This window comes from Centropristis striata, chromosome 16, assembly GCF_030273125.1.
Source record: "Centropristis striata isolate RG_2023a ecotype Rhode Island chromosome 16, C.striata_1.0, whole genome shotgun sequence".
NCBI classification, from domain to species: Eukaryota; Metazoa; Chordata; class Actinopteri; order Perciformes; family Serranidae; genus Centropristis; species Centropristis striata.
Window position 1 is genome coordinate 7636358 of NC_081532.1, and position 121896 is coordinate 7758253.

General features: G+C 38.0%; 4 protein-coding genes and 1 long non-coding RNA gene across 9 annotated transcripts in view; 1 reads left to right on the top strand and 4 right to left on the bottom strand.

Annotated features, from left to right (window-relative positions):
• Nucleotides 1–10934, bottom strand: part of dcaf5 (ddb1 and cul4 associated factor 5) — a 17891-nt gene extending 6957 nt beyond the window's left edge. Inside the window, exons 1-6 of the mRNA XM_059352969.1 lie at nucleotides 10497–10934; nucleotides 9160–9303; nucleotides 8100–8136; nucleotides 7801–7940; nucleotides 6082–6211; nucleotides 3307–3520 (exon numbers count right to left, since the gene is read on the bottom strand). Of these exons, the coding sequence (XP_059208952.1) occupies nucleotides 3307–3520; nucleotides 6082–6211; nucleotides 7801–7940; nucleotides 8100–8136; nucleotides 9160–9303; nucleotides 10497–10704 (873 nt within the window). The 5' untranslated portion in view covers nucleotides 10705–10934. The remainder of the gene's footprint in view (nucleotides 1–3306; nucleotides 3521–6081; nucleotides 6212–7800; nucleotides 7941–8099; nucleotides 8137–9159; nucleotides 9304–10496) is intronic.
• A 2307-nt stretch (nucleotides 10935–13241) lies between these two features.
• On the bottom strand, nucleotides 13242–97303 carry pacs2 (phosphofurin acidic cluster sorting protein 2). 3 transcript variants are annotated; one of them, XM_059352958.1, is made up of 26 exons: nucleotides 96934–97303; nucleotides 37318–37405; nucleotides 36192–36281; nucleotides 33744–33869; nucleotides 31280–31442; nucleotides 30906–30979; nucleotides 30598–30678; nucleotides 29078–29137; nucleotides 28847–29001; nucleotides 27357–27447; nucleotides 26872–26943; nucleotides 26222–26346; nucleotides 25822–25954; nucleotides 25156–25260; nucleotides 24938–25044; nucleotides 24684–24838; nucleotides 23935–24045; nucleotides 23636–23744; nucleotides 22811–22843; nucleotides 20020–20064; nucleotides 19244–19286; nucleotides 19058–19100; nucleotides 18779–18914; nucleotides 18124–18344; nucleotides 17680–17793; nucleotides 13242–16679 (listed from the first exon to the last, which is right to left on the bottom strand). In XM_059352958.1, the coding sequence occupies exons 1-26, from the start codon at nucleotides 97050–97052 to the stop codon at nucleotides 16561–16563; spliced, it is 2718 nt and encodes a 905-aa protein (XP_059208941.1). In that variant the 5' UTR covers nucleotides 97053–97303; the 3' UTR covers nucleotides 13242–16560. The 3 variants fall into 3 exon arrangements, with proteins under 3 accessions (XP_059208941.1, XP_059208942.1, XP_059208943.1); XM_059352959.1 differs by lacking the exon at nucleotides 20020–20064 and having other exon boundaries at nucleotides 96934–97302; XM_059352960.1 differs by lacking the exons at nucleotides 20020–20064; nucleotides 22811–22843 and having other exon boundaries at nucleotides 96934–97301.
• On the top strand, nucleotides 17741–21512 carry LOC131988029 (uncharacterized). The gene is made up of 3 exons (XR_009395849.1): nucleotides 17741–17824; nucleotides 18154–18357; nucleotides 21408–21512. It is a non-coding gene; the product is annotated as an uncharacterized LOC131988029 (long non-coding RNA).
• Nucleotides 97304–101184: 3881 nt separating the features above from the next.
• Nucleotides 101185–107517, bottom strand: srsf5a (serine and arginine rich splicing factor 5a). Of its 3 annotated transcripts, none has more exons than XM_059352988.1 (8): nucleotides 107415–107517; nucleotides 105773–105907; nucleotides 105613–105683; nucleotides 104947–105075; nucleotides 104160–104238; nucleotides 102675–102748; nucleotides 102489–102593; nucleotides 101185–102304 (listed from the first exon to the last, which is right to left on the bottom strand). In XM_059352988.1, the coding sequence occupies exons 2-8, from the start codon at nucleotides 105896–105898 to the stop codon at nucleotides 101980–101982; spliced, it is 909 nt and encodes a 302-aa protein (XP_059208971.1). In that variant the 5' UTR covers nucleotides 105899–105907; nucleotides 107415–107517; the 3' UTR covers nucleotides 101185–101979. The 3 variants fall into 3 exon arrangements, with proteins under 3 accessions (XP_059208971.1, XP_059208973.1, XP_059208972.1); XM_059352990.1 differs by having other exon boundaries at nucleotides 105773–105904; nucleotides 107415–107503; XM_059352989.1 differs by having other exon boundaries at nucleotides 105773–105929; nucleotides 107415–107501.
• Nucleotides 107518–109490: 1973 nt separating this feature from the next.
• On the bottom strand, nucleotides 109491–121637 carry LOC131988020 (deubiquitinase DESI2). The gene is made up of 5 exons (XM_059353002.1): nucleotides 120610–121637; nucleotides 115381–115453; nucleotides 113468–113561; nucleotides 113237–113378; nucleotides 109491–111705 (listed from the first exon to the last, which is right to left on the bottom strand). The coding sequence occupies exons 1-5, from the start codon at nucleotides 120646–120648 to the stop codon at nucleotides 111466–111468; spliced, it is 588 nt and encodes a 195-aa protein (XP_059208985.1). The 5' UTR covers nucleotides 120649–121637; the 3' UTR covers nucleotides 109491–111465.
• Between the last annotated feature and the right edge of the window lie 259 nt (nucleotides 121638–121896).

Here is a 121896-nt window from a genome sequence, read left to right on the forward strand (position 1 = left end):
TAAGTCAGCTCCATTTCTTATGACAAAACTTTCCAAATATACACACACAGAGACGAACCCTGAGGGGGTCAATATGTGGCAGAGAACCAGCAGATCTTATCGCAGCGCTCCGTCTCATAATGTGGATCAAACAGGCTCCTGACATGACATGACAGTCTGACCTGAACGCAGCTCCTGCTCCTCGTCTGAACTGTTATTAGACTCGCTAAACAGATGGTTCCACTTAAAGCTGTCGCTTAAGGTAAGTTTTGACAGAGCAGGAATGGGGGGATGTGCTTGGCTCTTACATACATACACACATGAATATATATATATATATGTCTTAAAGCAACATGTGGAGCAAGAGGGGATAGAAATAGAGCTGCAACGATTAGTCTAGTAATCGATTAGTCAGTTGACAGAAAGATTATTACAATCTATTTACATATATGATTAATGTTTTAAGTAATTTTTCATGGAAAAAAGGGCAGAAAATGTGCTTTTTGCCTCTTAAATATAGAGATTTCCTACTTTTTGCTGTTTTATATCATATTAAACTGAATATCTTAAACTGAGATGGACATTTTTTCGCCATTTTCTGACATTTAATAGAACAAATTATTTCTTGATTAATCAAGAAAATAATTGGGAGATTCATTGATGATAACCCCAATCCAAAAGTGTGGTTAGCAAACCCCAAAGTTCTTCTATCTTTTTGGACCCAAAAGTGACAGTTGAGCAACATCCACTGTCAGTAGACGGGAGAACAAGAGAAACAATTTGGATTCAAAAGCAAAAACAAAAGTTTTTTATCCACAAAAATACTTTTTCTCATCACATTTATTTCACTTGCAATGGAGCATTGTTTGATTGCAAAGTGGAAAATTCTGTTCTGAGACCGATTATGTTTGATTAAATAATAAAGACACAAAAGTTACTGCATACAGAACCACATTTTGCAATGAGACTCACAAGTGGAAGATGATACCCACCACTCGACTGACTGATTGGCTGTTGTCACGCACATTTCTGACATGTTTGATGAGTAAATATGCTCACAGCTGATCACCGTAATCAACCTGAAATTTATTGCGATCGCTAATCACAATTATATAATCACCTAGGCCTCGTTTCAGCCCATATCTGGTAGAAGTACCAGGTTCAAATCCTGGCGGCAGTCAGTGGCTGTGAGAGAAGCCAGCCTGTCACTGTCACAACTAATATTATATATAATATAATAAATATAATATTATATAGAAATGACCATTGGACCTCATCAGCAACCACATACAAACAGTGAGGTGTACTATGTGAAGGACCAGAATGTTTTTTGTCTTAAAATATTTCCTCCTTTACTATTTATACTCTGCTCTTTTCTTCTCTCTTTCTGCACATTTCTATTTAATTGGAGTGTCTGTGAGCTTTATTTTACCAGCTGGAGGCACATTTTTATTAAATAATTTACATTTGTTTTAAGGCCTTGTCTTGTGCTGCTGGATATCTGACAGCCTGTCAAGTTTTGAATTCTTTTTGTGCCGTTTTATTTATGCCAGTGATTTAAACAAATGTCTTCAATTTCCTTTCTTTAAATGTTCTGCTGGTCTCTGGGTCTGGGTTTGAACATTTTCAGGGACTTGCTCAAGTCACTGCATTACAGCAATCATCCAAGTCTTTATCCAAAAGAAACCAGCATAAAGTGCACTGAGGTGATGATAAACCATGTTACTCATATCCTTGTAGCTGCAGGGCTCATGAACTGAACACCTGTGTGCTCCGCCTCAGGTTCCCAGAGGACACGTCAAGCAGGAATGTCACACCCAGAACTCCCTCCCTTTTCCCTTTCCATCATTTCTGTGTGGTTACTTGCCACTCCTCACCTCCGCTCTCACATCATTCTGAGAAAATCCTCTGCTGTCTGTGGCTCTGGGTACATATGAGGACGTTTATTACCATTTACTTAATTTTGAGAGCAATGACTCAAGATGATTGCTTCATCAACCAAAGTTGTCTGGTCAAACCTCGAGCAGAACATTTGTTACATGTCGTGGTTTCTTTGACCACCTCTTCTCCTATCTTCTAAACTGTGCTGTCCTACTAAAATTCACATCCTGTATTTACACTCTCTGGCATATTTCACATAAAGATCCTAAAGTTTACTTTTTGATTTAGGCAAATCTCAAGTTTTGATCTCAAACTGGTTCTCACAACCCCTATAAAATAAAGCTGTAGGCAGTTGCTCCTCACCCACAAATTCACAGTAAGAGCAGTGAGAGTGGGGTATTCTGTTTCATAAAATGGTCACTTTGTCAGTAATTTTATTGTACATTTTCTAGAAAATTAAGCAATACTGTTCATAGACAAAAAACCCGACAGGTTATTGGCGAACTTTGGAAGATAAATACCTGACAAATCGAAAAACTTGATCAAAACAGTGCAAAAAAGGAGAAAACATCCAGCATTGCTATAAAACAGTCCGTTTTTCTGATTTACAACATTGGCCACAGTGACCCAATATAACCAGATTTATTATCTGATTATTATTTGATCAGATTGCTTCCAGGTTAACATGAAAATATTCAAGATTTTCAATGTGGTCTCAGAATTTTGGAGCCTACTGGGTATGTAGACCTGGTAAATGTTAATATAACTACTCTCAAGCACAATAAATCATCAAGAAATCTCCACCGATCAATCACAGATCAATGGTCTTGCTCAAAAGCTTGGCTCATGTAGAAAAGGATCATTTTTTAAAGTCTTTATGAGCTCCAGTGACACCCGAGCATAATGTTACCATAATAAACATGGCTGCAGGGTGATGTCATGTCTGAGGAGGACCAACGGGAGGACTGTTGGCCGAGTACGGGAGCTTCTGGTGTTCCTCCAACACTGCAAAGTCCCAATTTCACAGACGGAACTAATATATTCTATTTTTATTTCTATTAGTGCCACATGTTTCCAATATTCTCCTTTTATTCAAGCAACCGCCGCGTCAGATAAAACAATGTCTCCACTGTTTGTTGTGTTGTATCAGGAGCTACATTACACCCTTGAGAACAATTTATTATATGCAATACGTTGCTTTTATGGCTGCACATGTGCATGAAACGGAAAATTACAGACATATATTTCCCTGTATGTAGGTGGATGATGTGTTTGGCAACAATGGGGCTCACGTAAATTGGAAATGCATTCCTGTTCTGCTCCCATTGTTTTTCACTTTGATTTTGTACAATCTTCTGTTATATTTTACTTTTTTATCCAGGCTTCAATCATCTCCACCAGTCTGTTACTAGTATAGTTCAGGATTCTTGCGACCTGATGACCCACCTGATCTTTGTCCCCGGCGAAGCAGCAGCTCTTCATGGTGCAGGAGTTGAAGTAGCCCTGGTTGTCGAACTGGAAGCTGGGCAGGCGGGAGTGCAGCTCGTAGAGGACGGGTGGCAGGCGGCGCCGCAGTGCCAGCAGCTGGGTGCCGGTGCTGTTGAAGCGAACACTCATGGCGCTCTGCAGGGACATGCTGCCTCCGTAACGCAGCAAGGAGCTGAGAGAACAGAAGGAAAGAACATATTGGAGCTGGGTAAGACTTGTCGCACCAACCCAATTTTTTTTATCTGCCTCAACAAAAGAGCTAAGACGGTTTTGTTTTTGTCTTCTCATTTGACATGTAAAAAAAACAATAACAAGAAGATGGTATAAGGTTGAGCCACCAGCTGTGAATGAATGGTTAGAAATCATTAGAGAAGTCCATAACATGGAGAGAATGACAGATAGACTTAGAATGAAGGAAAATGTCTTTTTGACTAAATGGGACAAGTGGACATGATGGGACACAGTTAGGAATAGTTGAAATATATCTTATTCATATTCTTTGTATTGGATCTGTATACAGTGTAATTTAAGAATTGACGCATGTAGCCACGACTGTTGTACTTTCTTTCTTTTTGTTGTTCTCTTTTCAGTTATATCAGATTTTTTCAGCCGCTCCATCAATAGAATGTAAAACATGGATATATATGTAAACTTTGATGTTTACATACATGTGGAGTTGAAAAATTTAATAAAGATTTAAGTTATGAGTTACAGACTGTTGCTGTGGACAGAATCTAATGGATTATTTGTTATAATAATTATTTATTTAAGAAGAAGCCATAAAATATTTTTTTAAATCAATAAGCCATTCCTTAATAAATATTCTGTGTTATATTGTTGATTACTTTAATAAGAAGCTGTGTAACAAGCAGGATAATGTAGAACCAGTGGGTCATTATTGTTAATAAACCACCTCTCCTCAGTGTATTAATAATGACCAGCTAACTGTCCATTATGTCTTGGAGCTTGTTAATATATATATCTTTAAGCAAGGATTGTGATTTGAAACAATACAATGAGTCTGCTTATCATTTGTGGTTATTAATTATGTGACATATGTTAATATCTTGAAACTTGTGTCCACTGAGACTTTATTACTTCACATGTACAGTTCGCAGGAAAACTCACATTTCAAGTGGAACATAAACATAATAAAAAAGCAGTTCAGAGGGAAATGTTTGTGGGGGTAAATGACTGAATCACATGGTATAAAAGAACAGAGATGGATCGGTTTGTCATCTGCTTAGTGAGAAAATATGGAACCTGAAAACTTCAACATTATGGGGGATGTTGTTGAACCAACAAACATATTGACACCGTGATTGTGTCTCCAACTTTCTTTGTTATTAACAATAGAGCAACCTTACTATTATTTTCACTTTACAATTATTATTTTCGCACTATAAAATATAGAAACTTGCAGGAATCCATGTACGAATAACATGATCTGTAAACAAACTAAATGAAAAACATCCCCAATAGAGCAAGAGAATTACTGAATATTTGAAGACGAGTCAAAACGTTCTACCTGACTAGTTTTATTCAAGTTTGGTTTCGCCCCTCTGCTTCATTTGGGCTGTCAATCAAACCCTGGTGGGTACCAAACAACTGAACCACTTAAAATGTTGCGTCGCTCCTTTTCGTGCCGTCTTTACCAGTTAACCACATCATGTAGTCCAATAATACTTTTTGTGACACCAAGGAACATAAATATACACACAAGAACCATTAAAGTGCATATCACCATAATTTGATTTCACCACATGGGTTCAAAACTGCCCATTCATTGCGTTGCCCGTCAGTCTGTATAATTTCAAGTTAATTCCTCTCGGTTAATTTGTAAAAAGAACAGAACCAGAACTAAAATGCCCCCTTTAGCTGGAAAACATTATTTCTGGATATTGATATTGCAGTTTCTTTAAATACTTTGAAGCCTTGTAGAGCTTTATAGACACAATAACTGTCTTAACACAGAAGATATGATGTAATATTTATGTAGAGAGACTTGTCAAGACTCATTTATAATGACGAAACAAAACAAAACAGGTACTTCATTAAATCCACTTCAACTAGAAGCTATTTTTCAACTTAATAGTGAATTGAGAGGATTTCAAACAGTAAACATGCCCACACCGCAGAGAGAGCGAGCCAACAGTGGAGGGAGAGATATGACTCAGTGCTTACTTTTACTAGAAGTGCCGTCATTTGTGCACTTGTAACCACAACCTAACCAAACCTGAGTATGTGTAAACACACACTCAGCCCAAGTGTTTTCACAGTAGTTTATTGGTATAAACATTTGGTTTTTGCACTGACAGTTGTGCAGTTGACTGCTGCTGAATAGTTTAACAGTAAGACAACAGCGCCACCTGCTGGACATGAGCGGGACAAACACGAATGCAGGCAAAAACTAAGACCATTAGAAAATGACTGACAGTCCAAAGTCAAAATCAATAAGATTGAAAACAAACCATGATGGATTTGTGAATCATTCCAATCTTGATCACACATTATTTTCTTTACTTTGCTACTTGCTTTAACTATTTTATTAACTGTAATGATTATTATCTTTTGACTTCATTCCCTCCACTGTGCTTCTTTTACATGCTTGACATATCTTTCAGTGACGCTGCAAAAAAGCTGATTTCCCCAAAGGGATCCATAAAGTTGACTCTTCTCTTGAAAACTGGGTCATGAGATAAAAAGTTTAGCAGCTTGGAAAAAATGTCTCACCTGCGTGGCTTGCGGATGTCCCATAATCCAACTCCCTCCTTGGAGTTGGCCGTGGCGATCAGCCTGGGCTCCACGGGGTTAAACATCACGCTGTGGAAGGCCGAGGGGTAGCTGGCCAGGCAGAACGGCTCTACGGGAAAGAGGGGAGATTTTAATGAAGTATGACTACATGAATATTAACACTTGGGTCAACTTCTGCTGTTGTGGGTGACAGTATTGTTCTGACCGACCGACACTTTGGTCCAGACTGAAATATCTCCACATAATGGCAGAAATGTTACAGTACCAGACATAAAAAGCCTGGTGGCAGACATGGAAGACTGATTACTGCTAAATGTATTATTAGGCCAACTCTGTCACAAGGAAGGCTTCAAAAATAGAAGGATGTGGACGTCATGCAAGATGATCCACTGCATTTTTTAAGTTATCAACAAGTCTCACTAAGTCCCATCATGAGGTACCTGTACACCCTTGTCACTCCAACAGAGTCCCTTAAAATACGCAGCGTGACTGTCTATGAAGAGCTTTTTAAATTCTGACCAGAGAGAGACAACATCAAAGACAAGCTCTGTTTGTGTATTTTTATTATCACTAAGATCACCGTAGAGGTTCATTTACATGCAAGTTAGCTGACTTTACAAACTGATTCACGTTATCTTTACCAGACTAAACACCTTTCTTATTCAATTATCCTCCAGTGCAAGAAATGTAGTAGGCTGAACCCACACTATTATTCATTTTATGTTTTTTTTATTCAACCACTTCATATTTCACTGTGAACCTCACACAACAGCAGTATTTAGTTTCAGAGTACGGTATATGAAATCATCATCCTAAGTGTTTCGGGAGTTATCTGACTCCTATTGAGTTTGTTGTTGTTTTTTTGAAAATTGCTTTAATTCTGCATGCCTTGCATAAACGTTAAACATTGCATCGCAAGGTATTACAAGATATTACGATATAAAGTTATTATTATTGTAACTAGCTGCATGTAACATAGTTATGTAGTTAAATTACAAAATAAATGACATAATTTTAATTAGTTCCAATAAACAAGAAAATATGTCATTAAAATACAGTTACTAACAATCACGATGATGATTACAAAGTGGTTAAATCCCAATTATGTTATTTTAAGTAAAAAGCTTTTATATAGAGAATAGGATTCATTGAGTTGATTTGCATCATTTAACTGTGCAGGAAGGCATTTTTTAACACAGGTCAGAAAAGTGCCACACCAGCAGAAGTAGGATTGCTTTTTTTAATTTAACATTTGTTTAATTTTGAGAAATCTATTTTATCATCATATCATCAGCCTCCAAGGAGCTGTCTCTACCTCCAGACAGACTCCATTAATTTGACAGGAAACGCTCAAATTGGTAGCTGTTTTTTTTAATTGGTTCTCTTTTTTTTATTTTCTCTGCCTCTCCTCAGTCAATCAAATCAATGTGCATTGCTCTAAGCAACCTGACACTGGCCACCTGACTGAGAAGAAAGTCTCTCTGTGCTGTAAATTCAACGATATCTTCCTTCTGAAATCAGGGAAGATATTTGTACAGTTGGTTGGTGAAAATGCTGACAACAACAAACGTGACAAACCTGAAGAAACATCTACAGGTAAAGCATTTGTTACAAAAGTAGCCAAAAATGCATCTAATACAATAAGTTACATTACCTTCATAAAGTAATTAAAATAATGCTATTAATTCCTCCACTTACCTGCACTTGGTGGCTCGCGGGTGTCCCAGATAAGAACGCGCCCGTCGTCAGATGAGCTGGCAAACACGTTGTCATTGACCGGGCTGACAGACAAACTGTACACAGCGTCGATATGCAGGAACACGTTCAGGGTTTCCCTTCTGTTGGAGCAACAAACATCCAAATATTACTTGTTTTGTTGGTGTGAATGCAAGTACATTAACTAAAGCTTTAATCAATGCACAGCCAAGAGATTTTTATACTGGCTTTAAGAATATAAAAATGTTTTGATGCTACAGTTATGAGTATAGTTTCTGTACCTCTCCACATCATGAAGAATCACCTGTTCGTCGTTTCCTGCAAAACAATAAACAAACATGAAGAATGGTCGGTGCAAAGGATACATGCTTTAATCTTCAACCTCAGCGTTGAGATGCACAACCAGCTCGACCTTCAGGCAGGTTTTAAATTGTGTGGTTAGGTAATTATGTGCCAGCTAAATCTTTAATCTAATCTTTACACCATTATCAATATTCTTTCAACATGAGTTATTTGCATGGCAGCCCAACAGTGGTCAGTAAGCAGCCATAACCACATGCCTCCAAAACAATACAACATTTCTACAAGCACTTAAATGAACATAAAAGTATTCAATATGTTATTGAATATTTCGCTTTGTGATGATGTAAAACCTACAATAAGACATACTTTCCCATTTTCCATTCCTCTCGTCCAATTTGCATTCAGATATGCATATTTTTTTACAGTTATCTCTAATTCTAAGTTGATCCACTTCTGAGAATGAAGAACCTTTAAATTATATGGGAACTGAAGAAACTGAAGCCGCCAAGTGCATCAAAGTTTTCTCACTGATCTAGTTTTTTTTGCTTCCGTCACATTTTACTCACTCTGGCCTCATTTTTCAATTCCTGCACCTCTATGGAAACGACACCATCATGGCTAGAACTCAAAGAGCTCTTCTGTGCAGAAAAACAGTTATAATACCATATTTAATTTTTTTTTTTTTTTTTTTTTTACAAACATTTGATTTTAAGCTTAGATTTGGTTACTTGTCCTGATCGAAGCATTTGTTAAACATGATTCATTCAAGGACTGTCTGAAATTTAAAATCTGATGATGATATATGGGTTTTTTTCTATTTCTGGCTGTGATAAATGGTGTAACTTTGGCATTTTTTAAAAAGAAAACATGCTTTTTGAAGTAAGGGTGGGCTGTGGGGTTCAGAAGGATAATCAGATGTACCTTTAACCTACAGTGAAAAGCCATAAAAGCACCTATACAGGTCAAAGGACAAGAAGGAGGATTAAAACCTCTTATTGTGAAAGAGCAGAGACTAGATGTAGTTTCTCTTGTTCTTACCACCAGAGAAGACCTTTTTGTTGGTGCTGTCAAAGGCCAGGCAGAAGATATTGGACAGGTGCTCGCCCTTCAGTTTCACAGGCTTCGACCGAGCATGGATGGCTTGCTCCATGTGCCACAGGAGCACCCGGCGGTCATCTCCTCCTGAGGACACAACAAGACAAAACACTAACTTACAAAGTTGCACAGTATAGTCTGGAGCAATGGTTTCCAAACATCTTTACTTGCTTACAACCCTCTGTGTTCACAACCAAAGACTGAAGTTCCCTTCAAAGAACGTTGAGGTGAAACTCTTCAGAAATTTTCAACAAAAAGGAAGCAACTATAAATATAATATACATTTTAACCATTCAGCTTCACTTTTCTTTTCTTTTTTACATCAGTATTTTTAGGAAATACTAGTTTTAATTAACAATTTTTCTCAACATCTTCATAAACAAAAAACAACAACAAATAAACATCACACCTTAATACAAAAAAAGGTAGAAATAGAATTACACATCAAAATAAAAGCAATAAATACAACCAAAATCCCCCCAAAGAGACAAATAGAGAAACCACAATAATACATTAGATAACAATAATAATGAATGATTAGGCTAAGTAAATGAATGAACTAATGAATAAATAAATACAGAGACTAAATTACATTCACGGTGATGAAAAAAGCACTCAGATCCTTTACTGAAATAAAGTAAATACTTAACATTGTTTGTATAATCAAAATGTACTTCAAGTAAAAGTAGTAGCAGTAAAATGTTCCCTGTCATTGATATGCTGTTGCTTTATTTTTGGGTTAATATTAAAGCTTTAATGTGTATGCTCCATTGTGCTAACTGTTTTAACTCCTTTATGTACTGTTGAGCAGTTTAATCTAGAAAAATGCATACTTTTCTATAAGTCAAGCCCTTATAACTCTACTGGAATGTATTAAGTTACCTGCAGCTCTATTGTGCAAAGTAAGATAAAAACAAACGGTAAGCCTCAGGTTGTTATACTAGGCCAGATGATGTCTTTTAATCCTCCCAGGACATAAATAGCTTTGTGGTTCTCAGTAGGCAGCCATGATTAGACCCGCCAGGGAGTAATAAACGAGCCCTTTGGCGGCCAGAGAGGCGAGCTCCCGGGCTGACATATGGGGCAGGTCCGGGGCTGAGCTGCTGAGCTGCTGGCTGTTTGGGTTTGACGTTAGCACAGCTAGCTAGACAAGCTAAGCTAAGTTAGCATCGGCTAGCCCCACAGGGGTTTCAGCTGACTGCCTGGCTAGTTAGCGTTAGCATGCTAACACATTAAACAGTCTCAGCCACGGGGGGGAAAGAAGGCATTTGTCAACTTACCGGACACAAGCCATTCCCCGCCGTTGTTGGAGAACTCAATGGCGTTGACACAGCCGAAGTGTCCGAGCATATCCTTCTTGTAGAGGCTGGTGCAGCCGGCCATCCTGCGCCGCTGGAACTCCTCCTTCATGAGCGGCTGCCCAGTCAGCTCTCTGCGGGACAGAAAGCCCACCGAGGAGCGCATACCGCAGCCCTTCAGCTCCTTCATGTTGAACCACGGCCTAGCTTTCCTTTTTCACCACTGCAGCCTCGACATGTAGTCGTGGTTGTCGGGTAGAGGTGGCGCACACGGCTGTTGTTGTGGCTCTGTTGGGTCTACATTATGGTGGGAGCCCCGCTGCAGCTGATGTCGACGTTGTTTTGTACCTCCTCTGTCTTCTCGGTAGTCCCAGCAGCAGCTTCCTGCTCCGGTGGAGGATCTCTCTCTCCCCCTGTCTGTCACCCAGCATCACCAGCCAGGACTACACTCACTTTAACACTAGAAGGTATTCGGCTATTTTGTCCATTTCGTCACCCTGTTAAAATAATCACCTATGTCATTTTTTCAAGTTTTGTAGGAAACACAAAAAAACTTCACCAAAAGTGTAACATATGACATTTATTGACCATTTCACTCAAAAAGGATGTAACAAAGGATGGCTATTGACATAGTGATAACACTGTGTGTAAATTATGTAACTTAAGAGAAATAAATGACTTAGGCAATTTTTTAACATGCCTTTGTGACTTAAGCAAGATATGGTAACACTTTATTTTGAAGGTGTCTACATAAGAGTCACACAATTAATTAACAAGCATTAATGTTACTTCAAGTGTCATTAATGTTCACAACACATCCCATGTCATGCTTATGACATGCTCATGTCACTCTTATGTAGACACCTTCAAAATAAAGTGTTACCATATCTTGCTTAAGTCACAAAGGCATGTTCAAAAAATTGCCTAAGTCACATTTTATTTTGACTTAGGCATAATAAATCTGCTTAAGTCACACACTTGACATAGGCCATTATCTTAAAGGGGTAAAATCACATGATCTGAACAACTGAGGATGTAGGCGATTTTACCATAGGTGGCCGGCGTCATGAGGAGATGATTTAGGCAAAAAAAAGTGAGTTAGGCGATTATTTTAACAGTGTGACGATTTTTGAATCCTTTTCATCCTGCCTGTATACACCACTTACTTGTTTAAATGCCATGTTGGTATAATTTTTTCAGCACAACCTCACCTATATGACCTGATAATAATTATTTCATCCTGACTTACTGGATCAACATTTTAAACCCAAAAGAAACAAAGAAAAACGAACATAAAATGTGATTTTGAATCAGTTTTTTTTAACTTCCAAATCATGATCATGCTCAATGAATTCTAAATGTTCCAAGTATGAACAAAGGTTGCAAATATAACATATAAGAGGGTTACATCCAGTTCTATATTTTTATACAAAATATATTTCATCTTGTCTCCAGTTTTACTTGGTATATCATCATCAAACTGAAACTGGCCTCATGGAGTTTACAGCCAGAACTTTAGAGGTAAATTTATAGTAGGGCTCCACGCTGCTTTGTTTTCTAGTCTGGATGTGATGAAGAAGTCATGCTTTGGCGCTTTTGGAGACTCCAGAGGGTTAATTTACAACCACAAGCTTTTCATTTCGTGTAACACCGTTCACTGAACCCGTGTCAGGTTCTTTCTGCCAAATGTAAATTCACCATCATCCACATTTTAGGTTGAAGCAGACCTGAAGGAAGTATGCAGTAGAGTAATGAAATCACTTTTAAAAACTCTTTTGTTGTGTTTTACTATAAAATATTGGATAATTATATTGTTTTTACTCATGCATTCATGTGTAATTAGCATTTTACTGTTTATTTGGTCCAGGTGGAGCTAATGTAAACTATTTTATGTAGTCTGCTGTTACTATTATATATGACGCATTGATGTCTATTTTATAAATTAATCATTAACAAGGTACTGTATTTACCTCTGTGATGATAATGTCATTATAATTAGAAATTTAAAACAAAAGAAATATGATGTGCAGAAATAGTCTCATATGAGGGTTATGCTATTATAATATATGATTAGATTGTTTTTAGATCCACTCATGCATTAATATGCAAGCAGGTTTTTACTGAGGTCGTAGGTTAGTGGAGATAATAAAACATGTATTTATTTAGGTCTGCAGCTAAGGGTTCTTTTTATGATTCTTTTCCCTGATAACCAATTTATTGTTTTGTTTATTTTTAAAAATCGCAGCTGTTAAAATGATTAAATTAAGCAAATCATCACAATCATCCAATCAAATGGCAAAAAAATGCTGTTTTTAAGATCTCCAAAAAGTCAAAGTCGTTGATATTAAATCACACCATGGATTTTTCTATTGTTTTCCCTCTCCAAGGTCTTGGTGTCTTAATGTTGCATATTTCAGGGGGTTCAGAGGTCAAAAATGGTTAAATTTGCACCAAATCAGTATATCAAATGTTCTCAACCACCAAATTGCTGTTCCAACTTATGAGATATAATTGAGCATACATAAGCTATGTTTTAAGCTCTAATACACTCTGAAACACATTGAAATGGTCTAGATCTGCCCCTGACTTTAATGAAAGCACTCTGTTCTTATTGGTTGTATTTGTGTGTGTTGTCTTCACTGACTGGAGTTTAGCCTCTATAGCTGATTAACCTTTATATTTACATGTGAGAAGCTTAAAGAGAGCTTAATGTGGAAAGAAAGAACATTTTAGTGTGTATAGTAGTTTTATTACTCCAAGTTTTGGGATTACAGTGGTAGTCTTTAGGGAACTTTCAGTTTCAACAAGCCTTTCTCTGAGACAACATGAAAAACCAAAACATCTAAAACATTTTCTATACAGAGAAACAAATGTCTGCTCAACATGAATGGGCTGTAGCTTTCTTTAAATTGATTCAAACCCATGTCTGAGAGCCAACTGTAATTTTCCCTCCTTCTTGTGAACGTTATATTGCAAAATCAATGCACTCTATTGAGATATTTTGTTGTTGTCCGACCAGAATCAGCACCATGTTAGCGAGGGACAAATTATTTAGGTTGATTTGTCAAAACTAAGCAATTTAGGCACTTATTAAGAAATTGGCAAAGGTTATAATGAAACTGCTACTGAAATAAATTTTACCAGCAAAATACTTTTTTAGTTTGATGCTTAACAGTCAAAGAAAGAGCAAAAATCTACCGATAGAACATTTTTTGAAATGTTAACATCACATACACGTTGTAAGCTAACCTTACCGAATATCAAACTAAAACCTAAATAGTCCAAGGAGGCCTCACACTGAGCATAAAGTGATATTACACAGCACTGAGAAGATACAGATGCTTGGTTTGCATTGCATAAAAACTATGCCATGTCCCCGCTGCTTGTGCTGTTGTTCAGCTCAGATATAATGGCAGACACAGTGTCTGTCTATGTGCATCTGTGAACCACAGTCAGTCGTACCTGCAGGTTCCCAAGTAGGTTTAACACACTAATCTATACTGGACAAACATTTAAAAGTGCTTTACATTAAGGTACCTTCAATACATTCACCTCTACATTATGAAGTCTTCTATAATACCACACAGGTAATGAGTGAGCTGCAGTTGATGAGTATTCCTTTGGCAAAAGTAAGATTTGCTTTTAGCAAAAGACATGGAGTGTGTTAGAGGAGTGTGGGGCTCGAGGACGATGACTTCTTTCTAAAATAAACAGTGTCGGGGAAAGAAAATCAACAGCTAATTGCACAATACAGAGGAATCACTCAAAATTGAAGAAAAAAAAACTTAAAGGGAAAGTTTGACATTTTGGACAATAAACATATTTGCTTTCTTAACGAGGACCCAAGAACAGGTCTCAAATAAAGGCTGGGGGGGAATTAACTAAGAATAATGTACATTTCCATATAATTTAAGGGTGCAGTATGTGATCTGGAGTCTCATTCCCAGGCTGTCAGATATTGACTTTGGACTGGTGACCCATGACGGAACATCGATCCAAATCACCAGTATTTGACGAGCAGGGAATAACACGCAACAATCAGCCATCTTTCTCCAAATTCACATACTACCTGTTACGAAACAAAGGTATTACTTCAACTGAAATCCTACAGGGCTTTTAATTTGAAACAGACAGAGGAAGTGAAATTTATCAGTGTTAACGACAAACTTTAAGCCGCCGATTAGCTTAGCTTAGCATAAAGACTGGAAACAGGAACAGCTAGCCTGACTCATTGTAAAACCACAACTTGTCATTTTTGCCCTCTATTTTTTTTTCTTACATATAAAACAAAGGAGATATCATGTGTTTATTAGTGAGATTTACAGATGCTGGTGGGTGGATTTTGTTACTTTTGATCAGGCTAGCTGTTTGTCAGCAGCCAGTTAGCTTAGCTTTGTGTAAAGACTGGAAACAAAAGGGAAAGGTCAAGCTATTTATTTATTTATTTAAAGGTGTGTGTGTAATCTGTACAGTGACTGCAGTTTAAAACACAACAAGTTGTGGTGTGCCAGACTATTTCCTGTTACTTTTGCAATTCGGTTTTTGTGCAGATTAAACAAATAACATGATCTTTGTTACTTAATGAGCTCTAGAGATGCTGGTAGGCTCAGTCAGTTTAATGCTCATGCTTTATGCTAAGCTTTATGCTAAGCTAAGCTAACAAGCTGCAGGCTCTCGTCACATGTCGATCCTCTCATGTAACTTTCAGAAAGAAAGCAAATTTCACAAAATGTCAACGTTTTCCTTTCAGTTAGTACTTCCATCTAAACAGTAGTTGTTTTTGTGCTATTAATAATTTTCTCACGTCTCACTTTGCAGCAAAACTCTTCAAACCTCAAGCCAATTTACCAGAAGGACAAAGTAAAGAAGAGAAGAGGTCGTGACTAAGAGCAGTGTGTATTCTTCTATCAGTGCCAGGTTATTGTTCAGAATCGCATTCACACAGTATTCAGTCTATTGCACATAAGACTTCTTCATTGAGTGCAGAGAGCCAGAGCTCAGGGGGGGCCGCTTAATTTAGTCTTCTTCAGGGTTAAGACGATGAGTCGACAACAGTCTCTGAAGTTCACAATCCCAAATTTCTTCATCATGGTTAGAAAATTAGATGAACCTCTTCCACTTCATTACAAGGCAGCTGCTTTTGTTGTTGTTTAAATATACTGTATATATTCTTGATTAAATGCGCCAGCCAAGGGGTTAAAACCAGACTCACCAAATAAAAATGATAGCAGAGGGTAAAAACTGGGCACTCGGACAGTAGGTCAAAGGAATACTTAATTTTGAAAAAGTCATCATTTGTATTTCATCACTTAACTCGTGTTACCTTGAATTCATGGAGAAAACTTGTTTTTTCGTGCATGCCTCCAAAGTGAACGAAGAATCCAAAAATTGAGGAAATCCTTATGATTTGAAGTAAACGGGCCAGGTTCAGCAATGCAATCTTACTATTTAAAACACTGCAGCATAAACAGTCTCATGCACGGACAAGTAGTATGCATGCTGATGTGTTTTAAATAGTATGATGCTGTTGTTAAACAAGGCGCTTTAACTTCAAATCATAAAGAAATGTCTTAGTTTTTTGTTCACTATCGTGGCGTGCAAAAAAAGACAAAGTCTTCTTCAGGAATTCAAGGTAACACAAATAATGATCACAATACAACTGCTCATTTTGGGGGTGATTTCTTTCCTTTAAAGATTAGAAGTAATGTCTAATTATTATATTATCAATTTTTTTCTCAAAAGTCTATAAAACATCAGCAGGATTTTTTTTTTCTTTTAAAAAGCTGAGTAAAGAAATATTCCCGTGGCAGCCTTGCCTCGAGACAATTTTTACATAAATAGAAAATTAAAAAAAGAACACGCAAAAGATTAAATAATCAGACAAATGCAACAGGTGTAAGCAGGAGCTTAAATTAAGACAGCAGAATAGAAGAAGTGTGCGGGGGGGAGGGGCGGGAGGAGGGGGGGGGGTTAAAAGCTGTTGGCACAGGGGAAAGGGAAAGATGGGGGGCGGGTTGTCCTCAGTGTTTCAGTCTCTTAGGTGCTGCTAGTAAGGGCCTTTTGTGTGTCCAAAGATGCCGATGGGGAAGTGTTTGACGTGTGAGGACCACTGTGCCGCCAGCTGGAAAAACTTGACGTCGTTCCACTCGACGCCGTCAATCAGCACTGCAGGAGAAGAGACGCAGCACAAACAGTTACACTTTCACTCCTGGAGTTAACGTTAGTGTCCAAACTGTTTATCATACACACATTTAAGATGTGTTTTTATTAGAGCAGCATGACTAATGTGTTGATTATCTTTTAATTAGGTGATTAGTAAAAGTGTCTAGCAGTATTAAAAAAAAATCCCAGAGTCTGAGGTGACATCTAAGAACTGCAGTCTAAAATCCAAAGATGTTTAATATTAAACATTGTACAATTATTGTACATTTTTTAATTGAATATATTTAAAAACTAATAAGCAAATACACATGCTAAGTATACTCGTGTGAGTGTGTTAGAGACACAGTAGTCGCATTACACAATGTAGAATAAAATTAGATACTCATGTTAGAAATATTCACATAGATATAAGACATATACCATCCAGAGTAAAAAAAAAAATCAGGATTCTGCTCAAAATGTAAATGCATCAAATTCAAAATGAGTGTATGCATTACAAAAATGTTACCAAGTTTGAGTTTAAGATATTGTGTCGTTGTACTGTGTTCAATTTTAATGCAGCTTGCTAAGAATTTGCAAATCATTACATTCTGTTTTAATTTTACTTTAATTTTACTTTTTTTGGAATTAGGGTTATAATATAAAAAAGTAATAGAGATAATAAGAGATTTTTTTAACCTGCCTTCAATTCTAATGTGTCTATTGGGTTTTTCAGTGATCAATGTCAACATATAATCAAACAAATATATTTCCGTATTTTAACTACAGACAGCACTCTACACTTGGCCAATTGCTGTAACAGGATCAAAATATAATCCCCATTTGGTCATAATCTGACAAATCAAAAGGTTTCCTCAGTTTTACTCCGTAAGAGTCAACTATTACTGACATCTGCAATTAATAATCAGGGAAGCTGCAGGCAAAACTGAACAGAAAAACATGTGAGCTCCCTCTGAGGATATCTGTGCTGTTTGGAGCATGTGAGGTCTGTGCAGAAAGGTACCTCTCAGCATGGTCTGCTGGTGCTTGGCAGTGCAGATGAGCCGGCTGATGCCCTCAATCACTTGACTCTTGGACTCCACCTCCTTGTCTTTGCTCTTTTTTGGCAGGAACATGACTGGCAGAAGGGAATAACAGGGATACATGCTGTGAGTAAATGAGGGATTCAGAATCTTTCTGGTCTTGGAGGATTAAATTTGGATAACAGTTGGCCTTTTGGTGCAACTTTCGAGGTCAGAGTGTTAAAGATTTGATCAGATCACATCCAGTCATGTGAATATCCTAATTCTTCCACACTTGAGCTCTAAAATAAAGCGGCTTTTAAACGTTACAGGTCATTTGGAGGTGAATTATTCCTTTGAGGCTCTGACTGCAATCAGAAATTAACACATCCAAAGAATCATGCATGCATCAATTCATCTGGACAACACTAGCGTGTCCAGCTTACCCTTCTTGTTCTTCTCCTTGGTCACCACAGTCATGGACATGGTGGGCTGGGTGCTCGGCTCAGCGCCCCCCAGTGGCAGCCGGCTGACCTGCAGCGAGCGGAAATTGCACTTCAGAGTGTTTTTGGAGGAGGAGTCCCGCTTCTCCATGTCTTTCTTCCTTTCTGTTGGAGCCACCCAGTAGTCCACCTGAAGCCCCATCAGCTCCGCCTGCCCTACAGAACTACAGACAACAGGTGGCTTTCAGAAGAATAAATCTTGTTTTAAAAGGAATAACTCACAGTTAGAGTTCAAGAAGTAATTAAAATATAAATGGAGTAGTCCTTTAACATGTGATTCTGTAAAAAAGGCAAAAAGTGTATTTCTTACAATATTAAGCAATTTCTCTAAAGAAAAAATATACTTACATATCATAATAGAAAAAAGTCACAATTATGCTAAAGATCTTCAACTTCAAGCTACAGAAAATCAATTAAAAAAAAGAAAAAATATATTATGAAGTATTTTTAATGTTATACCTGCTAAAAAAAAACCCTGCTTAAAACGTATAAAAGAGAGAAAAAAATATAAATTTCTTTTTTAAATTAAAATCTACTCCAAAGTAACATTTTTGCCTTATTTTGTTGGACTACCTCTTCACCAGTCATCATGCTATACCTGTAAGCACAGAAGCTGGTGGTGACGGAGGGAGAGGAGGGCGGTGTGGGCGAAGCCTCTTTGAGTGCAGGTGAGACTTGTGGGGGGGTGGAGGAGAGCAGCGACGAGCTCAGAGGTGCTGCATCATCAGAATCTCCTGGGGGAGGAAACACTCATCTTTTATTTTTTCCCTCCGAAAAGTTCTTTGAATTCCTTAATGCTTTAGTGCAAGTTAGTATCTAAATTGTGCAAAACAATTTTTTTAACTGTCAAGCATCCTTCTACAAACTTATAGCTTGCCTGATGTTGCAGATGTTTGCTCCACGAGGCCGACTTTCACCATCTGCAGGGTTCAAAACAAAGAGGAAAGGATCTTTATTTGCTGTCATTGTCAACTATGAGCAACTATGAACGCCAGCTGTATAAAAACAAAATGAACACACGGTGAATATTTTGGGCCAAATGAGAAATAAAGAGGCTACTTACCCCGATGAAAGGGATAAATTTCTGACAAGAGTCCTCATCAGGGCTGTGGAGAGGCAGCAGAGGCCAAAAGAGAGTTCAGGTGAACAGGTGGCAAGAAAATAATCAATGTGTCATGAGAAATGATGTGATGAAAAATCTAATTGAATCAAAAGGGACTGAGTCCTACAAGCATTTCCAAATGCTTGGCTATAAAAGATTATTTCCAAAAATCTACAGTTAGTACCATTAAATCTAGTAATTAGTAAGTTTTGATTATGCAAATTTCCATTGCATATAAAGTATGCAAAGCTATCACAAACCAAACAGATTCAACAGAGCATGCTACACTTGCTGCAGGGCTTTAAACCTCCACTAAAACAGATTCGGGTCCCGACTGCAGGCCACCTTACTGCAGCTGTAGAAGCAGAGAGCAAAACATGCAAGCTATCGGCCGATTTGAGGCCTCCAACAAAGCCATCCAGTTATTGCAGACACAGACTGGATCAACCAAACCAAAAGTCAGAAGGGCATTCAAAGGGAAAGCAAGTCCATCAGGGGAACAAGTAAACTACCGAGCCATAAAGAAGTGGATGAGAAGGAAGAGCACCAACCTAAATCCACAACTTCTCCGGTTCCATGCACTACCTGTGAGCGGTAGTGCATCACTACACTTACAAGCCTTCCATGAACTATTTTCCTGGCAGTGACCAGAAAAATAGCCTGTATGCTTCTACTTCTATGTTTTTATTTTGCTAAATGCAAAGGCGTTTGATGATGTGAAAGGTTGTTGCTCTTGCCTTGAAGAAACCTGCCATCGCCCCCCCAGGGAAGAAACAGAGAGACTACAGAGGAGGGGAGAGAGAGAGAGAAGACAGTCTACAGTAGGTCACAGTTTGCACATCAAGGCCACGTTTTGTTTTTCCCAACACAACACATCTCTGCTGTAATCGGTTTCAGAGCAGCCAGAGAGAGGAAGCCAGATGTCTGCCTGGTATGTGAGTGATTTATGTTCATCCAGCATCTTGCAGGAATGGATTATGACAGAACACATGACTTCTGTCTGATGTGTTTGTTCCATATATTAGTTAAAATATGTCTTCAATCGGTTAAAAGATGCACATGCATGTCAATCCATGTAGATGGACATAAAACTGTGGACACAACACATGCACTTTTCAGATAAAGGTCAAATCTAGTTTTGCATCGCAGTCAAAACTAGTTCCTAGGTCGGCATTAGTATATTTTTAATGTTTGTATTTCACATAGCATAATGTACGATAATGCTATCTTTATCTTGTGCATTTATGTATAATAAAAATAACTTTATTATAAGGGTGACCGGGTCCCTCTGCTGTCATCTCATGCAGGCAAAGTCAGGAACGTCTTTAAATTTCTTTTTAAAACAGATTATTATTATTATTATTATTATTTTAATTGTTATTAATTATCACATATATTATTATTATTATTATCATTATTATTATATATTATTATTTTATTTTTTTTTCACATATATATTTTACTTTTAATTCCTTTTTAAGTTGCTTGTTTTCCTTTATACTCTCCATGCCATATTTTTCTGCTATTTCTTAGCAAAACATTTTTGCAGAGTTAACATTTTCTATTAGCTTTAGCAAAGTCAAATAATCTGAACATTTCTTATACAGATCCATTCAAATTTAAACATATTTTTTCTCTTGTTTGTAGTTCTATTTATCAATCTAGAGGAATTATTTTCTTCCCCAAAACTACAGCCACAAATCAAACAACACATAACAGTTCCTCAGAAGAAAGCACACATCTACTCACAGCGGAGAAGGTAGAGATTAGTTCAATTCAATAATTAATGAATATCTTTCAGGAAATGAAATTATTTAACTAAGAATTTTATGTGAAAACAAATAGTTCCCTCGCTCAAAAATAGACAAAACTTTGCAACAATGAACAAAAAATATGTTTATAGACTTTAGTTTATATTTAAAGATTTTAACATAATGTTAAAAATCTAAATAAAATGACCCTTTAGCACTAACAACACCACAGTTGATAATTTGATGGTGACATTTGACTGCATTGAACCAATTATATAACTTAAATGTTGATCCTGGTGGTTGAGGTTCATGATAAAATTACAAAGAAGGTATTAATCAAACTCTGATGTTTTCATTTCACTGATTATGTGCAGGTTTTCTACTTCTAACTGGACAAATAACAGACAGACATGGATGGCCAGAAGCACGTGGAGATCATGGAGAGGAAACAGCAGGGAGGAAGGAACAGAAGAGGAGGGAACACAGAGCTGATTGGTCTCTTGCCACTTTATCAGCACATTTTACCCTTCAGTCAGTCCTCTGATATCTTATCAACAAGCACTGTTTGGAGGAGAAACTGAGGAATCTGATTTGTTTTTCTTTGTTGAAAAAATAATTTCATTAATGCCAGGAATAATACTCTTCTAAAAGAGAGCACACACACATCAGATTGAAACTAGAAACTCATCATTTATGTAGCAAAACATAAATTCAGAAAATGTGCACCAATCAACTGATTATCTGAGAGGTTGCCTGGGATTTATTCTTTGATTTTAATCTACTGAAATAATGTAAATAATTTAATTATTTATGTGACTATCCTTTATTCATTGTTGGGTGGAGACCTCTAGTGGTCATAGCAATTATGACGGGAGCGAAGGAGAAAGTCAAGTGACGTATAATACAAACACAGGACTTTGACCCAGAAAACATTAAAAGAACAGTAAAAGAAAAATCCTGTTTATTTTAACGTATGTAAGTAGGTTAGCTTACGTCAAGTACATAACATACTTAATTTACGCCACATATACTTAAAACAAATAAACACAGGTGTTTGACCGCTGTTTTGTTCTGCGTTAAAGTCAATTTTAAATTGTTGTAATTTACATACTTGCGTTAACTTACATAACATGCTTAATTTGCATCACATACATAAGTTAATTTATGTACGTAACTGAAGTTATTGAACAAAAATACTTACTTTAACCCAAACCATGCTCTGTTCCTAAACCTAACCAAGTAGTTTTGGGGCCTACGGCTAACAAAACTGTGTGTGTTTATGGTCATTTAGGCCTACAGTTGTTTAGGTATGTAGGGGTGCTAATTTAGGAAATACTCCTGTGTGTCATGTTTGAATCTAGGAACAAACGACATAATGTGGGGTTGATATATATAAACGTGCACAACATGATATATTAGATGCACCTCATTTGGACAAAAAGTTACAGTGTCTTGGCAGGGATAAGCAGGCACTAACTTTACTCCTTATTGCATCTCTTGTGTTTATGCTGATCAGAACTTCTAAATAAAAACTTGACCCAATTCAGCTTTAATTAGTTCAATAAATCTCATACTGCGTCTGTGTGCTTCTTTCCTTAACAACTCTGAGCTCTGGCCTGGAAAGTTTATGGCTCAAGCTGTTAATAGAAAAAAAAAACTTTTTAGGCAGCTGTTAAAGTGGCAAGCTCCAGAAGGTTCGAGGGGAAATGGCTCCAACACACAGAAAGCGCATGAATCACCAGGCTACGTGAGAAACAAACTCAATCGACCACAATACCTTACTGCAAAATCAAAATGAAAGCTCTTTTTCCTTCAAAGAAAGAAAAGAAAAAAATACAACAAAAAGATAAAGACATGTTATTCACACACGCACACACACACACAAAGTGATGGAAAGACGGTGAGGTTTAAAAGACAGACACCGCCACTCCCACACAAACACACAAATCCCACAACATTAGTGGAACTTTTACCTCCTTTTTGTTTTTCAAAAGGGGGTTGAAAACATTTAAACAATTGTGATTTACAATTTATTTGACATGGTAATCCAGATTATACGAACAATGCCGACAGAACACCACGCGTCATCCTCTGTAGACTTGTGGTCTATCGCTCTCTATTGACTCTGTACTAAAAGAAGGAGTCTCCTTGACAATTTTGCCAATTAGCAAAAAACTGAAAAATGGTCAAAAGCTGTTTTAAAAACCTGACAAACTGAGAAACGTAACTGTCAGGAGGACAAAAGTGGATATTAGCTAACATTAGCTTGCTAACACATAGCTACACTAACAGACAATTTGTCTTTTGCTGGTTGAGATAGAGTGCTTAAATAATCATATAAAATGTTTAAATCTGAAAGTTTTATTCTTTCTGTTTTTCCCGAATTCTGAACTATTTTACAAAAAATGCATTAAATGTATTTTTGAGAAACCAGCTAATGTACCGCATGGATTGTCCAAAGAGTTTTACAGAAAAGTTCAACCCCATTTTGAAAAACCGATTGCTCTGCATTAGAAGCATTTGTTAGCCAGACCACCAAACTTAAACACAACACATTTAAAGACCCACTCCTGTGAAATATTTTCATGAATGAAAAACATACCTCTTCTGTTTGTATGTGAGCATGGCCTCCGCGATGGGAAGCTGGTGAGCTCCGTTAGCTCCCACCATGTACTGAGTGACCCTTGACACCACGTCTGGGTTCTCCTGGGCTGCACAGGACACAGTAATTAATACCTTTTCTACTGCTTACCATACGCCTGTATTCAGTCAGAAACATTCATTAAGATGTTTATATTCATTCTTCATAATGACCAGTATTCCTGATTGTAGATGTTCTGTGAAGACTGCTGTAAACATTAAATAGAATGATTTCAGAGACAGTAAGACACAAGAGCCCACCAATAACAGGAGCCTCTGGCTTGTGAAACAGGTCCCTCCATGCAGCGTCTTGGAACAAACTGTTGTATCGATAGTCAATAGTGCCGAGATATTTGGAGACAGGATGTGCACCTAAACCCAACAAACACAAACAATCAGACAGCAAACAGTTTTAAAGGTGCAGTGTTACATCATTATAGGAGATTAAGCTTGATTTATGAAAAGCACTAATACCATAAGACGGGCTACCTGAAGTCTCCACAATTACCTATACCATTTTCAGTAATTAATTAATTTCAATTTGCAATACTTTAATCTGCAAATAATATAAATAAGATGCTTTTTTTGTCATTGCATGTAGAACATAACGACATTTGGTTTGGCAGCAATTTACTCCACTTAGCAGCATAAATAATTCAATTTAAATATAAAATATAAATAGGCATAGATGTATCAAGTATATATACAGCCATTACACTAATTATATTTGAATTATAGATTACCGATTTAATATTTTCAGATTATTTTACTATAGTTACAGGGTAATGTTGCAGTAACCCCATTTAGGTTAATAAGGGTGGACTACAGTTAAGAAACACCTCTCTTATGCCTCAAAGAATTATGGTAAAGCTGAATTAACAACACCTCGTTTCAACAAAACACAACACACAGTCATGCTTGCAGCGCTGTAACTCTGCATGCTTAGGTGCAGCTACGTTGAGCTCACATGTTCACAATCACAATAAACAGAGGGTGAGGCTGTTACTAACCTAAAGGGATGATAAGGAACCTCATGTAGCCGAGCCAGTCAGGGGTCTTATGGGAGAGGTGGTCCACAAAAAGCCTCAGAACAGCACTGAGGTAGTGCTGCGCTCCGGCCACCGCGATCTTTATGGGAATGGGCGTCTGCGAGTTACAGTTGCAACTAGTAAAGGAAGCAAAAAGAAGATCCCAATACGTTATGTGCTTTAAGTGGGACAGTGAACACATGATGGTAACAGAGAGTGAGAAATGCTCGACTTACAATCTTTGTATGCGGGAGACGATGGTGTTGAATGCAGCTTGGATGTCGGCCGTGGTGCAGGTGCAGACCACTGGTAGATGGTGGTTTTGCAGCATATCTGAAAGATACTGAGGGTGGAGGAGAAGAGGAAATAGATGAGTGGCAAAAACGAATTGATGAACTATATTATTAGAACAAGCTCAAGCTCCTTTCAGGCTTGTCCTGCTGCTGTTCCTCACCTGGCCCTGCCAGTCTGACGTGTTGATGAGGATGATGCTGTCAGGGAGGTGGTTATCAGACACCAGGATGTGGTTTAGTTGGTCATACACTGTTTTTCTTGGGATCTAGGCAGGTAAATAAGAAAATAAGATTAAAGGTTAAAATAAGGACCCATATTTTTGAGTTAGAACCAATAAAATATGCATGAAAAAATAGTCCCCTAGTGAATATTTAAGATTGGAGTTGTCAGTGATGAAAGAAGTACTCAGATCTTTTACTTGAATAAAAAGTATACATACTGTTACAAATTTCTGTTTTAAGTATTACAGGTGCATCTCAATAAATTAGAATATCATGGAAAAGTAAATTTCCAGTAGTTCAAGTCAAATAGCCCCAACCAAGTATTGAGTGCATATAGATGGACATACTTTTCAGAGGCCAACATTTCCATATTAAACATACTTTAAAAAATTAGTCTTTTTTTTGAGACACTGAATTTTAGGTCTTCATTAAATGTAAGCCATAATTATTATAATTAGAAGAAATTAAATAAATTGTGTCATGGATCTATAAAATTTGTTATTTCCACTTTTTGAATTGAATTACTGACATAAACAAACTTTTCTATGTTATTCTAATTTATTGCGATGCACATGTAGCATCAAAATGCAGCTCTCCCCTCCTACCTGTAGGTGGCAGCGTGTGTCCAGGGACCGCTCATTGTCCAGGCTGTTGGCCCTCTCGTTCTGCGGCCTGCTGGGCTGGCGCTCCTTCAGCGACGTGCTCCTGCCTCGCCTCCCTGCCAACTTCGGTTCCTGCCTGAAAACAAAAAAACAGCAGAGGAAGAGATGTGGAGGAGCGTCAGAAACAGAGACAGTGATGTCACGATCAACAACAGGAAATGCAAACCCTGATCTGTTGGTGCCGACTACGAAAAAACACATCCACACATTCTTCAGATTAAAAGACACTATTGAGACATCTGTCATGTTTATCTCTGTGATTTTTTATCATAAAGATTTCTGTCGGCTTGAAAAAAAACATCCTGCAGACGTATATTGATTATTGTTATTCATGTTTTTCTACCTGTTGGATGAAATGATTAGGGACTCTGTCTTGGTCATTTTGCCACTTGGTGGCAGTCTCTCGAGAAACGTGTCCATGTTGTCCATCTCCAGCTCTGTGGTCGGAGTCACCGCCTCCGGCTGCTCCTGAGGGGAAACACGAAGAGAGAAAAACAGCAGAAGGGTTTATATCTTAGGAGCTGACTGAGCATTTTTCTTTTTTTACACCATAAATATCTCAAAGGATTTAAGTTGTTATCCATTATGATTTGCTCCAGTTGTGTCTTTGTTGTGTTTTTGTTTATGACTTCAAATGTCATCAACAGCTGAAATGTTTGTCTCTTTGTCTCTTATGTTTTTATGTGAAGTTTGTTTTGTTTCAATTACATCAAAACACAGTAAATGACAAAAACAGTATATAAGCCCAAAAAAAGATAGTCACTAACAGTGAAAGAAGAGGAATGAACAAGAAAAATAATACATGAAAATGTCCACAAAGTGCATTGAAGTGTTTAGTTCGACTCAAACTAAAAACTTAAACTAACTTAAAAAATGTGCATTTCCTTCATTTTTTAAAAACATAGAATTGTTCATTTCACATGTTTTCACTGTAAATACTGACTTACAATAATAAGACTATTGATTCAGGCGACTTGGAGAGTTGATACTCACAAAGGAGACGTTATCAGACACACCGTCATCAGGAAATTTGGCCCCGGCGCACTTGGTTTTATCTGGGTCAATCTGGAATGAGATGGTGAGAAGAATAATAAACATTACCAGGTTTTCATGGCGCCCTGTTAACTTTTAGTTCACATGAAGCATTGTTTAATCCTGATGGATTCTTGGTTCACCAGAAGTCCTATGGTTTCATAAACAAACTTGTGATAACATTATAACTGGTTTAAACCAGCCGACTGATGGGAAAATCTGAGTTTTGTTGTTTTATACTTCAGCTGTTTCACTGTGTGATAATTGTAACCCAGCTTGTTTCTGTAAATGTAGAGGAATAGAGGGCTGAGGTGGGTATGTGATGAGGAAAAGAAGCAAAGTCTGATCTTATTTTAAATAATTTAAAGCTGCATGTTCAGAAAATGCAGAAGGAAAACGTCTGAAGTGATTTAGGACTGTTTTACACATTGTGTCATCATTCTCACCGGGCTCGGAGGCTCCCGGTGGCTCCGGATGCTGTGGATGCTGCCGATCTCTGTTTGAGAGCTGGAGAGGGAGAGACCCTCGAAATATGGCCTGAAACACAAGAAACAATCGACTGAGGAAAGAAAGCAGATCACATTTTCTCAACATTAGTATTGACCATTATTGACCGATATGAGGAGTCACCTCTGGGCCAGTGGGTCATCGCAGTATTTTAAGTACATTAAGTAAAGCACATTTTAATGAAAGTACATGTAGCACAGATAACAGTCAGAGATAGCATTCTAAATACTACCGCCACCGATCTCTGACTTTATGCTTTGATTTACATCTTATGTGGGTTTAATACCATCATTCTTTAGACTTGTCACCCTGCATTGCATATTACTGCAGTTGTGAAATGTCTTCTGGGAGGTCTCATATCTCCAGTGGAATGTTTGCTTTAGAAACTGGGGTGTTTACAAGGCAAAAAGTAAGAAATAAGAAAGAAACTATTGAATTGAATAATGCCAATACAAAAAAAAAAATTCACCATTAACGGAGCTTGACCAACATCGGGAACTAAACATGAGGCTCTGAGCCACTAATGCTTTGATTTTGATAATTCTTATACAATATGTGCCTATATGAATATATGCAGGTTTTTATATATATAATTAATGTCTTTACAATAGATTATTTACACAAATAATTGGCTACATACAACACATATAACAAGGCTAACATGTGTAGTAATGTAGCCTTTTGTTATTTCAGCCGTAGCCTTTATGACACTCTGCTGCAGGGTTTTAGCAACATCTAAGAACAAGAAAAAAAATGTAAAGGTCCCAAAAAGTGATATTTCCATGTGCTTAAGGTCTGGGTACTACACAAATACTGTGTCAGTGTCAAAAAAGTTATTTACTTCTACTAAGTGGTGGAAAAGGGATTCAGATTCCTTACTTAAGTTAAAGTACTAATACTTAATAACTTCACTACAAGTAAAAGTCCTGCATTCAAAACTTACTTGAGTGACAGTACAAAAATATCAGCAACAAAATGTACTTAAAGTATCAAGAGTAGAAGTAGACCCACTCAGATTGTTTTATATATTCCAAATATATTATTGGATTATAATCATTATTGATGCATTTATGTAAATGTTTTAATTTAGTAATGGTGTAGGGAACATTTTAACTACTTAATATACTGTTATGAGGTTTAATTTAAAAGAAAAAAATCTAATCATTTTAAATTAATGTTTTATGTTAAATCTCGACCTGAATGCAACTAAAGCTGTCAGCTAAATGTAGTGGAGTAGAAGTATAATGTTACAGAAAATAGAAATACTCAAGTGAAGTACACGTACCTCAAAATTGTACTTAAGTTCATTACTTGAGTAAATGTACTTTGTTACATTCCACCACTGTTTCTACTTATCCTCATCATTGGGTTAGCAGTACCTCTTTATAAGATAAACACACACACACTTTACTGCAGAGAAAACACTGACTTGAGTTTGGGTTTTGGTGTGCTGAGGACGCTGTCGTCATCATCCAGCTCGGGCCCGCTGTCACTCGGGTTCTCAAACTCCACGCTGTCCAGGTCCAGGTCCTCCTCCTCCACCTCAGGGGGCGGCTCTGCAGGGTCCTGCTCTGAGTCCAGCACCTTCAGACGTACAGACATTACAAGTTTAGTAGCTCAGAAGCTCCATGAGAGAAAACTAAAGGACAGAGACACTCACCTCATCTGAAACCCTGAACCGCTTCAAAAGAGCCACCACTCGCTGCTTAAAGTTCTGCTGCTACAACACAGGAGGACAAACACACAACCACAAGTCAGTCCGCGACCTAGTTATGATTTACTACAGTGCTCTCAGTAATCGAATATAGAGAAAACAGCTACAGCCGCTGAGCTGCTCCATTTTAGTCAGTTTACCGGCAGTAGATGCATTTGCAGTGTTGGCTGGGTATCGATTTCGCTGCGTGTGCTCATGTAAATCAATAATCAAGCAACATCATGCTTCATCTGCTTTCTGGGGCTTTCATCTCCTGCTTCTGCTCACTGAGCTTTAAAAACCCACGAGCAAAAACATATTTAAGCTGTCTCATTAAAGCACATTGAAAGATGATGAATAGCATCTGCAAATGAATCACCTGCAATACGAACTAAATGAGGCGTTAATTGGAAAAAAGGGGTTTTTATTTTAGAAGCACATTCAACTGCAGTACCTGAACAAAACAACTTGTCTTGGAGCTCCTTAGCAGCCGAGTTATTACAGCACATGACAATCACCTAATGGCATGGTTCAACATTTGTAACATTTGGAAATGTGTTTATTTGCTTCTTTTCTGAGAGTAAGATGTGAAGATCGATAACACTCATGTCTGTGTTTTTGCAGCTGATTAGCTTACTTCAGTATGCAGACTGAATATCTGCAGAAACAGCTAATCTGCACAACAAAATCCATATACCAGCACTTTTAAAGCTTCTAATTAACATGTTATATTCCTTTTTTCAAGTTTTTCAAGCGTAAATCTGACATGTTGTTGTTAAATAGAGCGAGATGTGTTTGAGACTATCTCATCATCACCGTGAGTTTACCACCATGAAACCAGATGTCACTGTGTTGGTATACTGTACAGACGCTGTCTTGCTGTTTTTTTCGCCTGTAGGTAGAGATCCTCAAACTAAACTCTACTATAGACGTTAAGAAGATGCATTGGGGCTCAATTGTTGCAGCCTATGTTGGGTATAATACACACGGTGAAGTGTTGTAGTGTGAAGTGTGAAGTATTTGTCAATGAAGTCAATGTTTGGTATAAACCAGATTTTTTTGTGCCTTTTGCAAAAGGTTCCCCCATTCTTTCAGCATATATTCATGTCTAACAACTTTTCCCCTGTTTATATTTATGATGTGTAAAGTTATGGTTAATTTTGCTGTTCATTTTATTATTTTATATCAATCGAAGCCATGTTCTCCCTGTGTCAGCGTGGGTTCTCACCAGGTACACTGGCTTCCTTTCGCAGTCTAAAAACATGCACTTAGGTTTAATTGGTGACTCTAAATTGCCCATAGGAGTGAATGAGAGCGTGACTGTCTGTCTCTATGTGTCAAGCCTGTGATAGGCTGGAGACCTGTCCAGGGTGTACCCCGCCTCTCGCCCAATGTCAGCTGGGATCGGCTCCAACCTCCCGCTACCCAAGCGCGGATAAGAGGTTAAGGATAATGAATGAATGAATAATCTTAGCCTTTTCTCTTACTCTGGTGATGGAGGGGGTCCTTACAATCGACCTCCTCTGCTTCTTTGGCTTTCTCACGTCGTACTCGTCATCCTCGAGATCCTGGAAACGACACACAATGGATAAGAGTGAAAATACAGCCTCACATAAAAAGAAAATGCATTATTACACTCGTATTTCTTGAACTTCTTAGTATATTCTGAAGTGCAAAAGAAGATGTTTTATTCCAACCGACTGCTTAATTATTCGCCGACTTGAGTTAAAATGATTTGCTTTGCCTCATGACCCGTTAAAGTCTGCTCTCATTAATGGTGTTTTGGCGGACTCACCTGTCCCTGCACGGCGTCGTCGCTGGCCTCCTGCTCTGAGGAGAAGCTCTCGTACTCTTCCTCTGAGTAGTTATCTAAAGCAGAGGACAAGCAATGATATTAAAGGCTTGAGGGAAGAAGACACCTCATACATATTTCAATGGCCCTTTTAAATTTGACTTGCAGCCAGACTCTAAATATAAATGATGTACACTACACACAGATCTGTATGCTACCTGAATTTAATCGCTATCTGCACGATTAGGGTGGGAAAAAAAACACCCTGAACCCTGTGATCTCTGCTCCGTTTAGCCCATCGAGCATATTAGGTGATTACGATGGCTTCCTGCCGTGTTAACCTCAGAACAGCATGGGTAATGAGAGGCAGAATGTACCAGAGCATTTGATCTTCTGTCCTCCCTGCAGGGCTGCCTCTTCGTGGTCTATTGGCTGACTGGACAGGGAAAAGATCCAGATCTCTGCCACCTTCCCCAGCATGTCTTTCTGGTTGCTGCAGAGAGGCAGGACCTGTCCTCCCTCTGTCGGGTGCTGCATCACCTGGGAGCGGAGAAAGGAAGGAGAGCAGGGGAAGAACATGAGAGAGGAGAGGAAATGTAGTGAGAGGAATATTTCTCACCAGTCAGAAAGAGTAATCTGAGCTAATTTCTCAGTTCATTTGAATGGTTAACTTTTGTTAAACAATGCATTATGTTGAAATTAAATGCTTGAAGTGATTTATTTGATTACATTTTTAGCCCATTTCCTATTTTTCCTTGTTTTAATTTCTAGAATTGGTTGATAATGTAATACACTGCATTGATAATGTAGAATAATGTTACATTTTCTTTAAAAAGTTATGTTTAAAAGCAGCCCAATATGACTGGAGTCATATTGGTACAAAATTGCCACATAATCCATATAAAAAGGATCTTTTTAATTCCAGCTCCAAAATTCACTTTACCTGCACCCGTATTGACAATCTGCACATTTTTTTCCCTCTAAATCGGTATCTGTATCAAATGCAAAAATCCCATATCAGTCGGATTCAAGATAATCCACAGATCTTATTGTGAGCAGTTTCATGTATTGACTTTCTTCCTAGTTAAGTTCCTACATGATTCCTTACATAGTAGCCATTTCACTGTATTGGGAGCATTTTTTGAAACTCAATCTCACTGTTTAAAATGACCTGCTGTGACCTCTAGGATAGTTACATGCAACTTTAGAACCACAAACTAGACACCTGGAGCATTCATATATGGACAATAAGTGGGTTTCTCGGCAGTTTACAGAAAGAGAAGTGCTCACCACCCCATTGCCAAAAAATGTCAAAAGATTTGATAACAAATCACAGCAGGGATTATTCTATGGTGTTTCTCAAGGTTTGGTATCTAAATGTGGAGGGATCTTTAACAATTCTTGAGTGGCAAAAATTACCTAAATTTACCACCGAATATATGTAATAAATGGTGTCAATCCAAAAATTAACTGAGCATGAGAATGGTTTTTATATACTCGTAGCATAATGTTCTCACATCTTATACACTTTCACAACTTATTTTAACTACTTAATTAAATTTTCTTCTGAATTATGACAAGGGAAACTGAACAAACAGTGCTTTCAGATGATGTATACCACTTCTATGTGGTATCTACTATTGACCTTTATCCACCCTCTAAAGAGAAAAAGGGGACAGAATGATCAGGGGTTTAAAAAATGCATATTTATTATAACCTTTTTTTATTATTGAGATTTGTTTCAGTATGGAGGTGGTTCTCTACAGGCTTGTTTAATTACCTTATCTACACAAACCCACACATTCACAGCTGTGAGCTGCTCGGTTAAACCACCCACTGTTTTCTGCTGTTTGAGGCTCTACTGAAGCAGCTGAGTGTTTTGCTCAACAGTTCCTGAGCAGTATAAGTGAGAGGCAGAGTGTCATTCATTCTGGACATATTTGACAGAGATTCAAGCTCTCATCTCATCACAAACCCAGGTCACTTCAGGACAGCACCGCCCCAAAATCTGGACGAGTCTCTCTCTTGTATTGCAGTCCAGTGAGATCATGTCCGCCCTGTAGCTGTTTACACTGTATCTTGTGTGGTATGTTGTGTTAGAGCCTCTTTGTATCCTCAAGTTGAAAAAGTGAGAACCATTTCTTTTTTTGTGATAAAGTACAGCTCTGTGGGGTTTTTTTTTTAAATTCACAGGCGCCAAAATGTTTTCTTTTTCTGCCCTCAGCTGGTGAGATGTGACCCTAATAAGCTCCACTGAGCTTTGTGAGCCATGAGGGAACTCCTTAGTGTTTCAGCATCATCTGCACTGAAAAATATTCATTTGAAGGAAGTCTCTTATTCATTATTATTGCTGCTTTTCTTCTACACAAGGAACAATTTCACAAATACAAGCGATGAAGACTTCATTTCTTTAGGGTTAATTTTAACAAAGCGTGTTTTTACTGTTAAAAAGTTAAATTATTTGAAGTGTTGAAGTTTTATTTGAGACTAATCATAGTGCAAAAGGACTTAAGACGGCTTTTCAAAGAGCCAGGAGTTATAATACATGAGGCACCACCAACTCCCATCTGAAAACGAGGAGGACAATGTCTTTTAGTACATAACACCCTGCAGCTCCAACATCCAACATTTTCTCATTATATTTTCACACGGCAGTTCTGAAACTAACAGGCAGTTAGAGCCGATGCACCTTTGTGCTCCTGCCCTGAGACTTCAAGAGACAACAAAAAAGTGCAACAGTAGAAAGTAAGCTGCAGCCTTGCTGTCTTATACATACCTCATACAATTATAAAAGACACCCACCATTAACTTTAACATTGTTCAAAGGTAGTCAGACTGTACCTCGGCCATATCAATAGATCCCACTGCGAGAGTCTTGTAGCCCAAGATAGTTCGGTTCTTGTACCTCTTCCGTCTTTGCAGCATGATCTGCAGCTTGTTTCCTTCTCGTTTTAAGAAGTGAGGGTACTGGAGGGAGAGGAAACCGGGAAAAGAGAGGAAAAATCAGAAATGACTCACTTAATTTAATGATAGCTTTAAGTAGCAGGCTGGTAATATTCTATATTTTTTCAACAAATCCCATAAAAAGACAAAATCCAGTATAAATTGAGCCTTTTATAAGTAGTTTGCTGTGCAATAGAGCAGACAATCATTCCCAACCTGTGTTACCCCAGAGGGTACTTGGAAGGATTGTAGAGCAGCTCAAGTAATTTGAAGAAAAATGAATAATTAAATAAATATGAACAAAAGATTATAGCCACATATTAAATTGAAACTGTAACACCTGAACACATGATGTCATGTTGCAGTTATGTAAGATTTTGAGGGGAAAAACAGTTAAAAATCTAGCTAAAATTAGCTGTTTATTAAACATAAGTAACATAATAAGTAAAAGTAATGGGTAAACGGTTAAAATAGTTAGCTAAAAGTAATGGGCAAATAATGTACATTAGCAAGTTAAAAGGAATAGAAAAACAGTTGAAATAGTAAGCTATCGTTAAGAGTAATAGATAAACAGCTAAAAAAAGTTATCTAACAGGCTAACAGCTAAGCTAATTGCAATTGGTTAACGTTAGCTAAAGGTAATCAATAAACCGTTTAAATAGTTAAATATATTTAAACGATAGAAGCCATGGATAAATAGCTTACATAGATAAGTTAGCTAAAAAAATAATGGTTCAACGATTGAAATTTGTTTAAAAAACTGACTTAAAGTAATAGATATAGGGTTTTGAAATAGTTTACGTTAGCTAAAAGTAACGACGTTAATTAACGTTAGCTCACTGATAGTTAGCGTTTAGGAGATAAACAGGGTTATCATTCAGTTTACCTACAAGAAGTCGCATTAGTAGTTAAGTTAAGTAACGTTAGCGACCAAAACAATTTAAATATATAACGTTACAGTTCAATTCTGTAAAAAACAACAACAATATTCTCCTTTTATATAATGAACTGTGTTATATGTTACATACTGAAGATATTTTGTGATCACATGCTCAATTATAACAAACGCATTAGCAGTGGTGGAAGGAGTATTAGGATCCCTTACTTAAGTAAAAGTATGAATAAAACACTGTGAAATTACTCCACTACAAGTAAAAGTCCTGCATTCAAAACTTACTGAAGTAAAAGTACAAAAGTATCAGCACCAAAATGTACTTAAAGTATCAAAAGTAAAAATACTCGTTATGCAGAGTGGACACACTCAGATTGTTTTATATGTTCTAAATATATTATAAGATTATTTATATTGATGCATTTATATAAGTAGCATTTTAATGTTGTCCAGATATGACTAATGTTAACTACTTAATACAATGTTATGTTTTATAAATGTGTAATCATATTAAATATATGGTATTTTTTCATGTTGAATCTGTAAAGTAACTAAAGCTGTCAACTAAATGTAGTGGAGTAAAAAGTACAATATTTGCTTCTAAATGTAGTGGAGTAGAAGTATAAAGTTACATAAAATGAAAATACTCAAGTAAAGTACAAGTACCTCAAAATTGTACTTAAGTACAGTACTTGAGTAAATGTACTTAGTTACTCCCCACCACTGCGCATTAGTGAGCTAACGTTACACATTCCTTCATTTATAGCTAAAACTATAGATGAACACGGGTATTGTTATTTTAGGTTTATCCCATATTTTCCCATCCTGCTGCTGTAAATACTCACCGGAGTACCAAAGCTGAAGGTCAAAACAGTCCCCATTAAACAAAATAAATAAAAACAAGTTCTTCTAGTACTTCTCTTATACATTACATATTCAGGGACTAAATGAGGAGAGTGAATTACCTATGAAAAATTAAAAACTGAGGGTTTTTTTCTTTATTTTGATTTGACTAACAGTAATCTGGCAACATAAGCAAACAGCCCCACATGTCTGTCATAATATTTTGATTTAAATGCAGCTAATGCTAATTATGTGAGATTACCATAGAAATAGAATGGGAGAGCAATGAGGGAAGGACTAACAAATTGTTGGTTTGGGTCTTTTCAGAGCATTTGTTGACAATTATGAAAATATAGATTATTACCAGCCTCCTCTTTTAACACTCTGATGATGCATCTCTTTTGTGCATGCACAAAGGACAGACAGTATTTCAGAAATAAACAAAAGAGAGCTTTATATTTCATTATCATACATTGAGTTCAAACTGTAGCCATGGCAACAAGTGTAATAAAAGCTCCCACACTTACACACACTGAATATGTCGCTCCAATGAGGGGAAAAAACAGCAGACATATCGGCTTAAAATAATGAATAAGTGGTTTATTTTTTACCTGCAGTGAGAAGGTGAGAGCCAGATCAGTCTCCACAGACCCACTGGGTGGCAGCACTATCTCATGGGACCTTAAAATCCTTTTGGAGCCCTAAAAAAAGAAAAGGTGTTTGATTTAGTGGGAGTTTCAACCCTGGATGTATTGGGCATCTTTGCTGTTGTTTTTTCACACTGCAGCAAAGTTGTTTTTGTTATTTATGTTTATGTGTGAGAACATTTAATGTAAATCTAATGTGACTTCACAGTGATTTTACAAAGCAAAACAAACTATTTTACAGTACATTTGATGCATTTTTCCTATTTTCTGTTCAGCAGCTGGTTATGGTTGCACAAACATAACCATAACAAAAAAATAAAACCTTTTATGATGTTCAGCATATTGGATAGAATCTCAAACAAATCTCTTACAATTCACTTTGAAGGTGGAAAAAAATAAAACAACAACAATAAACAGGGATAAAATGGTCAACAATAAAATGTCATAGTCATAATGCTATTGTTGTTGTAATTATCTGTATTTAGCACCTTCATAAAAAAATGATTGCACCGAGTGCTTCACATGAAAATAGGCACAAGATGAGCATAAAACAAGGATGTAATGCCTTAATTAACTTAAAGATTTGCTCATAATAATAATAATAATAATAATAATAATAATAATAATAATAATAATAATATCAGTAATAAAATAATAGGAAAACAAATTGAAAATGATAATAAAAACAACTAAAAAAATACTTGGAAGGCATGAAATCAAGTAAAATACAGCATTTTAAATCAATATAATAATAATAATAATAATAATAATAATAATGATAATAATAATAATTACAATATTACAATAATAGGAAAACAAACTGAAAATAATAATAAAAACAGCTAAAAAGAAGACAAGAATGCATAGAATGAATCAAAACAAGTAAAATACAGCATTATAGAGCAATATAGCATTTTAAATTAATAACAATAATAATAATATTACAAATAACAATAATATGAACCAATATGGCCCTTCTGCTGGCCTTCCCAAGGGAGTGAGATTTGAAGGACTTGAAGGTTTTGTTTATGTTTGTTTGTGAGGCAGGTTTGTACACGCCTGCTTTGTTGTGTCTGTGTATACAGCATACCTGGATTTTAACCGCTATGACCACAGAGATCAGCTCTTTATCAAGTTCCCTCATCACAACCAGCTTCTTCAGAGTCAGACTGCACAACCTGAAGAGACAGAGACAGAGAGAGGTGGAGAAAAAATGTTTAGTTTAGCACTGCTGGGGTGCTGTTTAAAATGCACAAACACATGAGTCATTTTGCACATTTCATAAAAACAGACTGTGTATTCATTAAACAACTAAACACAACATCAGTAAACACAGCATGTCATCTTAAGTCAACAGTTTTAGTAACGCTGTCATTTTCAAATACTGTCAGCAGGTGTTAACTTGATGCTCTTATGTCGAGCAGCTGATAATGTGTCAACAGGCCATTTGTTATTATTATTAGACTATCACAGATGTATCTATATCTATGTAGGCTGTCAACAAATAGGAAATGTCAGAGGACAGAGTGACAAAAGTATGTTTGAAGTCTTTCAGCAGTCTGTCCACCAGAGGGCGCTGACACGTTTATCGCTTTAACTGTAAGATGTTTTGCACAGTTGTTAAATCAGTAAACAAACTCACTTGAATTAGGTAATAGTGGGTCGATTTTTCCAGTCCTTATATGCTACGCTATGCTAATTGTGTCCTGGCTCTAGCTTCAGACTTCAAGGGAAACGTCTGCATTTTTCAACCCTATTTTCCCACAAAATGTGTATGAGTTTGGTGAATCATGAAGTAGCTTGGGATCATGGGAGTTGTAGATTTCACCACTCTTGCACCATTACATTCAGCTCCTCCCAGTTACAATTCCTTCAGTGATCATCATTCAGGAGGCTTTTAACCAAGAGCCAACATTATTCATAGAGGTCTCCCCATTCCTAAACAAAGGCACACTGTGATTATATAGTAAAAATACTGAATAAAGCAGTTTTATGACGTGAGCTGCTGCTAACACTTACTCTGATGACTAAGATTCAGATGTCTAAGGACAAAAATCCTTCATCCGGTTATATTATGTAGTTAAAAACGACCAAGGTCTAAAAAGTGTACAGTAAAAATGTGTCTTAAAACTGGATAAAAAGTCAATCAAACAATTTTGGATAATGTGAATACACAACTCAACCAAATATATGACATGGGTATACTTATTTTTAAGCACTTTAATGCTGAAAGTTACATACTATACCATGGAATTACAAATATTCAATCGCCCATAAAGTTGGAATAATTTTGTTTTCAGACACAAACCTCTGTTAATTGTGGTTTCATTTTCATTGTGATATGTTTGGAAGAGATTGATCACTAAAGTTTTGAGAAGATATACACTATCTGTCAAGAATAAAGTGAAAGAGGTAAAAAAAAAAAAATGTCAACTTTATGGCCGACAGTGTAGGGCTGGGCGATAAAATCGATATAAAAGAAATATCAATATATTTTCAAATGTGATATGCAATTAGACCATATCGCATATATTGATATAGTTCAAATTTGCACTGCGATCCTTGCTCCAGTCAAGCTGCAGCTTTTATTTAAGATATTTTTTATTTAAATGTGCACTTCATGGAGCTTTGATTTTTTACAGTATTTATGTTCACTTAAATAAACGGTTTCAATAAAACTACTTGTGACTTTGACTGAACATTTGCTCCCACTTTAGCGATAAAAATATCAGGATATATATCGTATATAGATTTTCCACCTAAATATATTGGGATATGACTTTTGGTCCATATTGCCCAGCCCTATGAACACATATTAGCTGATATAAGCATCAGATTTGAAAACTCTACAATACTGCTATCAGTATCAGCCTCAGGAATACAGCATTGGTCTTAGGCTCTAATAAAGAAATCAAACAAATGATCTTTAGGTTATGGGCTACTAGCTGCCATGACCTCATCAAAAAACTAAACTGGTCTTCGGAGTGATGGAGGAAGAACTGGCTACAGATCACACAAACATTTCAAAATTCCTTCACTTGTTAGACTAAGTTAATGTGAACCGCAGCAGGCTGAGCTAAATCCACTTTGTGTGAGTGGTCCAGCAGACGGGCCTCTGCCAGCAGAGCAGAATAGAGACACTGAAGTAGATGGTGGCAGGGCAGCCGGGTGGCATTGTTAGGGTGGTGTGGTGGAGGGAGGGAGGGGGCCCTGCTTTAACAAGCCTGTCACGATTTTTTGAGACACTTCCTCAAAAGACGGGGCTTTTCTTTTGAGGCGCTCTTTGGTTCCTTTGACTGAATCGTTGAGGAGAGCTGCTCTGAACAGGCTCACAATCTGGAGGCCTATTTTCATCCAACCATTTATCATCCGGCTCTCTCTCTCTCTCTCTTTTTTTTTTTTTTACTGCAAAATCAAACAGTGTTAACGCAGGAATGACATCACTCCTAAATTATTCTGGGGCACAACAACACGGCATTGAGTGTCATTCAGCAGCAGGAATAGCTATTCAACCACAGCGAAGGTTTATTGTCACACAGAGTAAAAAGACGTGGGTTAAAACTGACATTAGTGACAGAGGAGAGAGGAGCGTGCTCAGCGCTCAGTGCAGGGAGGAAACATTAAAACACTAATATCCTCTGTCATTCAGTGTAAGCACTGCAGGCTGATCGATATGAGAGCGATACCATATACATCGTTAGAAGGGAAAACTCACAGATCAACAATATGGCATCTGGTAAACTGAATTTTTGAGGTGAAATGAAGATGTTTTCTATGTGGATTTTGCAGAGTTATACATTACATAATAATAATAAAAAACACATCGGTACTGTATGTTCAGCATCAGTCAATTGCTATTCATAAAAAATATAATTAAAATTTAAAAAAATATATATATATAATTAATGAAATAAATTAATTAATAAATAAACATAAGTGTAGGTTCAGTATAGGTAAATTACTGGCAATTTAATTAAATAAAAATAATTAAATAGCTAAATAGTACTGTACATTCAGTACTAATAGGTACCCAAATTGCTGCCTACTTAAATAAAGAATAATTAGAAATAAATCGCTATATACTACTGTATATTCAAAATCAGTACAGTAATTCTCACCATTTAAATAATAAAATAATAATAATTAACTTTAAAAAAGTACTAAATATTCAGTATCAGTCAATTGATGACTATTAAAAAAAATAATAAATAGCTGAATAAACATCATTGTATTTTCAGTGTCAGTTAATTGCTGACCATTTAAATAAATAAATAAATACATTTAAAAAAAAAGGTATATTACACCATTTCTAAATAACTCCAAGCACTGTATTCTGCATGATATGTTCTGTAAAAAAGAAAATTCATATCGGTCCATAGAGGAAAACAAATACTGACAGACACTGATATGTCCCTGTTAGGCCAATATTGGCCAACCAATAAATCGGTCAGGCTTTAGTAAATACTGACGAGTTGACCTTGGATGTAATTTAACTCCTCTCCAATTCTCCTATTTTGAGAACTGGAGGCAAAACTGTGACAGAAAGGTGAAGCCACCAAACAAAAGAAAGCAGCAGAACTAACAAGTCACAGGCTTTCAAAACCACTGAGTGCTGAGTGACATAACGCTGCAGCAGAGTGCTATCAATCAGCCTGGAGAGAAAGGCAAACATTGGGTGTAGAGAGAAGAAGCGGTGACAATGGCAGGTTTGAAGAAGCCCCAGCAGGCTGAATGACGACCTTTCTCTTCTTCAGCTGAGACACGACCCAAGAAATCCCAGGCACAATGGACACAAGCCAATGAAGGCTCGCATTGTCTTCAGCTCTCCAACAGACAATACGCAGCATTCTTGTACTCCCGTTTTGTATTCTACCCTGTTCCCGTTGGTTCCAAGCCCACAGCACCATCTATTTCAGTTATGCTAGGTGGCTGCGTGTTGGTTTGCGTAGGCGGCCCAATGATATCTGCCACACAGAATGCACTGCTAAAAAGTCACATTTTATCCCTCACAATGGGTTTATCGTACAAGTACTGTGTGTGCTCTGGAAGCTAATCTGCCCAAAGGAACAGCAGGGAAGTGATATTTCTAACGAAACACCACTTAATTTGTAAGAGGATCTGTGTTGACCCATTTCTCTTTGGTTGGTGGCATAAAACTATGAGATGAGTGCAACTTAAAGCGAAGTATTTTCTGATTTTTATGGACACGTTGGTGACATTTTCCCAAAAAAGGTTGTTCCATTTCATTAAAGATCTTTTGCATTATAGAGCTTAAAACTGACTTCTACTGAAACACATTTTTGGAGTGACACGCCAGATCAAAAAGCATCAGGATGCTTCAAACAAAGTGCTTGTGGGTTGTTACGGTTCAACAGCTTCTGAAACCCACTTTCACACTGCAGAATCAGAATAACTGCAATCATTTTCTCTCAAGCTTTCCTTCATTCTTGATACAACTACTTGTGGAGTAATGACTGCAAAAACATTAATGCATTGCTCAATAGTATAAACACTATAATGCATATCATACTTTTGCTGTGAGATGTGTTCAGACAACACAGGTGATTTAAGACACTTTATGCATACTAAGTCATTTTGTGTCTTTTTTGGTCATTTGTGACTTTTTTTTAGTTATTTTGTGTCTTTTGGGTCATTTTGTGTCTTTTTGTGTCTTGTTTTGGTAATTTGTGTCTTTTTTTGCCATTTTGTGTCTTTTTTTGGTCATTTTGTGTCTTTTTTAGTCCTTTAGTCCAACATAAAATGTGATTTTGAATCTTTTTTTTTAACTTTCAAAACACTATCATGCTCAATAAAGAATTTTAAATGTTGCAAATGTGAACAAAGGTTGCAAATACAACATATAAGAGGGTTACATCCACTTATGTGTATTTATGTATATTCAGAGATTGTATGTTTTTATGTTTGTCATGTTTGTTTCTTATATATTGGAGAAGCCAAAGACAAATTTCCACCAAGGTGGATCTATCTATCTATCTATCTATCTATCTATCTATCTATCTATCTATCTATCTATCTATCTATTCTAAGTTCAAACTGAGGCAGGCCCCATCTTTTGGAGCAAAAACCATGACAGTAGTTTTGGCATCGATCATAAAATTTGGCATTGAAAAGGGAAACATTTGAACTGAAAAAGTTCCACTGAAAATTACAGGCATTAAAAATTATTTTATTATTAATTTTGCATTCAGATGTGTTTTTCATTACTTTTTATTCAGTGTTAAGTTATTTTTCCTTTTTCAAATCAGAAGACACATCAGAATGCCAAAAATATACTTCAAAAAAAAAAAGAGAATATTCATGCCTGTGTTTGATTTTTCATTGGAACTTTTTCCCAGTGCCAGGGTTTCCTTTTTTTAATGCCAAATTTGATTTTAAGATGCCAAAACTTATTATCACTTGTTTTTCCTCACCGTCTCAGTCCAGAGGATGGTTAAACGGCTAAAACTCCCAGCTGAAGAATATCTTGTGCTTAAAACTGCAAATATCTATCCATCATATACCACAAACACACAAATGGGTGGATTATGTCCAGACAAAGGTTTTGTTTGCAATCATAGACACTCACTTTCACTGCTAACTGACAGATGACTCAATGGTAGGACTGTACATTATGCCTCCTGTATGTATACATCGCTGGAGTCGAGCTCCGCTGACAACTTATTGGCAAAGTTACAAATGGGAGGAGTAAATATTACATGCACGGCACAAAGAGATGGTTGCATTTACAGCTTTTCAACATCTGGGTAGAATCTGTCTCAATAGCAGCTGGATTGGAATATTGCAGTGGAGGAAGAAGTATTCAGATCTTTTACTTTCAAAAATTACTAATACCACAGTGTGAAATTACTCTACTTCAAATAAAAGTCTTGCATTCAAAACTTATTTAAGTTAAAGTAAAAGTATCAGCATCAAAATGTACTTAAAAGTATCAAATGTAAAAGTACTCATCATGCAGAATGGCCCCACTCAGATTGATATATATATATATATATAGTAAATATATTATTAGATATTAGATATGAGATATTTTTGTATTGATGCATTTATGTAAGCAGTGTTTTAATTTGGTAAAGATATGGTTCGTTTTAACTACTTAATATATTTTAATAAGGCTTAATTTAAAAATGTTAAATGGATCATGTTTTTCATGTTAAATCTCAAACTGAAAAGTAACTGAAGCTGGCAGCTAAATGCAGTTGAGTAAAAAGTACAATATTTTCCCCAAGATGTAATGGAGCAGAAGTATAAAGTAACATAAAATGGAAATACTGATTTAATTAAATAATAGTTTAATTTTTTTTTTTTAAACTAAAGAATTTAAAATTTATCAAATTTTTTTTTAATCTTGAAAGTAAAGTACACGTACCTCAGAATTGTACTTAAGTACAGAACTTGAGTAAATGTACCATTTCCCCAACGGCTCTCATGCTTAAGTCTCAATGGGTTTAAAAATACAACATCTATCAGCATGTCCACCATTGTGTTAAACGGTGCAGATGAGCCCAGTCCAGGGCCCAGGGCTTCCCATGCAAAGGTCTGTGGTTGACCCTTAAATGGGATCAAGTGCAACAATTTAACTACTGACTGAAATCTGTTTATTGTTATGATTAAAACACATTCCATTGTGTCATCTGATACTCCAGCCTCTGCTGTTATAGTGAAAAGGTTGAAGTGTCAGACGTGCAGAACACACATGTAAAGATGTAAAGCAAACTACAGCCTGACTCGTCAAAAAGCCTCACCAAAAATCAGGAAACCAAGAGCCAAGAAAGAAGCAGAGAGACAATGGCCACGTTTCTGCCAAAAATGTGGTGTGAAGAAGCACCAGGTATGACATGGAAAGTTGGACATGGCAGAGATGAAAAACGAGGCAGAGTAAATCAAACATGCTGGAGCTGGCTCAGTTTTAAAGCGTGAGTGAAGATACTGGCATCATATGAAACAAGACAACCTACAGCATTCGTTGGTAGCAATTGTCATGCATATCTTGCCAAGAAAGAGGCTAATTAACACTCCAAAGCTAATATTTGGCATGGGAAAAAGGGTAATTTGCCATTTTTTAAACTGGTGTATTTGAGCATATCTGGGGGTCCCTATTTGGGATATTAGTCCCCCTATCCATAACTCCTAATGGCTGGCCTATCTACCACTATATAAAACTGATTCCAACCGTAAATTAGAAAAGTTTTTATACACAATTTTACTTCAGAAACAAGTTGCTGGAGTGAAGAGTATCAGCTTCAGCAGTAAGTGCAGCCTCTCCATTCTCTCTTTGCTACACAAAGAATGATATTTCAGAACAATACAGCCAAGTGCTGAGGTTTCACTCAACAGCTGCTGCCTGAAGTCGGGGACGCACTCACTGCCACCAGCTAATGCATCCGTGTACTGTGCGTTCACCGACACACATTCAACACACAGCGAAGCACACAGCTGCTGTTTTGGCTCTGAAGCAAAGCAACCCGTTCCCTGTTCTGTCCCCTCGCTGCAGCCCCAGAGGGACTCCGGCCTGCTGGAACACACGGCCCATCGCCTGTAGCGTGGCCCTGCCAAGTCCTGATCCAGTGGCCAGCTCAGCACAGATGCTCCTGCAAAGGCAAAAGAGGGGGCGGGGAGGACCGGCAGACCCAGTGTGACGCTGTTATAGCACAGTCACAATCACTTCAACTGCCAAGAACAACAAACCACCAGGAATTTGTTTGGGTGTCACTGATGCAGAGAGAGTGTAAACGGTGCAGAGGGAGAACAGGGTGTAAAATGAAAACATTAAATCATGGGTCTCAAACTTGCGGCCCGCGGGCCAATTGCGGCCCTTGTCACGATATTTTGTGGCCCCCACCTTGATATGAAAGTTTAATGTGAGTTTTATATGAATTGCACTTTACCGTGTGGTGTGTGGAAGGTCCCTTTAATTACTTTTTTTTGGTAATTTTGTCTTTTTTTAATAATTTTGTGTCTTTTTTTATAATATATTTTTCTGTCTTTTTAAAATAATTTTGTGTCTTTTTTTGGTAATTTTGTGTCTTTTTTGGTAATTTCTGTCTTTTTAAAATCATTTTGTGTCTTTTTTTTAGTAATTTTGTCTTTTCTGGTAATTTTGTGTCTTTTTTGGTAATTTGTGTCTTTTCTAAATAATTTTGTGTCTTTTTTAGTAATTTTGTGTCTTTTTTTAGTAATTTTGTGTCTTTTTTTGGTCTTTTGTGTCCTTTTTTTAAATAATTTTGTGTGTTTTTTAGTAATTTTGTGTCTTTTTTTTGGTCATTTTGTGTCTTTTTTGGGTTATTTTGTGTCTTTTTTGGTAATTTTGATACTGCCTTCAGCGGCCCCCAGGTAATTTGAGTTTGAGACCCCTGCATTAAATTCTGTGAGGCAAATTTTTTATATGGGTTACACCGTGGTTCACAGCAAGAGGGTCACAGGTTCACATCCGGCCTGCGGCTCTTCTGTGTGGAGCGTGTTCTCTCCGGGTCCTTCGGCTTCCTCCCACAGTCCAAAGACATGCAGCTTAGGTATAATTGGTGACTAAATATGCCTGTAAGTGTGAATGTGTTGTCTGTCTCCATGTGTCAGCCCTGTGATAGTCTGGAGACCTGTCCAGGGTGTAGCCCGCCTCTCGCCCAATGTCAGCTGGGATCGGCTCCAGCCCCTGAGACCTGAGTTTGAATAAACAGTTAAAGGATAATGGATGAATAATTGCTCCTCTTTCCTCTGTGAGGATGTAAAAGAAAATCAAACAATACTTCCTTTTCACTCCAGAGAGAGAAATGTTGTTCTTTTGACTCTACTACACGGTCGCCCATAATTCTGTTTTCAGACATAATCCTCTAAATTTAATATTTAAAACCAATAATTGTTTTTTATAAGCGATAGAGAGCGGCATGAAACCAGTCAGAACATGAACTGAGAGGTCGACTGTGTGAAGGTCGGATAACATAAATATCAGAGGTTTTAGTTTCAGCTTCTGGATTCGTTCCTTCAGTTGATGGTGAGCAACCGTACACCGGGAGCCCCGCAGCAGCGAGCAGCAAGCTGCATCCATAATGAGATTTCCATACTTCACACTGACACTTCCTGCTCTCCTGCCCTGGACCTCACCCACACACACAAGCACTTAAAAATAGAAGCTTGGACGCGATAGAAGAATTGAGTTAATAGAGTATCAGATATCATGAGAGGAGGATCCAGCCTCAGACAGACCAGAGCTTTTACTGTGTGAGGGACTCTAAGTCCTACATAAACAGAGTCAAATTTCAGACCTTTTCAGCTAAAAAGCAATAAAATAAAAAAACTAAGAATCATGATAATGCCAATAATTCACAAGACGAACATCTATTTATAGAGTTTCAAAGCAATAAAAAAAAAAACTAAGAATCAAGATAATGCCAATAATTCACAAGAAGAACATCTATTTATTGAGTTTCTAAGTATTAGCTATTTCAATGAGGATTTCAGAGTCACCTCTGTACCTTTTTGAATTTTATGTCTGCAGTGGCTAAGCTCGCTATCTGGATCCAGGAAGAACAAAGTTAAGGGTGCAGGGTGTATTTATGGTGTTGAGGTCATGAAGGGATTGGTTTCTGCTCGTCTGAAGGTTGAATATTATAATAATATTCAGACGGGGAACAACTTGGATAGCTCTGTGCTCTGTTGGGGAGACCGGGGAACTTTTGCTGTCCTTTCTAAAGTTGTGAAATGGTTGTTTTAAGGTTATCGGGTCTGATTGTTGTGTGTTTTTGATTGCTTTTGATTTGCTCTGTTTAGAAAGAAGGAAGAAAAGAAAGAAAGATACATCTGCTTTTCTGAATTTTGCACAAAAAAAAAAGAAAAAAGGAAAATAGATTAGCTCTTTTTTTTATTTTGCAAGAAAGAAAAAATAATCAATAAATTTGCTTTTCTGAATTTTGCAAGATAGAAAAAAGCAAAAAGGAAAATAATTAGCTTTTTCCAAAATTTTGCAAGAAAAAATAAATTAAATAATATATAAAAAAAGAATTTGCTTTTCTGAATTTTGCAAGAAAGAAAAAAAAGAAAAAAGGAAGATAAATAGCTTTTTTTTTAATTTGCAAGAAAAAGAATAAAACAAAAAATAAAAATACATTTTACAATAAAGAAAGGAGGATAATTTGCTTTCTTATTTTGCAAGAAAAGAAAAAATTAAAAAAATAATAAAAATAAATTTGCTTTTCTGAATTTTGCAAGAAAAAAAAGAAAAAAAGTGAAAATAATTTGCTTTTTTTAACTTTTGCAATGAAGAAATAAGAAAACAAAAAATAAAAATACATTTGCTTTTCTGAAATTTTCAAGAAAGAAAGAATAAAATTCAAATAAATTAGCTTTTCTGAATTGAGATATAAGGTATATCTTTGGCAAATTTATGATATTTACACATTTTGTTTAGCAAGATAATCCTCACAAATGAACACTACTTTTAGGATTTATGAAGCGTGAATGCAAGTAAAAAGTTAATGCTGGGTAAACAAACTACACCATGGTCACATGACTTCAGCATCATAGAGTAAAATATGAAATTCTTTTAAGCTTGTGTTACCACAGACCTTATTTCAGGTATCTAAACAAGAGACTTGGGAACCTGAAGGGGAACAATGCTGAGTCATGATTTCTGTGTTTCAGGTCTCTGTTGTGACAAACTGACAGTAGGCCGACTGTACAGCAGCATACTGTACGCACAGTATGTATTTATGAATGACTTTTAGGCTTAGACCAAAGGGCAAAGGATAAACTAGTGGATTTATCATCTGATATCGCTTCATTCTTTTTGATTACATATCGCAGCCGAGCTCGCACAGAGTTCAAAGGTGTTATTTACAGTTACAGACTCATCTCTCCGCTGTAATAGGATTGAAGGACTGTCAGTGATGTTTCAGTTCAGGCATGTAGAAAGAAAACTGCAATTGCGTGAGAAATAAAGCATTCAATATCATCCTGAGAGATTGGACATGTCATGCATTTTGAGACTCTCAATCTCTGAAAGAAAATCCAATTTCTGAATCGGCGGAATTGAAATTGGATTCAGGCATACCGTGCAATGTTCAGCAACACTTCAAGGCTGAGCAGAAGGAGAAAATCATTTCAGAGCAGGACAGAGTGCAGCAGTCCTGACTCTCTTGACCTCCAGCACTCTTACACAAACCCCAGCCTGGCTGAGACTGCAGCAAATTATATCGTACGGCCTTTTTTCTGCAGCTTCACTGTGATTACTCCGTCCTGAATCTGTCATCTGATCTGGAGTTCTTTACTCGTGTGTAAAAGAAAAACATTTGTCAGTGTTTATTGAGAGCCAGAGTTTCTCAATATTTGTCCAGTTTGCACTGTCAAATCAATTGTTCAAGTTTTGGCAGATTTGAGAATCACATTATTGAAGCTCTCTTTCTCTCAACGCAGCACGTCTTGTGTAATTTCTGTGTGCTTGGCCTTTTGCTTCAGTGGTCGGGTGACTGTGGAGAAAAAGCCACACATTTCAGCACTCACTGCTCTTTCCTAGATTACACACAGCATGGTATGGCTTCCGTCCATCTTTGGGATTGTTTTCCTGGTAAGAAAAATAAATTCTTTCCCCCACAGCTGTAAGCCAGAAGGAATCACTCTAAAGAAGCTGAGATGCTGCGTCAAACATAATTAAAAGCAGAAAGCAGAGTTTATATAAAGTATAAAGATAAGAAAAGTCTATCAGTTTGAACGTAAAATAAACTGTCTTTGTACAGTTTTCAATTGAGTTTATGTCAAAAAGGATTAGCAAGTTATCACACTAATTTATTCATGTTTTAGACAAAGTATAAACTCTTTGGGAACTAATTATATTTAGTCAAGTACTGTACCTGAGTAAAACTTTATGTCTACTTTACTTGAGTATTTCCATTTTATGTAACTTTATACTTCTACTCCAATACATTTTGAGGCAAATATTGTACTTCTTACTCCACTACATTTAGCCGAAAGCTTTAGTTACGTTTCAGGTCGAAATTCAACATAAAAAACATTGTAAATTCAAAGTGATAAGACATTATTTTTTATTAAACCACACATCAGTATATGAACAGTATTATGGAATTAAAATGATCCCTACCTTTAAAATAATTAAAATGCTGCTCACATGAAATGCAGCAATAATAATAATCTAATTATATATCAGGAATATATATATATATATATATATATATATATATATATATATATATATATATATATATATATATATATATATTCTTTTACTGAAGTAAGTTTTGAATGCAGGAATTTTACTTGTAGTGGAGTAATTTTGCAGTGTTGTTTTAATACTTTTACTTAAGTAGGGAATCTGAATACATTTTATACTACTGGTTGTAATTTTACTTTTGTACTTTTGTACAATTCTCCCTTGTTGTTCAGTTAGATTTCAGTTTGGAAAGTGATGCATCAGCCTTCATCATCAATCAATCACTGATTGAAAAGACATTTTCCATCTCTAAATGATCAAATTTTGTGCAATTTTGTCTAGTTTATTGATGCTAACTTACAGCGTGCTACATAGCTAAAAGACTCATCAACACTAACACGTGTATTGCAAGTAATTACAGTGCGCGTGAGTTTTTTCTCTTTTTGAACACAGCAATACTAGTAAATTATGGAGGAGAACTCCATGCAAAGAAAAATATTTTTTTTTACATCCAACAGAAAATGAACTGCAGAGCCTCCACTATTTCTAAAAAAAAATGCCATTAACTACATGCTACACTTGTGAATTTGGGGCTGACAGAAAACTTTCACTTCCAAGGTGGTTAAAACCATAAGAGGGGTGTTCACATTAACTTTTCTCATGATAATAATAATTTAAAAAAAAACATTTTAAAGGGGGCATAACTCCACACTGAACAGACATAAGTTTCATTCGTATCTAGTGAAATGTATCTCCAAAAAGAACTGTTTTTCTGGTGTTTAATGGCTTTAAAGTTTTACTCTTGTTTCAATCTGTTCATGGATTCACACCAGCGACCTTTGGGTCACATTGACATTACGACACCGCACGGGTCCGGCTGAGTCCGGCTCAAGAAGAGCAGAAGGATCTGATTACCTCTAATATCTGAAACACAAGACCGGTTGCAAATCGACAGAAGCTGCACATAAAGCGGTCACAACTACACATACATGAACGCAGCACTGACGGGAAAGAGCTCGGGGTGATTTGGGATTTGCTAATGAGAGAAAAACAAATGAATGAGTCCAGACTGACGGCTGATAGCCTCTGATAGTGTTGTTTAATTCACGCTTATTGGTTTGCTGCTCACACACGAATTGCATGAATTTCCAGGGGTTGCCATGGAAATCCTTTTTTCTTCTCCTCTGATGTAGGTTAACCATCAGTTATGAAAAAAGTAGAGCGCAGCCAGAGTGTGTGTGTGTTTGTGTTTGTGTGTGAGAGAACCTGAGTGCTCGTCTCTTTATAGGCTGGAATGCATTAAGAGTCGATTCGATGCGCGTCATATTGATGCACTTCTTCTGTTCTGACATTTCCACGAGGGCACCACAGTCAGGAGCGCCGAGGCATCAAGGGACCAGCTCACCAGAGTAATGCATTTCACTGCCACATTTTTCTGTTTCATGTAGTCACTTCTCTTTTTACAGTTTCTCGCTGTCTTCTGCCGTCCAACGGTTGTCAAATCTGAGTAACAAACTGACACAAATTGCCAAAACTCAGCCAGAAATTTAGAAATCCTATTTGGAATAATTGTCTGTTGATACAAAAAGATGGCTGCCTTTTAAAAGCTTTCTGAAACCCACTTCAGAATGGCATTGGACTGAGTGTGGCCCTGAAAACAGATGAGATTCATTGTGACAGTGACCAAACAGAACTAGACCTACTGACCTGTCTAAGCTGAGTGTTCAATCACACACCTGCGTTTCGCACCGCTGCCCAATGTTGATGGATGAAGGCTTCATTGCCAAAGCTGATCAGAGAAACTGTGACTGTGTTGGAGAATAATAAATTACATTTCTCTTCAATGATCCCTGAGCCCTGCATGGATTACTTTTTCAGTATGACAACTGGAATTTCATGCTAAAAGTACTGAACCACTAGAGGTGGCATAGAGACAGGAACAGATGCGTCATGAGTGTCCAGTCATTCTGTCAACAAGGTGTGATCTCTTAGAGCACGCGCAGGAGATGCTGAATAAAGTCCACAAAGAGAATGACGTTTATAAATTAATTGGATATCAACTGGAAAAGAAAGCATTTTTGCTTCAAGGTAAAAAAAAAAAAAATTTTTTTTAAAAACTAAAAAAAAAAACGTGACAGCAATATTTCATGGTGGGTTCGGATCCATGTTGCTTTGTTTATTTCCGTGTTTACATTTTCCACGAAAGCGCCCCTAGAGTCACTTGCTGTTTCTTGCAGAGTGTCACATTTATGAGAACACAGCTATTAGTAGTTACTATGTGAAGTTTAATCTGACTCTGTGACAGCTGAAGCCCCAGCTAGCTGAAGCTCCTCGAACAATATGTCATAATGGAGTAGCTAGCATTGATAACTACGTCAACCTGTGCTGTTACAACTTTTCTGCGATGTATCAGCAAAGTGTCTCTTGTAGATTGTGAAGTTTAGTAGGGTTGTGAGTAGGGTTAAGGTTTACAGTTACAACTATCAGAAATCATTTTCATAAACTCTAAACTGCCTCTGTGACACCTGGAGGGCTAACGTTAGCTAGCTAGCTGTCTCCATGAAGCTCCCAGCTGAGCTCCTATAACTCATGACGCAGTTAGAAAACAAGGACGAACAAATTAATAACAACACAAACATTTTGACTCGGTGGTTGCATTTTTTTTTCATGGTAAAAAAAAGTATTTTCTATCTCTCCTCCTAGCTCCTAGCTAGTCACTTGGTCTCTACCGCGGCTTCTAATCTGTATCCTAAAACATTTACATTTAGTCATTTAGCAGAAGAAAAAAGCAAACAATCAAGGCATAGTGCAGTAAGAGCCATTAGTGCAGCAATAAGTGCTAGTGATAATTCGTTAGGGAGTAGAATTATCGTGTGGTGCTAGAGAAGATGCTCTCTGAAGAGCTGGGTCTTCAGGAGTTTTTTAAAGGTAGAGAGGGACGCCCCTGCTCTGGTAGGAACTGGTAGTGGTTCCACCAGCGGGGAACAAGAAATGCAAAGAGTCTGGATTGCCTTGGACCAACGGGGGGCAGAGCCAGGCGCCGTTCATTGGAAGAGCGCAACGGTCGTTAGGTAGCATATGTCTGAATCAGGGCGTTCAGGTAGGTAGGAGCAGTACCGGAGACAACTTTGTAGGCCAGCATTAGAGATCTGAATTTGATGCGGGCTGCAACAGGTAGCCAGTGGAGCTCAATGAGCAGCGGTGTGACATGTGACCTTTTTGGCTGGTTGTAAACCAGCCGCGCCGCCGCATTCTGGATCATCTGAAGTGGTTTTACTGTGCAGGTCGGCAGCCTGTCAGGAGGGCGTTACAGTAGTCAAGTTTTGAGATGACGACAGCTTGTGTCAGGAGTTGAGTGGCATGTTGGTAAGGTCTGATTTTTCTGATGTTGTAAAGTGCAAAATGGCATGACCGGTTAACTGAGGCGACATGACTGGAAAAGGTGAGTTGGTCATCAATCATCACCCCTAAGTTTCTCACCACCCTGGTGAGGGCGAGACACAGGGAGTCAATTTAGATGTTGATGTCGTGGTGTATTGTAGGTTTAGCAGGGAGGACCAGCAGTTCAGTTTTTGAAAGGTTCAGCTGGAGCCAGAAACACCAGAAACATTGTGTTGCTGTTGCACACGTTACAATCCTTTTCTCCATTTCATGTACCATAGATACTTAATAACAAAAAAATAAACAATAAAAATAACAAAATAACAATAACAAAATAACAATAGTACCCTGCACAGTTTCATGACAGTAGTAGAACTAACCATTAACTTGTGTGTTGAAGCTGCGCTATCACGCAGACTGCCATCACCATGTTCTCCTGCTCGTCTGTCTCTTGATTTGGAATACATAAAACTTTAACTCTGGATTTTTACGAGGTTTTTTTTTACGTGCAAAAAACTATTTGAACATGCTAGCTAATGCTTTGTTTTCCCCCTCGGTGTATGAGTATGTGAATCCCATAAATACAGAGTGTATCTGAGTTAGTCTACAGGTGTTAATGGATTCTGTTCAAATCAGTTGAATAACCTCAAACTATAACACCTTACCATCCATTCTGTGAATTGGTAACCATGTACAACAAAAACCATGCACACTGCTGGTGCAGGAGGTCCAAATGTCAGCAATCCTGTGCTAATGTTTCTGTTAATGTTTCCACCTAAAAACTTCTGGTGGTTATTAACCAGGACAGGAAATGTTCTCAGTTGTTATTACCTCCTGCAGTCTCCTGACCAGACGAGCAGTTATGCAGTTATGAGGAAACTTTTTTTTTTCGTAGGTACCATGTGATTTACTTGAAGAGCATCAAAATTCCAGTTTTTCTCTAAACTCAAATATCTCAAAGAAGGGAGGGAGCAATTTGTCTCAAAGGAATTGCAAAAGTTGTTTTAAAAAATTGTTACAATCCACCATAGTTTCTATGGTCCTTGAGTGCAGTTTTTGGGGATATTCAAAAGTTGGTACATTTAAAGTTTCACACACTTAACTATATATTCTTTAAAAGTAATTTAGTTGGCCAAGAATTGATAAGGAATTTTAAATGGTGTTTAAGGTTGTACACAGTTGTTTACACTGCATATTTGTTCATATTTGATGTCAATAAAATGCACACACACTTAAAAAAAACCCTGAATTGTGATGAAATGAAAATCACAGCGCAAATGTATATCTGAGAGAAAGTGGAGTGCATTTATTGGTATATATATAGTGTCTATAAAGACTCAACAAATGTTCATATAAAAATGTGTGTGTGTGTTTGTCCATTCTCTAATCTGACATGTGAATTTAATCATGTTTAGTAGTCATCTCCCTGACCCTGCCTCTCATGCAGCTCGTATTTTTCCCAGTTGTGTGAGTGTTGTGTGAGGCTGAGGTGACCTAAATTCTCACGTCTCTTGGGGTTGTGGAAAACCAACATCCCCTCCGTCTCTGTCCATCTTTCTTTCAGTCTGGCAGTGCTTCCCTTTCTCTCTCTCTCTCCCCCTCGCGCTCCGTCAGTCTGATTCAAACCATCTCTTACTTTGTGACTCACTGAGAAAAAACGTGAAAACAAGCCTTCAGAGACACTTTGAAAACAACTCCTCAGCTGCAGAAAGCTGAGTGTATTTTCAGATATGCCATTTTTTGAGAGACTATGAGGAAACTTGGAGCCTCTGTGCATGAAGACAGGTTTTTTCCCGCCTGTCAGACAACAGATCATTCACCTGTCAGTGAATAAAGTTTGTCACATGGGAAGTGTGGCTCTGGCTCAGGTTTCTATAGAGGCCTCAGGGAACAAAAAGGAGAAAGACTCAATTTCTCCATTACACCCAGACATCTTTCCTGAAAATAGGAATTTATACTATAAACAAGTCTTCCAGGATGGAGATTGAATGTAAAACTTCAAGGCAGGAGCAAAAAAACTGCTTTTTTAAAATTAAATGTAAGCTAAGTGGTAAAAGTTTAATGGTTACTTCTCTTTAGCATTAATTCACGGCTAAAGGCGATCAAACTGAGTAAAACTTAAATTCTAAGGAGCAGAATGTGTGCAAGGCTTTTTCATATTAGTTCTCTGTGAATTAATAATTAAATTAGAAATAAAACCCCTTGGCATATATAGCATTTCGAAGATATATTCAATCGTATGCACCACCTACTCACAATTTAAGCAAAGTTTCTTTTTCCCCCAGAACAAACGTCTGTGGGTGGGAAAAAACAAAATGTGTAACAGAGTTCTGCAATCTGTTTAAAAAAAAAAAAACAGACTGTAGCCACATTAATCAAAAGTCATTATCCTCTGTACAGTGGTATAATTTCACTCTAACCTTTGTAGTTATTATATCCTGTATAAAAGAAGTGGAGGTTATCACTGTGACGTCAACTTTTGGTTTGTGGCCGACCGATTTGAAACCTCAAGTTTGGCTTTATGGCTGTCAGCATCTTAGTTATGTGGGACCAGAAGTTACCATATTTAGAATAAGCTGCAACCTCAGGTACTCGAGAACTGTCTTTTATAATGACTAACCACTGGTGGAATGTAACTAAGTACTGTACTTAAGTACAATTTTGAGATACTTGTACTTTACTTTCAAGATCTAACATGAAAAATGTGATCAATTTTAAATTCTTCAGTTTTTTAAATTAAACTATTTTTCCATTAAACCACATAAAAACATCTCTATAAAAAACAAATCACAGAGCAGTATATTTAGTAATAAATTAGCCCTACCTTGACAACAGTAAAACAGTTAAATACTGCTTACATAAATGCATCAAAAATAATAAATCAATAATATATTATTGTTGTTTTTTTCCAATTTCTTCTTCATTTAATGCTTGGTGAAACTAAAGGTACATTTGTTTAGACAAATAATATGATAACAACAAAAATAGCTGATAAGAGTTTAATTTAAGAGCTGATAGCCATTTTCCATGGTTTTCTTGACAGTGCCCAAAATCATTATCAATAAAACCATGGAAAATGGCTAGATATCAGCTCTTAAATTTAACTCTTATCAGCTATTTTTGTTGTGAACTGAAAAAAACAAGGGTGGTCTAATCATTTTTTCCATGACTGTGTATATAGAACAATCTGAGAGGGGTCATTCTGCATAACGAGTACTTTTACTCTTGATACTTTTAGTACATTTAGATGCTGATACTTGAATGCAGGACTTTTACTTGTAATGGAGTAATTCTGCAGTGTGGTATTACCACTTTTACTCAAGTGGAGAATCTGAATATTTCTTCCACCATTGTTCCTAACCATGTACTTCTTCGCCATAACGTTAGAGAAATAGTTTTGTTGCCTAAACCTAACAAACCTGCAGCTGTTTCACAACGTTATAGAGATGTTTACGTATCTACTGCATTTGGTTAAGTCACTAATTTTGAAACGCTCCTGTGGGTCGTGTTTGAGGGTCTGAACATTACGTGGTTGTGTGGTTTGGAGGACTTGTTGCTAATCTAAGTAGCACTTAACATGTTCTGGACAACCTTTCTAAGACAATCAGCTTGGATTTGTACTTCAATTTGTCAACCATCTGGAGCTTTCAGAGTTGAATGTTTTTTATGGATGTGGAGGAAACCTGCTGCAGTCTAAGTACAGTTCATGTTCATCACTCTGACAGACAACAACCTAAAACCTTTAGTGCGTTTAATTTAGCTTTTAATCACACTGTTAAGTGCACTTAAAGGAACGGCTTCAATCACTGTAGCAGCTTATATGTCCATCAACTAACATGTATTCTGTCAGCCAACCCACCTTCTCTTTTATGGTCCTAATGAGTCATTTATGTTCCTACATTATATAAAGTTATACGGCACATGTATATTTATACGGCTATCATTAACTTTCAAAGAGAAAATCAACCTGTTATTTTCTGTTCCATTCCCTTTACACCTGCCAGCAGATTACAGCCTTCAAAAAACACAGATTTTTTAATTTTGCAGCCCTTGTAGGAGCTGCTGAACATTTAAATTGTGATTGTAATTGCAGCGTTTTTATCTCTCCATCGAGGTGTGCAGTCTGTTCACACATCTGTCTCCTGTTTGATGCCGCTCGTCTCATTAAATCCTTTCAGACTTGTCGCACAGGTTACTGTCTGGTGGTGGATTGCAACTAAGTACATTTACACAAGTAACAATTTTGAGGTACTTGTACTTTACTTGAGTATTTCCATTTTAAGTAACTTTATACTTCTACTTCACTCCAGTTTAGAGGTAAATATTGTACTTTTTACTACATTTAGCTGCCAGCTTTAGTTACTAGTTACTTTTCAATCAATTTAAAATGATTTAACATTTTATACATAACAGTATATTAAGTAGTTACAATTAGCCCTACCTGGACAACAGTTGCTAAAATAAATGCATCAAAAATAATAATCCCATAATATCATTGTATTGATTGTTTCGATTCTATGAAACTTTACACTTCTACTCTATTACATTTAGCTGTAATTTTTCCAGGTCAAGATTCAAGGTAAAAAAAAAAATGTTTAAAAAAAAAAACATTAAAAATTATAAATTGAAAGCCTGCCATTTTTTTTAATTAAATGTCATGAAAGTATATTAAGTAGTTAAAATGAGCCCTATCTGGAGAAAGTTCAAATGTTGCTTACATAAATGCATCAAAAATAATAATCCAATAATATTTTTGGAATTTATAAAGCAATCTGAGTGGGTCCATTCTGCATAACGAGTACTTTTACTTTTGATACTTTAAGTACATTTTGACGCTGATACTTTTGTAATTTTACTTCAGTAAGTTTTGAATGCAGGACTTTAACTTGTAGTGGAGTAATTTTGCAGTGTGGCATTAGTACATTTACTGAAGTAAGGGATCTAAATTATTTTTCCACCACTGACTACTTTCACTATGGCAGGATTACTGTTCACATACAGTGTGTATGTAAATACTGAAAGGAGATCTCTTTGAATGCTTTGACATCAAATACGGACAAAGAAGAAGAAAAAATCAGTCACATGGTGTCCTGCCTGGTGAGCTCACACTGAAACCTGACACGCAAACATCACAGAGAAATACTGCGTCCCAGCTCTTTAAATACACCCCTACACACACACACACACACACACACACACACACGTCTTTATGTAGTTGTGAGGACCACCACTTCCCCTAGCCCAACACACACATTTCAGGGTTTACCATCTCTGTTAGGACCTTCCCTGAAATTCATACAGATGATTAATTAAGGCGTTTAGAGGCTATCCTAGCAATTTTCTTTGTGAGGACCGGGAAAAATGTCCTCACAACTACAAATGTCCTCACACTGTTGGTGTTCTGCCAAGGGTTGGCCCTCACAACTATATTAAGACAAGCGCGCGCACACACACACACACACACACACAGACACACACACACACACACACACACACACACAGTGCGTCACTGCGTCAGAGCTGGTGGCATCCTCCTCTAATCATGCTTCACACACTCAGGCTGGAATGACCGACGCGGCATACCAACACCTCCTGTAACACCGCAGTCTCCGGCTGCTCCGCCGCACGCCTCCCCCCGCTGCAGACGGGAGATGAAGTTGGTAAACAAGACGCATGAGTGAATTCTTTCTTTCAGGACGTTTCTGCTTTGTTGAGCATTTCAGAGTGCAGAGAGAAGCAGGGAGTGTGAGTGAGAAGAGATCTGACAAAGGTTAGAGGCCACACGTGAATGCACACACTTACTGTACTGTAGCATGAAGCAGACACTGCATACTGTTAACTGTGGCATTGTTTTGGCATTTAGTTAATCTACTCGACTGCATTAGTGGAGGAAGTACTCACATCCTTTACTTTAAACTCTCTGGAGTCACCGATCATGGCGGCGTGATCAAGACGTCACGCTCATGACACCACAACGGGAAAAAAAGCAAAACTTATCTCTAAAGTTTTGGCTTAAAACTCCATGCCACTATTTGTTTGATAATAATAATCGAAGAAAACAGGAGACATGGTAAAATATAATAAGTATAAACATATATAACTAGATGATATTTTCTCATTTAACCTCTTATGTTATATTTGCAGCCTGTTTCCACATTTGCAACATTTTAAAGAATTTTAAAGCGTAATTGTGTTTTTTGGGATTCAAAATCTTGATGCAGTAAGTCATAGTGGAAAAAAATAACTATCAGGTCATATAGGTGAGGTTATGCTGAAAAGAATCATACCAAACATGGCATGGTAAACATTTTTTAGTGGTATATATAGGCAAAATGAACAGCTAAAATAGCCCAAAACTCCAAAGGTTTAAGGTCAAAATAACAATACTTAGGTCTGTTTCTTAAAGGTAACACATAGTTCTCAATTACATTTAGAGAAAATGTCTTCTTTCCTTGAATGACATTTTTTTTTACGTGTCACACATACGTTTCTCCACCAGAGGTGCAGTCAAGTCACAAGTAAGTTTCAAGTCTTTGCACTCAAGTCCAAATGTCAACAATTAATTATTCTAACTTACGTACGTAACTACTTTAGTACGTTACCTCGTTAGCTACATGACAAACATATTCCTTTTACCCAAACCACGATCTTTTCTTAACTTCAGCAAGTTGTTCTGTTTATAATGTTAACCATGTGTTTAAAACGGCAACCATTTGGAAAACGTTAAATACAACGGTTACATATGTTGTTTAGGGAGTAATTGGCAAACAGCCTGATCTGTTGTTCAGGTGTGAGGACGTGTTGGCAGCATCTGAGACTCTGCTCCAACACTGAGGTCATGACAGCTTGACTCAGACACGACCTCTGTTGAAATCAAAACGTCAGCATAGTGAGACATTCCTGGTATTAATGAGACAAGCTCACAACACCTTTGCTATGTATATCTAATATAATTGGAACACTGTGCCAAATTTAGAACATACATCATGAATTGTATGGGAATAAAAGCATACTGTATTTCCTCAAATAGTAGCCGGGGCTTCTATTAATAAAAAAATCAGTTTGGGACAGGCTATTATTTGAAGGAGGCTTTTATTAAAAAAAGAAAATCAGAGCAGCTCTGACCGGCACTTTTTAGAGTGTTTTACACAGCGCATTGTAGCCAATTACCCGGATGTCGGCCATATTGGAAGTACTCGGATGTAAACAAACAATGAACAACACGCTGAATGTTCATTTTAAGCAGGATTTAAAATGTCTAAACTACTAAAAAGCCCAGAAGAACGTGCGTAAACGGCTCGACTTTACAGAGAATGACTAGGACAGCGGGAGAAACAATCATATTTACCTACAGTACTAACTCGTGTGGCAAAACTTCAAAATACAGGTGTTGTGTGGAAATCTGTTACCGTCTAATGATGTTTCCTGAATGGTGTTCTCCGTAGCATCACCTCCACGGTTGGAGTTAGGATTGAAGTTTAAGGTTAGGCATTGTAGAGAGAACTGTTTGGGGTTAAGGTAAACTTGGAGTCATGTTAACAACTTAAAGGAGGACTGCTGGGGTCAGGGGTCAGGTTGGGTGCAGGTTAAGGTAAGGGGGACACATATCGACAGGGGAACAGACTTTGACACAACACCGGTAAGACACTGGCTTATAAAAGAGGCCGGCTTTTATTTACTACTTTTTTTTTTTACACCCGGTTACTAAATGAGGCCAGTCATTAATAGGGGCCCGGCTTTAAATTGAGGAAATACGGTAATAGACGTACACATTGGAACACTAAAATGTGTCCATTGTTGAGAAATGGTTTATTTGAGAAGCAACCAGCAGGATGAAGAGGCCAAGTGCTGAATTTGTAAAAGCCATAAATGGATTCAAGTTGAGAAAGGCTCAGAGTGATGATTAGGCACTCTTCTACTTGTTTTTCTTCCCTCCTGTGGGTCAGTATTATCCCGCTGGAGAGAGGCCAGATGCCAGGAAGCCTCAGGATGGAGAGCCCTGGGCTGGATCAGCTCCCAGACTGCTCACTGGGTCCACATCCCTGAGCTCAGCTAAGATCCATGAGGTTACACGTTAGGTACGGAGACCAGAAATGTAAGAAATGAGAGAAACAAAGCAGAAAAAGAGGAGAAATAAAGCAGAACTTGTTGGAAGGGTACAAAGAGGAAAGCGAAAGCTGCATAATGAAAGAGTGTGAGAGGAGAGAAAGAGAAACAGAGCAGCATTTGCACAGTCACAGCCCCGACACAACTATTTATTCTCGACAGTGCAAAAACAGATTTGACAGCCAGACCGTCTTTGTCAGGATTTTGGTTTCAAGCGTTGACATCTTCCCGCCTACAGCTCCCAATTACTGCCCCTTCCTGGAGAAGAACACTCACAGCAGGAGTTACAGTATGACAGGAAAGGTTGTTTTTACTCAGTGAGGGACTTAATTATTTAGGGGATTACTGTTCTGACTGTTGCTGCGGCACTGCTGGCTTTAATTCTGAGGAGCTAACAGCTGACAACAGAGCACGAAGCAAGCAGAAAAAGTGAAAGTCTTACGTGGATTTACTGGGCTTACCGAGTCAATCAATGAAACTATTTGTAAAGCCAGTGTTAACTGCGTGGCAAAAAGTGTCTATTATAAAAACATGAAAAGGTAGAAAAGGAAAAAGAGGAATACATTTTATATAGTAAAAATATTAAACTCTTGACCAACCAGCGGTGGAAGAAATATTAAAATTCAATACTTAAGTATAATAAAAGTACCAATACGTGTATGAAAAAATGTCTTCTTACAAGTAAACATCTTGCATTCAAAATCCTACTAAAGTAATAAAGAAATATTTTCAGCAAAATATACTTAAAAGAAGAAAAAAAGCAGTTTTTCCCTTTAATTATATTTAAGGATATGAAAAGAAAAAGAGAAAAAAGAAGCAGAATAAAGAAGTATAATAAACATTACACAGTAAAAAATAATAAAAAGTGTTTACATTCTATACTTAAATATATAAATAATATTCATATTTAATAAATAATAATATAAATAACAACAATGCATGCCCTACTAAAGTAGTTAAGTAATAAGAAGTATTCTATTATTGGAAAAGGACACAAAATAAAAATCTTTCTGACATGACATAAAAAACATGTTGTCTTTTTTTCCTTTTTTTGTCTGAAAAGTAACCATTTCTTTCAAATACATAGAGTGGAGAAAAAAGTATCCCCCTCCGACTTATATAGGAGTTAAAGTATAAAGTGGCATAAAATGGAAATACCATTTTTATAAAATGCCATTAACTACAAGAACTTCAAACTTTATTTAAGTTCAGTACTTTCTACCACTGCCTACACACACACACACACACACACACTCAAATTCAGACATCACTAATCAGCTGTAAAATCAAAGTGACAGCTGTGTGGGTTCATTAGAAATGTTATGGTTTATATCAGCTGTCAGAGCCGGAGCAGAGGGCCACTCCCTCCTGGCTTGTAATGCTTCATTATCGTTGACAAGTGCAACAAAGTGCAAAAAGTGATTTAAGAGTGTCAGCAAACTCTCATTTTTCCGACAGCGACAAATGAACAGGTCCGTCATCAGCACACATGAAGGCCGACAGCTACAGTCGGAGCGATGAGACACTCTAATGACTCCTGTCAAAGCTGATTAGGCTTGAGTGAGGAAGAGACACAGACTCTAGAGTCACACAGCAAACATCCAAGAAACTCAACAGGAGGCTGTTATGACTCAAGTACTTTACGCTCTGAATCTGAATCTGAATCTGGGGCAGAAATGGATTTATTTTGCTTCTTTAAACACGGACGACTTCCTGCAGACTGTAAATGTACTGTACCACAACCACAACAACTGGAGGCAACAAAAAGACTCAAGGGAGCAGCTTCTTTTACCTGCAATAACAATACAAGTTACTGATGTTATGTGCTGAGACATGCTGCTCGTGCACAGCTGTGGAAAGCAACATTTACAGACTTCACACAGCTTTCATGAACCTGGTCTCACAGGAATCTGTGAAATTGCCACGGATTCGCTTAACTCAAAATCCGTGGAATAGCCACGGAATCGCTCAAATTTCCCTGAAACTGACACGGATTTCGCTACAATGCAAGTTAATATTTTTTCCTATTGGTTTGTTCCAAGTCACGTGACTTTCTAGGTCCCGGCGGTCAGAACAAAAAACATGGCGGACAGTTCAAAATTAATATTTTTACTTAGTTTCTGCATAAAAATGGATTTTGATCACATTTCTAGCGAGAAATATATGTTTTATTTTCTAAATATTCACTCAGTTAATGTACATAATCACTTTGTATGTTGGAATAGCCACGGGATATGACTGTCATTAACTTGCATTGTAGCGAAATCCGTGTCAGTTTCACGGAAATTTGAGTGATTCCGTGGCTGTTCCACGGATTTTGAGTTAAGCAAACCTGTGGCTATTTCACGGATTCCTGTGAGACCATGTTGCTTTCATAGATCATCTTTGTTGGACAGGGACAAGCTGAAGTTGTGATGAGAACACACCGGTCAATAAAATGCACCTTGCAACTTCCAACTGAGTGGGAGAACTCCTGCCAGCCAGAGAGGAGAAGAAACCCTACACCAAAGCTATTTTTCCAAAAGAAAAAATGCTGCTCCAAGATTGGAGAGACCTGCTGCAGGCAGAGCTGTTTATTCGCTAAATTTATTGAGTTGACCTGGCATCAGTACACATAAAAGCATGGCAGGAAAACGGCAAACATAATCACTCAATTAGCCAGCAGCAGCTGCAAAATATCAACTGATTCATGACTGATTGTAAAATATCTATAGATTAGTTGCACCAGAGCATAACAGAGCCACCAGTTATGCTTATGACTTATATTAGATTTGTGAGACGGATGCCGATACTGATTTTAGAGGAGGAAAATTAATTGAGAACCTATATGGTGGCTCATTTTATGAGTTGGAATGAAAATCCATCATCTGTTTTATGTTGATTGTGCACCGATTTTTCACCATTCTGCAAATATACCCAAAGAGCTACTTTCTCAAACATAAAATTTATCAAATAATAATTAACATTTTATATATTATTATACATGATTATGCATTATACAAACAATGCATTGCATTATTAGCCAATTCTATAATAACTCAGAAAATAAAGAATAAATAGGAATAAAATAAAAAGCTAAATAAACATCTGTACTGTTCTGTTTGAGTCAATTGCCGACTATTAAAAAAAAAAAAAAATCTAAATAATGCCAATCAACATTTTCTGCAGTATGTATTGTGTAAAAAAGTTTTCATCAGCACATATACACTGATACTGATATGCCTTTGAGAGGCCGATATTGATTGATAATATCAGTCAACCGATATATAGTTATGGAAAAAATGATTAGACCACCCTCGTTTTCTCTAATATCGTGTTCATTTTCATGCCTGGTACAACTAAAAGGTACATTTGTTTGGACAAATATAATGATAACACCAAAAATAGCTCATAAAAGTTTAATTTAAGAGCTGATATATAGACATTTTCCATGGTTTTCTTGATAATAACCAAAATCATTATCAAGAAACCATGGAAAATGGCTAGATATCAGCTCTTCAATTAAACTCTTATGAGCTATTTTTGTTGTTGTTTTTGTGGTCTAATAATTTTTTCCATGACTGTATCTGTTGGGCTCCATTTAATACTGGACCAATTTAAAAAATTGTTGTCCCAACTAATCACTTTGACATAAATGTAGAAAATAGGTCCCAGGTTTCCATTTAAATATATTTTGTTGTTGATACGTCTGGACTTTTCCTTGTAATGAGGTATTTTTAAACTCTTACTGGCCTGGAAACATGCTGTGTCAGCAAACTTTAAGTTACACTTTATTAATCCCTGTTGTAAAATGTATTGACCCTTCTTAACTCCACACAGCTGTTGGAGAATTATTAGTTCTGAGGAAGGCAATAAATCCTACTTTCATGAAAGTTATAATCAGTGGTGGAATGTAACTAAATACATTTTCTCAAGTACTGTACTTAACATTTAGCTGCCAGCTTTAGCTATTTTCAGGTTGAGATTTCACATAAAAACGTGATAAATTTAAAGTGATTTTTTAAAATCAAACCTCATAACGTATAAAGTATATTAAGTCGTTAAAATGCCTCAACTTGAGAAAATTAAATTGCTGTTTACATCAATGCATCAAACATAATAATCCAATAATCTATTCAGGAATTCAGGACTTTTACTTGTTGTGGAGTAATTTTACTGCTTGGTATAAAAACTTTTGCTTAAGTAAGGGATGTGAATACTTGTTCTGCCACTGGTTATAATGTTCAGCTTGTGTTGAAACTTTAAAAAAAATCGTTTTGAGGATGTAGTTAGTGGTGCTGATGAACCGTAAAGCTGTTATCAAGTATTCATTGCTATTAATGGGAATAATTGATTCATATTTTTGTTTTGGCTGCTGCACAGTTCAGTCTGAATACGGGAGCGTTGAACACTAAAATGAGCACATTAGCATATAGTTGTGTGTGTGTGTCCCCGGTGGGAGCTGACCCTTATCCAGTGCATGTTAGAGCCCTGACCCACTCTCTGAGCTGCACCGGACAGGCCTGCTAACACCCTGATAACGTGTCACAAAACACATGCAAGTTGAAGCAGGCGAAGGGTCCAAGATGAGCTTTGCTGTTGTAGGCAAACCAGCAGTCGTACTATACCACACACACACACACACACACACACACACACCACACACATAATCAATCTGCCGTGGTTCCTTCCCATTATTCAGACGTGTGCCGGGGGGCTCTCCAGCGCTCAGCTGCTCATGCAATATTCAGCTGTGGGATTTACCGGCTGGCTGGGGAGACGGTGTAGTGAAGTGACAGAGCAGAGCCTGGTAGAGGGCTGTGTATGTGTGTGTGTGTGTGTGTGTGAGAGGGAGAGAGAGAGAGAGAGAGAGAGAGCGAGAGAGAGAGTGTGAGTATATTGGTCACGAAGCTCAGGACACACCGAGCCTTAAAATAGATTTCAGTTCAACCTGTCTGACAAGAGAAGACAGCTTTGACAGGAAGAGTACAAGTCTGTGAATGAATGTGTACTGAAGTGCTGTGTCCACACACACACACACACACACACACGCACACACACACATGCACACACACACACAAACTTATTCACTTTCTTGCTGCAAGATAGATGAGAAGATTCCCTCTCATACCTATTAAATATGAAGCTGCAGCCAGCTGCTGGCTAGCTTAGCTTAGCACAAAGGCTGAAAACAGCTAGCCTGTCAAAGGTAACAAATCCACCTATCAGCACCTCTAAACACACTAATTAACACATCATATCATGTTTGACTGATTCAAAGGTTATTAAAGCCCCTACTTTTTTGTATTTGGATTTGTTTGTATAGCCGTGGGTACATTGCAAACAGAAACTGCTAACAGTTAACTCTGCATGATCTTAATTGTGCTCATTAAGAGTATTTTGCAAAATGCAGAGTCATTCCCTGCTGCAGCTGCAGAGCGACAGATCTTCTATCTTCATAATGTCTGCTTTCAGGAATTGTGTTCAGCCTGTTCAACCTGTTATGCTTTTCATTATTTTCTATCACATATGTAATGTTCAAATGTGGATGTGCAAATCCTCCTACCATACTAAATATGTCCATTTTTTTCAAATAATGTGGTATATAAAATTAATTCCTGTGAGAAAAACCTCAGGTTTGCCACTGTTCTGCACTGTTTCCAACAGTTTTTTCTACTCTTGGCTTGAGCTGACGCAGCTTGTGACGTATTTCTTTATACGGTTATTTGCTCCATGAATGTTACTGCAATGTTTACATCACATACACTGCTACATGCAGCTACATCTTGATTATAGTTGTTGACTTCTCCCAAATTTCAAATCCCATTCCTTCTGGAAGATGTTCGATTGAGTAGTTTTGGTTTTAGAAGCTTTTGTTGGTGTTTTCTACCCTCTGTTACTGACAGTTCCACGGCTACAGTGAAACACTGACCAATCAGAGCGGACTGGGCCTTTTCAGGGACATAAGTGTCGCAGACAGAGGGTGAACAGAGGTGAAGCACCCAAGAGCAGTGTGAGAAAAAAGTTCCTTTTAGAAAACTAAAGGGATCGTTTAGCCTGTTACTATTCAAAAGGCCACTAGCTGTCAAGTTTAGGAGTATATATATATATATCAAATTAAACTAGAAGATCTAAGGAACCTATAGAGCCCAAGCATGTCACGAAAAGTTAGGCTATTTTGGCGATTTTCAAAGCGGCCATGTGACCTCTGACGTCATGGTATCTGAATGAAAATTGTCTCTCTGTGTTCCCACGAGTCTCCTCTTTACACACATACGTTATGCTGATAACATGCAGGCAAAAACCACAGTTTTTCTCATGTAGCACAAATTTGCCATTTCCACCCACTGAATTTGAATATTTGTGCATACTGACATGCCTAAACAGGCTTTGAATTACATAAACTGGGTAACACTGGAAAGCTGAGACTCTTGTGGATTCAATGAGCCCAGTTTTCTTCATGTGTGATGTTAGTCATCAGTAGTGGCCAGTTCTTTGCAGTGAGGGCATTTCTTGGGTGTCGACCTCACCGTTTAAAATGAGCTGCTGTGACCTCTATGATAATCACAGCCTCATGAAACTTTATAACCATAAACTAGAGACCTAGAGCATTCAGAGGGTGTCCTAGGTTTTTTTTTTTCACAATAAGAGGCAGGTTTCAGCAGTTATTAGAACAGAAGTGCTCGTCAACCAATCACTGAAAATACAGAAATCTCCAAAATGACCAAAGTTTTTGAACTCAAATCTCAGCATGGATTATTCTATGTTGTTCCAAAGGTCTTGGCATATTAATGTTATATTCTGGAGGGTTTTTCTGACCATTTTTAACCATTCTCGATTTGAATAAAATTGCATTATTGAGCACCAAATGTGTGTAGCAAATGGTATCAACCCAAAAATTGCTGCAACAACTTACGCCACATAGTTGAACGGAAATGGACTTTAGAAAGTCACCACTAATGTTATGACCCTTTATACACCATAATAGGTTTCAATAATAATAATTCATTCATTTTTTATTAGATCTTTTTGACCAGAACAACTTGACACACAGTGCTGAGCTGCATCTCAAATTAATCTTCAGGTCCACAGCTTTCAGATGATGTTCACCACTTCTATGTGGCATTTATTGTTGACCTGCTATCTCCCCCTAAACATCCACTGCCCACAACCACCAAAAGGTCTTTGAATGGTAAGAGGTTGGGATTTTGACAGAAATATACTTTGATGATCCAAACCGGCCAGGACTCCCGACACCTGAGACTGGAAAGTAAGCTCATATGGCAAAACCTCTCCGGCCTTCTCCACCGACGCCCTTTCGCCTCCAACATCAGGCCTTCTGTCAGAAATCTTGGCATGATTTTTGACAGTGCCTTCAAGTTTGAGCAGCAGGTTAGTGCAGTAGTGAGGAGAAGCTTTTTCCACCTGAGAACACTAGCCAAGACTTAAGCCTACCTGCCTCAGAGTGAATTGAGAGAGCTATGCACGCCTTCATCACATCTCAACTAGACTACTGTAACAATCTCTACTCCGGCATGAATCAAATGCAGCTTCTCCGCCTGCAGTTGGTCCAGAACTCAGCCGCCCGAATCCTCGCCTGCACTAAAAAACTTGATCACATCACCCCAGTCCTCCCATCGCTCCACTGGCTCCCCATCCGTCACTGTATTGACTACAAACTTCTACTGTCTGTTTAAAATCCCTCCATGGTCTGACCCCTACATACCTGTCTGACCTCCTGCACCACCACACCCCCTCAGAGCTCTACGGTCAGCTGACCAACTGCTGTTGGAGGTGCCCAGGTCCAGGTTAAAAACAAGGGGCGACAGGGCCTTTGCAGTAACAGCCCCCAGACTCTGGAACTGCCTCCCCCTCCACATCCGTGCAGCACAGTCCCTGAATGTTTTTAAGTCACACTTGAAAACCCACCTTTCTCTTGCCTTCGTTTAAAGTTTTCCTCCGGGAGGTACTAGGGAATAGTGTCCCCTAGTAAACCATCAGTGCCTTTAAAATGATCCCTTCTTCTTTTAATTTATTTTAACTCTTGCAAGGCATGTCTTTTAACCCTTTTTGTTTCTTTCATCTTTGTCAATGCTGTATTTTATTGCACTTTATGCACTTTTATGTGAAGCACTTTGGTGCGACTCAGCCGTCAGTAAATGCGCTATAGAAAGAAATTTGACTTGACTTTACTTGACTTAATAGCTTTGCATCCTCAGTACAACTGGCAAGTATTTCATACAACTTAATGTCCAAAATCCAGAAATATCTCTTTGAAGCATGAAAACATGTTCTAGTAGAGATCCAAGAATGAGTTAAAATGTTAAAAGCCTGGGGTGTGAAGATCAACAGACGGCACTTGACAACAGCAAATTATAGAGCCACACAAACAGTAGATAATAAAAGCACACAATGCATGCACTCATACACATTCATCCGCTCTTTGAAGTGGCTGAGGTTCATACATAAACTGTCTCCCTCCACTGCTCATGAATAATAAACAACTGGAGGCAAAGTCTAAACTCCGTCCTGCTCGCTGCCCTCGCTTCCTATAAATCACGCTCATATTTGCTCAATGAATCTGTGTCAGTAGATCATTAAGCTCCGAAGGCCAACGCAGCGACAGGAGATAGAAAACGGGCCCTGCTTTAGCCTTTTCACACCTCTCCCTCCGTCTCCACAACAACAAGCTTTTATCATGAAAGGAGGTGAGGGGGAGACGCAGGCGTGGAGGCTTTCCCTCCACGGTACCAAACATAGGAATGCCATTATTTGTTGGGTGGAGGAAAGAAAAAAGATGCTTCAAATGTTTTATCTTTAAAGCAAAGAGGGTAAAATACAGGCTGGGATTGCATCAAGGTATTTTCTAATTGGGTTTAAGGGAGGAAAACTGCATGAAAGGAAACCAATGTGATTGAATGAGTGCACATGAAAGATTTAACATCACGACTGATGCATGCTGATATAAACAGTGTCATACTTGTTTATACAGTTGCACGTATTAATTCTATTAAAATGTGTAAGACGGTTGGTGTTTTTTTGACGTGCATGCACAATTAACTGGAGGAGAAGAAGAAACATCAGCTGCATTTTAACAATATTTCTGTAATTGGTTTGGTGTAAACAACCTGCAGTTGTGTGTATGCATATGTGCGTGTGTGTGTGTGTGTGTGTGTGTGTGTGTGTGTGTGTGTGTGTATGAGACAGAGAATTTAAATTTTTAATTTGCTCAGCTGGATAATAATGAGCACAAGGAGAAATTGTGCAAGCTTCAAAAGGATAAACCCCCCAAGGGTGAAAAACATAAAAGATGTCTGAAAAATGAAACTACAAGAGAAAAAATAATAAGAAAACAACGACAGTGAGATGATAAAAATCAAATTAGATCAGACAGAAACTAAATGACGGCAAAACTCAACCAGGGGAGAGAGAAAAAACTGCATTAAAAGCAGAATCCATGAGCAGCAGGTGAAAATAAAAGGCGATTTGATGTGTTTTTTCTTAATTGATTATATGGAAGAAGCAGTTTGCAGGTTGATTTAAGGACGTTTTGCAAGGTTGCAGTCAGCTTGGTGTTTCAGTGACAAGAGACAAAGAGAGGGACAGAAATAGAAAGACAGAAAAAGATAAAACAGAGGCAGAGGCGGCGAGTTAAATGCAGGGATAAAGACGATAAAGGTGAATTGGATGGGGGAGGCGACATTCTGCAGAGAACATGCAGACCCGGAGGACACAGGCTGTCCCTCCTCCACTGAAACTCAACCATGAAATTCCTCACACACACGCCTCCCTGACTTCCCCTCCGCCCTCGCGCCCCGGCCCCGTGTCGTCCCTAACGCCACTTTGACAGCTCAATAATTGACTGCTTATCTTTTATTAATAGAGGGAGCCCATTAGGCCACGGAGACGCGTCTGGAGTTCGGTCTGCGTACGCTCCGAGACAAAGCACTGCCGGCCCAACATCAGACACCTCCTCTTTCCCTTTTGTCTCTTATATTATGACTTCAGTGCACCGTGGCGTCTTCATTAGCCTCTTACACGGCAGAGGTGTCATGTGTTGTGTTGCCATGTTAGCCAGAAAGAAATGCAATTATCGGAGAACAAAAAAAATGAATGGCTTCTTTTCAAAACGCCTTTCTACAATGTCTGCTTTTAGGTGGAAAAGATGCTTAAATCTGAATTTTCCCAACTGCAAATGATGAGAGAGGCCACTGTAGTCTTCAAAGATATCAAACCATATCAAAGAGTTTTCAGATATCACATTATCTCAGAGATCTGAACTTGATTGGTTCACTGATGTTACCTCAGTTCGAGTCTGACAGAACAGACAAAGAGAGCGATTGATCAAAAGATCAAATTGGACTTTAATCAATCTCTGATACGGGCTGAAAGAGAAGATTCACAGAGGTCACTACTGGTGACAGAGAGGACAGGAGACCATTCCTGCTTTTTAATACAGGATCATAAAACCACTATTCCTGGATAAGGGGAAACAATCTTCTGATCGATCTGCGTCTCTAGTGCAAAATCTGTAAATCTGTAATATTGCAGCAATAAACTCATGATGAACATAAAACAAGACTTTAAATTATTACATTCATGTCCCCTGAGTTTAAAACAACACATTTATCTTAACAGTGTGAATTAGGGACGTTTCCATCAACTGGTTTAGAGCAAATAAACAAAGCTGCATAAACAGACTTCGGTCAGAAGATGGCAGTGTAATGTATTACTGTAGGCTAATCTGTCAGTAAACAGTAGAAGAAGTAGAGATTCCGCCAGAGAGAAAAACAACAACAAAGAAGAGGTTGCTAAACAGACAACTTTGGCAACAAGAGAAAATGGAGAGACGTCTTCAGGAATTGGATTCGATAAGGAAACGTATGATTGTTCTTTCATGTCAGAGCAGAAACAGCTGATCAGTCATGTGAGTTAAATGTTCGGAAAAGTATTTAAAAAATGTATGTCTCCATCTATCGATTAGCGCATGAACTATTTTTCGAAAAAGGCAAAATATCCACTAGCTGTACCATGTGATGTGGATGAACCTAGGGCTGGGCGATATGAACCAAAAGTCATATCCCGATATATTTAGGCTGAATATCGATATACGATATATATCCCGATATTTTTATCGCAAAGTGAGAGCAAATGTTCAGTCAAAGCCAAATATGACATGTCTATGTCATGGTTCTGTTCTGTTCTCAGCCTGACGGAGGGCTGACTTCAAATCCTGACTTGACATATGGAATTATGATCTCAAAAGTTTTTGAAAAACCCTTTTTATGTACTTTGTTTTTCATTTTTACCTAATTTGGTTGTTTTACTTTTTTATTCTTAATAAAGAGTACTTATTTGGAAAAAGTATGTAAAAAAAGTACATTTCCATATCCTGTACATTGACTTTTTAAAAAAAAAAAAGACAATAAAAACAACTCAAGCAAGCATAAAAACTTTTATGAGCATTTTCGAAAGTTTTATCAATTTGGTGTTTCCATCAAGATTTTCTCAAGTGAATCTTCAACATTTGATGGAAGCATGACAAATGAGATGTTCTGAGATAATAAGAAAAGAGATAAAAAAGATACCACAGTGGCCTTGTTTGACTCAATAATGCATTGAAAACTATTAGACAGGCATCGACTAGTTTCCTAACCAGCTAAATCCAATAAACTAATGTTTATTAGTGAATCTAAACAAGAGTAAGTATTGAGCCGGCTAATTTCCTCAGATCCCTGGAGTGAAAAAGCACAGAGATCAATAGCAGTGTCCCCTCACTATCTCCCAGTCTGCGTGAACTGGAGCTGAGGCTGGAGGTGGTTTATGGCCTTCAGTAGCTGCTGAATGAACTCCCAGTGCAGCAGAGGAGGGAGGCTCATCCTCTAATAAAGGCTCTGCGGGGGAGATAAGACTTATTGAAGGTGCATTGGAGCAAACACGGAGCTTCGGCTTTGTGTTTGTCCCACAGAGACTTCCTCCAGCCGATCACATGGACCTGACAGCTTTCTTCAGGCTGAGGATGAGGTTCACTGAGCTTTAAATAAAAGGTTTAATCTTAAATTTAATATATGGATTGTGAGAAACAGCTGCTATGTAATATTCGCTGTTGACTTTTGTTTTATTGTATATCATCCCGACTTGTTTGTTTGGCTTTATGGACGGCAGACGGTCCAGTCGGCCCAAACTACTGCTGTGAAATTTTAATCTTCAGACTTTTTATCTTGCACCTTCATAAGGTTAAATCCTAATTAGTACAAACATTTCATTCATGACCAAGAATCTACCAAACTATTGTCAAATACTCATAAAACTCCAGTACATGAACATTAACACGTCGCTGTGCCTCGATCCTGGATCCCTCTTCCTCCTCTCTACTAATGAGTTCAGATCAGCATCAAGCTCCATCAGGGCACTTAAATACACAGAAGACATCACAATGTGGAGCACTGAACTGGAACTCTCCTGCAGGCTGGAGGTAGAGAAGTCAGTCAAGTCGTGCAGAAAAAACGATGACTGAAATGGTCTTCAGAATAACACAATCAATAAATACACCTATAGAGTCAGGCAGGTCCGATCTCACACACCTGACACTGTCTATTACTGTCTATTAATTACTGTATGGAAACACACCTCGAATTATCATCAGAGCATCAAGATCACAGGCTGCAAACTCCACACTGGACTGGACATGTGCACATAATACACCAACTCACGAGCAATCAAGCAAAATGTATAACTTCACACTGTTAAAATAATCGCCTATGTCATTTTTTGTCAAAATAGGTTTTTTTGCCTAAATCCTCTGCTCATGACGCCGGCCACCTATGGTAAAATCGCCTACATCATCAGTTGATCAGATCATGTGATTTTACCCCTTTAAGATAATGGCCTATGTCAAGTGTGTGACTTAAGCAGATTTATTATGCCTAAGTCAAAATAAAATGTGACTTAGTCAATTTTTTGAACATGCCTTTGTGACTTAAGCAAGATATGGTAACACTTTATTTTGAAGGTGTCTACATAAGAGTGACATGAGCGTGTCATAAACATGACATGGGATGTGTCATGAACATTAATGACACTTTGAAGTAACATTAATGCTCATGATACTTGTCATGTCATGTTTCTGTTTCTCTTAAGTAATATAATTTACACACAGTGTTATTACTATGCCAATAGCCATCCTTTGTTACATCTTTTTTGAGTGAAATGATCAATAAATGTCATATGTTACACTTTTGGTGAAGTTTTTTGTGTTTCCTGCAAAAAATTAGTTAGGCCACTATTTTAACATGGTGACGAAATGCGTGTGTGAATGTGGGTTTAAGTGTGTCACAGTGTGTGCATGTAAATAAGCTGTATGTATGTATAAACAATGTTTTTTATCCGTCTCTCTCTTTATTTATTTTTAACTTACATATTTGAGGTCAGTGAAAATAATAAACTAAAATTATATTAAATTAAAATCAATTCAATTCATCAGCAAACTAGCATTGACACCATGTTAGCATGCTTCTGTTATCATTTAGCTCAAAGCAACACATATTTCAAGTAGAGCGATAATGATTTTAGAGATGAAAATTCATTGATAACTGATATGGTGGCTGATATAGTAATTGTTTTAGCTTTGAAAATATAACTTTTTATGTGGATTGTGCACTGATTTTTCACCACTCTGCAGACATAGCCAGAGAGCTACTTTGTCAAACATTAGACTTAGAATATTTATATTATTATGTAATGTATTATGTAATAATAATATTTAACATTGTTTTACATCATTATACAGTATATAAACAATGTATTACATTGGCAGCCAATTCTATAAATGATAACTGAGAAAGTATAAAAATATACAAATAAAATAAATAAATATAATTACTGTTCAGATTCAATCAATTGCTGACCAATAAAAATAATGAATATCTTTTTTAACACTATTTAAACACCAAGCAACATTTTCTGCATTATATATTGTACATCAGACAGCACATATACACGATGTGCCTTTAATAGGCCAATATCGGCCAGTAATATCTGTCAACCAATATATATGCCGGGCTCTAATTCTAAGGTGCTTCATCAGCTCTTCAGGAAACCTGTAATTTTATTACATTGGCTCCTCAGACTGACACGTCCTGGTTACTGTAGCATGACTCCTCTCTCTGCTCTCTGTATAATGTGTCTGCTGCAGCGTTACGCATCAAATGACACACACTTCAACTGAAGCAAAATTATAATTTCGAAATATGCATCCCTGCAAAGCATTTTGGGAGCTCTGTCTTCTTGTCAAAAAACACATTTTTAGCAATAAAAAAAAATCTGCATAAAACTGGATTAACCTCTCACTTTCAGTGCTCCATACTGGGTTTGTACAGTTTTTTAACACTGAAATTAAAGCACATTCATGGTACCTAAAACACAACTTCTTCATGCTTTCATCATTACATGTTAATTGTTTTTTATGAACGGAATTATGAGAAAAAGAGAATGTATATATACCCACAGCAATCAATACTTAGACATTGATCCCATTTACTTCAATTGTTTATATATTCATTTCAAATATTAGAAGATTTTTGATTAACGATTGATGAGTCACTGTGTAGATGAAAACCCCAGATTGGGTTGAACAATCAAGCCTTTTTTATTATTTTTTTTATTTCCGAACATTGAAAGCGTGATGGTTCAAATTAAGTATTTTCCAAACTTTTAAGACTTTGTAAAAACCCTGTTCTGTTCTTTTGTCGGTTTTGTGAATCACACTGTGAGCATGTATGAATGAATGGCCTGTTCTGAACTAAGAAAAAGTAGCCAATTATATAAAACCTTGCTTTTGGTCTGCAACAAAATTAGAAAAAGGTCGCTCTCCAGCTCCGGCTTTGTTGTTATAATTGTCTTTTTATCTGCATTAGCTAAAAATATCCACTTTCATTTTCTCTGATGATTAGACATTCCTTCATTTCACACCCAGCCGAGTTATTTCTGAAGCTCGCTGAAGACAGCAAAGTGTTCTCCGCTCACAAATAACAAGCTGTTGAATACTGAAGAGCCATCCGCAAAGAAAGAGCCTAATAATGAAATCTCTGCACTGCTGCCAGCCTGCCAGATATCCTTGGCCTTGAAATTAAGAGGAGGGAGGAGAGATGGAGAGTGAAAACACTGGAGTAGCACATGACGTAGAGCTACATTCACTAAACCAGAAGAAACCTTTTTTTTAAATTATGTATAATGAATGCAATCCATTAAAAATGCAGGATGGAGAGACATGAAATCCATTTCCTTCATCAGCTCAGAGTAAGACTGACCTAGAAACAATTAAAACCACAATGAATTCTGAAACTGATTCATCTCCAGGGAGATTTGCATGTGTCCGTGGTTACGCAAGAGCATAAACGCATATGTGTGATTATTAGAGAGGAAATGAGAAAGACGAGGTCTGTAGGTTATGAGTCGACACAGAGGTCTGCTGTTAAACCAGCTGACGCAGAACAGAGGCGAGCAAAGAAACATCAAGAGCCAAGTTGTTTTATGTTTCCGAGCAAAGTGCGGAGAGCCTTATCCATTAAAGAACCCAAAATGATCCGTGCCCACTGAGAGCCCCGGGGGGCCGCAGCAGAAACTGGAATACAAATGAGGGCTTTATATGCAGCGATCTGCTGCACGCTGCTCCACCCATGATGCCACACTGCTGGACACATGCTTTAATCATCTCTCAGCAAAAAAAAAACTGAAAAAAGCCATTTTCAGCTACTCTGTGTTCTTATCCAGGACCGTTGGAATCGTTATGCAGCAAAACGTTCATGTGTCACTTTGTTCAACCAGAAATATTCAAACTGTCAGATGAAAATACTGATAAACATTTGCATGTGTTTGTTCCTGAAACATGGGCTGGTTCAGTCAGGCACACTGGTATATAACTGATGAAAATATGGATATTGCACATGCTGCTAACAGTATTACAGCCTCCTCTTTTATTGTGAAAAGCTGCCTGGCAATAAACCTGTTTCTGATTTTAAAATCAATTGTCAAAACAACTATTGCAAATTAACCGAAAACTGATTATTCATCATAATTAAAAAAACATTTTTTTTTGCTTTATTACTGTGAGGCTTGTTATTTTAAGTAACTATGTATTTATCTAATTAATAATTTAGCTGCTTCAGCTAATTTAATGTGTTATTATTGTTTTCATGATGTAATTTTAAAATGATAATTTATTATTATTTATTTTTATTTTTTCATTATTATTATTATTTTTTTAAATAATTTGTCTATGTTGTTGTGCGACTGTATGGGGGGAATTTATGTTCATATGTTGACGTATATATGTTCTGAAAAAGAACTTGAAAATGTAAAAAAAATATTGTTTAAAAAAATGATTTCACTCATTTTGTAAAACAAAAATAGTTTAAATGACAGGATTATCTTGGACATATGTAATAGTAAACGTAATACTTTTAAATTTGGGGGTTTCTGTGTTACAAAACAAGATATATGAATACACTAGAGCTCTTAAAAACTGATAATAATTAAATGAATAATCAAAAGAATAAATGCAGATGAATCCAATTGAAAATAATCAGTATAATCAGTAGCTGCAGCTATTTTTAAAATGCATGTCCACCACCATCTGAATAATGAGCCGTGGTGTCTGGGTAAAAACTTTATAAAGGCCTCAGTGGATTAAACAAACAGCAGACACTTCAGATCCCATTACAGCTGGATCTGAAGTGTCCTACATAATGACTTTCATACCCGTCAAGAGTTTGTTAAAAGGACCCATGATTGCAAAACAAAATGAAAAGTTGTCCTGGCTCTGTTGTCTGAGTAATCGCAGAGCAGTCTGCACATTAACTGTGCAGTCACAACAGTGAAACCACGTCTGTACAACTCTCCGTGTTGTTGGTTGAAGAGCCCTTCGGCAGGATCTCTCATCGCTGCTCTGACAGGTTTCTGCATTATAGGGCGGCTAAAAACGGACACACGGAGCACTCTGTCCATTTATAAAAGTGTTTATTGACTGAAGTGGCTGAAAGGGTCACATTTCAGTCACCTAGACCTACAACTGTTTTAATCTGGCGGTCTGTTAAAGCTCTTTATGGACTAAATGTGAGTCTGAGTTTTGTGGCTTGAGTGGATGTTTTAATGCAGTAAAGCCTATTTTAAAGGACCACTCCAAAGGTTTTCATGTCCATTTGTAATATCTTTATGTATTTAAAAACAAGAGCATAGGCTTCTGTTCAAAGCCTGCCAGGCAGAGCCACATAATATTATGAATTATGAATGATTAAAAGTAGCCTGCATGGACATAAAGATCTTCAAACCTTTGACTTTATGAAAGTCAATGTCTTCAACCAAGTCTCTAAGTGTCTTAACGGCCAGCAGGGGGCGACTCCACTGGTTATAAAAAGAAGGACAATTGTACATATGAAACGAGCCTACTTCACACTTGGTTTATTACCTAAATAAACATTTTCATAAAGAGTTTATAGTGTCAATCTCTACTTTCAAGTCTTCTTTAACACAGCTTGTTGATGATGTTCATTTGGTCAATTATGGTCCCATTTAGACCACAATAAAACAATAAAGCATGGTATGCTTTAATGCTACCTTGAGATTGACAAGTCACTGCCACAGCAACCTGTCAATCATGATTAAGGTGTAGGAATGCTTATCCATGGCACAGCATTTAAATAACCAAGAGCATGTTTTGGGGTTTTATCAGGTCTGTCTGCAAGTCAACAAGCACATTCATTTTCCTTAACTGCTTATCCACACTCGGGTCGCGGGGGCTGGAGCCGATCCCAGCTGACATTGGGTGAAAGGTGGAGTACACCCTGGACAGGTCCAGACTATCACAGGGCTGACACATAGGCAGACAATCACGCTCTCATTCACACCTACAGGCGATTTAGAGTCACCAATTAAACCTAAGCTTGGTCTTTGGACTGTGGGAGGAAGCCGAAGAACCTGGTGAGAACCCATGCTGGCACAAGGGGGACATGCAAACTCCATACAGAAGAGCAGCAGGCCGGAGTCGAACCAGCGACCCTCTGCTGTGAGGCACTCTCTGAAGAGAGTTCAGGACCATCAGAGCTATGTTGACTGCCACACCCACTGCAGTATGTACCCCCCAAAAACTGATTTTGCTTCGATTTAATTGCAATAAATGAATCAAAAGGGTGCCAACATAACTACATCATGATGCTAATGTGTAAAAAGTCTGACTTTATGACTTTTCAGGTCTGTCTGAAAGACAACAAGCACATAACTTTTAAATGATTATTTTCTAAACAGAGTTTGGATTGATTCTTTCCAAATTTTCACACACAACACCCCTCCTCCGCTCCCTTCACTGGTTACTGGTGGCTGATACGCTTCAAGACTCTAGCTCTGGTCTACTCCTCTGCTAACGATTCAGGTCCTACTTACATCCAGGACCTTGTCAAACTCTACACCCCTGCTCGCCCTCTCCGCTCTGCATCAGCCAAACCCCACCCAGCGCGGCTCAACTCGCCTCAAAACCACTTCCAGACTTTTCTCTGTCCTGGCACCCAAATGGTGGAATGAGCTCCCCACCGACATCAGGACCTCAGACAGCCTAGACTTCTTCCACCGCAGGCTGAAGACCTACCTCTTCAACAATACCTCGGTTAAGTCATGGTCACCTAATATAAAAAATAAAAATAAATTAAAAAAATGTAAAAATGCTCTTCTGCTTTTCTCTTCTTCTCTTCTTTTCTTCCTTAACCTAAAACACACCTGTAGCGATGACAGTTAGCTCTTAAAGTTATGTACTTACTAGATTCCTGTGGTCTAAGTCTCACCCTCAGGTTGAATGCACTTATTGTAAGTCGCTTTGGACAAAAAAGTCATCTAAATGACATGTAATGTAATGTAATGTAAATTATTATAGCCATGCAGTATGTACTTTATAAAGACAGCTACAATACATACTAAAAGAAAAAGTGTGCGCCAGGCTGGTAACATGGGTAACTTCCCAGCTCCAACTTCTAAATATGGTCACTTCTGGCTCCAAAAAACCATGACTGTGATGGCCAAAATGCATAAATTTTAGCCTGCAAACCATTGGGTGACATCATGGTTAACTTATTTTTTACAGTCTGTGAGATGCTTTTGGTCAAGTGTACAACCCTGATTCCAAATACTTTGTGTAAAACAAATAGACCAGAATCAAAGTCAGAGTCTATATTTAAAAAGGACAAACATTTATCAACGTCTTTGTAAAGTTTCAATGGAATACAAGTCAAAAAGGATTCTGATTTATTTACATTTTAAACAACATCTGAACTTTGTTGAATGAGTTTGTATCTGTAGTCACTTTGGATTCACCACATAATCAGTTCAAATAGCTTGAAAGCTTTAAATGTAGCAGAAACTTTTTGGACATTGTCCACAGTTGTTGGAGCAGAACATTTCTTCATCACATGGAAACCCATTTTCCTGACTATTCTCTAAGCTGTAAGTGAATCTTTTAATACCCGCTGTCTGCTAAAACAAATATGGATTAAAGAGACAGTGAAGCTGTATTTTACAAAAAACAGCCCTTCTCCTGTCTGGATTAGATCTGTATAATTCTCCAATAATGCTGTTCATACAGTTATCAGACTTGACTGCATGTGAGGTTTGTTTTCTGTCTTGACCAGTCACTTGTTTTCATTATTAAAGTGTCTCCGGCTCCAGTTGACGTCTGTGTTGCAGCAGATTAGCTGCTGGAGCTTGCTCAGCATCTGGGAGGCCACAGAGGTTATGTTTACAGGCTTGTAAAGCGATGCTTATTTCTGATTGGCAGCGATAATGAACGCTCATTTCGACAGTCATCCAGGGGCAGAGATGAAAGGTTTTAGCTGCCAATGCCAACCTCAGGATTTTCACTGTGTCCATCTGTCCGGCCAATACATCGAGGAGGAGTCCGGTGGAAACACGGAGGAGGTCATATGACTCAGCCACCCAGGAGCAAGATGCCAGACGTGGCACAGCAGCTTTCCTAATTACTACAATATGTTAAACCTTCTAAGCTTCTCTCCCGGCCGCAAGTTTTCTAAAAAGGAAGCTGACCTACATTTCTCCTCCATGCTCTGAATTCTGAAAAAGTTCTTTAAGCCTCAGTGAAGGGAGAACTGAAATAGCTGCTCCCTCTTTTCACACTGCCTGATGCAAGAGGCCAGCCTGCAAAAACCAAGCCAACAGGGCTTCACTTTAATTAACCAAAACTGTAAGAATGAAAAGGGATCATGCACAATTAACCAGGAAGGTAATAAGTGGGTGCACTTTTATGAAAAAGGCATCAAAGTCACAACTTACATATCAAATCTGCAGCAAAATGTGCACAACATTAATAATAAGCAACAAATGTCAGATACACCGGATGCTTTGTGCAAAATAACAAAAACACTGTTGCTATGGGAATCAGTGACTAATGTATTACAAGGATTTCCCTGGAAGTCAGTGTTTACACATACACACACACACACAAATCAAAAAAGCAGCCACAGTGGCAATATGACTGCATCAAGCAACAATAACTCCACTCAGAGCAGGAATCCACATTTCCACAGGCAGAAATAATCAATATGAGAGCGAAGGAACGAATCAAGCAGTCAGGAAATAAATAAAGAAGAGAGCAGTTTGAGTTACGATGAATAATAATGGAGAACTAAATGCCTCCAGTGCAAAATGTAAATATAAAAACTGTCAAAATTACTACACCCAGTTGAGGCTGATAATTTAGCAGTTGTACCACGAGTGAGGCAGAAAATTTAATTTCAGCCAGAGACAATCATTCAGGAAAAGTCCATGTTATTTATTTTCTGTGCATTGATGTGGCAGTAAAGATAAGAGGCATTTCTGGCAATGGAAGACATTTTTCTTTCACTACGTTATGCAACCATATTAGCTTAAAATAACAGTTACAAAATCCTTTACATGCTACAGTGACATGTAAGAGGCAGAATGGGACCTCTTTAATTCAAACTCGGCACCCAAAACAGCTGTTTGTTGGTGAGCAGGATCTCCAATGGGTCAACCAATGGCCTACCAATGGGTAAGGTTTTGCAGCACTAATACACACTGGTGGACTCTGGAAGGGACAGAGGAGCTGGTTTCCCCATGGATGCCCCCCATGGTAGATAAAGCATGATTAAGTAACCTCTAGGGTGCCCTTAGTCTTAATGGGCCTCCATGTTAGAAAACTGCTGCCGCCTTACACTTGTGTGTTAGAAATGAGAAAAATGTCAATTGGGCCGTAAAAACAAAAACAAAAAGATGAGCTTAAACACACTCAAATGCCACATTGAGCTAATAATTCTTTAAGGGTTCATTGCACAAGTGACACATTTTACAATACACACAGCCATTTCCCCCCCATTTTCAATATAAAGATTTAATGAGTGCAGCTTTAACTGTAGAAACATCACATTTTAAAAGCTTCTCTACCAACCAGGGCCAAACAACAACCTCTCAAAAACTAAAAGTGAAACTCCCTGTACCCCTCAGACAGGAGTGAAATAGGATCTTTAGTTAGAAGTGCTGCTGACTGCTCGGAGTACTGGGGAATGTTGGTGTTTACACTCCTAGCGCAGGAGCTTTGGACCACAAGGGAGGAGGAGCATTTCAGGTCCAGGGAGGGGGGAATACTGGAGGAGAGCATCGTTGGTCTCATGCTCGAACAAGAGCTGCACGAAGAGACCAAAGAAGATGTTTATGGAGGACATTTAATCAGAAAAAAGAAGAAAGTGACAGTAATAATAATATTAGCTGGTTCCCTATGTCTTGTGTTGCTGCACTTGCTCGTTGTTTGGCTGTTAGCAGATTTGCTGACCTGCTAGTTTTTGATCATTAGTAATTTTAATTATAACAAATGCACATTTACGGCTGTTCATATTTACTACAGCGTTGCACACATGAATTGCACTTGGAAACTGTAGGTTTTCTTAATCGCAAAAACAACAAAAAATCTTGCATAATTTTGCTTTAAGTAAAAGTATAAAGGTATTGGCAACAAAAAGACACTATTTGGTTATAATTTACTATTTGGTAGTTCAATGCTTTGTTTACCCATTTTATGAACTCATTATAGGTTTTCTTTGTGAAATTTTAATCTGATAAATTCATATTTATCTGTCAGATGAATATAGGAGTAAAACATGCAATATTTCCCTGTGAAATGCAGCAGAGTGGAAGTATACAGTAACTTTCTTACTTTCCACTGTTTTTAACTTTCAAGGATGAGAAATAACAACCAATGGTAAGAAGAGTTTAAAGTGAATATAAGAATAGTTCTCAAAAACAAACAACAGTAGGTATTAAATATTTCCCTCACATGTGTCACTGGACTACAAAGACACTTCGGAAAGTTTTATTCAGGGACGGATGATTCAAAGAGGGATGAGGTAGCCGGCACACACCGCTCCAGAAATGTCACATTTCCTTTTCACTACCCTAAGCCTCAACTGCCACGATATAATCTCATCTACATCTGGCACAAAGTTTTGACAAATCTCCCTCTCTCTCTCTCTCTCGCTCTCTCTCTGCCTTTTTTTCAGCCCGTTAACCTCATTTAGCTGCATTAGCCTCCGAAAGTGCTGGGACAATGCAACGAAGTAAACAGGCCGCAGGATGCACGCTGTAATCACGGAGCAGTTTCTCTCATTTGAGCCACATTTGCAGAAGAAGGTCACCTCTGCAGCCAGCAATCAGGGGAAACTGTTTCCCACAATGAAATTCTTTAGAAATCTAATTTATCTGTTAGAAGAACTGAATCAGTGAGATTGAGTTCTGCAGTTATGTCAGCAGCAGTTATATTGTAGATAAACGTAATGAGCACTGCATAACCGCTGTTTTATATTGAATGAAAGTAGGACTTTAAGTTTCGAAACAGTAATTTGAAAACATTATCTTAATTTAAGGTCACAATTCAAGCTTTTACTTTCCAGAACTTTCCACTGCATGTCTCTGACTTTTGGGCCGTGACAACAAACAATCTAATGAAGACAATCAGATGTGTTAAAGGCTCTAGAAGAACATTTTTAATTAACATTATTGTGTGAAATGAGGTGTTTTTAGGCCTGCAACTCTGAATTGAACTCTATGGAATCAGCACAATCATGACTAGAAGTCAAAATGTCTTTTGTGCAGGATAACACAGTTATAATGGCATACATGATTAAAAAATAAAAAAAATGCAAGTTGAATTTCTCTGATACATTTTTAAAGTGGAATAAAATGGAACCACAACACTTTTCCAAGTGCCCATAAGTGTCATTAACATCGGGGAAAAAATTGTCTCCCCGCGCTGTTCATATTGAACTACTGTCCTCTGCTCTCAGCTCTGTGTAAGCAGTCTGCAGTTCTGCCAGTTTTTCAGTGAATATTTGTATATTTATTTTTTACATGACCATTTGTCTCTGCAGAATCAATCATGGCTTCACAGTGTCGCTGAGGAGAGCTGCATTTAATGTTTTTTCTAAACATTTTAAATGAGACATGTAGAATAAAGTGATTTTGACAGAAATATCAATCGTTTTGGTTACTTTTTCAAATGGAAGTTTCCGTTAGGTATGATCCGTTCGGATTTCAACGATGATGCCTGCTTTTACAATTTCTTTAAAAAAAAAAAAGAAAACATACATTTAAATCATGGTCAGAGGGTTAAACCAAACAGTAAAAGTGAAAGAACATGTTTTAATGTTTGCCCATCACAATTTTCTAGAGCGCAGAGTACCAACTTGCTTGCTTTGTCTGACCAACAGTCGAAAAAATCCCCAAAATGTTTAATTATAGTAACTTAAACAGAGAAATACGAAAAAACTATTTGGGAAGCTGGAACCTGCGAATGTTTGGCACTTTTGCTTGATAAATTAATTTTATTCAAACAACAGCGTGTCTGGCAGGCCTGGAATTTCGTCATTTTAGGGGCAAGGCCACTTGGCCTTTTAGGTTGTCAATTTTTTGAGGGCACCAAGGCCAAAAGCCAGAGCAACTATTCCATCATATACACTGATCTTAATCATTGCATATTTTAAGAATTATTTTAAAGGAGAATAAAGGTTCTTGTATATTTTATACAAGGCATCTTATTTTGACAGCCTTCTTGTAAATTCTGTGGTCGATTCTGTTAACACACTGCGCTCTTATTTTGAAAGCTGTATGCGTTTAGCGACAGAAAGTTATTGAAAACAGTAAGTCACAGTTTGGTGTGGATTAAAACAACTTTAACTGTTAGCTAATGTTAGCTCGCGGCTACCGAACGGCATAATGCAGCAGTGTGTTTGGACCTCTGACCGCCAAGACAGGTTGATAGTATTGCGTTCGGCGCGCGGTGTCGGTGAGACACGGCTCGATCATGTGGGGACGAGTGCGTGTATAAGTGTGAATGCTTGCATGTCTCGGAGGAGGACCGAGAGGTGGGCGGGGTTTGACTGACTGACGGGTGACAGACACTGAGCAGAACACAGCCCAAAATAACTTTGTATTATAGATCATGTAAAAAAAACTTTCAGTAGCTTGAAATGTGACGTTAGCGCAGCACATGAGACTGTGGCGGGACAGATTAGAGCATTTGATGAAGTCTCCGTGCTTGGCCAGTGATAGATTTGTGTGAAACTGTCATTATAGCCCGTCCGAGCGGTTCATGCCAGGCTCGAATCAAACCCACCGCTGATAATAAATATCATCAAAAGATGTTTTTTTCTCAAAAGTCGCAGGTGTCAAAGCTGTGTTGACGGGAAAGAGGCAGACTAGAAAACCGCAAAACCAACTGGGGCAGTGCGGGCAGGGCATCAAGGCCAGCGTGGCCTCAGGGCAGATATGTTTTTTAAGGGCACGAGGCCAAATGTGGTTTTGATTCCACTTTGTGAGTCTGTGTGTGTCATCAGCCAAATGTGCTCTGTTTGGGTACAACTGTCGTTGTTTTATTGGGAGAGATTTTGATATTTAGAAATGTGTTTTTTGACTGTTGAAAACAAGCAAAATTTCAATAAATATACTTTTGAAAAAAGAAGCGGGCTGTAAAACCAAAACAATAAGCTGAAAGACACTAAAATGCCAAATGGATCAAATAATTCTTTGAGAATTCATCACTCGAGTGACACATTATACAACACATACAGTGTTAAAGATTTAATGAGTGCAGGAACATCACATTTTGAAAGCTTCTCTACCAACCTGAGTCAAACAAAAAAACGCTCAAATACTGAAAATGAAGCAGTCAATTTATCAGTCCCTGCAGACACTGGAAGCAAACATGTAAGTGGGGCATTACACTTTCCTGAAGCATTTCTGCTAATAAATGAAGCCTCACTGTTTGATATCCCACCACAAAGCTGTTCTTGTCATGTGTCGGGTTCATCTGGATGCCATTTAGTCTGCTCTCTGTCACCCTGAGGTCTATTTAGACTAACAGACCCTCTGTGGAAGTTGTTGTGCCCTCAGACTCAACATTTATAGTGAGTTATGAACTGGCAGAGGTTTGTTTCTTTGCTGTATCACAGTTGACATTTTCCTCTGAGAAGTGAACGTGCTGCTGAAAAAGAAATCCTCGACTCCATATCTCAAGCGGCACATGTGCTTGTCCCATTTTCAAATGAGCATGCATTTAATTTGGGGAGCGTTTGCTAATAAAACGTAGAATACCACACAGTAACACAGTCCTGAGCCTGGAGGTATTAAACGCCTCGAACACAATAAGCGTTTTTTGGTTTTTCAACACTTTTCACAAGTTTTCTTCACCCAAAAGATGATTAAATGTCCTTTCTGTGTTGCTGTGCTGTTTCTTAGCAGCTGTTAATATGCGACTAAATACATCCTTGACCGCACAGATCTGGGTTAAACCAGGCCATTTATAGTAATCTGGTGTTTATGTCTATATTTTATCAGCTGTGTGATATCCAGACTGCTGCAGGCCGTGACTTCTGACTGGAGTCCCTGGCAGCTCCAGTACAGCAGCTAAATTCAGTGTAAACAATCCCATATTGTGTCAGCTTTTTTTCACTATTTCAGGTTTGTGAACATATACAGACTCTCATATAGCAGCTTTTTCCGTGTCCTTAAAATGAATTTGCAGAGAGGCAGTGGATTAAATCAAGAGCTGAACAGATAAGATCAAAGCTGGTTTCTTAAAATCAAATATTGTCCGTGGGGAAATAATAGCAGAATACAAAAAGCAGGCAGTCGGGCATGACGCCGGGCGCTGAAGCATGAGGAAAAAAATCAGCTGGAGGCAAAATTGATCGGCCTGCAGAGTCACAAAGCATCTCAAATGTGTGTGTGTGTGTGTGTGTGTGTGTGTGTGTGTGTGAGGGAAGAGGCGACTGCCCTTTCCCCGTCCTGCCCCGTCTGTCCTCCAGGACGCGCCGCATCAGCAAGATGGAGGAGGCTGGATATCTTACATAAGGCCCTCTGACTTAACATTCAAAGAACACGGCAGGACAGAGATTCATTTTGCAAAACTGTCTGTGTGAAAACGATGAATGAAAGTAAAGAAAGAAGCTGCAGCGTTCTGTCACTAATGATGGTAATAAATACAGTATATATATACACATACATATAAACATGGAAAAAAAGATTAGACCACCCTTTTTCTTCAATTTCTTGTTCATTTTAATGCCTGGTACAACTATAACAACTTCTTGATAATAACCAAAATCACTATCAAGAAAACCATGGCCAGATATCAGCTCTTAAATTAAACTCTTATAAGCTATTTTTGGTTTTGGTATCATTATATCAGTCCAAACAAATGTACCTTTAGTTGTACCAGTTATTAAAATGAACAATATTGAAGACGACAAGGGTGGTCTAATCATTTTTTTTCATGGCTGTATACACAGGCCTTTTTCTCTTCATTTGAGTTTGTAGACTTTTAATTGCCTTGTCAATAAATCACCTTATTTTACCAATTCCCACTGGTTTTATACATTTTCTCCTTCCCGTATATCATGCTGGATCGTCTAAACATTTACTGGATGGGTTGGCACAACATTTTGTAAAAACATTCATGGTTCCCAGAGGGTGAATCCTACCCACTTTGGTTGATCCTCTGACTTTTCCTCTGGTGCCTCCAGTGTTTGACATTTGTGGTTTTAGAGCAGAACATCTCATCAATTAGTTACACACATTCATGCTGCCATCTGGATGAATTAAAGTAACTTGGCCTCAAAACACCCTGAACTAAGATAGTGAACATGGTAAACTCTGTACCTGCTGCAAAAATGCCTTAAACCTGCATTCTTTCTAATGGCCAGCAGGGGGCGACTCCATCGGTGCAAAAAGAAGTGTGATTGTATGAAAGTGACTGTCAAAAAGGACCCCTTTTAGCACTTTTTCACATGCAGATATTTTTGGTATGCTGCAGATTTTGCTTTTGTTTGCATACTTGCATGCAACGTTTTGGCCGAATCAGTACATGCTGCTAGTATAGCATGTCAAATACAGCCTTCATCTTGTTTAATCTTCCAAACATTGGTACAGAACAGGCACTGAGTGCAGGACAACAAGGACACAAAACAATGAGAGGCTTTAACTGCCTCTCATTCATCCTACTCTAAATTCCCGCAGTGTGAGCATCCCAGGCAGCCGAGGGGACAAAAGAGCAAGTGTCTCGCTGCTGCTCAAAGCGACATCTCAGCACTCTCGCCTCCAACAGGCCCAAATATGACAGCCTACTGGGTCCAGCTGCCACTCGAGGGCCCCGTTCAATCCCGCCTCTGTCTCAGAAGATTGGCCCCGTCTCTTGCAGCACTTAGCCTCACGCATGGCCGTGGGCTGACGTGCAGAAATGCAACTGATGCCCACTTCAAAAATACCGAGATGAAACGCAGCTTCTTGCCCTTGGCTCTTCAGAGCAGAGAGGCTTAGGTGTTCACACTGCCAGCGTGATTAATTCTGAGCGCAGGTTAAAGGGGACTAGAGAGGCTCTTAGAAGACACGTCCATCTTTAGGAATAAGTGTGTAATTATTGGAATGTGTTCAGGTGCCTTGAGCGATGAAAAGCCACATTTGGTGCTCATTCAAATGCCTCTCACGATGAGATGACGCAACATAAGGGTGCATTTCACGTCCACATGCAAGGACAACCCTCAGTGTACTTCATCTGACTGAACATTATGAGCAGCAGCAGACCACATCCTCATAAACTCCCTCATAAAAAGTGTACATTAGCATTTCAGTCGCCAGGTCTGAATCAGACATCTGGATTTCCAGACCGCAGGTTAATTATCATTCAATGACCCTCTAAGAAAGGTGATTAAAGCCCCTCCCTCACCTATGATAGGTGATTATTAAGCATCTTGGCGTGGAGCGGCACGTGTCCTGAAGTGACTCTGGGAAACGTGAGATCAGCGCAGAGGCAGCACTTCTATAAGCCTCACACTCGCCCTAATAGCTTTGGGCTTCAGAGACCTCCGAGCCACAGCGAGCAGTTTTTATGGAGGCATGAAGAAATTAGGGGAATGAACTGATGAAAAACCAAGAGACAAAGACAGTGTAGCGGTTATTTATGATGTACTGTACTCAGTGTTACAGCAACCGAAGCAAGGTAAAGAAATACCAGGAAAGGATTAAGAAACAAAAGGTTTGTCCTGTATACAGCACGGATCACATCTTAACATCGTTTTGGCAACAAAGCCAGGTCTAAACCTGGATCAGCACAAGGAAGGAAATATATTACTACAGTAGGCTCCTGCACTTTCCATCTGGAATATATTGTCTTTAGATCTTATCATATCCAAGCTTTCTTGCCTTTGAATCATTAACTGTATAAAAAGAAGTGGATTTAGCCTCCAGGTCTAAAAAGTGAAGGGATGGCTGAAGTGCATTAAACCTGCATTCTTTCTAATAGCCAGCAGGGGGCGACTCTGCTGGTTGCAAAAAGAAGCCAGTGTATGAAACAATAGGAAAATGACCCTACTTCTCACATGATTTATTACCTCAGTAAACATTTTCCTAATTAGTTTATTGTTTCAAACACAAGTTTAAATTCTTCTTCAAGAACAGCATGATCTTTATTTTGTAAATTACGGTCCCAGTTAGAGTAAAATAGACGATAAAACAGGGCATGGCTGCCTTATGAAGCCATGTATTGTTGTATGTATTGTGATATACATAAAAATGACTGAAAATGTGTCTTTTGTAAATATATGCGCTCTTAATGTGATGCATTCTGTTTTCATTTATCTTTAACACACATTTCAGTTCATGCAAGTTAATTGCAACATTCTGGCTATTTATATACAGTTTCAGTGTTTTGAAACATGTCATATATAATAAACAATAAAATTTAGTTAAAACACATCAAACATATTGGATTTTTAAAAACGACAGTTTTCAATTAAATATATGTCAAAAGGATGAAAAAAACTGATTTGGGTAGTCAATTCTTTTTTACAGTAAATACATTCTCTTCCCTTGCCAACATCAGCATCCCAATTAATATAACAACATGTACTACAGCTGCACCTTGCTAACCTAGCTAGCTAGCTAGCTAGCTAGCCCTAGTGTATGTTAATTACTTGGTCACTCCTGGCTCAAAAAAACAACAACAAGTTTCTGACAGCCAAAATGGTAAACTCAAGATTCTAAATTGGTAATTCAGAAACCAATTGTTGGTGTTCGGTGACTACGTCCACTTGTTTTATACAGTTTATGGTTTGGATGCAGCCTGCAGTCTTTGCACGCACACAAAGCACTCAACTTCTTTCTTCTAAACATATTGTTAGTTCTCTATGTAGCCTGCCAGCATGCACAATAAGCGTATTTTCTTCTTTCTTGCTGAAAGAAAATCAATAACACTCATATATGTCAGTTAAATATGAGGCTGGAGCCAGTTAGCAGACAGTTAGCTTAGCATAAAGAAAAGGGAGGGTAAAAATAGCTAATAGCTAGCCTGCCTCTATCTGAAGGTAAAATCAGAGCACCTCTAGAGCTCATAATTTCTTGTTTGTTTAATCTTGGAGAAAAAGAAAATCCTCAAGTTGCAGTTTAACAAGGACCACATGCCAGACTATTTCTTTTCCTGGATCAGTGAAGATATGAGAGGTATCGATTTTCTCATCCGACTCTTGGCAAGAAAGTTAATCAGCTTATTTCCAAAAATCTTTTAACCCAGGAGCACAACAAAGCTGCTGCTGGCACGAGGAACACTGACATAATTAAACATTACCCAAGATACATTACATGTCTCATTACAAAGGAAAGAATCAGTATGTTGCAGACTGTTTGCTTTTGATGAGTCTGCATTTGGCTGCATAGACGCGTGTGAATCGTAAATCTTAAACAGATCTTAGAGTAAATGAAATGTGTGAAAACACTGATTGTGCACTATTTTTATGACTAACTTCAAGGGTTTTGCTGAAATCCGCAAAAAACATTCTCCCATGCGTCTCCTCTGCTCACGGTCCCTCTCGGCTTTCTTTCTGTTCTGATAAAAAAAATATTAAAAGGGTGCCCTGTGGAGTTTTCTTGTAAACAAACAAAAACAATACATGCAGTGTTACTCAAAACCCACTGCGTGTATCCCTGAGGTCTGACAGACGTGTTGAATGCATTTTCTTCTGTTTTATCTCTGCACACTGCATATAATTAAACTGTCAATTTCTGTATATTCCATCACATTTGTTCAAACCTGTACAGCTCAGACATATATATCTGAAATCTTTCCATTGCAAATTATTAGCTGCCATACATTTATGATTCTTGACTTTAGCAGTACTTTTTTTTCTTTTTCTTTCCTCCTATTATTGTTTATTGCATTTGCAAAGCTATTTTTTTTTCAATCCTGTCTTGTTAACATCCATGTTTTGCACAAAACAGTGACCCATTCATACGACTAAATTACAAAAAAGTATAAAAATGTAATAAAAGCAGAATGCATTGATTTGCAAATCATTTGCAAACAACTGAATAGATTACAAAAATTAGATTAATCTAATCTAATGCTCAAACTCATTAGAAATTACAAACTCATACTCTGTACACTCATTCTGAATCTGGTGCATTTTTTTTTTTTTACACAATCCCTGCTTTTTTGGAATCAGGGTTGTATTAAAACAGCCTCATAGAGTGACTAGAGGTCAGGAACTTTACTTCAGGGAACCTTTCAGGGAAGCAGGCAGTAAAAAAAGGGTTCAACATTGCCCTCTGAAGATCGACAGCAGTCAGTTTGTTTATCCACCTTGAGGGGCATGTGTCACTGAATGAGACAGTTGATTTGACGTCTGGTTAACAAGCGGAGTTCCTCCTGTCTAGGCTCTGACAGGCGGCGGTCAATATAGAGCTGCAGGGATCCTGATTGGCAACGAGGTGACTCTGCAGAGGAAACTAACACATTAAAGGAGCTACAAAAGGATTTTAAGCAGTCTGAATTTAATACCGATGTCCCAATATGACTTATATAGCAAACACGACCATTAGCGATAAAATATTGGCTATTTCTATTTAGTTATTCTTAATGCCTGTCACTGATCAGAATCCCTATGAAATCAGATTAAACTATTCACAGCACGCAGACCGGAAGAGCCTTTGTTTCGGCCCAGAGGCAGGAAAAAAAAGTATTGTATTGTATACTTCTACTACAACAGATATATTAGACACTCAGAGTAAATGCTTCAGAAGTCTGGTGACAAATTATAATGAGTGTTAAAATCCAGTCGGGGTTTAATGAGTCAAACCGGACTTTCAGACTTTCACCAAAGAGGCCATGGTTTGTGTTCTGTGTGAAGGTGAAAGTGAAACTTGAGTTATGTAACAAATGTACTTATTTTAGCACAAAGCCTGATCTTTTCCTAAACATAACCAAGTAGCTTTGTTGTGTTGAAAACTGTTTACTTGTTTAGTATAGTAAGTGAAAGTCCTGACAAAGCATACAGGTGCATCTCAATACATTAGAATATGATGGACAAGTCAATTTCCAGTAGTTCAAGTCAAATAGCCTCAACCAAGTAAAGTATAGTTTATTTGTCCCAACTTGGGCTATTTGGTTGTAGTCAAGGTGTATAAAAGACATAAAAAAACAATACATTTCAACACACATACATACAACAGATCACAATCAAGCATTACCAAGTATTAAACATACTATTTAAAATTGGTCTTTTGTAATATTACATTTTTTTGAGACACTAGATTTTAGGTCTTCCTTTAAATGTAAGCCATAATCATTATAATTAGAAGAAACTAAATAAATTAAGACATGAAATGTTTCATTCTGTGTATAATACATCTTTCTAATGTGTTCTAATTTATTGAGATGCACCTGTAGATATGTGACAAGTAACAAACGAGAAGCATCAGCAGTTCTGAAATGCTGCAATATCTTGTGGTTTGCAGAAACGTACTATGCCAATAAGCTATTCTGGCGACGTTTGCAGGCGCAGCAAGCACCAATTTGTCTGCAGCCTGCAGCAAGGGGTGCAGGAAGCAAATGACCAGAGCCACGAGCCACTCACCCCGGGCCAGCATTGGCCTTTTCAAGCTGACCTAGAGGTTGAATCCCCGGGCAGACGGGGCACAGATTGAGAAGTGTAAAAATATGAAACTGGGTTCATTATGAGACTGTGGCAGAACAAACTGTGTTGCCCGCCAATCTGGCCCATAGCATCACAGCATGCTGCTGCTGGATTGAGGCCACTTCACTTTTTATTTTTTGCAACAGTGCAGTGTGCAGAATTCGTTGAAATTGATTTACCCAAAGAAAAAAACTGAAATTACCAGATAACAAAAAATGACCTCATCGCTGTGCATCCTGCAGACAGCTGCTTGAATAAAATAAATACAGTATTAAATATTAGTTGCTTCCGTCTGTTAGATCAGTGGTTCTCAACCTTGGGGTACCGACCCCAATTGGGGTCGCAAGATGATTTCTGGGGCTCGCCAAATCATTTTGGAAGTCAGCTCTGTCTCCACTGTGTTAAAGTGTTCATGTGTTTAATCTTTTTGGTCATTTTGTGGGGGTTTTGTGTCATTCTGTGTCCTTTTTTTGGTCATTTTGTGTCTTTTTTTTGTCATTTTGTGTCTTTTTTTAAGTCATTTTGTGTCTTTTTTTTTTAAAGTCATTTTGTATCTTTTTTTAAGTCATTTTGTGTCTTTTTTGATCATTTTGTGTCTTTTTTTAAGTCATTTTGTGTCTTTTTTTGGTAATTTTGTGTCTTTTTTTGGTCATTTTGTTTCTTTTTTGGGTGAGCTGAACTGTGCGTGTGAGATTCTGTTCAGTGAGCGGGGTTCGCGGAAAACATGCATGTTAAATTGGGGGTCACGACTCAAAAAGGTTGAGAACTACTGGGTTAGATCAAGATCTGGTGCTCATTGAAACACTACCTCTTTTGTCCACAGGGGGCGCCAGAATCAACACAAAATGAAAGTTCCTTACAGTTGCTTTAAATAAAGTCCATCTTTTCAACAACCTACATTGTTCATGTTGCTGACAAACACACAGGGTCACAGGAGGGATTGAACCTGGCACTGTTAGTCACAGAGACCTCTTTTATCCACTTGTCCACTCAGCTAAATAACATCAGAGCTCTACTATTCCTGGAAATGAATTAGTCTTATTTCAGCTAAAAGCCATGCAATGTAATACCCACTGAAGGTATTAACTTAAGAGGATAGAGAGAGGCTAAGGAGAGACAGTCATCACTTTAAAATAAATAAATAAATAAATAAATAAAAACACACGTATAATCCACAAACTCTTATATTAATTACTGCTCTTTTGTCCCCGTTCTCTACGTGCAGACAGCTGCTGACTGAAGGCAGGCAGGTACGAGTCAACTGGAGTTTAAAACACAAATTCTATTAAAAAAAAGTATCAAATCACAGTAAAAATATGCATTTTCTTTGTTCTGAAAATGCAATTATAGCTACGATGTCAAAAGGCTTTGAAAGGACTTCAAGGAAAAAGAGGGTATTTTTCTGGTCTCTTTTTAATATTAAATCAATGCAAGAAAAACTTTAAATAAAATGACTATTAAAAAAGAGACAAATAAAACAATTGTCTGTGGCTTGATTACATGGCTTTTTTACAATAACGACAATTATTTCCATGCAGAGAGTGCATGAGCTGAGGCAGTTATTTTCATTATTGATTAATCTGCTGGTTATTATCCTGATTAATTGTTAATTGTTCCCAGAGCCCATGATGACGTCTTCAAATAGCTTGTTTTGTCTGACATACAGCCCAAAACCAAAGATTCTAGAGTTCTTTGCTTAAAAAAATACACAAAATAAATTAAAATAGTTCTTGATTGATTTTCTGTCAACCGACTATAGATTAATTGTGACACCATGAGGCTCATTTTGGTTACTAATATGCCCATCATTCACACAAATGTTTGATACTGGCTGTTTGTACATGCAGGTCAGTTCACAAGTTTGATTCTCTTTTGACTCGTATCTGTTATGGATTACATTCACAACGATGTAAACACAGGCTGATGAAGAAAAAGCTTAGTTAGGTGTCAAATAATGAACTTTCATGCTTAAATTTCATGAAAACAAATGATGAGAACTCCAAGAAGTTATATATTTTTAATGAATTTAATCAAAACTGAAGATCTGTTGCTTTTCTCTGTTTTATATTACTATGAAAATTAACATACGATGTTGGTCTTTTGAAAATGTCAACTTGACCTCAGGTTGACTTTGATTTAACATTATTTTCAAGACATATTTAAGACTTAATAATCAAAAGATGAATCCAAATAATGAATATCATAATTAGTTGCAGCCAGATCAAGGAAAACATAACAACTTCTGACGTGTTAACAAATGAATCTCCATGATAAAAGGCCATGAGATACAGTAACAAGATCCAGAAAGAAAAACAGCAAGTGGACTGAAGTTTGGACTGAACTGACCTTGACCCCTGACACTTTGGGGCCCCGGGGCCCGAACCTACAACATGTCACTCAAACAGACACATACCAACTAGGAAGAGATCACAAAGTAACATACAGCCACTATAGGTGACACTCAGAAGGACTTTGAAAGGGGTTAAAACAAGAGTCAAAGTGCTTCATTGGGATTTGAAATGACAAACGACTCAAGATGACTGTAAAAAGACCCAAAACAATTACAAAATAGACACAAAATGACAACAAAGAAACAGAAAAATTACAAACAAGACACAAAACAGCTATAAAAAGACAAAACAACTACAAATAGACCCAAAACTACTACATAGGAACTCGAAACAACTACAAAAGAGACTTTAAATGACAAACAAAATGACTAAAATGAGGCTCTTAATGACTACAAATTGACTACATAGAGACTCAAAACAACTACAGAGAAATTTGAAATGACTACAATTGAACAGAGCGACTACAAAGAGACAAAAGACTCAAAATGACTATAGAAAGAAAAGAAAAAAAAGGAATACAAATAGACACAAAACAACTATAAAGTCTATGTTGATGGGATTTTTTGCATGTCTGTCCCCAGAGGCTCAGTGTCTCACAGTCAATCCATGAATTTAACTTTGGGATTATTCTGTCAGATTTATCCAAAATAATCTATAGGTGTGAATCAGACCTGTGCAATAAATGAGAATTTGGCAGCAGGGATTTCCAGTGTGAACAGCCTCAGAGTCTCTGGGGGTCACTGGAGCCAAACGGTCTCCATGGTGCAGCCTGCTGGCACAGTGATGTGGCAGAAAGCTGGTTATCTACCTTAACAGCTGAGTGGATGATTATGAGCACTCACACACATGTATCTGCAGAATAAACACCTTTATGGTGTGATTTAACGGCGCGCTGAGGCTGCAGCTGAAGTATTTGTTCATGAGTTGTTTGTGTTGGTGGCCGCCTGCCAACCAGAGGCCACACTTTAAACACATTTTAATTTCCACTACATGAAAACAGTGCAGATGGCTGCAGGAGCCGCTGCAGGGCCTGCATGGGCATCCACTTGGCATGATGATATCATAAAGCTGGTAAGCCGCCGTGCAGCTGTAACATTAGCAGTCCGGTAGATGACAGCCTGCATGGCGCATTGCAAACGCTTTAAAGTTTAAAAGGACACAGCAGCGGGGCCGTGCGTGCAGCGTCTTACCTCGGGATGCAGTTCGGGGAGGATCCGTCTATCTCCCATGTAGCGAACAGGTTCATGGGGACCGGTCTGTTGAGAGCCCCGCTCCCGGGGAAACTCAACCGGCCACTTCTCTCCGCCATGGTCCGGGCTGCGGGTGGGACTGTCCGACACCGAGCTGAGGGGTTTGTAAACAGCAGACCGGTGCTGGTCCTCTGTGCGCGTGTGTGTGTCCGTTAAAGAGAGCCGTGACACGCTCACGTTAGTGCGATGCGAGCGGCGCAGGACGAGCTCATTTCTCCGTCCTTGTGGAGCAGGGCAGGTCGGTGAGGTCCCTCTGTGCCGCGGAGGAACTGCAGTGGGAGCAGCGCAGGAGTGAACGGACCGACCGCTGAGCTTGTTGTGCCTACCACGCTGCTCCGGGTGTATGAGGAGTGATTAGTGCCACACCCGAAAGAGGGAGGACAGGCATGAAGAGCCAGCATACAGACAAATCCGGTTAAACTATGTAAATGTAGATTTGTTTAATTGGAGTTAATTGTAGGTCAAAAACAAAACAATATAAATATAATCCTGATATATAAACATCTATATAATGTGTAGTAGGCCTATATATATATATATATATATATATATATACACATAAATCAGGGAAAATGGGTAATATTCTGAGATAAATAAAAAAAAACTGATTTTTTTCCCCAGAATTTTTTGGGCTAAAAAAATCCTTGCTGTGTTTCTTCCTTTCTTTTTGTTGATCTATTGCTTTAATCTAGAGTTTTTCTCTCACAGAACTATTAATTTAATTTTAGATAACTTTTTTTTATAAATCTGTTATTTTTTTTGTCTTTTAATTTACCACTTGAATCTCAAAAATTCAGATGTGTTCTTCAGAATTATTTTTTTGTTTGTTTATTTTCCCCCTCCCTTTGCTCTGTAATTCTGTTTTCTTCCACTAAACTTTCCTTCAGGTTGCTGAATTTTTTTCTTTCTTTAATTCTTAGTTATATTACTGCTTTTTGTTTGCTAATTTTAGCCAGTGACAGAATCAGCACTCAAATATTTTACTGAAGTGAAAGTAGTAATACCACATTGTAGAAATAGACTACTCAGTCCGGCATTCAAAACTTAAAGTAAAAGTACAATTGGAGTACAAATATGTTTAATTATCATTCAAATATATTTAAAGTATTAGGTATGCAATAGACCCATTTCAGAATAATATATATTAAATATTTTGTATCGTACTCTGCAAAGTCAATGAAGGTGTTGGTAAAAAAGTAAACTATTGGCAGAACTATAAGTATAAAATGGAAAATGTCAGTTTAAAAAAACTAAGAAAAATCAGACAGCATTACCAGCACGTTTTAGAAAACATTGAATTCAACAAGATTTTCTGAATTATAACAAACTGACAATCTGCAGATTTTTCTTTCTTATGGCTAGTTTCCAAGGAGCTTCATTCAAGTGACTCTTGCTCTCAGTTCAGCTTGTTCATCTCGGGCACTAACCACCCTCCATACAATGTCCCCAGGAAAAACGTCATTGAAGGTCTCTTCTCTGGCAGGTGCAGCCGGTGCAGGTCTGGGCGGATCCGAGCACACAACAGTACCAACAGATCGATCCCCAAAACTGTCACTGCACAGTATTTAGAAAAAAAAAGTTGCACTCACCGTTTCCTGTCATTGGGCTGCTTTTAAAAGCTTCCATGCATGCAGAGACAGGATCGTTTCCCTTATTATACAATGTGTTCATTTTTAATCACCATCTTTTACAAATTGCAGCCACACCAGAGAACAATTTCCTCATTCTAAACGAGGAAATAAATATTTATTATAATAATAAATATTGATCACTCATATTTATTATGCACACACACACACACACACACACACACAGCCTTGTATTCTGTAGTTTGACGACATTTTAGTACAAGCAGGTACTGCCACCATGTGGCGATCAGGGTGGTTGGAGCTGAAGGACTGAATGACCTTCAGTTCTCACAGTTATATATAATTTAATGTTTGGCAACAAGTTAAACTCTTGTTTCTGTGAGGAGGAACCATTCACTGTCAAGGTTTTCAGGGACTTGGACTTGGTCACTTTAAGGATTAATATGAGCTGATGGGTAATCTGTTATCACATTAATCTGTATCTGTAGCTGTGTTTTATCAATGGCCACTCCTCTCTCGTACCACTTCTAGTACAGTAGTAGTCTCCTTAGTCACACCTTACACTTTACACCTTAAAGTCCCTAAACAGTCCCTCTCATACAAGTGTCATAAAAATGTGATATATAAATATTTGTTTTCACTTTCACCGCATCAAACCTTTTAGCAGCTTTTTTTCTTCATTTTTTTATGTTTTAATGCCCTTTTTGTCATAAGAACCCCTGGTTTTCTCAAGGGCAAACACGCAAAATATGCAATATTTTCAAAAATAAAGTAGAATAAAGTGGAATATTTGGGGTGAGGTTATTACAGCCTTGACTAGGTTAATAATTGATAACTCCTCTTATATCAACCACAACACACCAAGATCATGTTTATGGTGTTCAGGTTTTTCATTGCCATGCATTTTGCAAGGTAAGAGAACCAGGCCTCCATTGAAACTATATGTGATTTAGTTCTGCTGCATGGGAAAAGCATTATATTATGTCAGGATTACAGTGTATCAAAGATATGTGTTTATAATGGGCGTCAATGGGACCAAAACGGGCCTCAAGGGTCAAAGTGTGAGTGTTATGCGTATCTCCTGTTCTATACACCTTGCAAAAGAGGAATTTTGGAATTTTTAAAATTATGATAAAAAACAAACCTTGGCCAAGTTTCATACAATAAGCCTTTAAACAGGGTGATATATTGAGAATCAAAAACATAAAATTAGCTGAATGTACACGTTTGGTCCCTGAGGTGCCTCAAGGGTTAAGATCAAACTTAAGAAAATTCTTAAGAAAAAAAAAAGATGTTCCTAAGAATGTTCTTAAATGATATTCACCATTTTTTCTTAAGAATTGTCTTAGGAATTTCGTTGTTTTCTTACTTAGGATGTTCTTCAATTTTTAGCTTAAGATCAATCGCCAGAAAAAAACTATTCTGGGCCTAGGGGGCCTATATTGTCTAATTAAGACATGACCAAGGAGTGTTAGAGGATCCATTCTGTCTCTCAGAGGCCTATTGGTGGATTTTGGTCCCTAGCTGCCACCCAAAGAACTTCCATCAAAAAGTAATAATAGTAAGGACATGGTTTCAGTAACTTGGCCTACTAAAATAATATGTTCATACTAATTAAGTCGTATCAAATACAACATATTTAATATATATTATTCTGAAATGGGTCTATTGCATTACTATTACACTAAATATATATGCACTCTAACTGTACTCTCATTGTTAGACTGAGTAGTCTTTTTCTACAATGTGGTATTATTACTTTTACTCAAGAAAAATGTATGAGTACTTATTCCACCACTGGCTTAAAGAAGCAATCATGAAGCAGTAATAATACTACGAATTAAAGAAAAACACAATTTTTAGGGGGAAAAAAAACATAGGTTAGGGTTAGCGGTTTGTACCATTGCCTGTATTGTATTTTTCCGTGTTCAGGACCCAAAAAGACAGATGGACAACCTTAAATATATGCAGTGAAGGACAATATTTCCCTAAGGTGTAATGAAGTAGAAATATAAATCATGAAAAGAAGTAACACAAATCTGCACAGTACTTGAATAAATGTACTTAGTTACATTAAACCACTGCAGGAAGCTTTCCTAAAATACTGAAGTGCTTCTCTGTGTACGATGGCACATTCACTTCATCGATCTTCCACCAGAGCAGGATATTAAAAGGTTTATCACCTGAACTCATCACAGTATAGGAATACACTTTTACTTTCATATCCTGCGCTGCCTGTTTTATAGTCTATTCAACCACTAGATGTAGTTCAGTGCTCGGTATGCAAGTTAGTCGTCTGTCATATCCATCAACAGGATATAAACATAATCAACTCTTATAATTTCTTTCTAAACCAGAGGCATCTATATTTTTCTCATGAAATGTTAACTAAATAGAGTAATGGTTATATTTACACACACACATCTACTATATAAATCAAGTTTTATTGTATTTGGAGCAGATTTAACAGCAACAAGAAATTTAACAGTTTGTGAAAGCTTTATTTAGTTTGTTTAATCTCTCGATCCACATTCCACAAAACATTAAAAAAAGTCACCGTTCTTTCTGGACGCTACTATAATAAAAAAATTAAATGACAATATGCAGTGAGTGTTTTATTAGTATCAAATTAATAAACTTATTCAGAGACATTTCTTGCTGCTGAAATAGATCCTCAACACCCCGCAGGAGATGAAGTCAAATAAAAAGCAGAAAATAAATCACCGATACGAGACGAGGTCCTGCAACAGCAGTTGAAATTAATGCCAGATTCCAACATCATTACACAAAAAAAAAGCTGAAACAAACCTCCAATTGAGATGCTTGCATTTTTTTTAACGTTCACATATCAGGGCAGTGAATGCAACACGTGTAGATCACAAAAAGCAGAGTCACAGTTTCATGGCAATATCAGGAGCTTGCACATCAGACAAAAACACACCTATCAGCATTTTTCGGGGAATGAACAACATTTCCAGCTAACCTTCAACTGCTGTGAACACTCGGGCAAAGCACAGGGGGAGTGGATGGAATCATAACATGGCAAACAGCGAGCACAGGCTGCAGGACTGTGACGAGTATCATCGCCGATCAAAATGTTTTTTGTCACTCTGTATTTAATCTAAATATAAAGGGGATTTTAAAAAGAGGGAAATCATGAAGTAACATGAACCAAAAAAATATTATTCCCTGTGGAAGCACATTCAAACTAACAAAATAAAACAAAAAATAAACCAAAGCCAAGATCTTATTTCAAAAGGGGCCATGTAAAAGGCAATTTACTCCCATTCAGTGGAGAAAAAAAAAAATCAAAAAGAAAAAAAAAATTCACATGCCACCATACAGGCTTGTGGTGAGCAACTATCAGTCTATTTTACGTCTTAAAGGTGTACCCATCTTAGTGTTTGCTGTCTGCAGAGGCGGAGCGGGAGCGGGAACGGGAGCGAGAGCGGGAACGAGATCGAGACCGGGAGCGGGACTGTTTGTCCTGAGCGGGAGCGGGCGAATGGGAGCGAGACCTGGAGCGAGACTTGGAGCGGGACTTGGAACGAGACTTGGAGCGGGACTTGGACCTGGACGGGGATCTGCCTGCGTCCCTGCCCCCTCCCGATGTCTTCTTCTCTGGGGTGCGGCTCATAGACCTGGAGCGGCTCCTGGAACGGTTGCGGCTCCTGGAGCGGCTCCTTGAGCGGGAGTAGCTGCGGGAGCGGCTCTTGCTGCGACTGTTGAAGAGAGAAGCAGTTTTAAACATTTATTCTGTGAAATAATTCTCACTTTGACATAGCTGAACAACACTGGTGGGAAATAAGCACAATAAGCGAAAATACTTTGTTTTGTACAATCCCTGGACATACGTGGTGCATTTTTAACACAAGTCTAACAATAAAAAAAGAAAAAACAAGTCACCTTCTACTGTCCTCAAAGATCTTCAGCTTGCGTCCATTGAGCTCTGTCCCGTTGAGCTTCGATATGGCGTTCTTCATGTCACTACGAGATGCAAACTCAACCACTCTGTATAAAAGCACAAACAGTCATTAAAACCAAACTCTGAAGCCCATTCTGAGACTTTTGACCAACAGTAGTGCAACTCACCCTTCATTTTTGTTGGGCCTGTGGGCGTCCACAAAGGTAACTTCACCTGCTTTTCTCATCAGGTCTTTCAGGTCCTGTTTCAAAGCATAACGTGGGATTAGTGTCACAGAACAAAACACGGGGTGCCAGTGAGAGCCTTTTCAGACCTGGGGGGAGAGAAATGAGCAGGCAGCAAGAAAGCAGCACACACTGAAACTTTGGGTTATCTAATGCTGACTTTTTGTCACTCTGTGATAAGCTCCCATTTCAGTGGAGGGCAAGTAAACAAAAGAGCCACTGAAATATGCTTTGTGTGGAGAAAGTATTTCCTTTACTCAAACTGTTTTGAAGCCGCATTTATTGGCTCAATGAATTTGCATCAGCAAAGAAACAAATTCAAGTTCACAGTGAGACGCCTGACAGGTTTTAATGTATTCAAGTTTCAAACTTTTAAGTTAATATTGGATTTTGTGTATAAGCATGTGAGATTAACCTGTGTATTTATTGATGGTCGGATGACAATAGTACCCTGGGTACGTGGAAAAAACATTTTTTATTTAAAGTCCTAAGTGTTTACAAAGTAAAACTGCCTCCTTCCCATTTGACTGTAACTCTACACCCCTATACCACCCGACCCTGAAAAAACCCAATCACATGAGTTTTATGCTACTTACCGCTCCATACCCAGAAGATATTAGCATAGAGCCACTTGTCCAAATAGCAAATGGGAACCAATGCAGTGTTAAGCCCTTGAGAAACGACCTCGGCCTTGACTCAGCATCCGGCCTCCACAAGTAAGGAACCACCAGAGAGCAAGTAGGCGGAGGGGTGTGTGCCCGACTCAACACCCCCCCAGCTCCATCAGCAACAGAAAAAGACCCAAACGGGAGAGTGTAGGGACCGTGGATTTGAGGGGGGTTACAGCAGTCGGGGGTGCCAGCCCACAGAACCTCCAGACTGTGGCTACGGACCTCCTAAGGCTACCGTATCCTGCGCTAGACCACTTTCACCCGCTACGGGGCCCAGCCAAGACTTTAGACCGGCGGCAACTGCGTGTAAGGAGAGGCACCAAATGGACACTATTCAGAAAAACAACCAGGAGAGGGCGCTACACACTTGTGACACCTCCGTGGAGGCTGTGCATTCACCTCTGATATAAAAGGAAACCATATCAGAGCAGCTGTTAAAGAACAGTCAAATGCTTAAATCTGCACCTGTAACGTGCTTTTGTTTGAAAAAAAGTTGTTGTAGCTGTATGTAAAGTTAAAAAGAACAAAAAACTGGGGGCTTTCTATTGAAATTGGATGATTAATAACTCGATTAATAAAAAAATGTTTTCAAAAAGTAATCTCGATACAGACCAATTGAACCAGCCTGATCAAATGAATACTGCTTGATTTGAAAAAACAAAACATGTCATTACAGGGGGATAAAGCTTATATGTTAGATACATAAAGAAGAAGCCTGTCTGAGGATACATGAGCTTTTAGTTTAGTAATCTCTTACCTGCCAGCTGATTCGTGAAGAAAGGTTCTCCACAATGAGTCTGTGGTCCGTCCGTACAGGAGGTCCATACCTGTCCGGTCAACACAAACCAAAACAAAAAGCCACCTTTAATACGACATTTTCGTTGAAAGGAGATGAGGTATTTATTCTCACAGCAAAACCAGTTTTGTTTCTTGTTTAGCTCTGTTGTATTTACTCTGTCGAAGAGCCGAGTAAATATTTGAATTTGAATCAGAGGTGGAACAACAGGTCCACATTCAGCACCTGATTTTGTCTGAGTTTTTGGTGCTCAAAGGAGTATTGTCAACCATCTTTTGATACAGGCGTGGATTCCTGCCACATGAATGAGCATAAGCCCTCCCTACTTTATAACACATCGATTTTTATGAGTTGTGTACTTTGCTCAACACTCCGTCCCAGCTGGCACAGTTCACTGCGCTTTATGTGACTTTGGCACAACCAGATACAATAAAAGATATAAGCCATCACTTTACAATCAAGTGAAATGTACAATAATCAGAACCAAAGATTAGCTAAATGAACCGTGTTGTTCTATACAAGCACAAAAAGTTTTCATTTTGTTTACTACACCCTCAAGATGTGGACACTATGGTGAGCATTTACTTGCCATAGTGTCTCCATCTTGAGGGTTTTAGAAACGCCATTGAGGCATTTCTAAAAGCAACCAAGATGCAACTGATGTTGAACTTTCTCCAACTGTGAAAAATGAACCAAGGGGTTCCAGACTAACTCGCATGTGTAATTTGATCTGGGAAAGTCAGGCTACCTGGATCCACTGCTGCGAGATGGGCGATAGCCACCGCCACCGCCTCCGCCGCCACCACCACCGAAACGTCCCATTCCCCCAGGGCCGCCACCTCTTCCTCTTCTGGAGCGAGCGTGCTCAATAGTGACCCTGATAATAAGAGCAAAACATTTATAAAAAAAATACACTATTAAATGAATCATCAGTCTCCTCCTTTACAGGCAATTCAAAGTGAGTAGTGGTGTCTCCTAGAGACAAATACTGGAAGTGAAACATTGACAGTGAATAATGAGACAACTAGGACTAAAACTAATTGATGATGACATTGGACAAACTCTAAACAACTTTAACATTACTAATTAATTACTCATTAATAATGGAAAAAAACACAAATCAAAGTCTGCTTTGTTCACATGGAAACTGAAAGATTTGCTGCAAAACATGACTGCAACAGAAGATGGTGCATCAAAAAACTGCAGCATACTGGTATTGTACATACGCTCGTGACTTAATTCTGTGCTCACAAAATGAAGAAGTGAGTCACAGTGGGAGTAGACATGCCTTTCAAACTCCTCAAAAAATTCAATTCTTCTCTTTCTTCTGGTTGCAGATCCCCCATTAAGTCTGTGTGTATATGCCAGAGTAAACAGCTCAGAACAAAGAAACCATCTAGGATTCAATTCTTACCTTTCACTGCACAGTTCTTTGCCATTCAACTCGTACACAGCATCATCTGCATCTCTGTGGTCGTCAAATTCCTGAGAGGAGGTGACACAAAAGGTTATCTTCTAAACATAAAAAAACAATCGAAACCCTTAATTCACACAAAGTGGTCGGTCACACTCACCACAAAGCCAAATCCATTCTTCAAGTTGATTTCTCGAATCCGTCCATATCCCTTGAAAAACTTCTCCACATCTCTCTCTCTGGCGTGCGGGCTCAAGCGGCCAATGAACACACGACTACCACTCATTGTTATCTGCTGAGATGGAAAAGCACAAGACCTGGTAAACATTAAACCAGAGTAAGAGGAAATGTGGAGTAAAAATAGCTTCATATTTGATGTTTGAAGCTCAGTATGCTGACTTCACTTAAATTACAGGCATATCACAGTACAAGTTTAATTAGTAACAGATCTATTACTGATGAGAAATACAGACAAGATGGGAGATGCATTTGGAGTGATCTAATCATGAACACACATGTACATTGGTTTCTGCAGTCTATATTTTATTAACTAAAAGGGCGTAGACTGAAAATGACTCAAGTGAAACTGAGCATCCTGAGAGAGATCAAATGACACCTAATGAGCCAGATCTGGTCGGCCAAGTCTTGCTAGTCACTAACTCCCAAACAGTTTGTTTTACAAAGCCCTAACGATCTTTTAAAAGTGAAAATTACCACAACAAAAGTTGCATTTCAAAAGCCCTTTGCTACACAAATGTTTTTGGTGGACCTCTTTTAGAGGAGTGTTAAATTTAACATCTTTTGAGGCAGTATAATTTTTTAAATTTAGGCTTTCATTTTCTTCAAAGCATTTTAGAAGATGCATAATTATTGTGTACTGATGTGTACCCCTACGCCGTTTGTTGTTCATAGAGGTGTAAAGAACGATAGATTAGTTTGCAAATATTTATCGCCAATTATTGATAATCGAATAATCAGTTTAGCATGCTTTTTAAAGAAAAAAAAAAGTAAGAGTTGTCCGATTCCAGTGTCTTAAATGTTAATGTTTTCTGGTTTCTTTACTCCTTGAGTATAAAGTAAGTGAATAATCTTTAGATTTTTAAACAATAACATTTTTTTTAAACAATAACAATAAAATATCGGAAATATAAAAGGGGTTTCTAAAATGTTCGCTTACTTCACGTCTCTACATGGATTGGACAAAACATCAAAAAAACATCCCAGTAGCACACAATACAATGCAGCAGAACCACAAAGTACAACCTCAAAAATGCCCTTTAAATTAACCACAGTCCTCTTTAAAACGGTATCAAGTAATCTACAAGTAGTTCACGTACTATTTTTTCAATACATCCAACTTTAACCGATTTACGATCATTCAAAACAGAGTTAACTATATATATCTCGGTTAAAAGCATCACATGGGCCCGACATTAGCCGGCTATCAGTCAGTTACTACGATACCGTTGCTAGGTTATCGTTTAAAATAACTCAGTTACACCTTATCTAAGTCTACTTCGTTGTAGAAGAAAATACCAGAGATAAAATGCCAAAAATCGATCCTAAATGTAACTGTCTAACATAACATAATTACCCTGCTAAACAATAATTTCTCTTCTTACTCGTGCGTTTGTTAGCTCGCCTCGAGGTCGACTTCAGCTAACGTTAGCCTGGGCGGGCTAGCTACAGTTAGCTTCAAATATATAACTTACTGTTTACGTACAAACAACACGGTTAGTACGATATTTTAGGGACCTTACAAGTAATGCAATCATTTAACGCCAATTAAATCAGATTCTCACCTGTTTTTCCTCTTGAGGTCGTCTCTGGTTTTGTTGTTTACGCCGTCTGAAAGCTGCAACTTAAGCTCTGCTCGACTTGATCAAAATGGCGAACAGGGTCTAAAGAGCAGGGAACAGGAAATACTGCTGCCTTCACGTTGCCAGTTTGGGGTTGGTCATTAACTGCCGCGGTTAATCTTTAATTTGGTTAAAGTGAACGACTTTGACCCTTTGTCGTTTGGAAAATGATTACATTGGGTGTGTTAACCTGTTACAACAAAATACACACCAGCTTTGTTTGTTTAAAAAAACCTAGATTGGGTTTTATTAGTAAAAAAATAAGCGAAGATTCTTTAAATCTTTAAAGCAGGATACAACACGGATTTGGCAACCCACTTCACAGTTTACAATACTGGAAAAGCAGTCTTCTGCTGGTGTTTTATTTTTAATTAATTAACTTATACTTACATACTGTTATGACTAGTTCTCTTTTCCTAGTATATTACATTTATCTTAATAATTATATTTTGCTCATGTGTTATTAGTGGTCACAGTGATGCTGTCTGTTTTGTAATGTTCTCTATGATTTAGCATTATATTCATTTTCAACAAATTGCTCTTATCAAAAAAAGTTTACATTTACTAATTTACTCTTGTCATCAGCGACTGTATATCTTCGGCATTTATAACTTCACGAAAGAAAGAAAGAAAGAAAGAAAGAAAGAAAGAAAGAAAGAAAGAAAGAAAGACAGAAAGAAAGAAAGAAAGAAAGAAAGAAAGAAAGAAAGAAAGAAAGAAAGAAAGAAAGTAAAATAAATATACTTTCTATCACAAATTTTTCAAAATTAGTATTATTTTGTTTGAACGCATGACCTTTATTAGCAACAGAAAGGTATTTTGTACTGTGGTGTTTTTACCTTTTACTTATTAATAATAATAATAATAATAATAATAATCTTTTTTTTCCTAGGCTACAACAGAAGAAGCAAAGCATTTCATTGTTATTCTGTCTCTTTATTCTAGTACTATATCATCATTCATGAAATTGTCTTGGGTTAGGAAAAGGAAATACAAGGTTATGGTTGATACGGAACAATAGAAAAAAATACCTGTCTGGTCTGCTCTGTAGAAAGTGCCAAAGACTTTTGAGCATGTATTACTGATCACTGTACAGCTCCTGTCAACTCAAAATATACCCAAAAATCTGAACACAATACACTTGGTGAAATGTAAGACTACATCAAAAAATAAATAAGAATATAGCTTATTTGAGAACATGAAGAAGAATCGATGACTTTGCACTTTCAACCCCATTTAACATGATCAGCAGGAATGAGACGACTGTCAGTATCACGAGTCATGTGATTTCCTTCCTGAGAAAGGGTCCATGAACACAACACAGCAGGAGGAGTGGGACAAGATTAAAATCACATGTGGCCTTGAGCTTTTGCATTTTAAAAAAAGCAATTAACGTGAATGAAGATGAGTAAAACTACCAGGAGCCGATGTTTGTCATCATCATTCTAACCATCACCATCATCATCAGAGATACCAGAGGGGGGAATTAGTCATTATCATTTTACCTGCATGTAAAACCACAATGATTACAAATAACTTTATGACATCATATTTTTCCCTTTATGAGTATCAGAACTTCTCACTGCAACAAACCTCAGAAGTATGAATAACTCCTTAACAAGGTTTGTAAATACTGTTAACACATCCCATAGGTGAAATAAATAAAAAATAAAGTATGGTCTTAAAGGAAAACTTATATATTTTTCAACCTGGATCATACTTTACTGTTTATTGTGTCAAAGTCACTAATAGGGGCAACATTATGTTAAAATTGGTCCAATAGTTAGGGAGAAGAGTCAATGTACGTACATGTAAAGTGCTGGGTTTTGCCACTGAAAGGCTCAGATTGTTATTAGAAGTGTCTGACAACATTATGGAAAGGTTATGGGAAAATGAAATGTTTCTTGACCTTATGCTGGATCCGGCCTGTTTGTTGTTGTGTCTAACAAGGACAAGCCTCATTCTGAAATCTTTGACTGAGTTGACTTGTTTCAGAAAGCAAATGGTGAAAATGTTGAGTTGGATATACAAGTGCTGGGAAGAGTTTGTTGTGTTGAAGTACAGACAGCATAGCTTAGTTTTATCTTAAAAAATAATGTTAGAGATTAATGTCATGGGTAAATATTTAGCTACAATGTAGAAGAAGCCACACAGATGTCAGAACAAGGCTTGTCCTTGAGTTTGTTAGACACAATGAAAAACAGACAGAATCAAGTGACCATGAAAAATAAAAATCTCAGCGTGTCAGTGGCAAAACAAGCACTTGCAGTAGACTGATGTCATTGCCTTTACACAGAATTAAAAGAAAAGTTTGTTAACACTTGAGTCAACTAAAAGGTGTGGGGGCTGACTGCAGAGCACACACCAATTTTAAAAACTGTTACCAACCCATTAGTCAGTTAGACACAAAAACATTGGAAAATAGTATCCAGGTTGAAAGATACTGACATTTCCCTTTAGAGGAATAGTTAGATATTTTGGGAAACACATTTACTTTCTTGCTGAGAGTTAACTGAGAAGTTTGAAGCCTGTGGGATAAACAGGAAGCTTCAGGTGGCAGTTGGTTAGCTTGGCTTAGCTTAGCATAAAGGCCGGAAACAGCCCTGCGAATTAAACTTTAGTCAAAATGTTGTTTTGACTAAGTGTTTTTGTTCAGGTAAACAAAAAAAGATATAATTTGTTACATGGTTAGCTTTCAATATGCTGTTCGGTGGCTTTTGGTACCGTTGGACAGAACCAGGCTAGCTATTTCCACTGACTTCCAGTCTTTATGCTAAGCTAAAATAGCCTCATGTTGACCATACATATCTGCAATTGGTGTTGATCTTCTCATCTAAAGCTTCACAAGAGAGCAAAATAAGCATATTTCCCAAAATGTAGAACCTATTGCTTTAAGGACTGGTGTAATTTAAAGGAGAATACTGATTTTTCTGCTTTTCATTCTCATTGCTGCTCAGTTTTTTACTGATTTTAATGATGAAAAAGGTGATCAGACCAGTATCACAGAGGAACATTCTCTGGGCGTAAATGTACATTTCCTAGCCTGGAAGGTGCGATAGCACCATTATAATATAAAGAACATTTGGATATAAAAGCGTAGAGAAAAATTGTACTGGGTCACAAAGTCAATAATTGTCAGTGTAGCAGCTTGACTTTTCCTTTGTGTCTCTGAGATGTTTACAGATAGTGACCGGGCTGCCCGAGGCTATTTAAACTGAACAGTATTTGCCCTTTATTGTTTACAATTGTCTAAGAACCGGTTACTCTGGCAGCTGCCTGTCAGTTTACTGTTTAAAACAGGTCGTAGGTTGGATCATTTGTTTTAAAAAAGGAAAAAGGAGAAGAAATACTTGACGTTATAATCAGAAATGTGACGTCTTAGTTAGTTGGACGTTTTGTCAAATTATCTCAACATGCAACACGAGTTTAGGCTGAACTCGAGGAACAATCAAATCCTCTTTAAACCCTCAGAAATGGCCAAAGTTAACTACTTAAGTTCCACACAATGAAAGCAGAGTCAACGATATCAACTGAAGGCCACATAGAGGTTACTGAATGAGAACTTGTTGAAATTGAGCAGATTAGCAGTTTCCTGGTAATGTCACTGTAAGTAGCCTCAGGTGTCTAGTTAGTCTACAAAAGCAGCTCTGAAGGTAGGGCAGGGAACAAGGCTGACAAAGGTTTAAAAGTTCATGGAAAAGACTAATAATAACGTACTACAAACTTCAGATCTACAAGTGGTTGTTGTGGAGTCTGCGCCACGCTTCAGCTTCAAGTTTGCCATCCGGTCGTCTGCAGAAAGGACGGTCATCGTCTCTGCAGCTCTGAAGTCTCTGGCGGCAGCTCCTTTCTCGAAGAAGAAACTCTTCTCTTCCATGTTTTTACTCAGAGGACAAACAGTATGAGGTCAGCTGGTTGTTCAAGCCTACTAATGCCACTTGAGCCACGAGCAGAGGCGGCAAGGAGGTCCGGAGGTCAGTGTATTTTGGGCAGTTCACACCCGCGTGTGGCGACAGCTGTGGGAGGAGCCGGTGGCGGCCGCTCCGGACGGGGACGGGGGGTCCTCGTCGCTCGACTCGTTACGCTCCTCTTTGTGGAGGCCGAGGCTGATGTGGCTCTGCAGGGCGGCCGGGGTTAACCACTCCTTGGGTAGGCAGCTCTGCAGGAAGGGGATGCAGGAGCTGAAGTAGGCCAGTCTGTTGACCCAGCGAGGGATTTCCCGTCCACACAGCAACTGAAAACATTTGGAATATGTTGATGTGAAACATGTTGTCATATTGTAGAGTATTATAATATTTTATAAAATGATCATACATTTTTTATGTAAAAACTTAATTTGCAAGCGAACAAGTAACCACAGCTGTAAAATACATGTAGTACAGAGAAAAAGTACATTTGCCAGTGGAGTGTACCGGAGTAAAAGTACAAAAGAGCAAAAAATCTTAGTTACTAGTTAACCTTCAACACAAAAAAACATATGATGAACCTATACAATAGGTTATCCAATAGCATATAAAAAAATAAAAATCTGAGCTTCAACAACTCCCTTTCTTCCCTAAAAAAGAGTTAAATCTCACTACATTGTCCTTGTGGCTGACTGATTCGTACCGGAAACCCGATTTGTTCTACACATGTGCGAAGATGGTTGAGATGAGGCATTAACCTAGAATTGTTAGGATCAGAATAGTCCATTGATCAGGGGATAGGACCTAAACAATTCAGGTTTCTGGTACTGATCGGGTAGTGACCATAGACGGTACAGTCTCTGCAGGCTACATTATTCCTTTTCCAAAAATTATTCAGCTATAATATCAACCTAATGTGTTGTGACTGGCTAGTACTCATCACGTGTCACAGCTCTGTTACAGACGAGATGGCAGAGAAGATAACAAAAACAATATCGTACTACAGTAACTTTAGGGGATCATATAACAGATTGGGTATAGAATGAATCTGCTCCTGTTCAAAAAGCTACGACAAAGGCAAAAATGTGGACCGCAACAGACTTGGTGAGGCTTATTTTTGATTGAGGGTCTCACAAGAGTTAAACTTTTGAAAAATAAAGAAATGGTCAAAATCGAAGCAACAAAGGCTGAGATATCCTGACATTTAGATTCTACGAACCTACATTTCCCATAATGCAACTTTGGACTAGCTGTGAAAAGCCATGCTCGGGGCTTATGAAGCTGTGCTAAATGTTAACATGCTCACAATGATGAACATGCTCATATTAAGCAGCTAAAATGTTCAACCATGTTAGTTTAGCATGTTAGCGTGCTAACACTTATTAAGTAGGACTAAGTGCTACAGCTGAAGCTGATGAGAATGTCATTAGTTTTGCAGGTATTTGGTAAACCAAAGTATTTCAGGGACCAGCAAAGTTACTACAATTCATCCTGTATTAAATGGGAAAATGAAGGTGTGTAACAAATTTCATGGCAAGCAATCCAATAGTTGTAATTAATGTAAAAATGTGTTGTTGTTTTTTAGGCCCAAACTGAAATAACCCCAAAAGTTAAAGTTATGTTTCCATACTTAAGAATGCATCACAGAAGAAAGTAGTCAACTGTTCCCACCTTCATGTATAAATGTGCTACTTTAAGTTTACCACTCTGGAAAAACGTTCATGTAATAGTATATTTATATACTTTTTTTTAAAAAGTTGTTTCTGAGTCAGCACTGTTCTGTACCTCACAGTTTTTAAACAATATGTACAGTTAGGAAAAAACAACAACATTTGTCAGTAAAAACAGCATCAGACTGACCTCAGACAGCGAGGAGGAGAAGTGGTTGCAGTTTTTGTGCATTAGATGGTAGGCGTTGCCTTTGAACTCTTTACCGAGCTCCTCCATGATTTTATCTATGTCCTCCTCTGTGAAGTCTGTGGTGCCCAAAACAATGGCCTCCCTGTTTGAAAAGCATAAAAAGACACATAAGCACGAATTAACATTAACAACCTCTCCCAGAGTACTGTATGCTAAACGGGGCTCACTCACTTGAATTTGAATGTCTCTCCCAGTTCAGCGGCGTTCCCGGGATTGATCTCAAAGATCCCGCTGAAAGGGTACGGATGACCCCCGTATGCAAATTCTGTGGAAAAAAACATGGCAGCACCAAACAACTGTAATTACACAGAAGCAGGTAATTAATCACTGACACGCTGTGCTTAAGTCATTAGGCCAGGCTAATTACAGACCTCTCTGCACTGTATTTACAGCAGTATGATGTAAAACACTGAGGCCACAGCAGACTGAAGAGTGCCTGACATTGTTAGCTGTCGACCCTCTGAATATAACCTGAATTTATACATTTTAACAACAAACACAACGCTGTGTCAGCTAAATGGGAAAACAACAAATATACTGCTGTGGATAAACAAGTAGACAAGGATGAAATATGTAAACAGTCATTTTATCAATAATATGTTGACACAACTTTTGTGCCTTCATCTTAGATATATTAAGATGCAACTGTTGGAGAGTAAGTCAGTACATTTAGGAAAGTACCATACCTAAGTACAAACTTGAGGTGTTCCTACTTTACTTGAGTATTTCTACCATATACTGTATATACTTATATATTCTTCTCCACTACAGTTCACAGGTAAATATTGTACTTTTTACTCAATAACGTAAATCTGGCAGCTTTAGTTATTAGTTAATATTTAACACACAAAACATATGATTAACTTATGCAATAGGTTATCCAATAGCATATAAAAAAAAAAAAAACTGAGCTCCAACAACACAATAAAACGCTTCTTACACATCAATGCATTGAGAGTAATAATCTACAATACTATTATATTTATATTTACTATATTTATGTACATTTGGCAAAGAAAATATACTTTTGTTTTAGTATGTTGACATTTCCAATGCATGATTAGATTTATTTAGGGTTTTTTTAATATTACAGTATTGCTATTGTAACTTAAGTAAATGATTGAAAGCTTTGCCCACCACTGCTTTGGTAGAAAATGGTTGTTTTTTTTGTTATAGATATTATATTTAAATACCAGTTGACCTTTATATAATGTTGGGTTGTTTGAAAGCCTCATATTTTATAAAATGTTCATACATTTTTGTATGTAAAAACTTCAAAAAATAAAATAATAAAAAGTAGTTACTATAACTGTAAAATACATGTTGTGCAGAGTACATGTACATTTGCTGGTGGATTAAAAGTATAAAAGAGAAAAAAAATGGAGTACTCAGATAAAGTGCAAGAACCTCAAAAGTAACTAAAGTATCTGGTTACATCCTAAAACTGTCAGTTAGTTATGAAATTACTGCAAACTCCCTTCAAATCATTTAAAATCTCTACTCGATAAACACAAAGATGTTTGGTACTAAAGTCTTTGGACACATTTCATATAAAACTGAAATCTGTGACATCTGTTTTGTGTTTTTAGCTCTCAAAACATTTGGAGTTGGAGTTTTTTAACAGTGATATGATTATATCCATGCCATCATGATGCATAATATGCTGCAAACAGCAAATGATATGCAGAAATATGACAAAAATGAGTGGCTTCCTGCCCTCGTAAAGGGCAGGAAGTCACAGACAATATTTCAATATTTTATATGTCATCATACTTCACAGACAATATTTCTGGTTGCAAGGGCATAAAAGAATTCCCAGAGATCTAGTTTCATGCTTGTTCTGGCTCTTTTTTCAAACCAAACACACACACACACACAGAGTGATTCAGTGGTGACTCAACCCAGAGAAATGGGGTCACGTATTAGAAACACAATTCCATATTCCATTTTTAAAACCAGACTTCATCTGTGTCTGTGAGAGCAGCCTCGTACAAACCCTTCCGATCAGACCGGACCCAGTCCAGCCTCTGACAAGCTGTAATGGGATTTCACAGATATTAAGGAGAGGGAAGGAAAGGTCTTACCTCTGCCATAAATCTCGATGCCTGAGTGGAAGACTCCAATACCCAGATTGGAAGTGTATTCGTTTATCCAGTACTGCAGAGAAAAAGACAGGGATCAATATCAAGAGTTATTTTGTGTTTTAGCAGGAAAGAAAGACTGCAGCAGCTCCACAGAAAACACTATCATCCTATAGCCTTTAATACTACATCAGCATATCCAGTCTCAGAAAAATGCTAATAATTGTACTTAACAGGAGACAGGCTGATAGATAATTCTGAGGAAAGAGAAGTTTTTAGTTACATATATTCATCACTAATCTTACAAGAATTTACAAGGAGTTCACTGCACCTTTGGTATTCAGTTAGATACAATTTAAAGAACTTTAAAGTTCATTTCAGGAAATACCCTCATTTGCTTTCTTGCCGTGAGTTATATGATCGATACACTGTCAAATGTCAAACTATTCACTTCATCAGTGGATGTGGCTCACAACACAAGAAAGGAATACCAACACAGACCAAAAACAGGAAGGAAACACTGTCATTTATAATCTTTATATTCAGATTTATCTGAATCTTTATAAACTATAAATTAGTCTTTATAGACTAATGTAGTCATTTATGTCTTATGTCAAAATGAATTATGAAAATGTCAGTTATCTCATGTCAGTGTCTAAATTACTCATTTATGGCTTCAGTAGATATATCTTAATACAATGAAATTGTAATTTGCACAGACTAGATATACACTTGACCCAACAACCTAAAGTTGAATCACCCCCAGTTTCCTTCAGATCTATACAGGCACAGATCGAAACACTGGTCTGATTGATTTAGATAGGTCGTAAGTGCTTTTCGTAAGATTTTCTCTCTATTTCTCAAAGGCTTTACCAATATCGACATTTTTTTTCTCTCGGGCTAGCTAGAGGGTCAAAGACAAGAAGATGTTAATTCTCTTAGAATTGCGGCTGCATCCAGATCGCAATCATGATCCGGATGACTGAAATGATATCCGTACAGGTTAACAACATCATAAAAATGAGACCTTACCTAACTCAACATGCTACTCAACCCCTAACACAAGCTGTCGTCATCGCAATACTTCACTACTGTAACGCCCTCCTGACGGGCCTGCCAGCCTGCACAGTGAAACCCCTTCAGATGATCCAGAACGTGGCGGCGCGCCTGGTCTACAACCAGCCAAAAAGGTCACATGTCACACTGCTGCTCACTGGCTACCTGTTGCAGCCCGCATCAAATTCAAATCTCTAATGCTTGCCTACAAAGCTGTCTCTGGTGCTGCACCCAGCTACTTGAACGCCCTGATACAGGCATATGCTACCTCACGACCATTGCGCCCTTCCAATGAACGGCGCCTGGCTCTGCCACCTGTTTGGTCAAGGCAATCCAAACTCTTTGTGTTTGTTGTTCCCCGTTGGTGGAACACACTACCAGTTCCTCTCTACCTTTAAAAAACTCCTGATGACCCAGCTCTTCAGAGAGCATCTTCATTCCTAGCGCAACACGACAATTCTACTCCTTAAAGAATCCTCACTAGCACTTATTGATGCACTGACTCCTCTTATCGCACTTTACCTTGATTGTTTCCCCTTTACTGTAAGTCGCTTTGGATAAAAGCGTCTGCTAAATGACTAAATGTAAATGTAGGTAACGTGTGCATATGACCATGCTCATCTGGTGGGAGGGGCTTAAGACAGAGAGGGCGAACTGTAGAAGGGAGGCTGTAATTTCAAATTCTGCTTACTCCAGCTTTAATGCACTTTGTTCTCTGCAGATAACAATGGAAACACCCAGGAGGACTGATCCATCACAAGGGCAGATTTACAATCAATCAGCCTCTGGTCCGTTTGACCTGTAAGTCTTTAGATTGCTGGAGGAAAATATACACATACGATAAGATCCCAGTGATCTATAAACCATCCTGCCATACTTCACTGCAGACAATCACGAGATAATTTATGGCAGGACCACAGCTCTGCTCCTGCCTACGCCCACTGACACCCCTGCACCCCGAGACCCCCCTGAGGAAACATGCTAAGAGCTATCCACACTGCCCCAGCTGTCCCCTATTAATAATAGAACACATTTCCAGGCTCAGAGTGATACAATAAAAGCATATCCACCTCTTTACTTTGTGTCAACAGGGTCTCCTCATGTTTCTGCAGTGACTTCTACACCTTTTAGCTCCCTAGCTTTTACCGTTTTCACACCAGGATGGGAAAAAATCTTTAAACCAGCTCTCAGCTTCCAGGGAAGAAATAATCCACAAGGACAGATTCCTCCAGAGAAGTGAAATGAGATTGTGACAAGCTGACTACCAAAATGCTATTCGTGATTCCTGGCAACAATAGAGGAGCTTTTTCAGTCATGCTCCTGCTGATAGAAATCACACTTCTCGTGCCGCTCGTTGAATGCCAGCTCTGCTGCAGCGATCCATGCAGTACATCAACATCCTCCCTGTACAGATGCAGCATCCACCCGTCACATTGATTTCACATTGAACACGATCGATTCATCATCCTCCCTCCTCGCATGATTCACTCTCGGGCGGATCTCGCCGCCTTCTTCGTGTTTAATTCTCGGTAGAAGTATTTAAGGCTGGCTTTGACTGTCAGCGTCCTCATGATCGCTTTCTTTCTCCCTCTCAAACAGACCCGGCATGACCTGCTAAGTCCCGGTACAGCAGAGCCACACTGGAATTAGATCAGCTGTTTTAGCAGCTGTCACTTCTGGCCCCACTGAGGTCCTCATCTGTAAAACCACTTCAAGACAACCAAGATTGAACCAAGAGTCCAAACCCTGCACCTGTTTCCGTGTCTGAGTGTGATTATGCATTTATGTGTGTGAGTATTCTTTAAATCACAGTGTCAGCTTTGACAGTGTGCTGTTGTTTCTCAGAATGTGGAGCAAGCCGACTCATGTTAACAGATGAGGGCACTTGTTGGAATACTTCAAGAGAGTGAAAAAGAAAAAAAAGCATTGGGAGAATTCATCTTCATAGCACTTTGATGAATAAAAAGGATTGTGTTAAGTCGTCTCGTCTTTGATAACACTGTCAACTGCAGACAACTGTAGGATTTTAGTTATTTCATGTGTCACACTGTATCTTAACACCTTTTGGCCTTAGTTTTTATATACACAAAATAAATAAATTATTAAATACAAACTATAGTGTAGTTTTAAACACATATGTGGACTTACTATAATATACTATAACTCACATATGTTGTTGGAGTGTAAACAGATAATGAGTGACACAGTTGTAATCATATAAACTGTGTATTTTATACCTATGTGAAATATTAAGTGTTAATTTGCTATATTGTTAAAGTTACAATCCTTAACGTTTTCATCATAAAAATCGTATTTTGAAAGTATTTATGGCTGACATTATGACATCATAGGCCATTAAAAAGCATAAATACTGAATAAACGACCAACTTGGGGCTTTTTTTAAACTACTGTCTTTATCTGAACATATGAAACAAACATTACATTACATACTGTTGAGAAACCTCTGTTCCAAGGCTATATTTTTTATTACTACAAAATGTCAATGAGATTTTGAATGAGGTTTTCTTACTTCTGAAACGGAGCCAAGAAGTTCCAGTTTCACTTTGGCTCTGTATTGTATTATTTATTTATTTACACTCATTAGTTTCCTTTCTATATAGTAATCTATATAGCAGTCATCTATACTTCATGATCATATCAAGATGCAGCTGAAAGCTCATGAAAAAAATCTATAAAGTGACCCTGAGTTAGGAAGTTTCTGTCCGTCTACTATTTTCAAGGTCAAGATCTCAGAATGTTTTGTTCACATTTATTTACAGTTTTACACCCATTCATGAGTGATTTGTAGCCTACATGTCTAGAAAAAGTTTAATAATCATTTGTAGAGACATGTGGCATCATATATCATTAAATATGATTACAGCTAGACCTGCCACAAGAATTACAATATTGACTAATCAAGCTCAGCCAAAGTTAGAGAGGTTATGTCCGTATATTGACCATTATGAACTGTTTTGCTGTCATTTCTGGTCATGCTTCTGTACTCTCATCTGCTCTCACAATTACAAGTTTATCTCTCTTTAAAAAGGGTGTGCTTGCATTATTATGCTATTAAATTATCTGTGGTATTAAATCTTAAAAAGACAGTAATATAATTTATTTTAAACAGGTGGTTATTGTACCAGGCCTAATTACAACTATATTAAATATTTCATCAGCTGTTTATTAGTGATGAACAGATAATTGTGGACAAATACATAATAAAACACTTCTAGCATTTGTATATCTGCCCACAATATGCCCATTGTGTGTTTCAAACAATTTGTGGATTGTATATATATTATATTGTATATGTATTGCTTAAAATCCTAAATATGTGGAGTTGAACCTAGCAGTATGGACATGCTCCACAATATCACAACTGTATTGGTGCAAATTGAGTAATTCAGTGGATTTATAGCAACATGTTGCATAATGTTTTCACACAGGAGGCTGTTCAGCAGCACAGACTGAAAAGACCAGGCAGTGGGCCCTTGTCTGAATGAAGACTCTTGTCCTTTCCTGGTGTGTGTGGGTTGATGTGAGTGTGCGTACATGTGTGTTTTTGTAAGCGTGTGCATCATGTGAGCCGCAGGCACAGGGACAGAGGTCACAGGGTTGAGGGGAGCTCTTGTTTCAATGAGGTTGGAGTATGAATCAGAATTTTCACATCTTTCTATACTTTCTTTTTATGTTCAAATTAGCCAGATAATATTATGTCTGCAGTGAGCCAGATAAGGACATATGTGGGCAGCTACACAGGCCGCTGAGGCTTTTCTTAAATGTTTGAAGATGGGTGTGACTGTGTTCACCAAATTCCAATAAAAAATATTTGAATTTAACAGTTTTTAGAAGCCCACAGGAGCAGAATTAAAGTGGCAAATTTGCATTTGTTAGCACAGGGAAAATGATTCACACACAACTGTAGGTTTATATAAAACACTGTTATGCTGCAGGCAAAACACTGCCTGTTTTTTAATGTTACACTTGAGTCCAACTGGAGTCTTTCCAACATTGAAATAACTGTGAGTTGCTCTTGTAAAACAGGTGTGTAGTGGGCCTGCTATTTCTAGTGGTGCATTCACTTCCCCTGCAGGTGTCAGGTTACAAATAGCCCTGGCAGAAACAAGTAAATAACATTTTTTTTAAAGTAGTTTAGTTGAGATGTACTCTTACCATATCATACACGTTAAGGATGACAGGTTCATTGGCCATGGTTTAAACCTGAGCTGGAAAGGCAAACGTCCCCACCCTCCACGTTTTATGGTCGTCAGGACCTCCACACCCCTCTGAAGTCACAGGGCCACACGGTGGACAGCAGGAGCGGACGGCAGGCGTCTGCTGGAGGGATGGAGGCTGCACATTCCCCCCTGCAGGGCAACTACTGCATGGACTGTGGCTGGAGTAAAAACAAAAAGGCGAGTACAAATGCCCCAGTAGAAACAGAACAAGTGAGACTTAATCACAAATGCATTGTGGCTTGTGAGGTAAGGAAAGCATGAAACTCAGATCAGGGCACAGTGAAGTGCAGCAGTGGACGCGGCCCATCTCCCGGCTCCAAAAATATCTCTTGTAGGGGGAAATCGATGCTGGTAGTGGTAGGAGGTGTTTTTGCGAAATTAAAGCAGTTCAAAATGTCTTATTGGATGCGATAATATGTCCCACTATGGAAATAAACGGCCTACAAGTGTGGTAATCTGAAGCAGGCGCCCTCCTGTCATCACGGGCGAAAAGGCGACAACTAGGGCGGACTGATGTCGACGATGGAGGCGGAGTGCGGGCCATTTTCACACGGACGATGTTGGAGCAGCTGCGGGAGAGGACTCCTGAGCCATGGTGGTTGATTACAGCTGATGGAGAGAGGGGGAGTCAAGTTCACCAGCAGCATCCCCGACCGGTGCTGCTCCTACTGCTGCTCCGCATCCAGCATCCTCTTCGTCGGGAGGGGACAAACCTCCGCGGCATGACTCCTCCAACCACACGGTGCCAGTTCACTTTAAACCCGCTCAGATTTAAAAAAAAAAAATGTTTTCAAATGTGTTTAAGAAAGTGCAAAAAAGCAGCAGAGATCCATCCGTACGGTGCGGGTTGTTATCCAGCTCTGGCTCGCTCTGCCTCTCTCTCCTGTTGGGACTGAAGCTTTAGATTACATCATATCTGCCTCCGAGGCAACATCCTCCAACAGCTGATGGGAGACGGAGCTGCTGGTGGGTGTACAGGAGCACATTTTGTTACAAAACACTACCACTTTACTATTTCTGTCGACCAGAGTCCTGCTGAAAAATGCTTAATTTTCACCTCGGCGCTTTGTTTAAAAAGCGACCCTTACAAACCGGTACGACACATTCAACAAAGCAATTTACTTTATTATTATCTTTGTTTACATCCGTTGGCGTCAAACAGGCTGGCTTTGTTTGTCAAAGTTGTTTTTGCGTGAGTAGGCCTACCTCTGAAATTGGTTAG

Bases quoted from the DNA above. Each gene is read 5' to 3' on its own strand.
- srsf5a (XM_059352988.1), bottom strand. From the start codon at position 105,898: ATGAGTGGTAGTCGTGTGTTCATTGGCCGCTTGAGCCCGCACGCCAGA. The intron at 105,076-105,612 runs GTAAGAATTGAA...TCTTATTATCAG, and splicing joins AAAGAACTGTGCAGTGAAAG to GGTCACTATTGAGCACGCTC. The intron at 102,749-104,159 runs GTAAGAGATTAC...GCTTTGAAACAG, and splicing joins CTTCACGAATCAGCTGGCAG to GACCTGAAAGACCTGATGAG.
- LOC131988020 (XM_059353002.1), bottom strand. From the start codon at position 120,648: ATGGCCAATGAACCTGTCATCCTTAACGTGTATGATATG. The intron at 113,562-115,380 runs GTAAGACCTTTC...TTTTTTCCACAG, and splicing joins CATCGAGATTTATGGCAGAG to AATTTGCATACGGGGGTCAT. The intron at 113,379-113,467 runs GTGAGTGAGCCC...CTTTTCAAACAG, and splicing joins GGAGAGACATTCAAATTCAA to GGAGGCCATTGTTTTGGGCA.
- pacs2 (XM_059352958.1), bottom strand. From the start codon at position 97,052: ATGGCGGAGAGAAGTGGCCGGTTGAGTTTCCCCGGGAGCGGGGCTCTC. The intron at 31,443-33,743 runs GTACAGTCTGAC...CTCCGCTCCCAG, and splicing joins GATCTATTGATATGGCCGAG to GTGATGCAGCACCCGACAGA. The intron at 29,138-30,597 runs GTAAGAGAAAAG...CCTGTGTTGTAG, and splicing joins GGACCCCCTCCATCACCAGA to CAGCAGAACTTTAAGCAGCG.